The following is a 124,936-nucleotide window of genomic DNA, read 5'->3' as shown; positions in this document are numbered from 1 at the left end:
TATTAACACAAACATTCCGCTTACTTCTGCTTTAATTTTAATGATATTATGTCAAGACTGCTGCTGCTTAGCCCAGATATTAGGAGGGACGTACAGTATTATTTTAGTCTGGGCTTTGTAGTTTGCACCATGCTCAGCAGCAAACCTGCTTCATTCTGAACTATGTGCAGCCGATGGCAGCATCATGAAGAGCTGCTGTTGGATCTGGCCACTGATACTGAGTGAGTAGGCTAGCTCACTGCACCTAGCCTATATGCTCACATGCCCTCACACGAATAGCTAGCTGAGTTAGGTCCCCCAGTAAGGAGTTGGAAAGAATTATAGGTGACAACGGTGAGAAAAATGGTGTGTTCACATGTCTGCCACCTCACAAAAGGTGAGAGCTGTGAGTGGATGCAACAGATTTATTTTAACAGTGATTTCACTGGCTGACAGTGGGGAGTTGTTGTTCCTGCTATTTGGGGAGCAGGAGTTTCTACCACTGGAGTGTGTGGCATGAGATTAGGCTACACAGTGAAAACAGGGAGGCTTTGTTGGTTTGTCTACACCAAAACAAGTTCTAACACGGTGTGAAACAAGCCCATGACCTATGACCTAACTGGTGATGCTGTGTGGTATTTCAATACCAGTAGGCCTATTTTTTTTTTTTTCTAATCTTGATCAGTTCCTTATTTCTATTTTTGTGCAATTGCTTTCGAACATGCCCACTCTCATGAACAGAACAGTTACCCACGTGCTAAAAATTCAATTCTTAAGTCTGTGCAATATATTGTGGGCTTGTTTTATTATTATTTGTATGTTGAGCTGTCTGCTGTAACGTAGGCTAAATGTAAATTTTACATTTATTTTTATACAGCCTATTATGAGGAGTTGCACTGAATGTCGTTGTACAGCTGTGCATTGCCAATAATGGTATTCTAATTCATTCAAATCCTACTTTTAAAAAAATAGACAACAAATTTTCTTTTTTTGTAAGCAGCTGTTGTGTACGCATCAGAAATTGCAAATTTGAGGTGATAGCTATGTAAAGGCGCTACAGGAAGACACCACTGCACCGCACACACAGAGGTTTCCATGTTTCCATGGCGACACAGGGGAGGGGCGGCGTTACACCCACCGGAAACGGTCTCTGCAGTGCTAGCAGAAATGTAAGGGGAGGCTGACCACATCTCTCCCGTGGAGTCCATTCTTCATATCTCCCCGCACGTATGTGTGTGTTGACCGTGTGAAACCGGTGCGGAGTCACCCGGTGGTATGACTGGACTCCTGCGAGCGCGCTGCGGTGAAGGAGTGCCTGACTGTCGGAAACATCGCGCCGGCCGCCAGTAGACTGTGTGGGAGAAGCAGAGCGGTCCAGCCCCCTTCAATGACCAACCTTCGGTGCTAGCGATAAAAGCCTCGCAGGCGACACAGTAACCATGGAAGACAACCATGAGTATCCTTAAGTAGTGTTTCTCCAGAGCTCTTGGTCCGTAGTATTACGGTTTCAATATGCCCGACCGACAGTGCTCCATGAGGCTCACAGTTGCCTGATATTAACGTTATAGGCCTGCTTTTTCCATCTGGAAAGTTCTTGGCAGGGGAAAGCAGGCCAGCTAGCCCCGCTAGCGTTAGCTTTTTTCCGCGCTGCGGCTCCGGGGCTTCACCCGTGCGGCTTTTCCCATGACCACACCAGTGACACTGTTGTCTATCAACCCGAGGACGTTTTAACTCCACGAAGTATTTTTATGGGATTCATATCGGCGAAGGAGAAGAGGGCCTAAGCCAAAATGGTGAACTGGAGGCGGCTGCTGCGAATGTCCAACCGATCGTTTCTGGCCTTCATATTCTTCTTCTCCATGTCCACCACTTGTCTCTACTTCATTTATGTGGCGCCCGGAATAGGTTAGTACGCAGAGGTTAACAGTAAGTGGCTTGCGAGGTAACGGTTAATGTTATTATGTGTGGATTATCTGCCGCAGTTAAACGAGCCCCCTGATGCTGTCACAACCCAGGCTAATGCTGATAGACTCGGCTAACGGGCTAACCACCCCTCTGTAGGAGGTCCACCCCAGGCCATGATGTCCAGCTGGCCCCCGCTCCTTACCGATGTTGTTACACACTAAATAGCGTCTACCAATGGCAGTAAATTGAGATTATCGCGCGGATATCATCCCCATGTGTTGGATTAACGGATGATGTGCATTTAGCTGGGATTTGACAGCAAATTAGTGAATGAATGGACTGTGGGCATCACTGTTAACGTTGCGTGGGGATATACCTGGGCAATCAGCATCTAAAGCAGCATGGGCTAAATCAGCCATTCCATGTCTGGTTTACATGTGAGGAGGAGCGGGGCAGATGTTCCTGTCAGCACTCATCTCACCCAGAATGCACATTAGAGGATGTGAGTGTCTGAAACGAAAATATAGAAAGTATTGGTCTCTGTGGTTAAACTGGCTCTGTGTGAAGTGCAAATTCTACACAAATTGTACCCTGGTTGTATGTGAACAACTTCATAATGTGATCATATACACACAGTGTTGGGATGTTTACTGACTGAGAGTACCGGTAATTGGTTGCTGATTACTAATTACTCTGGTATATAAGTGATGCAGCAGTTTTAACGATGTAGTCGAAGAAGTGAAACTCATTTCATCTGATTATTTCATGATGACTTTTTAACACCTTTCGTTTGGTTTGTTGGCACTTAGTAGAAATGTCACGACCACATAACATCTCCAGGTTCATGTGAAGACTCGGTGCCGACTGAAGTTGGTCTCATTAAACCATCACCTGTCACCTGTCTGACCTGTGTGCTCCATAGATGAATCAACAGAAGACCGTTCTGTAGAAGAACTGATATAATAAATGTCTTACTCAGTTTGTTTAGATTATGCAATCTCTTTATGTGTAACTAGTTTCTCCTGAACACCCTGTTTTTGACAGTATAGCCTGTATTATGAAGCTGGTTCAGTTGATTCTGTGTTGACCTCTCCAGCTACAAGCATGTTCCTGTGGAAGACACAGAGTGGTTAATTATAAGCAACATCCTTAGAACCATGAATGATATGTTAATTTGATATGAGAAGACACTATTTCAATTATAGTCATTTCAGAACATGGTGTAACAAGGTGAAATATAAATAATATGATCACATGACTTGAATAATACAGGAAGTTTCCAATGAAAACAAGTTAAACAGTGAATAAGTTAAAGTTAACATCAGGCTGATTCTGCTGCAGAGAGGAGAGAAAGAGAAGTCTGTGTATACATATTCATACATGGTACATACAGTATACAGACCATATATGTATCAAATATTCTCTGTAAATATATTGCTAATCGGGCCATTGACATAGTTTTCACCAGATGTTGGAAACACCCCAAGTAATCCACACGACCAAAATATCAAAACAAATACAGCTCTGTAATAAAATTAAGAGACCATGTCAAAATGATCGGTTTCTCTGGTTTTACATTTTTATAGGTATGTGTTTGAGTAAAATGAACACTATTCTATAAACTACTGGCAACATTTCTCCCTATTCAAAATCTGTATTGTTATTTTTAGTGTTTATTTGCAGAAAATGACAACTGGTCAAAATTACAAAAAAAAAAAAAAGATGCAGTGTTTTTAGAGCTGGATTAATGCAAAGAAAATTATTTCATATTCATTTTTGAACAACACAACACAAGGAAGAGATGAGAAATCAACATTGGTAGAATAAGCCCAGTTTGTAATCACAGCAGTGGTTTATGCTCTTCCTTGTTAAATATGATGTGGTTCAGGTGATCACCTGATCAGTGCCTCATTAAGTAGAGTGAGGTGTGCTTGTGTTGGAGTTCAATAGACGCTGGGATGGATGGTTGCCATACATGTAGAGATGCTGATTTAAGAATAAATTGGAGTGATCTCTTGATTGTTTCCAGAGCTTTGTCCATATCAAGTTATCTGTAATAACGTGAAAAAACACAGGTTAAAAAGTATTGAACACGCTTACTGAAATTTATTTAGCACTGAGTAGAAAAGCCTTTGTTGGTAATGACAGCCTCCTGTATGGAGAAACTAGTGGCATGCATTGCTCAGGTGTGATTTTGACTCCTTTTCTTAACTGTCTTCAAATCTTGGAGGTTCTGGGAGCCTCTTCTACAGACTCTAATCTTCAGTTCTTTACATAGATTTTCGATTGGATTCATGTCGGGCCATTCTAGCGGCTTTATTGTCTTTCTCTGAAACCAGTTAAGAGTTTCCTTGGCTCCTTGGGATCATTGCCTCTTCATCTTCACCCAGAGCACCTGGTCGTGGCTAGTTTAAGGTGAAATGATGTTCATCTTACTTGTGTATAACGGGCCCCCAGCGGTGCATTCAGGGGTTTAGAAACATGTCACGTAACCAACGCCGTGTTTTTCAACGTAAGGTTGTAAAGGTCTGGAGAGAGCTCTTTGCTTTACCCATCATGAGACACTTCTTGGTAGTGAGAAACCTTTTTATAGGCATCAATTAGGACTAAAGCAGCTGATATTAATGAGCACTGATAGGAAACAGGATGACTCTATAAACAGACAGATTCCAGCTGCTTTCACGTTCTTTCATTCCTTTCTGCACCACCTCCTTTTCTTCATGTGTTCACTAGTGATTCCCTGTCATTTCACAGGACTTTTTTGTTTAGATTTTTTTTGTATGTGTGTAACCGACATCTGGTGAAAATTTCATGTCAGTGGCCCAGTTAGAAATATATTTATTTAAAAAAAATGCTCATGCGTTCAATAGGCTACTTTTTTCTCTCTGCTATAATGCTATAAACTCTGCTGTGTTTTTAAGGAGAAACCAGAGTGGGCACATGGAATTACTCAAATTATATTGACTCATCTTCATTATCCATCCGTTACCTATAGCAGCCAGTCCCAGCTGACACTGGGTGATGGTGGGGGGACACTTTGGATAAGTGGCCAGTCTATTGATCTGGATTATTTATCAATTTAACTATAAAAACAGAAGAATGATGACTTGGTTTTCCCAGGGACATGATTGGTAGTAGTGGCTGTTGGTGGGTTTTGATCTGCGCCTTACTTTCTGCAGCAGACTTGCATGATGGGAGGAAAATGTGTGATAACACAGCTCGGTATAGTGATGACATTTTGACTTGTGAGTGAATACAGTTTTGCCAAATGAGTGTTGAATCTAGAGCTGCAGCAATTAATCAATGAATCCGTATAAGTTGTCCTTTAAGCTTGTTCACAACAGTTAACTATTGGCGTCCTCTTTCAGTGTGCGTGGTGGATGGAAGAACTGGTCTGAGAGAGGCTGCAGCCCAACACCAAAACGCTGTAGTTGAAGATGTTGGTGTTAGCCTGATTGTATAGATCCAGGCTTTAGCATTTGATTGATGTTTTGTTTTTCCTGGGCACCTGGAGGAGACCACCTGGTAATGGAGCAATTCTCTCCGTCAGAACTCTGTCCATGGAGGGTCAGTGTTTGCCAACATGGAATAAAAAGGCTTCTCCTGCTGCCTACCCCTGGTCAGACCTCTGCTCTAAAGAGCTAGGTGGCCCTGAGTTGAATCAGCCAAGTGTCTGAACCTCTCTAACTTCTCTCAGTACCAGTGACTGTTGGCTTGGTGTATAGCTTGATACAGGACTTGGCCTGTTGCGTTTTCCTGGGTTTTCTGTCAGGCCCATGTGGATTCTCAGCCACATTCAACATTGAGCTGAAAGTTTTTGAGGACTTGGAGCCACAAGTTCATGATTTGCACGTGACAGTCCCTGTTTAAAAAAAATGGAAGTGTTGTAGTGATGCAGTGGATATAGATTGAGAATACATCATCCTTAAACTGCATATGGAGTTTTCCTCTTTGACCGTGACGGGAGGACGACAGTGCTCTGGTTTCAGGGAGAGTGGTAAACATTTTAATTGTATTTCACCAGCTCAGTGTTTGTGTTTATTAGCAGGAGAGATGAGCATCACCTGCTTTGACCCGTGACATCTCAAGTGTTTCACCTACTCACCAACCAGGACTGCCTGGCTGCTCTGTGATAAGACCTTATCATCACCAAACACTGCCCTGTTAGCCCGCCGAGACTGGCGTACTGGCCAATAGGAAAGGTGACACATTAGGATTGTGTTTTATGAGGTTGTATGTACAGTACCTAAACCTAAAGCAATAAACATAATGTATTTAAACCAGAGCCCTTTTACAGGTGGAAACACCTGCCAACATCTGTCTGCTGGCATCAGTGTCAGATTTAATGAGGCTGAATTGCTATAGAATTTACCAGTATGTTGAGGCTTAAGGCTACGAATGTTTGAGGGAGGGGCCCAATTGAGTGACAGACTGATCACAGATCTACACATGCCCAAGGCGGGAGGCGGGCGCCAGCAGAGTCAGACACCGGCAAGAAGGCTGGCAGTGGAGTAGCTCAGTGTGAGCTTCAGAAAACTGTGCGTGACGGGGGAAGGAACTATTGGGTTTGAGAGGAGGAAGTGAGTAGGGGAGAAGTGTGAGAGAGAAGAGAGAGATACCATTAACAACAATATACTAATGAATGTTAAAGGGATAGTTCAACATTTTGGCAAATTGGCCCATTGCCATAATCCCTATAGTTTTAGGAGTAGGTTAGTTACCTTTAACTGTCGGTGCAAGCTATTTTTAGAGCGTGGGATCAGAGCCGCGAGCTGCTCAGAGCTACGCTACGGAGGCTAATAGGATTTCTTGGTTTCCCTCAACAAACCCATCAAATACACAATCCAACAACTCCAAAACGCACGTTACCAGACAGATTTGTTTTAGAGGTAAATTCATGCAAAACCGCTGATGTGCGTTGCCGTCAGGGGCAGTTTTTCAGCAAGCAGTCTCTGCATTTGCCTCGAAAACAACTCTGTCTCATAACATTCCGTTATTATCTCATAGCGTGATGAATGTGCAGGTCACAACTTGTCCACTACAGCGTTTTGGAGTTGTTGGATTGTGTATAGTTTGATGAGGGAAATCCCATTAGCCTCCGTAGTGTAGCTCTGAGCAGCTCACGCTCTGCTCCACCATTCTAAAAATTAGCTTGCACCGACAATTAAAGTTTACGAACCTACTACTAAAACCATAGGGATTATGGCAATAGGCCAATAGTTGAACTATCCCTTTAACAGTGAAAAGAATAATAATAATAATAATAACCCAAATACTAGAAGATAAATAAACTGAAAAATATCTGTATGAATGAATTAGTAATAATACTAATATAAAACAGAGGCTGTTGTGGTGGCAGAGATAGCTGCTGCAGAACGAGGAAAGAGAAGAGAAGCGCAAACTTTGCAAAGTTGGCATCATAAAATAGTCAATGTAAATTCAAAGACAGAGTGCATCATGGGAATACCCAAGCCGTCGATGTTGATTCCCAGTCTAATATAGAACCTTTGATTTTTGGTCCTTGCGGCTTGAGAACTGCATGTGTTGTTGTACAGTGTGTGAGGACATGAAGCAAACAGTCCTGAGTAGATGTAACTGACATGTTTTCCCCCTGTTTCTCTGCCAGCCAACACATACTTCTTCATGGTGCAGGCTCAGGGCATCATGTTGAGAGACAATGTCCGAACCATCGGCCAGATGATCCGACTGTACACCAACAAGAACAGCACTCTCAATGGGACAGGTGAGTTATAAACACACACTGCACAATATAAACAGACGGACCAGTGCGCACCCACTGAATTCACACAGTCTACATGTAAACTCTGAGGTTTACAGATGTTCAACATCCCGGTTTAACTTCAGCTTTTCACAACCCTGATCACAGCTGTTCACTACTACTTAGTATTTCTACTGCAGCTTCTGTCAGTCTCACATTCACCTTGCTCCATCCTGGCATTAACATCTGTCTCCGGTGATCTGGGCAGCTCTAAATACTTGAGTTCACACCGAGGCTTGTCACAATTATTACATCATCACGTGATCGCAATTATTTGAGCTGATTGTTAGAATGGTTTACATTCATCTGTATAAAAACAACTTGGATGAAACTAACAGAAATGTCACATTTCCATCACTGTTTGCACTTTGTTTTTTCCACCGTTTGACGTTTGAATGGTGCTCTTTTAATGACATCATTAGGGCTGCAACTAACAATTATTTTCATTATCAAATAATCTGTCAATTATTTAAACGATTAATCGATTAGTTGTCAATAAAATGTTAAAGAAATGTTGAAAAATGTCAATCAGTGTTTCCCAAACCACAAGATGACGTCTTCAAATGTCTTGTTTTCTCCACAAACCAAAGAGAGACTCAGTTTATTGTCACAAAGGAACAAAGAAACCTGAAATATTCACATTTAAGAAGCTGAAATCAGAGAATTTTGACTTTTTTTCTTAAGAAACTGTATGTGTATTATCAAACTATGGCTCATACTATAATAATAATGAATAAAGCTAATGATCAGAAAAAGACAATTCCTTATTGTCAACTAAAATGTCATAATTGTGACAGCCCTGTTCACACCTGCATTAAACTACATCTCAGCCTACCACTTGTGATCAGAACTCATTACATCGCCTTTAGCTTATAGCTAAATCTGGCATAGTATATGTATTGAGCTTTGTCCCTGTCAAATAAACTTAACAAAATAAAGAAAATAATATACTGGTATGGCATAATTATTTTCCTCTAGGATTTTTTTGAAGCAGCAGCAGCAGCAGCAGCAGGACCCCCCATAGTGATAAGAAAACGGCACAATAAAACCTTGGATTATTTGCAGCATCATTGCCATTTGTGTTTATTGACAAGACAACAGTGTGCAGTGAGAACATGAGCACTGAAGGAGAGGAGATTATCAACAAAGAAGGACATGTGGTTTTAAACTTATGGGTTATAATAACCTTAGACACTGTTTATCGATAAACCGAGCACCACCTAACAGGTTGAGACACTTAGGAGGGTTATTATTTAGGGTACAAAGTCATGGTAACCGGTGGATTATTATTGCGCGTCTTCCCCCACCCGATTCTGAAGCAGCGGTAAATAATTGTGTAGCAGCTGGCTGCCACTACTTAGTGTATATATCATAAATCCTGACCCTTCTATCCTCGGTGCATTCACACCTGAACTTGGAACTGATCACTTGTGATGGGATCACCTGAGAGTGAATGTATCATCAGGTCTGAACTCAATTCCATAACTCCAGTGTCCAACACCGCCATCTTCATAATGTTGGTGTGTGAGACTGCTCTGTCTCTGTGAAACACACTGCACCCATGATACTCCACTGACTTGTCTCTAGGGGCGATAGGATTCATACAAAAAGCGTATGTGTGCACAAAAATTGAAAACAGTGTGCACTTTTAGGCAATGAGCGGTCGATGCAAAGCGGCTCAAGGATGCTGATACATGTAAATGATCCCGTTGATCATGTGAGGAGGCCGATGCCACGCTCCACAACTGAGAGGGCAAGAGCATGGAATGTGATGAGATGAGATGAGCCAGCACTTATGGGTGCAGACACTGGCACCTGCAGGTTATAATAGGAAGTAATTGTGCAGCAGCCTTGAATTAGAATCACTATAGTGTGAAGTAACATCACCAGATTTCTGTAACGAGTTAAAACAACTTAAAGGCAAATCCAACTTAAAAACCTGTTTGGATCGTAAGAAAGTTGCTGAGCTTCAGAGACACAGATTGTCACAGCCACTTAGTAACTCACACACCTGCCTGCGTGCACACAGCTGGAGAGGAGCAGCAGAATGGGAATAAATGACAAAAAGGGATTTATGGATTTCTCACTTTGCCCCGATGGTCTGAAGAACTAACTGGTTCTCTGTGTTTCCTGCCTCTCATCACACAGCGACCTTAAACTCACCACGGACCAAATGTGTTTGCTGCTTTTATGCTGTTAGGTGGAGAAAATAGCTTTGGGTACAGGGAATTGCTGCCCCAACATTGCACGAAACACACATAATGAAAACATCGAGTTAGGGATAATAGAACATGTGCAAAGCTTTAGCCTGTGTTAAGTCAGCTGCTGCATCTGTCCTCCCTCCATGGGTTTACTAGAAGCTCTGGCACTGTCATACGTAGGTGTTGATGGAGTTGAATTTGATGACCATTTTGTTGACTCCATGTAAAAATAATGATCATGCACTCATATGCAGCCATGTGTAATTCAAACGGCACACTCACAAAAAAAATAGTTGTGTATGTGCCCTTGGCCGTAGTGCTGGATCATTTGATTTGCTGCTGTTACACATGCTGGTTGTGTTTGCTGCAGACTACCCTGATGGCAGTAACTCCAGTGAATACCTGGTCCAGCCAACTACCTATCTTCCAGAGAACTTCACTTACGCCCAGAACCTGCCCTGCCCAGAGCGATTACCTTCTATGAGTGAGTGGACTGGGTTCTAACAGCAGTGTGTCTTCATCTATGATAGTCATTATATACTAGATCAGTGATTTCCAACCTGTGGGCCATTGCAAGTGGGCCCTCGAGTCCTTTTTATTTTTTAAATGGTATGGTATGGCCTCCTACATGTTTGCCCTGCTTTAGGTGCGTTCATACCGGACCATTTATTTTTTCACTGGCGACAAGTTTACATAAATCAATGCAAACGGGCGATGGAGCGAATATTTGCTCAGGTGAAATATCGCTGGAGCTCCGAGCAGCAGCGACAGAGCGAAAATTTGCTCATCGCTCTAGATGAGAAATCCCAAGTCAACGTCATTTCGCTGGTCGTCAGTCGCTTGCCGCTCAACGCTGATTGGCTGCCGTAATCCCGGTGGTGCCAATGTATACAGAGAGACATGGCAGTGGACAAACTCAAGTCTGTTGAATTGTGCCACACTGACGAGTGATTGCAGCTGAGCGATACAGCGATAACAAAGGGGGCGATACGAGCCACAGCGGAAAAAATAAAAGGCCCGGTGTGAACGCACATTTTCAGTTCAGTCCTGACTGTTCTGTCTTTAGCATTGAAATAAAAAAGCGCTCTGAGAACACATTATTTGCCCTCCGTGATGTTTATGGGGCCGGAAGTGGGTCCTGATTTAGAACAGGTTGGGAACCACTGTACTATATAATATTAACATTCATGATTTGTTTTGCCATTCATTGAAGCTGCTACACAACACCAGCCTCATTTGTCCAGATGAACGTGGGCTGTGTCACTCGCTGTTGAAAATCATTAGCTAATGAAATGCATCCAGCAAAAAAAAGGCTTTGCTTGTTTGTTGTTGATTCTGATGTGTGTGTGTGTGTGTGATCCACAGAGGGCCTTATGGAAGTGAACATGACGGAAATCCCCATGGAGGAGATTGAACTCAAGTTCACCAAGTTTTTTGACATTGAGTTTGGGGGCCACTGGAAACCAAAGGACTGCAAACCTCGCTGGAAGGTCGGTGTCACACCGGTGTTCACATTACCCTTCACATTTTTGTCCACCGAAGGGTCATGGATGTTGTTAAAATGCATTACGCGTTCAAAAAATGGACTTTCATTCTGAAACTCGGGACATCCAGAGTTTACCCAAAGAAACACCTCCTTGCCAAAAATCAGGCCCCAGTGACCTTTCATTTGACGGTGGGGAGTTGGGAATGTATGAGAGGTGGACAAAAATGTCCAAGGAGCATCTGTGGGTGTCAGTGAGAACACTACGGCTGTGGTCAGTCGAGTCTTAACTCTCCTTTGTGTGTGTGTGTGTGTGTGTGTGTGTGTATGTGCTGCAGGTGGCCATCCTGATTCCTTTTAGAAACCGTCACGAACATCTCCCCATCCTCTTCCAACACCTCATCCCCATGTTGCAGAGACAGCGGCTGCAGTTCGCCTTCTACGTCATCGAGCAGGTACAGAGCGTGGGTGTGCTGTAGTGAAGCCGAGTATTGAGCTGAATAAAATTGCACTCAGGCTGTGTGGCCTCAAATAACGGTTGAAAAGCATCACATATGCTGAAGCTCCTTCCTCTTGTGTTAGGGTCAGCAGCGACCCGTTCTAAGGTTTTTAATGCATAAAAGTACCACATAAATCAGTTTATTGCATCAAGGCTTTTTGGCTTTGTCAGGAACCTCTATTTAAACAAAATAAAACAAACCAAATTCTAATGCTCTGGTTAAAATTACGAAATTTGTGTTGTTAGGGTAACGATAAGAACAATAATTAGAGTTAAAACTGAAATCATAGAAAAAAACCTTTTCATGGATAAGAAAGCCTAACAATGTAACCGAGAGATAAGAAACAAATGGGATGATAAATAATAGTTTTTAGTGTGTTTTACAGCTGCTTTAAGACACAAGAGATGATAGCAGAGAGGAAGGTTAAGCTTTCATAATTTTGACCTTGTGTGTGTTCAGAGTGGGAGCCAGCCCTTTAACAGAGCCATGCTGTTTAACGTGGGGTTCATGGAGGCCATGAAGGACCTGGACTGGGACTGCCTGATCTTCCATGACGTGGACCACATCCCTGAGAACGACCGAAACTACTACGGCTGTGGTCAGATGCCACGGCACTTCGCAGCCAAGCTTGACAAATACATGTACATGTGAGTGTTGTCAACGTGTACACATTTTACACATCCAGACATGTTAGAGAATTTAAAAAACAGTTGAAGCTAAAAGAACTGAAGAGTTGATGTTGAACAAGTTCACATTTCTCTGTAGCAAGTAGACCTGAGTGAGACAGCTCACACCTGGGTCCTGTGTGAAGATTCAGAGACTGTGATAACTAGGGATGGGACTTTTTGTCGGCAAAACGACCGCCATTCGACACATGCTCCCCTCGACAAAAAAATAGAGTGTCGACATGGGTCGAGGTGGGGCTTGTGGGATTTCCATGTGTAAATTGCATTTTGTCTTTCAATACTTCCTCTTCAAATCAACAGCAGAAAGTGCCATCTTTCCCCTAATGAAATAAAATATTTTAAATAAAACAAATCAACTTTTTCTAAATGGGATAGCTACTTGACCCTCATACTGCTTCACATGTGACGGGAGCGTGTGCGCATGCTGACAGGCGACAGAGTCAAGAGATCAGCTGTCCGGGCTCCCTGCAGTCTCAGGTGATGGTGCGCTGTTGATGACAAGTCCGGGTCCGCAAAAAGGGCAAAACCATGGGCAAAACAGGTGGATGCAATGGTTGCATTCTTCGTAGAGGACCGCGGACATGCACGGAAGAAAAAAAGAAACCGAATGCGTGCTGCTTCGTCCGCTCGTGCCGACAGCAGCGTTAATAAACCACAACAAAAGCACGTGTAGCCACCCCCCCCCCCCCACCATTTCTGCTGCTGCTGTTTAAAAAAAAGGGGCAACAGGACAATTCGACAAAAAGTCGAAAAAGCCTCGACAATCGATTTTCCAAATCCCGTGTCGTCCCCATCCCTAGTGATAACCTTGTTGTCTGCATGATCCAGACCAGATGGTCCTGACTGTAATGTTGTCTCCAGTCTTCCATACAGTGAATTCTTTGGTGGTGTGAGTGGACTCACTGTGGAGCAGTTCCGCAAGATAAATGGCTTTCCCAATGCATTCTGGGGCTGGGGAGGAGAGGACGACGACTTGTGGAACAGGTTAGTCCATGTTCAGATCGCTGAACTTTTGGTACTGTGAAAAAATCGTTCCTTCTTGTTGTTGTCTTTTACCTCATTTTCCTACTACTACTACTACTACTACTACTACTACGGTATTATTATTATTATTATTATTATTATTATTATCTATCTATTATTAGTATTCCCTTTTTTTTTTTTTCCTATCCCATCAGCATTATTATTATTATTCTGAGTATTGTAGTACAATTCAGTATATGTATTTGTGTGTGTATGATATAAATAAGAAATAATTATATACAGTGTATATATTTAAAAAAAAGAGCCCACGTTCAGATCTCTCTAGTTACTCAGTTGATGGTGGTGAGGCCACTTTGCCTCATTGACCAGTGCAGGAAACAGCAGTTGAAGTAGACAAAAGGCCAAAATAGACTTGACTCTAAGTTCATGGTGGTCATGAGATTCAACTTCAGCATCACCAACGCTTATGTAGCAGAAAGTTTGAAGAGGTCTATGAATCTCCCAGCCCAGTTCGAAAGACACGTCTTCTACCGTTTCTGAATCCTCTACAACAGCCCTGTGCCTGCAGGCTGTCCTGACCTGCTAAGGTGTTTGTGCACCTTCACTGACAGGATCATGGTGAACTACAAATATTTGAAGAGTGCAAACTCTAGCTTCACACTTTCACACTGTTCATGGTTGTTTTATTTTGGGTGGAGGGCGCCCTCTACTGGACATAAGGAGGTTAACCATATAACCAGTCTGAAGCACTGTAATACTGATCTCCTGATTCATGGTGACTGTTATAACCATAGAAAAATCATGCTAATGAATAAAAACAGGTGGACATGGCCTCTGAGGTGTTACCCATAGGTTTGTGAGGAGCAGTTATGGAGAATGCTGTTCTGATGTTGCCATCTTGCCCAGTAACTGACGCCGCAAAAATCTCAGCTAATACAAAAGTAGGCAAAGAGAGAGAGGGGCGTGTGAGAATTCGGTTTTTTAACAATCATACGCTCAAAGCCACTGCCTGCGCCCCTCAACCTCAGGTCCACAGCTCATGACACGGTTGTTTGAAGTGGTCTCTTCATGTCGTGTAACGCAGCCTGCTTTTCCCCTCAGGGTTCACTACGCTGGTCTGAATGTGACGCGGCCCGAGGGAGAGATCGGCAAATACAAGTCAATTCCTCACCACCACAGAGGAGAGGTGCAGTTCCTCGGGAGGTAAGAACCTGATCTCTGAATGTGATGCATCACACCAGTTATCAGCCTGTTAACTCTTACACTGACCAGGTTTTGTTTTGTTTTGTTACTTCATGAACATTTTAATTTTGCTCTGATAATGCTGATAACCATCATCATTGTGAACTCTACATTTGTGGTACTTCATTTATCAATACTGTTGAAACTGTGGCTGAAGATCAGGGATGGGAACTCAGCCCAGGTATTAAAGGCATAGTTCAACATTTTGGCAAATGGGGGGGCGGCCACACCATCACTTCCAGGACTTCCAGGACTTGTTGTTCTTCTTTATGCTGATGATAGTTCTAAATGACACTGGCTGAATGTTTGGGGTTTGTGAATAAATTTGGGTCCAATCAGACGCCTCACTGATGGTATTGCATGATGGATAAGCATTCTGACTTAAAGCAGATAACAGCGGCACGGCCGTTTCGGCTAATGCTGTGTTCAAGGCAGGCTTTTGAAACCGTAAGTTACAGCTTCAAGTCACAACTACGACTTGGTAGCGTTCCAGGTAACCCGTAGCTCGTGTTTTTACCGTCCTGTTGTCTGTGAAAGTTCCCTATAACGGCCACTCGTAACTTCCGACCCGTGAACTCGTACCAGATCGAACTGGTATGACTTCACAGGAAGGAAAAACACAAAGTACGAGTTTCCTTGAACGCACCATGAGTTAGCAGCCCCCGCCCTTGTCAGGCATCAATTGGTCCTCGTGCTACGTCACCACATTCACGCGCATCCCTTGGCTGCACACACAGCCCTTCATGCCGTTCTCTCCCCTCATTGGATAACACTTGTATCCCACAAGGAAAATTTTCTCCTCGGGTTACAGCAGAGCAGAGTGACGGAGAGACTCGTGTTTAGGCTGAAATACTTCATGTAAGTGATTGCTGACGGAAAATAGGACTATTTAGGACTTATATTAACAAAACATTCCACTGATATCTGCTTTAACAGCATTTTTTCACGCCTGCTTAAAACTTTTGCACAGTACTGTACATATATAAGTTAGTTGGGTGCCTAAATCGAAATTACGCTTGCATGAAAAGTCCTGACTAGGGATGCACATTTTGAATTTTTTTTCTGACTGATAACCGATGCTCGTTAACCAATTATTAACCGTTAACTGATAAGATTAAGACGCTTGTGACGCATGGCAAAAAAAAAAAAATTGGTCGCTCCAATTTTTTTTTTGCCGTTAAATACACACATGTGCTGCGACAGCTGATCAGCGCCACATGCCCACATGATCTTCCTTCACGGGGGCTGCTGCACATACTGTCAGTCCTCCTGTATAACTTTTTGCTGCGAAATATGATTGAAGGCACATGGAAGTCTGCACGTGTCGACACAACCCAATGAGTTGACGACATAAGGAGCTAATAAAATAAATATATAACCAATAGTATTAATCAGTCGGTTAAACGGTTAATCATGTGCATCCCTAATCCTGAACCCTAAACCTTAGCCCAGTGTGAGTCATCAGAGCTCAGAGCAGGCTCACTGATGCTGCTCTGTCTCTGTCTGTGTGTCCAGGTATAAACTGCTGAGGTATTCCAAAGAGCGGCAACACCTGGACGGCCTCAACAACCTCCACTACAGCCCCCACGTCTCCCTCAGCAGCCTCTACAAGAACATCACCGTGGACCTGTTCCCCGAGCTCGCCCCCATCACAGACTACTGAACCCACAGCCCCCGCCCCCCGTCACCCGACCCTCCTCCACATCACCCCCCCTCCCCCTTTGGTCTGGTCTCCTAGTGCCCCCTGGAGAGGAAAGGGGGCACAGGTGGAGAGGGGTGAAAAGGAGCACCATGTAATGCTGCCAAGAAAACCTAGAGGAAAAAAATTTAAACCGAAAAAAAGAGGCAGTGGCAAGTCTCTCAAACTGTTGATAGAGAGTGTGTGTGTGCGCGTGAGTGTGTGTGCGTGTGCGTGTATGTGTGTGTGTGAGTTGCTGCATGTCTTTTTGTCTGTGCCGGCTTAACTACTCCAGGTTGACATGAGTTTGGTTTAGGTTGGAGGGAGCAGCAGCATCTCAAAGCCTTAATGTGGCAGAACCACAGCTCCCTCTGCTCGGCTCCGCACTGCTTCACTTCTGATGTATCACCGTCACCTTACCAACTTTCTACTATCATTTGTTTTATACATATCATTCTGTTCGGCCACAGTGGTCAGCGTTAATATTTGTGACGTACTTTTTTTTATTTTTCCTTTTTTTTCTCTCTTTTTTTTATTTTTTTTTTTTTGATACGTGCTATTTATTTGATCTGACCGGGGTGTTTGAAGAAGCACTCCTGTCTGTGTCACTCAAAGTATTTGCTGTTTGTTTTTGCTGCACTGCTGCTGAATCCGCATGAACATGTATGTAAATATCGGCCTCTTAAAGCTCGAACACAGAACACAAATATGTAAATATGGGCCTTTAAATGCTCGGGCGTATTACAGTGATATTCCAGTGGGTTTGAATTTTATTTTGGCAGCTACCTTTGTTCTGAGGATTTCATAAGAGTGAGTGTTTCTTCCAACAGGAAAATCTAACAGTATAGGATGTTTGGCTAAAAAAAAAAAAAAAAAAAAAAAATCCAAATCTGAAGATTTGACATTATCTTTTGCATGCCTTAATTTATTTTGTTTACCAGACATAATTTCATTATTTGGAGATGTGTATATTTTTTAGTTTTGCCTTTTGCTTTGTGTTTTCTTTGAGTTGCACTGTGTGAAAAAGTAGAGCTGCTCCTCACTAGGGGGCGTGACTGAGCCTCCTCCTCCGTACAGGGAGCAGGTCGGCCACGGCAGCAGGAGTGTGTCCACACAGCAGGCCTTGCTGCAGGTCCGTGGTCTCATGACTGTACATTTTGTCTCAGATGTTTTTATTTTTACATTTTTTATGATTTTCTAAAGACTTAGTGCTGGACCATGTGATGAAGCTCTTCTTTGTACTGTACCATGTGCTAAAGCATGGCGGTGTGGGCTGGATGCTGTGAGTCTGGACCGTGGTGTTGCGAGTGTGGCGGGCCACGATGAGAGAACGGCGGCCATCGGCTGACCCCTCCCCCCCAGCTGAGGCTCTGCCGTTCTTGAATGGCGCCGAGTTTCATTTTTTGAATTGTTGTTAAGACAAAGGCAGACGTTCAAGTGCACTGTTTTCCTCCGATGGTGATGTGACATCACCGCTCCGGCCCCCGTTCCTCCCGTACCTTGTTTCCTGCACATGATCCTCAGTAGACGGTAGCAGATAGACAAGTAGGCAAAGCTGTCTGCTTGATATGTGAAATGATGGCAAACTCCAGAGCAGCTGTTCAGTGTTCATTGAAGTTTCAACACGAGTGGAGCAGGTGGAGAAAGTTGATCCACATATTGATTACGGCCAATACAGGCCTGAAGTTCTGATCGTAAACCGAAGATTAGACAAAACAACATGAAGAAATTATCTGAATGTTATTAATGAACCGGAAAAATGATCAGACACGTGATTGAAATTTTCTGCTGTGCCTCAATGTCTCACACAGTCAGTGACTGCATCACATCTGATACAGTCCCAGTCCCAGACGGGTGGAATATACCGTATTCACATGACACTCGAGATCGGCAGAGATGTAAACATGACACCCGGGTAAACTTGCTCACCCCCCCTCTTCTACACCTATCCAACACAGTGCCATTAAACCACAAACACTGTACATGGCGATGGAAGAGCCAGACGCAGCTTTGAGATTTTGGCAACGTCTGAGGCTGAAAAAACAAAGCCAACTCTTAAAGGGATAGTTCAACATTTTGGCAAATTGGCCCATTGCCATAATCCCTATAGTTTTACGAGTCAATTCGTTACATTTAATTGTCGGTGCAAGCTATTTTGAGAACAGTGGAGCAGAGCCGCGAGCTGCTCAGAGTTACGCTACAGAGGCTAATGGAATTTCTTGGTTTCCCATCATCAACCTGTACATTCACCACACTATGAAATAATAACGAAACGTTCTTTTATTATCTCATAGCGTGGTGAATGTGCAGGTCACAACTTGTCCACCAGAGCGTTTTGGAATTGTTGGATTGTGTATTTGATGAGTTTGATGATGGAAAAACAAGAAATCCCATTAGCTTCCGTAGCGTAGCTCTGAGCAGCTCACGACTCTGCTCCGCTGTTCTAAAAATAGCTTGCACCGACAATTAAAGGTAACAAACCTACTCCTAAAACTATAGGGATTATGGCAATGGGCCAATTTGCCAGAATGTTGGACTATCCCTTTAAGTACCAAAATCTGCAGTTTTCCGTATTGACCGCTAGAGTGTGCTGTGCTGATCTGTTGTAACAATGTGCAGAGCAGCTAGCTAGCAGCTCACTGTTTCTCCACTGTGTGTGTGTGTGTGCTCTGTAAAAACGTGTGTGTGACTGGCAGTGGAAAATAGGTCAAATTGCTTTCATTAGCAGGCGTGTTCAAAGAAAACATGCCTATACCTGACAATGTAGGTCGGGAGAGGTTGTGTTTTACAAAGTGGAGCTCTTGACAGCTGCTGTCTCAAATCCATCCTGAGAAACAGGATCAAGGTATTAAAATGGACAGAGTGGTGTTTCCCTTTTGGACGGGACAGTCAGGCTTAGTGGATGTGGTGGATGGACCATGAGGAAAAAAAAAACAAACCCTCCTTCCCCTCCCAGAAGCCCTTGCGGCGGCGATGTGAGCAGCCTGTGTGTTACCAGCCTTAGTGTTTTCTCCAGTATAGTTAAATAAGATAAGATAAAAGGAGTGACCTCTGTCAGATGTCGTCTCCCCTGATGAACTTGGGTATGGATGGAGGCCAATCGCTTCAGTGTGGCACGTTCATGTTGGAGATCAGCTGGTTAGGGCATATTCAGTGTTCCCACCCCTCCCTCCCCCCTACAGCAGCAACACCTTAATAATAAATCTCACTAATGTTTTTCACACACATAGAGACATGGCACCACCCGGTGATTTTCAAAATTTGCATATTGTGGCAACAGGATGATATCATTGAGATAAAATCAACACACCATTCATATGCAGCGAGTCAAAATTCATCTGTTATACAAAGCAGTTCTGGAAAACCACAAGCCAAACTGTGGTACAATGAATTCTGGGTAATTGAGCTTCAACATTTTTTTTTTTTTTTTTTTTTTTGGTTTCACTGTTATGTGAGCCTCTGGGTTATCACAGACCAGACCAGCCTGTAATATCTTTGTGACACTAGCCCCCTGGTCTCCATAGGTCCCCACCTGTCCCTCCCTCCTCCACAGTATTTGCAGCGTAGTTTGACTGACTCAGTGTTTCAGTGACGTCCACAACAAATCAAAGCAGGATGAGAGACTCACTCTGCGGTCCCTCACAACAAGTCTCAATTTTTCTCTTGAGCCAACCCCCCCCCCCCCCCCGAATCCTATGCTACCCATAATGCAACTCTCAGCGTCTTTTATTAGACCCACTGTGCCTGATCAAAGCAGATTTCTAGTTTGTAACAGGCTTTCGTTACAAAGTGTAGTTTCTTGATGGCATCATCAGTGTTATTTTGCCGGCGGAGGCTCTGAAGACGTCAGAGTGGTGCTCACGGACTGACTTCATCTCTTTTGTTTCCGTCGTTCTCCGAGCAGCATCTTCATGTGACAGTGTCAGTGTTTCTCAGCAGAGGTCAGGGCTCAGGATGTGGGCGTTACAACGGCCTGTTTCGTCCAGTGTGGATTGCAGATCCAAAGCCAAAAACCCTGGTCCCAGTGCTAAACTGGTAACTAAATGTGATCAGTGCTCTAGGTGGTTCTTGTCCTCGGGTGTCAGTGGGTCCAGGACCAGCTGAGGTCGACTCTACCCACCTCCTCCGCCCTTTTTATCACAAGTATGTGAGAGCATTCAGATGGTGTGTTCACCATTAGACATCTGTTTTCCATTTTGCAGTATTTATTTGTGCCTTGAGCTCCTTTTTTCTTTTGTCTTTGATTCCAACTGAAGAGATTAAAAATGGTTTTGTTTTACTGAACTGTCAATGTTTGTCCTGTTCATATGAATCATTATCCAGTTAAACAGAAACATGTCTGTGATAACAATCTGAAGGCGTCTATATTATGTGTGATGATACACTACGATGACACATGATCCTAAAGTGTCGCCCACACACAACACTGAGCTGAGACACATCAAAACAGAATGAGAACAATCATAGATGCTTCAGTCATCAACATCATTAATCACATTCTGCTGAAGCTGTGAGGATAACTCACCAATGACTGCCCCCTCCCCTCCCCCCCTCAAAACACACCTGTGAACTACACTAGCAGGTACACAGGTTCTGCTCCTGTGAACAGTGCTGCAGGCAGCTTGATGAGAAGTCACTGACCAGATGTGTGATGTGCTGAGGCTGTAAATAGGGTTCTGGACCCCCCCCCCCACACACACACACACACACACACACTGTGGGGTTCCAATGGGTGGATGATTGTATTAACACAACACAACAATGTTTTCTTTTCCATGTTCATCTAGCATTTCTAATAATAATTACAACCGGTAACGATAGACCCATAAACAGAGCAAGTGTGTGCTGGTGGACAGAGCAATGTGCATTCAGAAATACCAAAGATGTTTTGAGTCACTTAGTTGCTGTAGCGGAGTTCATCTGCTGAACAGCACTGAGTGGTGCTGAGAGTTGCTCAACACCTCTGGGTAACTTCTCATTTATCCAAATTACAAGTAAAATCCACAATTTAGTGTGTATGGGGTGTAAATGATTGACAAATGTGATCGATAACAGCTGCTGTGATGTCATCAAACAGGACAAAGAAACGGAATGAACCTGTCACTGACAAAAAACAAACACTGATGAGGACAAACACCAACAGCAGCTGTTTATCAGGTCACTGCCCTTGATATTGGACTGTGTGCAAAGATTTCCCCCCCCCTCGTCAATCATTTACACCCATAGACACCCAAGTTCAAATATCAAATATGTATCCTGGAGTTAAGAAAAAAAACAAAGCAAAAAAACCGACAATTTTACGAGAGCTTTCACACATCCACTGGCCTTCATCTGCAGACGGAGATGGATAGATCAAAACATGATGATAATGGAAGACTCAATAAAATAAATAGGTGGGGCAGCATCAAGTGTGCAGGGCTCTTAATACATGATTTGAAGGGATAGTTCAACATTGTGGCAAATTGGCACATTGCCATAATCCCTATAGTTTTAGGAGTAAGTTCGTTACCTGTAATTGTTGGTGCAAGCTATTTTTAGAACAGCGGAGCAGAGCCGCAAGCTGCTCAGAGCTACACTACGGAGGCTAATGGGATTTCTTGTAACATTATGAGACAGAGTTGTTTTCGAGGTAAATTTGTGCAAAACCGCTGACCGCTTTCAGCAAGCAGTCTCTGCATTTGTTTCGAAAACAACTCTGCCTCATAATTGTTATTACAACTTGTCCACGAGAGTGTAGAGAGAAATTCCATTCGCCTCGGTAGCGTGGCTCTGAGCAGCTCGCGGCTCTGCTCCGCCGTTCTAAAAGTAGCTTGCACTGACAATTAAAGGTAACAAACCTACTGCTATATACTCTTTAACACAGTGGGTTGACAAATTAGAGCAGTGGCTCATGTCCTTGAAGATCTTAGCTGTTAGCTAGGAGTCCATGTAAATGAAGATGCTAGCTTATAGTTGGCCAACAGTCAATGTTAACATAATATGAAATTAGCCTCTGGCCATTAGCTAGTGTGTCACTAACTTAGAAATATGTTTGAATCATACAGTACCTGTTACAATTCTTCTGGTTTAACAGCAAAGGTGAGCCAAGGTTCTGGGTGATACTTCTAAAGCATTTAATTTAAATTTCCAATTTCTCTCAGACAATTAAAAAAACATTGACTCAGAAACTGAAAATAAAAATCAAGCATGAACTTGTTTTTTTTTTCCTGGATGAGTTATAGGATCAGTGATATAGAAACACAGAGCCGCTCTCCTGAGGCTAAACAAGCTTTTCCCACAAACCACCATGGTAAAATAGGCAGGACATAATAATTGAATAGAAATCAGAAAGACATGATCCAAGTTGTTTCTTAAATACTGTACGGCAAGGTCAAATGAGAACTTTCAGTTTTCTCAGCAGTCTTTTCAAATCAACTTTCAAGAATAGGAGGGGAGATCATGAGGTATGAGTGAAAGCATCTGCACAGCTACCAACAGACCATTAGATTAGACTCTAAAAGTGAATAAACAAGTAAGTTTGAATAGAAAAACAGAATAAACTGAAGGGTCCTCCTCAGGTATTTAATGTGGAATCAATATGTGACCGTGAAGTGACCAGTGCTGCTGATGAAGGCCATGGGATGTAGCTGAGAGCCACAGACACTTCCCAGTACTTTGAGAAGAAATAGTCCCAACTGTTCTTTCTCCATAATGAACCTTGAAGCTTCAACATGGAGGAACATTGACTGATATTGTGTCAAGCTGGTTGGTGTTTTCAGGCTGAACCACTGTGAGCAGAGCCCTTCATGAAAACTACAATCTAAACAGGAAATGACCTCACCAGTCCACATGACTTCACTCTCAGTGTCCATCCTCTGTCTCACACTGGCTCATCCTGTCAACATGTTACTGTAGAGCACAGTCAGTTCCCAAGAATAGTTTACCCCCCAATACACACACACAGACATATATATACACACACATATATACAGGTGTCACTGAACTGTCTAACATAGTGCAGTGTTGTTGACAGACCTCCTCAGTCTTTGGAAACAGTATAGAAACAGTCTGAGTCTGCTGTTGAGATGTTGAACTGTTTTTTCTTTGTCAACAGACAAAATAAACACTTCATTGCCATATTCTGGAAACATACCTGATGTTCGTCTCGTTATTTTCCCATGATGCATTAAATCTGATGTAAGAGGAACTTACAGTAATACATAAACCCGCTGTGCATTTTAACTCAAAATCTACATTAACAGTATTGCGTGTAGCACAGGACACTTTAACAGGGCCAAGTGGAGGATGTTTAAAACATGTGGTGTCAAAGAAATATGATTCTAGAGGAACTCAGGGCTTTATTCCAGAAAGCAGGTTTAACAAACTGACTCAAACCCTGAACTCCAACTTGATGAACTTTGACTTGAACTCTGAGAGAGAAATGCTGAGTTTTCAGTTCAGAAACAGCTGATCTGACTTCTCTCCAAGTTAACCATGATGAGTAATAATCAGGGGTGCAAACTTGTCACCTTTCGGCGAAATTTGCTGTTTTGGATCCCAAATGGGTCATTTGTGTGATTCGTGTAAATCCGCAATAAAAAAAAATTTGAGGGGGGGGGTATGTGGCGAGGCGAGGCAATGCACCTGTCTCTTTAAGGCGCGTGCACCTTATCTGGATGAGGCAGCGCTCCTCTTCTGTCCAGCAATACGTCTGAAGCTTCACTTTTCATACACTAACTAACACGACTGCCTCAGTTGTTAGATTTAATCAATGAGACCAACATTAGTAGTATTATTATAATACTACTAATAAAGCTGTCATCAGTGGGTTAACCATGATGATTAATAACACTACTAATGAAGCTGTCATCAGTGGAGCTCTAAATCAATTGATTTGACATCTTTTTTAATTCAGCATGTGTGACATGAAAACAAGTTTATCTCAAAGAAAAAAAAACACAGTTATTGAGGTTGATGAATGTATAGTGCAGAGGAACTGACAGTGTGAACAGAGTCTTCATCATGTCCACAGTGTCAGTGTTATGAAGATGGACAGAGTGTGTAATTTCTGATGTTCTTCCTCGTGGACAGATTGACGTTAAAAAAAATGTAATAACAGGTTTTGGGATAGCAAACTAACGGCCAATCAGGATTGTTATCTTCTCTATGGGTGCTGTTCAGGATTGGAGTCATAATTCCATTGTTAACAAAGGTTGATCCTTTGCAGATTAATCCACATTTGGTTCCGTGGAGAGTATCTGTAGATGGTGTGTAGAGGATTTAGTCAAAAACAAAATGAAGGAGCACGTCACCCAGAGCAACAGTGAGACTCACAGATGTGTTTTAATGGTTTTTGGAAACAGTAGAACTCAGAGGAGGAAGATACATCATCCTTAAATACACACAGTTCTTGTTACATTAATGGTTTGATCAGCAGAGAAGACAGGAAGAGGCAGAAAGAAAGTCTCCTGCCGTGTGCAGCTCACTGTCCCGACCCCACAAACAGAACTAAACATCCGAGGTGTGCTGGGTGTCAGTGGTGAGCATCGGCTACCACGGCTGTTGTGGTGTAGGAATATGGGCTGAGGAGCAGAGCCAAGGTGTAGTGACGATGTCCCTCAGCATGGGCCTCAAACACCACCTACACACACACAAACAATGACGGGGGTCAATAATAGAACCATTTACCCTCAGTATAACAAACAGTCGAGCTAAGAACCACGGACACGTGTATTTGCATGCGTTTGTGTATTGTCTGTTTAATTACTTGGAACAATGGCTGCCTCAAATTCACCCCCAGGCCTCACAGTGTCCCCACCTAGTTAATTAAATCACATCTGCAACAACAGAAACTAGATCAGTTGAATATTATGGTTTCACAGACAAATCCAGACATGTTTGTCCTCCCTGTAACCTGGCTGAGGAGTTCAGCATTAATGATCATATAGACTGGGTTGAGCAGGCGCCGCATACACAGCTCTCACTGCCGCCGGCGCCAGTTGGATTTCCCCAGTGGCCCTTTGCCGCGTGCCATTACCCTCAGAAACTCATTTCCTGTCTCTCTCAACTGTCCTATCAATTAAAGGCAAAACCCCCCCAAAAATAAAAATACAGACAGGTGACATAGCCATACCATGTAGCATATAGTAAACTAAATGGTCTAAACACCCCTTAACAACATTAAAGGGTAAGAATGAAGTTGGTAGACATCATCAGACTTCAGAGGATATCTCACTACATGAAGGTTAGGCAAGGCAAGGCAATTTTAATTCTATAGCCTGTTTTTACAACAGTTTGTCTCAAAGGGCTTTAGCATCATAACAACATCCTCTGTCCTTAGACCTTCACATCCACTATCCCCTTATAACTCCCAAGAAAAACCAGGAGAAACCTCAGGGTGAGAGACAGAGGAGGGATCCCTCACCCAGGACGGGCAGACGTGACATAGATGTTGTATACAGACAAGAAAACAGTTTACAACATGGAATATGGGAAAACATGGAAATTACTAACAAAAGCTGATGAAGGCAGGTTTAGACAGCCGGTAAAGCCCATGGGCCAAAATCTGTACAGGGAAGCACAGATCCAGTTCTATATAAAACTGACAGCCTTTCCTGGTCAGAGATGTATTCAGAGATCACTTCAATTTCACCTAGGATCTGTCTGAACCCATGCCTTGTGTCTGTTAAAGGGATAGTTCGACATTTTGGCAAATTGACCCATTGCCATAATCCCTATAGTTTTAGGAGTAGATTTGTTACCTTTAATTGTCGGTGCAAGCTATTTTTAGAAGGGCGGAGCAGAGCTGCAAGCTACTCAGAGCTACACTACGGAGGTGAATTCATGCAAAACCAGTGATGCACATTCCCGTCGGGGGCAGTTTTTCAGCAAGCAGTCTCTGCATTTGCCTTGAAAACAACTCTGTCTCGTAACGTTCTGTTATTACCTCATAGCGTGGTGAATGTGCAGGTCACAACTTGAGCGTTTTGGAGTTCTTAGATTGTGTATTTGATGAGTTTGATGAGGGAAACCAAGAAATCTAAAAATAGCTTGCACCGACAATTAACGGTAACGGACCTACTCCAAAGACTATAGGTATTACGGCAATGGGCCAATTTGCCAAAATGTTTAACTATCCATTTAAGTGCTATGGAGAAGAACTGCCTATTTTTAAAGGTCAAGGAGGGTAGCTGAAGACAGACCCAAATAGGTCAGGGCGGTGTCAGAATAGCTGGAACCCATCCCCAGGAAAAAAACTGCAGTGGTTCCTAGACTCTGCGAACTTAACCAGAAACTACAACAACAAAACAAAGTATTGTTTGTTGTCATTGACACCACTAGTGCTTTATACTGTTGCTTTGTTTTGCCACATGATTCTGCTTTGTTTTGGCTTGACTTTGCTTTGCTGCACTTAATTTTGGTTTATTGTAGTTCTGATATATATTTTTTCTCATGCTGGGCCTAATTTGGCTTTTTTTGTCTTTATTTCATTACTTTAGTGCAGTTTATTTTGTATTGTCTTGGGTTTTGCTCTAGCTACTTTACATGGCTGTGCTTTGGAAGGCATGCTGCTGCCAGGTTCTGGGCTCACCATGGTGCTACAGTACCATGCCAGTTTCTATGCTGGTGCAAGTGTAGCTTGCCTTGCACAGAGCCTTTTACATATACCTGTGTGAAGGGGGGTGGTGAGCAAGGAAGCATTTAATTTATGGTAATTTAGGTTTTGGTACTTTGGTACCATGGAAGACGCCCAGAGCATACTAATCCTGAACAAAGATCTGTACTGTAACATTATGTTTTTCTCTTTAAAAAATTGTTAGTTTTGTTTTTGAATTATTAATTGGTTTATGACTATGACTGTTTTTTGTTTTTTTTACTTTTTTCAACGTAAGGGTAGCCACAATAATTGGTTATATGGTTTGTCAGGTATAGATAAATAATATAATAGATAATAACTGCAGATGATCCAGGGGATAATAACATGAACTCTGAGGCTGTGTTCATACTCACATCAGCTACTTCATGGAATGGTGTGCTCCCTTCACTCTTCCAGTAAGCTTTGGTATCAAACTCCACTCGGTACACCCCTGCTGGGAACTGCTCCTCTGTGATCAGGTTATGGATCTCTCCCGTGGCATCCGTCACTCTGCAGTAACAACCAGTGAAATGTGTTGCATTAAACATACTATAGTGAGCAGAGAAAAATATATATGAGCTAATATCTCACACTGTAATACCCATTAGCAATCTGCGTCCACCCCCCATCAGCAGCCCTTTGAGACACCGTGAGAGGCACTGATCCAGCTGGAGTCCCCTTTACTGCATCCAGAATCTTCACCATCAGAGGACACTTAGTATCTGAGCCCCCATGTTTGTCCTGCAGCAGACACAGGCCAGGAACACACTTTATCTCCTCATGGTCACCACATCATGACATCCACACATCATATAACCAGGTCCACCTGGATAGGACCTGTCCACCATTCAGTGACCTTCTTTTTAACAATCACTACACCTGGCTGTTCGCTGCTTTGTTCACTTTGCTGTGTGCTTAATGGAAACCACCCTGCTGTTATCACTAATTATGTCTCCTCCTACCTTGGTCTGTAATCCAGTTTGGATCTAGTTTGAAAATATGTTGACTGTCTCTCCCTTTCTGCTACACAGCCAAGATAGACACTGTTGAGGGCGAGAAGTGTTTATGGTTTCACTTTTAACTTTGGCTTAACTTTTCGCTCATGTAAACTGAGTTTCTTATGAATTTGCAGATGCAGGTTAACATGATCGAAATAAAGATATCAATCAATCAATCAATCAAAACTGTGCTTTAAATAGTCCCTCATTAAAATATGGAGTAAGAAGGGAGTTTAACTCAAAAGGGAATTAAGTTATCACCACTCAGTGCTCTTTAGTAGTAGCAGCAGTCACACATAACAGTGGCTCTGCTATCACAGTGCTGATCTTGAGAGAACCATAGAGCAGCTTAAAAGGTACTTATTGAGGAATCTTGTCTCGTGTTTTAATGAGTTTAAATCTACCAACGGTAAAGATTACAGATTCAGGCTGTGCCTTTAAATCCACATTACGTTACTCAGTGAATTCAGTGAATTCAGTGAATCTGCTGTTATCTCTAGTGTTTACAGTACAGTGTGGAGATGAGACACTACGAGAGTGAACCACCAACAGGTAGGTCAATGAACTCCCCTCTGTTTCACTGCGGAATCTACGGAAGAAAATATATTTAATGAAAAAAAACGGTTTAACTGACCTGACCTAAGTCATCATTAACCTACTCACCTCCACATTATACAGTTCTAAAAGTAGTAAGTGCCATTTGAATTCTGCCAATAGAATTACACAATGTCAGTGTCAGTGTAAGAACACACTGATGACAAGGTAACAGCATGAACCTGAGCAACACACCTTTCATGCACAGATCTTCAGATTGAAGAGCTGTGTGTGTGTAATCATTTAGTAACGCTCAGACTGACACACAGACACTCAGAGACACTGACCGTGGGGGCGGTGTGGCAGAGCAGCGCAGCGGATGCCAGGAGCAGACAGGACAGTGGGTGAAGCATGGTGGGCTGTCGGTGTTCTCATAGCAGCTCCACAGTTTCATGCCTCTTATAACAGTCTCACCCCTGCCCCACAAACTCTGCTGTCCGCCCCATGGACTACATCAATACCTGGACAATGAATAACTCAGCCCCCTCACTGCAGTTATATAAACCGTAGCATCCACAGACATCAACCTACCATTACTAAGGAATGAGGGAACTGGAGGGAACATTCATTCAACACAGAGTTTGGTGTGAGTGTGATCTGCCATGTGATATCTTAGCATATAGTAACTCTTCAAAGTGTCTGTGAAGGTTGTCAGTCATCCTCTTCAAACTGGACTAATGTAGTAACAGGGAATAGGAGCCTTTTTATCGTCAGGCTTGCTAAACTCCTTTGGTTCTACCTGAAGATAATATGAACATGACATATAAAAAAAATAAGAAAGAAATTAATATAATATATATAAAATGATACTCAAGTGAGTCTCTTCACACCTGCTTTATAATGAGTGAATTAAAGTTTTATTATTTTTACTTCATTAAAAACAGGATTGGTACTGATCACTCTGTCAGAGGCAAGGCAAGGCAAGGCAATTTTATTTGTATAGCCCGTTTTACGTCACAAATTCACGGTTTGCTCTCACACAGCCCTGCATGCCGTTCTCTCTCCTCATTGGCATAAAACTGTAACAACATCCTCTGTCCTTTCAGTCCAAACACTCTATGTAAGTGATTGCTGAGGAAGATATAACTCATTTAAGACTTATATTAACACAAAAAGTCGGAGAAACTTCAGGGTTAATATATAACAGAGGAGGGATCCCTCACCCAGGACGGACAGACGTGCAATAGATGTTGTTACAGACAAGAAAACAGTTTACAGAGGACATCAGATGGTTGCTGTCTCTGTCTGCAGGGCTTTGGAACAGCAGGTCTTAAAGGGATAGTTCACCCAAACTCCTAATAATACTCACCCTCATGTCGACTATGGGAGAATTTTCCTCCGTGCCTTCTCGGAGTTACGGGGGGGTCCGCGCAGCAGTATTTGTCCATATAATGGTTGTGAATGGATACCACTTTTCTTCGTCCAAAAAGACACACCAAAAAACATCCAAATACCTCCACACTGCTACAGAGCTGTGTATACTTCCCTAAATATTTTTGTGCAAACTGTACAGAGCATCTCTCTTTTATATATATTTTTATATTCTTTGTTTCTTCATATGCTGTAACACCTAGGTTTCCCATACATGAGATTAATAAGAAGTCTTATGTCTTGTAGAGGGTAGACATTTGTTGTTTATGGCCAGTATGGATTATACAGCTGTTTGCAATTTTTAAAATTGCTTTTCAAATAAATGTGATTTGTATAGTTTAATTTTTTTTAAGCCAGTGATCCAGTACTTTAACATCTCACGACTCGAAGATTTGACCAGGAGGATCTGTACTTCAAACAATGATTGGCAAGCACTGGCCTCTCATTTTGCACATCATTAGGTCAAGATGTATTCATCACTTAAGTGTTCTATCTGCGTCCAGCAGGGGAATGGAAACCAATCTGTTATATCGTGCACATTCCTGTACTTACCCCCCAGCTCTCTATATATATATCATGCACATGTTATTTTTTACTACAATTTCTTCTTTATATTGTTGATATTTATGTTTTGTTGGTATTGTACTTTTGTTCTTGTACATACTAACTATCCCGCTCTTGTGTTTTGCACTATACACCAAGCCAAATCTTGTAGGTGTAACAACTACTTGGCAATAAAAGTGATTCTGATTCTGATTCTAAATCAGTAATTGCTGTATCATAAACAGAGGGCGCTCATCAAAGATCTTACCACTTGTTTGACAATCATAGTTACCTTTATTCATCTTGCATGATATATTGTGTTTAAAGCTCTATGCATTCCTATTGCTTGCTAGATTGGAAGATATAGTAGAACAGGTTTATGTCAAATTTCTGAGTATGTGGCCTGGTTGGTACCATAGATGCCATACTCTACATGTGACTCCTGAGAGTGGTATATTAACACTATAATGTTGTGACTTATCTGTGTATTCTTTTTTGTTTGTTTTTTGACTGAGTCAAGTCATGAAGTTGTGGAAAATAACTGAGAATGAACTCTTAATAAAGATGACAGCTATACACCAAGTAGTCACAACATTAAACTATTGTCGCCTGCTTTGATCTTTAATATTCAATGTTGTTGCGCATGTAATGATGTTATGTGTATGTAGCAACACCACTCTTGCTATATAAATTGTGTATTAAACTTAAACTTTATTTACTTATGTAGCACCTTTAATACAAAAAATATACACAAAGTGCTTCACAGGTTAAAAGTTAGACCCAACCCCTCGCACACACACTGTGCTCTTAGAAACAATAAGTGCAGCAGAATTCTTTTGTAGCCTTGCCCAGATCTGTGCATTGCCACACTTCACTCTCTCTGAGCTCCTGGGGCAATTCCTTTGACCTCATGCTCTAAAATTCAAATAAGCTGTAATGTCATATTCAGACAGGTGTGTGCCTTTCCAAATCATGTCAAAACACAACTGGACTCAAATGAAGGTTTAGAACAATCTCAAAGATGAATAAAAGAAATTGACACCACCTGAATGCGCTACAGGAGTGTCACAGCAAAGGGTCTAAATACTTATCTTCAGGTGATATTTCAGTTTTTCTTTTAATTAATTTGCAAACATTTCTAAAATCCTGGGCCTGTGCTGTCATGATGGGGTGGTGAGTGTAGATGATGAGAAAACAAAATATTTTTTTATTTTTTTATTTTAATATGCTGCAACAAATGGTGAAAAATATGTAAACACCCGACATATATTGCTGAAATGCTACTGCTTGAGAATTCTCACCGTTTACAGCATCTATCACTGCTCCAAGTTTAAAGTCTTTCTACTGTGCATGCTTCTAATCCTATAGGGGGAAATGTAGATTTGTGGAGCATCTCAATCAGCTGTTCCAACCACAAATAAATGACATATACAATATACAGTATATATAGGCAAAAAGTGGCTATTCTGATATAAATCACAAATGACACACACACAAACATTTATTTTCCACAGATTGTTTTGTGTAACTGTCATTAAAGGTGTGTTCTGTGCTGTTCTGTGCTGTGACTTTAATTCACGCCACGTAACAGGTTCAGCAGAGGCTGTCCCTCTCACTGCAGCAGGCCTGATGATAGGTATCCAATGTGCCTGACACTGCAGTTTAAACACTCACACCTGATGGCCTTCAGGGCATATTAGATAACTAGTGACTTGGGAATAAAATGCTTCACCCGTTCTCAGCCCGCACATCAACAGTAACACACACCTACTGCACTTCACACAAACACTGTGACTCATACATTTCTATACTTCACACTCCGAGTGCATCCTCACAGACATGCATTCTAACCGTCACAGACACGTTTAGACTCATAAAGCTTCATTCAAAAAGTTAAAACGTGTTTCTCTCTTCTGATTTTTGTTCTGTCCTCATTTATGTTTTTTGTCTCCTGTTTGGTTTTGTATGGTTTTATAATGATGGATCGTTATTGTCTGAAACAAGCTTTACATATATCTGTCATCAGTCTGCTGCAGCAGAAAACAACATTTAGCATCAGCTAATTTGAACATTAGAGACATATAAACTTTTTCTAGGCCTCATCTGAAAACAGTATAAATCATCTCTCAGATCCTTTAGTCTGTCATCTGACACAGTTTGGAGACTGAACCTGACTGGTCCTCCTGCGTAAATGCTCCACCCTAATTAGCTATCTAAACGTTGAGATATTACTTGATGATGGTACTATTGTCATTTTGACAGGTCATTTATCAAATCAAAAACAACCCAGATAAAATGTTAAAAACTTAAAGCAGAAGTAAGTGATCCGGTCGTTTTGGCTAATGCTGCGTTCCAGGCAGGCTTTTGAAACCGTAAATTACAGCTTCAAGTCACGACTTACGACTTTGTAGCGTTCCAGGCAACCCACTCGTGTTTTTCCGACCTGTTTTACCTGTGAAAGTGCACTATAACGGCCACTCGTAACTTCCGACCCGTGAACTCGTACCAGATCGAACTGGTACGACTTCACAGGTCGGAAAAACACGAGTTATGGGCTGCCTTGAACGCACCATAACGTCTTGTCAGCCGATGGAGTTAGCAGCCCCCACCCTCGTCATGGATCTATTGGTCCTCGTCCCTGCGTCACCACATTCACGCGCATCCCTTGGCTGCACCGGGCTGCACACACACAGCCCTTCATGCCGTTCTCTCTCCTCATTGGATAAAAATTGTAGGATACAAGAAAAGTTTTCTCCTCAGCTCAGAGCAGAGCAGAGTGACTGGGAGACCCGTGTTTCGGTCCATACACTCTATGTAAGTGATTGCTGTCGGATAGAACTATTTAAGACTTATATTAACACAAAAATATCGCTTGGTTCTGCTTTAACTTAATAAATAAATAATGACCGAACCTGTAACTGGCAAGTATTTGTATTAACCATGTAACCATATAGCATGGTCTCCTCTGCATCTAATTCTGTTATGTGGTGGACACTCTAAGGTCACATCTTCTCTATGGAGTTTAGATTCTGCTACTGCAATTCTGCAATGCGATTCAACAATTAATTACTACAAAAAAAGAAAATACTTCGCACATTAATTTAATTGACAGGGGCATTGGAGAGGGACAGGTAGGTCCACAAAAGTGCAGAATATAGAGACTAGTACTTGCACAGAAAAGATATTTTAATGATGGCAACGTTTCGGTGCTATGGCCTAACTAATGTTTAAGAGGTTATGTTTTATATTTTAAATGCTCTTACGGTTTTATGATGTATGATCTGTATGATCCCTTTTCTATAATCTTTTGCTTGTAGATTTATAAATATGTTTTTTCACTGTAATCGGGACACTTAAGATGGCTTCTCCTCAGAGCAAACTGTAAAAGGTCACAGCACCGAAACGTTGCCACCATTAAAACATCTTTTCTGTGCATGTATCACAGTGTGCAGGAGTCTCTCTGTAATTATTACAGAAAATACTCAAAGTAAAAATCCCAAAAATCAAGACTCTGACCTTGTTAATAAATGAACAACATTTAGGTGATTATTTATTGCTTATGGTATGTATATCTATTGCCAAGAACGCACCCAGCTATTGTTCCAACCGGTATGCTCCCACATTCAGGTGGAGACAAGTATCTCCATGAATCCACTCATTTTACAGTTTAACATGTTCTATCTAGCATGAAAAAGCTTAGTCTGAACCATAAAAACACACTTCTAATACAAATGTAGAAGATACATTGTTGAAGATATGACTCAAATTTACTTTATAGATTTAACCCACCACCATGATGCTACACAATGTGACCTGTTGTCCTTTAACATATAAACTATATTTACATTGATATAATTAAAACTGTAGACAGAGCAGTGAATCAATCAACTGACAAACACAAACGTACAAATTAATACGGTAAACATTCAATCTCTTAATGAAAAGTTAGTATAGTCAGGTGTCTGCTACTACAGCCTTGTTTAGTTTGGTCCCATGCCAGCTAATATTAAACAATCTTACCAAATGTAGTTGTTGGCTTGTGTTTTACATCAACATAGATGCTATTTGGTACAGGGATATTGTATTTAGAGAGACGTGTGATTATGTTTTTAAATGGGGGAGTAAATGTGGAGAGCTACATAGTCATTTCTTCATTTTAATTTACAGCCCCCTGCACTAGTTAAAGCTAATTGAGGGTTGTGAAAACCAAGAATACACCAAATACAGATTTTAAGTGGATCAGGACAGGAAGTGAGGATTCTCTCATATTTGAAATTATTCATAAAAACAGGTTTTAGGCTTATTAGACCATCATCATCAAACAAGACAAATACATTTCAATGAAGTCTCACACCAAAACACATCACAGCATAATCACCCACAAAGTCATCAGAGTCTAACTTCTGTAAGAAAGTAAAAACACCTGGGTGAATGAAATGGCCTCACAGCAACTATACTGTCACTTGTTTGTTCTACTCACAAGTGCAGCAGTGATCGCAATGCAGGCAAGGTGCTTCTGATGTTCACATTTTATCCTGTGTGCACAGAAAGTCTGTTGCAATTAAATTGCATTCCTTCTGTGTTCAACAAAAATCTCTAGGCCACTAAATGACTTTTTTTTTTTGGAAGGTATGCTAGGCTAGAAACTGGATACCATGGCCATGGAGGTTGCTGGCTACCCTGTTAGAATCATGGTGCATACTCACAACACAAGAGAAGCAGCATGGAAATAAAGCAGTTACCCTAACAGATTTGCAGATATTCCATATTTCCCCTAAAACAGTCATAATTCGCCACAGTCCAACTGAACCCCAGATTTGAGATGCCTGACTGTTTGATCCACTCCCTGTCTTTTCACCCCCTTTCAAGTGGAACCAATCCTCCAGGATTCAAAACAGGGATATTTCAAGGGGCGGGCTACCAAAAACTGGGACTGAAGTGCTCACTATGCTTAGTTCAGAATCTGGAAACGCCCCTGTCCCCACATCACAATGACATCAAAGGCACATAGGCTGATGAAGCTCAGTCCAACAGGATCAAGATGTTTCTGCACTGAACACTACCTAACATGACATGTCATGTACTGGGCTGAATGGACCCACCCAGCACCAAAGGCTCACATACAACAAACCTGTTGTGAACAGGTCTAAGATTTAAGCAAGGCAAGGCAAGGCAATTTTATTTGTATAGCCCGTTTTTACAAACAGTTTGTCTCAAAGGGCTTTACATGGCATCATAACAACATCCTCTGCCCTTAGACCCTCACATCGATTGAGGAAAAACTCCGTGGAAAACCCTTTTAACAGGGAAAAATTGGAGAAACCTCAGGGTGAGCATATTAAACCTATGTCAATATTGTGTACACATCTAACACAACGTAATCACTGCTGCTTACACTTTCCAGAGGGGCTTTTCGGACTCTGGGGTTTCTTTTTGGAGTCTTTTTTGCTCTTTCCGGATTTGCTTTGAGAAGTTTGGCTGGCGGCTGTCTGTAGGGGTGCAGGGCTGACCTGACCACCACCTATCTCAGCTTGCCCTGTAGTATCCACGTTCACTCCTGCTGCCTGTTCAACCATTTGCACATTCTGCGCAAAATATTCAGCCTCATCAGCTGCCTCACTTTCTGCCATGAAACTTGCACTTCCACCTAGGTCTACCTCCAGTGAGGATGCGGCCTTGTCCGCTACTTCACTGTCTGAGATTGATGTTGGTGATACCTGACCACATGCAGCAGTCCTCTCATCTAATGCCTCTTTTATCTCTGGATCAGGATTGACCTCTGTTTCTCCAGTCTCCACAATGAGATCTCCAGCCTCCTCATGTTCAGTTTTACATATATCTTTGTCATACTGATCATACTGAACCTTTTCACCCCCAAACTCTTCCCCAGATTCCAGCACACTGGGACAGACCACTTTGTCGTCACTGGACAGGGACACCTGTTCTCTGTCTACTCTGAAGGATGGTGTGAGCACCTCATCAGTGCCCTCTACGCTAACACCACTTACTAACTCTTGATCCCCCAGAGTTACGTCCACCATCTCAGAGTAGCCTGTTTCTGTCTGCTGTGAGATAACTTCACATGGCAGTTCTTCAGTTTCTGCAACCTCTGACCCTGGCTCCACCTGGCTTATCTGTGCTAGATCCTCCTGAGACACATATATGCTCTGTGAAGGCTGAGGGACATCTTCTAACTGCTCAGATGTGATGTCCTCTTCTTTGATGTGAAGGCTTAAGTCTGACTCTTCTATACTCTTCTGATCATCAAGATCATCTGGGGTGCTTACGTGTTGCTCCTCTTCTTCTCTATCTCCTCTGTTATCAGAGCTGATCATTAGCTGATCTTCATCCGATTCATCTCCTGTTTTACTTTCTTCATTTTGCTCAAATAAAATGGTATCTCTTTGCTGTATGGATGGCGCTTCTTCTTCCTCTTCCCCTCTATCAGCCTCACTGTGATCTGAAACGAACTCATCTTCAATTTGAGAACCTGCATGGGATATGTCTTTGTCGCTGTCTTTATCTGAGATGACAGTCATCTGCTGTACAGATGTTTCTGTCTCCACAGTGTCCGTCTCCTCCTCTTCCTTTGCACCATCATTTATGGCATCCTCTGAGATGTTCAGAGCCATCTCCTCCTCCCCCTCTTCCTCTCTTTCAGTCTCTTCAGAGATGCTAAAATGTTGCTCAGTGGATGGTGTCACTTCCTCCGGCACAAGCTCCTCTTCCCTTTCTGCATTAAAATTTTCTGCTGCACTGAAGTGATGCTCTGATGGAGGAATTATTCCTGTTGGATCATCTCTCTCAGTCTCTTCAGTATGGTCATCTGAATTGGTGACACTTTGATTTACAGATGGATCAATTTCCTCCACAATCTCTCCTTCTTCTTCTGAAACATTCATGTTGTCACCTGAGATGGACACATCATCATTCTGAGATGCACATGTGTGTGATGCATCTTCTTTTGCACTCTGTTCTTCTTGGTCATCTGAGTTTCTTATAGCATGCTGTACCGGTGACATCATTCGATCGACAACACCCTCTTCCTCTTCATCAGTGATGTCATCATCTGAGATGAATTTTTCTTCGATTTGAGAACCTGTGCTGAATGCATCAATGTCTTCAACCTGGTCATCCAAGGTGGTCAAACCACCACCTGATCTTGATAGTTTGAAATCTTCTTCCTCTTTGTTGTGAGAAGAGATCCTTTCTTCTGCTGGATTGTTCCCTGTTGAAATGGTGGCTAAGTTAGAGTCCTCTTCCTGCACTTGACTAGACATTTCTTCGGGTTCCAAATTCAGATCTCCTGCCTCATGATCAGTTATAGCAGTTGATATCCTTTCTTCTGCTGGATCGTTCACTGTTGAAATTGTTGGTAAGTTCGAGTCCTCTTCCTGCCCTTGACTAGACATTTCTTCTGATTCCAAATTCGGATCTCCCACATCTCCTGCCTCATGATCAGTTATTGATATCCTTTCTTCTGCTGGATCGTTCACTGTTAAAATGGTTGGTAAGTTCGAGTCCTCTTCCTGCACTTCACTAGACATTTCTTCTGATTCCAAATTCAGATCTCCCACATCTCCTTCCTCATGATCAGTTATAGCAGTTGTCACAGTTTGCGGTGATGCTTCTGCTTCAGTATCACTTTGATCATTGTCTTCTGTCAGTACTAGTACTGCCTGATAAGGGATGGAGCTCTCTTCAGACTCATCCACAGTGTCTTCTGAAATCCCATCAACAGGACTGACTCTCGCATCAGAAAGGTGCTCTTCCTCAGGCTTCACTACTTCATGTGCATCACTGGTGATGGCGGTTATGTCTTCTACCTGGGCATCGTCACAGATGGCTGTAACCTGATGGGATTGAAAACGTGGGCTGACATCTTCCTCCTGTTCCTTTTCACTATGACCCTCTGTACTTTCATTGGATTGAGATTCTGGCTGAACTTCAGACAATGAGTCCTCTGGGCCCTCCACTGTGCTGAGCTGATCAAGTTTTATTTCTTCTTCTTCTTCCGTTAAAGGTGCTGCTCCATGTCTGCCCACAATTTCCTCATTTATATCATCTGTATAATCATGATGGTGGTCCTGCTGATCTGGCTGTGGAGATGTAGCATTAGCTGCAGTTTCTTGTGGGTCACTGAGTTCTCTTGTTGGATTTGTCATGTTATCAAATGCTGTTATTGGCATGTCAATGTCTTTGTTTAGTTGGTTTGTTACGGTGTCATCTACTGGAGCTCCTGGTGCCTCCACCACTGAGTTGGACTGCTCACATGGTGGGATTGTGGTATCTTCTAATGGTTCTGTTGTTTGTGTTGGATCACTGTTGTCTTCATCTGCACTTTGGTCCAACTCACTGAGATCCTCTTCTGCTGTGTCCTGTTCTGATGTGTAAGAGATGGCATCATCAACCATATCATCTGGTGTCTTCTGAGCTGGAGTGTTGTCTTCTTTTGGTGAGTCAGGCCTAAATGATCTACCATTGGAATATCCTGTTGGCTCCTGAGAAGGATTTCTTTGGTTTTGGTTTACACTGACCTCCCTCATTATGGTCTGCCCTACTCCCACAACAGAAGGTTGCCCTAACCCCACCTGCCCACCCCATATTTGTCCCACATTTCTGTTTACTCCAACAATGCCTACTGGTTGAGGGACAGTGTGCCTTGGCAGAATACCATACACACTCCCCCAGGCTGCTGGACGGAACACCCCCTGAGGGGGAGCAGCCTCTCCTCCCAGAATAACATCTCTGGACAAAGTGCCCAGAGGTGAACCTGGGTTCATGCCCTCTACCTCACCTGGCCCCCTTTCCTCTTTAACTAACATGTACTTCCCATCAGCGTTTGGTCCTACCATTTTCCAACCCTCCACTGGGACTGAGCCCTGGGAGACACCTGGGCTACCAGATAGCAACAGGTTTGTGCTGACAATGCTGGTAGGACTGGTAGGAATGGAAGGACTTTTTGGACTTTCAATGGTCTGGATAACTAGCCCAGAGGGAGGGCTAGGTCCAATAGGACTATGCAGCTCATTGACTACATACAGGCCTGGAGGATTGGTTCCACTAGCCCCCTCTCTCAAAACAACCATGCCCTGTAGTGGTGGCTGGACACAGCTCTGCAGTGGTGGCTGGACACAGCTCTGTAGCTGTGGCTGGATAAAGCTTTGTACCTGTGGCTGGATAAAGCTTTGCACCTGTGGCTGGATAAAGCTTTGCACCTGTGGCTGGACTACATAGTGCATAGGTTGCAGCATAGGGGCGGTTGTGTAGTAAACTGGCTGCTGCTGCTGCTGCTGTACTAGAATTGTCTGGACTGGTTTGGGCAAAGTGGCAGAACGACTGATATTAGTGACTGTGGAATGAGAAATAGATGGTTGCTCACTGGTCACAGCACTGACAGGGGCTTTCACCACTCTCTCTGTCTTTATGTTACTGTGTTTTGTCTCGAAAGTCTGCTCAAGTTTAGACTTAACAACTGGTTTAGTGAAACTAACGGGAGCACGTTGTTCAGTAAAACCAACAGTAGCACGAACTGCATCAGATACACGAGTTGTCAGGGAGGGTTTCGGTGCAGGTTTTGGTACAGGTTTCGGTGCAGGTTTCGGTGCAGGAGGGGAACAGATCTCTGCCAGAGTCTTGAACTTTGGTCCAAGGTCATTGAGGAACTGCAGGTCATGGTCGGATTCCAGCAGGCTACAGCAGCCCACTGAGCCAGAAGGAGAGCCCCTGCCCTCAAAATTATACACCATCAGACTGTCCTTCACTGGCACAGCATACACCACTTTCTACTCAGAAAAAAGGGAAAGACATTGGAGTCAGTGAACCCTTTACACAGGTTTCTATATGGACAATAAAGTGCAAACAAAGAAGCCATCGTACCTGTGAGTAGTAGTCATCAAGAAAAGCATCAGGTAGGGCTATGTCCTCAAAGTCAAGTCCTTGCCTGTTGAACTGCATTGCATTGGAATGGCTGAATGTTTCCCGTGAAAAACCGTAGGCGCTGTCAACAAACATTGCATCGCTTGCATCAAGAGTCTCTGTGATGTTTTCCATCCCACTGTTGATGTTCATCCCGTTAAACCCTTGTGCCGTCTCCAATTTCTTTTGGTTCATCAACATGATAGGGACACTGTGGAGGGGCACTTCCTAAAACGGAACAAAATCATTTTTATTATCTGTGAGCTGAAATCCACCATTTCCCATCCATCCCACCCATTTAAAAAAAGATTATGAATCCTCTCATTCCCATATAAGGCAGGGAACCCACCTTATCCTCCCCTTTGCCCTCAGTGTGGTATGACATTAGGTGCGCTTTAGCATCAAATGGCAGATCACTGAACTGGTCAGGAAAGATTGTGTCAGCTCCTCCAAATTGACAGAAGAACATGAGGAGAGGGATGACTGTGAAGAGAAGTCAAAAATTCAGATTAGGGTGTGTCGATAAGACACAAAACAGACGGACTACAACTTGACACACACATGCACACGCATGCACCCACACACACAATGTTATTACATGTGACAGTTAGGGACACCATGTTGTCAGTGGGTGCTGGAATACAGGCAGCCATGGTGTTAAGGGTCCAGCTGTAAAGCTGTTTTCGGTGGTTAATAAAGTGCTGATTTTGTAGTGGTGCATCCATACTAGCCAATAAATCGTATTAGCTACACAGATTAATAAAAACAATGACAAGATTTGTATAGAACTTTGTGTGTGTCTTCATTGTGAAAAAGTGTCACAGTGTGTGTTTGCTCCAGCTTACACAGCAGTAGACATATCCCCAGTAGCAGCAGGGTGATGGCTGCAACAGAGAGCTCAGAGGAAGAGCCTCCCATTCTGGCTCCCTGCACAGCGCAGTCCTCTGTTTCCACACAGCTACAAACGTCCAGGGTAAAAACCTCATTGACTGGGCAGGACAGACCCTGAGCATCCATCACCTCCACCTCCAGCGTATATGAACCAGGCCACAGTGACGCCTGTGAGTTAAGAGAAGCACTGGTCTCTGTAGACAACAAAGGAGAGGGGGCTATCAATCATGCTGTGCCATTAGTATTACTGATTACTGCAGTTATTGTGGTATAGTATGTAATACTATAACAACTTCTAGTCTAGTCTACATCTCTTCTACACAACATTTGTTGTCTTTATATTGAACAGAGTTTGATCGGTTGAAATATAATCTTTATTATGGTGTCAAGTGTTGGGTAGTAACGCATTATTAGTAACGCCGTTACAATAACTAATAACGTAGCGCATTGTTTTTTAAATTCAGTAACTCCGTTTCCGTTACCAAACACTGCGGTACTCCGTTCCTTTTGGTGAGGTTTTACAACGGCACACATTTTAGAGATTAATAAAGTTCCATTGAATTGAAAAAAAAGACAAAGCACACTGTGACACTGAAAAACAAAGCACTTGGCGCCCTCTAACGTTCCCCACGTAATCAAACACGCTCCATGAAGAGGACTGGACAGGTCAGGGCAGGGCCAGAGCGATTCTCTGGGCACGGCATGACGGCGAGCTAAGGTAACGTTAGCTAACGCAGCATCCAAGACCGAAGCTGTGTCCCAATTCAGGCTGCAGCCCCTGAAGTGGGACACAGCTCGAGAGTCACAGCGAGCACACACAAGCAGTCCACTCCACCCAAGCAGCAGCGGTTGGGGTTCGACAGACGGACTCGAATTATAACACCTGAAACAGTAAGCACAGTTGATCGATCGGAAAAAAAATGACTGCTCAAGTGAATTTACTTTCCGTCATTGAAAACAGGTTCTTGAACGTAACTCGGTCAAAGATGTATCCTCAAGTTTTGTTTGCAGTTCTGTAAGGTCATGCTGCTGTACTTGTTGACATCATGCAGCATGATGATGATGGTAAAATTTTACAGATAAAAACATGTGTTTTTTCATCAGCATCAGTACAGGACTGAAATGACGGAGGGAGAGGGAGAACCTTTATTTAATGGGAGCATTGGAAAAACGTTTGAAAGTAACGAAAAAGTTACTTTCTCAGTAACGCATTACTTTCTGGTGTAAGTACTAACTGAGTTACTAACTGAGTTACTTTTTTATGAAGTAACTGTAACTAGTTACTATTTTTCAGTAACTAGCACAACACTGATGGTGTCAGCACATCTCTAGTTGTATTCTTTGAGTTCTGGACACTGAAACTGTACACTCAGATTTAAGTGGTGATCACTGTATGCTAAGGTATTGTTAGGGTAACATATAGATTACCTATCATCTTAGTCTGTGTCCATCAGTTTATGTTTATATCAGTCATCAGATTGTCAAACTGTTAAAACTAGTCAGACTTTACCCAGCATATAGACCATACTAATGTATTTTACCGTTGATGACCTCTACTTCCCAGCTGCCTCTTGTCCCCTCAGGTATCACTCTGAATGTGAACGGATCACTGTTGGGGTGGACATCCTCATCACAGCCAGTTATAACAACAGATCTCTGATCAGAGCACAGTTTTCTGCTGGTTGTGCAGAGGGTGGGGCAGTGGTCATTGGCGTCAGCCACCTGAATGGCTATAGTTCCTGTGGCTGTCTTTGATGGCAAGTCTGAGGATGTGAAGAGAACAGAGAGTGTGAGACATGAACCAGTTTGGTCTGTGGAAGTCTGGTCAGTGGAAACTGACTTATTATAAAAATGATGATACTGTTTAAGCAAATACATGTGACAGGCAACATTACAGAAATCTGATCTATCCTGATTGTAGTGTCTTTCTTTCTTGTTAAAATGTTATGTTCAGATATACTTCATGTCACATGACATATAGTTGATAAATTACATTCAGAGAACTAGAGTGACTTCAGGCAGAAGCTATTGGGCACAGGCATTTATCCTGAGGATGAGATGAAGCTTTACTGTTAGGGCTATTTACAGTGAGGATTCTCAAAAATGACCTTACATTATTGTTTACAATGAGCCTGGAGAAAAATGTAACATTATTAAGTAATTACCTTTGGTTAAAGCCAGAATTTTGGCGATATAGGTATTATTCACCAAGAACTTGGACTCTCTGTCTGGAACCTTGATGAGTTTAATCTCTGCCGTTTCTTCATCGATGAGGAACCAGTTGTCTGGGTCGTAGCCTTTGGCATAACTGAACCACATGGAAGAAAAGGAACAAGGAACAAAAGTTTGAACAGATGATTGGTGAAAGACCATTTTTTTCAAGCTCTGTGAGGAATACAACTGTCATGTCTGTGTCAGTACATAGGCGGTCATTAGCTAAAGTTAGCATCAAGACTGGAGGCAGCGAACCTGGCTCGAGCTTAGACACACACCAATACCTCTCACTGAGTGCGTTTACATGCACACTAATAAAACAATTACAATTGGATAACCATTATTTGTTTTCCGTTTTTTTGGCGGTCATGTAGATGGCAAAAACTGATGAGAGAAAGGTTTAACACACAGGTTTTGCACAATAATCCATATTCCCAGTGCATACAGCTTCGTCAGGTAAATTTCGGGGGTACCATAGTCACAAAGCTGAAGAAGGGGAATGGCTCTGTGTACAGTGCTATAGACTGTCTCTGCCTTGTCATTCCCCAGGGCGAGTAAATGTGATGAATGGAAACCTCTGCTCAACCTGCTATGTATCACCTGCTCACAGCCGCTGTAGTTTCACCTAACACTGATACATGTGTTTGTGGGGGTGTTTAGCCTAAACAAGGGTGAGAAAGTCAGTGCCACAGCAAAGAATGTCTACTGAGTCCAACAGGGGCGGGTCTTCCGTGGTGGCACAGGGGGGCACCTGCCCCCACCCTGTGTGCCCCCCAATGGTCATTGACTTGTGGCAATGTCAATCATTGTGTAAAGCTCTTTCCCACTGCTATGTTCACTGTAAAGAGCTATAAGCACTAACTTCTGACCAAGGCTCAACTCTCTACAGCAAACATCCCAGTGTTTTGTGTAGGAAATAAAGAAAATTGTGTAAGATTGACCATTTGAGTGATGCTTGTTCTGGTAAACAGTGTGTAACTGTACAATATAAACATTCAAGAGACGGGTTAAGGGCAGCCTTCATTTTTGTTACTTTTGCCCCCCCCCCCAAGATTCACTGTTGTTACCCCTTGTGCCCCCCACCAGAAAATACTCTGGACCCGCCCTTGGAGTCCAAGTGTTTTTATTAAAATGACCACAAAAAAAGACAGCACTGTTCTTTCCTTCCAGGATTCATACAAAGCTAACCCCAGTCTCTGTGTGCAATGAGTATTTACTGAAACTAAAGCAGTATTTTCTGTTACCATACTGTAGTAATATTCTCCAGTCTAGAAATTCCTACATTAATCATCAACAGGTTAAAGTTTCAAATGCCATCATAATTCTCCCATCGGCCTTTGCTCAACTCACCTGACATCCTCAGCGTCTTTCCCTGTGTCTGGATCAATAGCAGGGAAGGATGCGATCACCCCATCTTTAGGAACTTCATTTGGATCCTCTGATACAGGAATGGTCTTGGTCTTAGGTTTGAATGTTGGACCCTCTGGCACATTATTGACTGCAATCTTGATGGGATAGCTTTTCCCAGGTTTTTTTTTAGTAGTAGTAGTTACACCAGCTCCAGCACCAGCAGTAGCCCCGGCTGCTGCAGTAGCTCCGGCTGCTGCTGTAGCTCCGGCTCCAGCCCCAGCCCCAGCCCCAGCCCCAGCCCCAGCTCCAGCGCCGGCCCCGGCTCCAGCTCCAGCTCCAGCTCCAGCTCCAGCTCCTGCTCCGGCTCCAGCTCCGGCTCCGGCTCCGGCTCCGGCTCCGGCTCCAGCTCCGGCTCCGGCTCCGGCTCCGGCTTTGGCTCCCACTCCAACCTGAACACCCACATCCGTAAGACCACTACCGGGCACCAATAAGGGAGCTACGTTATCGATCATCAGACCAAGTTCAAGATGCTGGAGGTCTTCAAAATCCACAGGCTGTTTGGTCCAGAATGAAGATGAGGTCCAGAGAGCAGACAGTGAAATAAGAGGCATGATGTTACTGTAGAAAACATACAGAGATTAGAATCTAAATATGTCAAATGTGAATACCTTGATCAGCCTCAGGATGCCTTCGTTGGTCTTTTTGTCTGTCTCTATGCTGAACAGACCGTCCTCATTTCCTGTGACTATTGTAAAGACAGTCAGCCAGTTGTCTGTGTTTTCAAGGTCTTTGTCCAGGGCTTTGATTTTCATCACGATCACGTCACGAACATTTTCATCCACTTTCCCATTGTACTGCAAACAGAACATGATTTTAACATGTACTGTAGTCCTACAGTAAGTGTAACATTTGTACAAAGGTTTTTGTATCTACTCTGTATGCATTTTTTTCTCTACACTCGTCAATGGTTAATTTCACTGCTGATGTCTATGACCAATAAGAAGGTCAAATGGAGTCCAGCAGGAGCCAGCAAGTCCTGGCACTAATACTCAGTGTGTTAGCAACTGAATGGTGGAGAGATCTGACAGTTCATGAGGGTTAGGGCCACAATATCCACACAGTTTCCTTGAGTCCACATTTGCAATGCATGAAATGTGCAATCTTATCATCAGTCCAATTTAAGATAAGTGAGAACTAAACTACATTACATATACATATGTGGAAAAATTGTTGGTGTTAAAGAAAGAAAAACCCACAATTGACACTGAAATAACTTGAAACTGACAAAACTAAAGAAACAAAGGGCATTCTTCCAGAAGCTTTGGGGACAGATGAGACAAAACTGGAGTTCTCTGATCCAAAATGTAAACTTTTTGGAAAGTCCCATCAGCTCATCGTACACAGATGCAAAAATTAAGTATACGTAGAAAAGAACACTGTACCTACTATGAAACATGACTCAAGCATGGTTATGTTCTGGGGCACAGGGTGTCTTGAATCTGGGCAGGAAAAATGAAATCTCAAGACTATCAAAACATTGTGGAGCGGAATGTGCTGCCCAGCCTCAGAAAGTGGTCTAAGTCCCAGGTCAGGGTCATGGCCCAAAACACACAGCAGCTAAAAACACCCAAGATTGGCTAAGAATTAAACACTGGACTATTCTGTAGTGGCCCTCTATGAGCCCTGATCTAAATCTTATTGAACATCTGTGGAAGGAGCAGGAACAGCCTTCAAACCTGAGACAGGTGGAGTGGAGCACTTTGTTCACGAGGAGTCGACAGATGCAGAAGTCTCATTTAGAGTTACAAAAATCGCCTGACTGCAGTGATTGCCTCAAAAGTTAAGTTAAGATCAAGTTAAGGGTACCATCATTTTTGTCCAGGTCAGCTTAATTAGTTTGTTTTTTAAAATAATTCTGATGAACCACAATTCAAAAGCAATGTCTGATTTTCGTAAGTTAATTTTCAAATGTAATTTAAATACATTTTTATTTCTTAGTTATTTCTTTTTTCAGTTTCAAGTTATTTCAGTGACAATCTTGTGTTTTATTTTATTTAACGGAAGGGTACCAACTATTTTGTCCACGTCTGCACATATGTGTTTATATATATATACACACTCACTTCTGATTTTTCCAGAGTGGGGGCGTTGTCATTGATGTCCAGGACACGGATCTCCACTGTCCCTGTCCCCGTCAGCCCCCCTGGTTCCCCTCCCATATCACACCCCTGTACAATCAGCTTGTAGAAGTCATGAGTCTGTGGGAGGAAAAACACATTACCTTCTGTTCATAAATGAAATGTGATCATCCTGCTGTGGCCATCAGTGTTAGAGAACAATTTCACTTCCCTATAGATAGTTTGTGTAGTTAATGGTCAATCCCTCTGTGTCATAGTGACTTTCTGTTACATTACTGCTGTTACATTACTCTGCCCTATTTTCTCTCTGAGGAACATGCCAAGGCCATGGTCCCTCTTTGGCGTCTTCAATCTCACTCTCTGGCTGGTTGCAGACACAGCTGTAGAGTTAGATGATAACACTCACCGTCATTGGATAACACTTAGCTGGTGTGAATCCTTAACTTCATGTTTATGCACTATAGCCAATTGGATGTTAACACATCTCCCCTTTGCTATCTTGGCCCACCTTTCTAGTAGCTATAAGAATCTGAGCTTTACTGTTTGACCCTTAGAATTGAGGTGGATTCACGCACTCATGTTGTGATGACTCTTCCGTAATATAAGACATACAGGACTCTGGTACTTCTTCTTCTTCACCGGCATCACCACAAATTCCTCCCTAACAATCAGGTGTCAGTCATCTTCAGTTTTAGAAAGCAGAACTGCCTGATTCAATCAATAGTGATTATTTACTCTTGATCGTATCTGACAACAGAATGGATGTAGTGAGTGTAGTGGGTAAAGTTGTCATAAACTTCACCTTATCTTTACCAGTCTGTCAATAACCATCACCTGCCTGGTACATGGTATAGCTACTGTATTTGCGGGGTTGGTTGACACACTGAGGCTCCAGTCTCACCTCCCTGTCCAGTGTGGGCTCTTTCACATACACTTCTCCTGTGTGCCGGTTGATTGTGAACATGTGACCATTCCCCTGTGGCTCCTGGCTCAGGATGTTGTAGGTTATCTCTGTATGAGGGGTGCCCGGCTGGTCAGCGTCCTTAGCCACAATCTTCATAACAAGGGTTCCTGCAGTGGGTCACAACAGGACAAGGTCTGCTCAGTAACACTTCAGACCCGTTCACTGTTTGTTAAAGGACAATTCCGGGCAAATTTAACTCGGGGGTGTATTTTCCTAACATTTTAGGTCTAAAAGAAGGAATCTGAAGATTTTCAGTTTAATTGCTCCTGTTTTGCGGTAGTTGCGTCTGTCCCCGCATCGCCACGGCAGCAATGAATGGGAGCGGATGCAAGTTCCCCTGCTTAGGCTGTTTACATCCCTCAAAGCTGCAATTTTTTTTCCACAGACAGCGTCAGATGGCTACTCAAACATGCACAGAGAAGTTTATTTACTTCAAGCAAGCCGACATGTTTGTAAAACTAGATCTGAGACCCAAGTTGCCGTGCTCGGTGTGTTCACATGCAGTGGGAAAAGCTACCGTTTGTGTCATAAACACAGGAATATCAACTCTTGACTTGCTTCAAGTAAAAAAAACTTCTCGCGCATGTTTGAGTCGCCACCTGATGCTGTTTGTGGAAAAAAATGTACACTTCAAGCAAGTAAAGAGTTGATATTCCTGTGTTTATGACACAAATGGTAGCTCCGACTGCACCTGAATACACCGAGCACGGCAACTTGGGTCTCGCGCGAGACTCCGGGAGACTTTGAATTAGATCTAGTTTTACAAACATGTCGGCTTGCTTGAAGTAAACAAACTTCTCGGTGCATGTTTGAGTAGCCATCTGATGCTGTCTGTGGAAAAATTGCGGCTTTGAGGGATGTAAACAGCCTAAGCAGGGGAACTTGCATCCGCTCCCATTCATTGCTGCCGTGGCGATGCTGGGACAGACACAACCACCGCAAAACACGAGCAATTAAACTGAAAATCTTCAGATTCCTTCTTTTAGACCTAAAATGTTAGGAAAATACACCCCCGAGTTGAATTTGCCCAGAATTGTCCTTTAAGAGTTTATCGACCCTGACTCCATTGCATGTTATGTGATAAATTAACCTTAATTGAGTCATTCATTAATAGGTCAGAGCTGGATCTATTGATTCCTGTTTAAATGACTCATACTTTACCTGACTCATATAATTAAATGTGCTGCACATGCTTTTAAGTTAAAGTGACTATGAGGACTTTTAGAAAGCACAAGTGTTTTCACACTAAAATGGTAAATGGTAAATGGACTCGCACTTACATAGCGCTTTTCTAGTCACTCAGACCACTCAAAGCGCTTTACATTGTTTTTACACTTTACACTACATTTCCCATGAGCCTCCGTGAGTACGATTAAATTCTTGGACCGGCGCAAGACGCATAGAGACGGATGAAAGCAAAAGCATTTGCCAAGAAAGTTTTCATTACAGTAATCAAGAATGAAAGTCGGGGGTTGGAAGACGATCAGATACCGTCGTAGTTCCGACCATAAACGATGCCAACTATAGTGATCCGGCGGCGTTATTCCCATGACCCGCCGGCCAGCGTCCGGGAAACCAGGAAACCAGGAAACCAGGAAATGCTGGGCGAGTCGACCACTAATAATAATATCAAAATAACTAAGGACAAAACGATATATTTATCGAAAATGGACACATTAAACCAACACTAAGGAACTTTTCAACCTTCATATAATATTTTCAGAACTTTTGTGATGGTACATCGACTTACAACAGGTTGAATGACACCTCTGTCATGGCCTGAGGGGGTCTGTATCGCCTTCACTGGCACTAAGCAACTTTGAGGAGCATGGTAAGAACCCCGCTCTCAGTTTCACTTTCACTTTTGCGAGTCACGACGAGGAGGGAGCAGGCAATGCGGCACCTTTCCGTCGGATTGTGTACGTGTGTTTACTGTGAAATGATCCGCTGGTAACAGAAACTTAGTTTGGACGTCTTCTGTTAATTTCCATGCACCGGGGGATCAGGATGTTTACGGCTCTACACGTTGGTGCTCATGGGAAATGGAGTCTTCCTTCAGGCAAAACACTACCGCTTTGGGCCACTGGTGCCGACTAACTCAACCAAAATTGAAAGTTCTTAAGTACTGCTTTAACAAGCTTGGGTAACATAGCAAACTTCTCGTGGTCTCTTTAAAACAGTCTTAAACAGGAGTATCACTCCGGCATGCAATCATTATCCAGTAACTTGAAACTTCTTCACATAAACACTGTCAGTACTTTTTGACTGATATGTTGCCAAACTGGTTCACTGAGACACATGACAGTACATGTTCCTCCTCAGTCGATTTTAAAGACATCCATAGTTTTAACATGTGATCACAGCTGTGACTGCAGGAAAAACAGCAGGTTACCTGTCTTGCTCGACTCTGTGATGTTTCCAGTAAAAATCTCAAAGTAAGGAGCGTTGTCATTCTCGTCCATGATTGTGACCGACAGAGGAATTTTATCTTCTGCTATGCTGCCATTTCTGAATTTAGCAATTCCCGTGAGCTGTAGTGACATGAGGACATGAGGACATTGGTAAGGCTGAGACAGATTACAACTGAAAGTGCAACACAACGTCCAAAATGTTCACTGGTAAATGGTACTTAATGCATTTTCACTTTTTTTCTTTTTAGAAATGGAGTCATCACTAAAATGTCAAGTGGTTTCCATGGCATCCACTGTACTTTCTTCTCGAACCATCATGTGTTATTATGTCCCCAGCTATGGGCTTTGATGTGTTGCTCCTGTGCACCCCTTGTTGCTCACCCTGAGGTTTCTCCAATTTTTCCCTGTTAAAAGGGTTTTCAATGGAGTTTTTCCTCAGTGGATGTGAGGGTCTAAGGGCAGAGGATGTTGTTATGATGCTATGTGAAGCCCTTTGAGACAAACTGTTTGTAAAAACGGGCTATACAAATAAAATTGCCTTGCCTTGCCTTTAGGTCAGAGAGCATAATTCAGAAAGCATAATTTTCACACGTCACTTCGACTAGTAGAAAAAATAGGACCTTTTTCAGGTTTAACACATATGTTGTTCACACTGAGTTCACAGGAGGCTTTCAGGTACAGTGCAGAGTTGAAGGTCATCTACATTTTGGGAGTAGCCCACTGAACATGAATTATTCAACTTTATCTATAGAGATACATTTTAACAGAAGTTGTCTCACATACCATATAGATACGAGCAGATGCCTGTACTATGAAGCAAGTTAAACTAGTATAACGTTACCCGAGGGGAATTTCAGTTAACAAACATGTTCATAAAAACATAACAGTAATAAAGCAATGGTAAATACAATTTTGATTTAAGGGGAACTAGAAATAGAAGTTTGATATATCGTAATAAGGTGCACAAATAGTTATTCATTGAAAACATTCCACTGATTTTGATCTGAATGACCTTAAATCCTGTTTCGTAGCACAGGCCTAATGACTAGGCTGTACTATATGATACTACATGCTATGTAGTTAGGAGAGACATAGAAAGTTAGACGTAAAATCATGCACACCGCATCTTGAGGCGCACAGGCGTCGTTTCGTGGTATGTGCGGGCAACTAACTAGTGGCATACTTATTCTTTCAGACACACAATTGAAAATCAGCATGTTGATGGAGCTGCTGCTGATATGTGCCATCTGCTCACAGTCACCAACACAAACTTACATTGAAGGATGAGTATTTCTCCCGGTCTACAATAGCACTGATCTTCACAAAGCCGGTTTGATGGTCCACTTCAAAGAGATTATAGGGGGGTTGATCCACTCCTGGTCCTGAGAGAAAATACTCCACCTTTACGTCCTCGTCTTTATCAGAACGAATCTGACAAGAAAACACACATGTCGTTATTATGGTGGTGTTTTAGTCAAGTGTGACTGAATCTACTGTTGACTGTCAACAGTAAGAAGAAGAAGAAGAAGAAGAAGAAGAAGAAATGAGTGATATCGATATTATGGGATACTGTAGCACAGTGTTGTGTGTTGCCTTTTCCCCAGCCTGTTCACTGTGTGCATGCAATGTTTGGACGCATTGCTATTGTTAATTTGTTTTATTTTTAGTTATGTTTGTATCTTTTTCTGAGATTCAATCATCAAGGGTTAATTTCACTGCTGCTGTCTTCTCTTTAAGTGTTAGTGTAATCCGTGGGAAAGCTTTTAAAGAGGAACTATGCAGGATTTTTTACCTGAACTATACTACAATTTTACCTTAATTAAACAGCTTTGCCGTAATAGTCATGGTTTAATAAATGACTTGTAACTTATTCCAGGGAGAATGGCGGATCTGCCTTCCACCTAGCGTCTCTTGGCTGAAAACCAACCTCGTAAGATCATACACAAATATACACATCATGACATCATACATAACGTAATCTACCTCTCTATTGATTGCTTCCTTGCCGACTTCGTTGTAAACAAATGCACATGGCCGAGAGGAGGGTTAGCAACACAGAAGAGACCAGAATTGCATAGTTCCCTATTAAAATCCAGAGTCCCCCATTTGGGGGACTTGAAGACATGCATAACAATAACAGAGCCCCCAGTGCACTGATTATGAAAGAATATGGTCATATTATATGTCAAATTAAACAGCAGAAGCTGGGCTACAACGTGTAAAAACCATGTTTATATGACCCAAACACTACTCAAACAAACAACTAGACATCAAACTTCATAAAGCACCTCTGTGTGGACCCAGTCGCCACATTTCTGGCTCGTATACAACTGTACATTATGCAAAACACATCAGCGACCTCTCATCTGAACGTGAACATCGGGGAGTCCCTGAACAACAGCTGCTAACACAGCAGCTAGCAGCAGCACGGCAGAGGGAGAAGACAACAACGAACAAAGTCGAGCAAAAACAGACACTGCGTGGCCAAAACATGGTCGTACATTTGCTCTTACCTTTGCTGTTTTGCCGTGAAAAGGTTGTGTTATGGGTAAATCCACAATATTTCCAGTTGAACTCTGCCTAGTGTGTACATCTGAATCAGCCGGGCCGAAACCCGACGGCGCTAGGACCCTACACGGAAGCCTGGTGCGCGCGCATACAACCCCACGTTGGCCTGCACGTGGATCTGCTGATCTGACTGGTTCATGGCTGGCACATGGCTGCCAGTGCGGCCAATCACATCGACCTGGGTCTAGCGTCATTCCTCTCTCTCTATTGGTTAAAATGAGCCGCCCCTCACTCGAATCGACCACTGCGCTGCAGAGATAGAGGCTGAAAGCCAAACCCACCCAAACAAGCTGCTCTGAGCAGCAGGGACGCAGAGACACTGAATCCACTATGTTAGTTATTTACAATCGGTTCCAGTAGATTTATTTTCAGTTAGTTTATCCAAATTGTGTGAAAATAAAGATTAAACAATAGTTTATAGTAGCAGGTGGTTCCAAGCTGTGCCAAAAATGGACATTTTGGAAAGTTCGCCTGGATATTTTGTAGTAAAATCTCAATAATTTTGTCCTGCTTCAATTAATCAGAATCAACCACTGCAGAGACAATGTTCACATGTTGTACAATGATTTTATAGAGAGTTTGAGCTTCATCAGCATTATTCTAAAGGGCACTCATCAAAAATATGATTTTTTTTTAGGCAAATATTAATTTTTTTTTTTTTTTTCTGTGTGTCATCTTCATTTACTCTTCACCAGTAACAGATATACTGAAATTTACACATCTCAGCAATTCCTCATTTTTTTCCCTTTACTATGACACCAAAAGTATTCAAATATACCTTGTGGTTGCAGAGATATACTCATTTTATTATGGATATGCAATTTTCGAGAAAAGGCCTAAAAAATAGGCTAGATTTTATTAACTGTTTACCTTCTCACTGCAGAGTTCTGCTTAGTGGTGGCTTTAGCATGCAGGATTCACTAAACATGCTTTATCATACTATACTGTATGTCAATTGCAGACTAGAACATGAAAATATCATGTACTATATCAAGCAATGATTATCTCTGGATGGTTATTTCCTCTATTCAGTGAGTGGAGCTACTGTATGGGGATGACTCCTGTTTGTGCTTAATTGACTGTGTGCTTGCTCTCAGATATACACAGTTGCTAGCACATATTATTTCCTGTGCTCAGCTTTAAGGTCCTTCTCTCACACTCAAGTTGCTCCTGTGCTCTTGCAAAAATATAGTGTCCTGTCAAACAATCAGATAATCCCTGCTTCCTTGCGGGCATGTTGTGTGCAGGCAGGTACTCATAAACTGAATTAATCCACTCCCATCCTGCAGGGCTTTATTAAATGTGCCTCCCTAGATTTCTTTTGGAATAAAAGGACATTTAAAGCAGATATCAGTGGAATGTTTTTGTTAATATAAGTCCTAAATAGTCCTATTTTCCGTCAGCAATCACTTACATGAAGTATTTCAGCCTAAACACGAGTCTCTCCGTCACTCTGCTCTGCTGTAACCCGAGGAGAAAATTTTCCTTGTGGGATACAAGTGTTATCCAATGAGGGGAGAGAACGGCATGAAGGGCTGTGTGTGCAGCCAAGGGATGCGCGTGAATGTGGTGACGTAGCACGAGGACCAATTGATGCCTGACAAGGGCGGGGGCTGCTAACTCATGGTGCGTTCAAGGAAACTCGTACTTTGTGTTTTTCCTTCCTGTGAAGTCATACCAGTTCGATCTGGTACGAGTTCACGGGTCGGAAGTTACGAGTGGCCGTTATAGGGAACTTTCACAGACAACAGGACGGTAAAAACACGAGCTACGGGTTACCTGGAACGCTACCAAGTCGTAGTTGTGACTTGAAGCTGTAACTTACGGTTTCAAAAGCCTGCCTTGAACACAGCATTAGCCGAAACGGCCGTGCCGATGATATCTGCTTTAATTGATGGGCCCTTTTACTTTTGGTAACACTTTACAATAAGGGTCCCTTAATTAACGTTAGTACATTATGAAGCATTAATTAACTGTTTACAGATATATTAACAATCATTATTATGTATTACTCAGGATTAGGAAACACATTAATTAATGTAGCCTATTAGTAAGCAGTCAGTTAATGTTTACTACTCAAGTTAATAAAAGTTGAATAATGTAATTAGTTATCATTATGTATGCATTACTCAGCATTAATTAACACATTAGTTTATATATTAATGCTTAATAATGTACTAACTAACGTTAATTAAGGGACCCTTATTGTAAAATGTTACCTTACTTTTTATTACTTATCAACTATCAAGTATTAAAGTGGCACTCCCCATTGACATGTCTGAGGGGAAAACAATGTCACTTTTGTAACGACTCAGGATCATACCAGTCAGTTCAAGGACCCGAGGTAAGTGTCTTCATTTCAATATTGCTTTTATTTCTTTCAGTTGATTAATAAAGTCATATTTGTGCCAGGCTTTGCTCACTGCTTGCTTAATGTCTCAATTTCAAAGTACGACAAACCTAACTACCTCTATTTGGCCCCTTTACTTACAGTATGAGCAACACTGATCTAGCCCAAGGCTAGAGCTGAGGACTGGTAAAGATCCAGAACCTGACAGAAACTAGTTCACCTAAATCAATTTTCGGAACAGATGATGGACAGATTAAATGAACTAAAGTTAATTACCTTGGCAATGTATCTCTCCCTGGTGTAGTCCTTGTTCTCCATCAACTTGGCAGGAGGAAGTATCCACTCCCTCTTCTTTCTCCTCAGTGTTTTTGGCTTCTTCTTTCCCACCTCTGCACTGAGCACCTGAAAGTACAAGGTACATGTACTGTTAATATTTTATTTTCATTTTATATTTTATTTTAAGTGATGCAGGTACAAGACATACATGCAGCAGGGGAAAGGCAACTGAACCATGTGTTGTTGACAATGTTGAAACGTGGTTTGTGCATTGTAGGACCACGTTATGTAGGATGCCACATTATGTAATATTGTAATATATTTTCACCCCATGTAATAATGATGCATTTTGTAATAATCAGAGACATTTTGTAACAAAATTCTTGAACGCAATGTGTAATAAACTTTGCCGCATTTTGTAATAAATTGTTAAATAATGCATGTGTCTGGGAAAATTAGTGTACTGCTTTGGCATATTTTCACCCAGACAGTCAATTTAAATTTTAGACACCAGTCTTGTCTATTGATCTGTTTTCTTCTTCTTTTTGATTCCATTTTTTTTCTTTTTACGTTTCAAAGGGTTTTATAGTTTTTTATCAATCACTGTGATCATGATCATTTTTAGTTTTTGAGATTATAATGGGTGTGTGTATTGCATCTGTCTATTCCATGCTTTCTTCCAACCACAGATTACACTCCACACACAATGTGCTGCAAAAGTGGAAAGATTTACAGAATTTGAACTGAGTGTGGCCACTCCCATCCAGCTGTCCATTAACCCTTCACACTACCATGGCAACCAACCCAAGCCCCAAGCCACAGCTGAGACCAATTCATGAATTAGGGACTCCTCTTATATCTCTGCAGTTTCGATTGCACTCGGAACTCGGAAAGATGTCCGAGAGGGGAATCCTGCATGTGTCATAGCGAGCCATGCAGATGAACTCTTGCTGCAGTACGCGTGGAACTAGGCTATCCCTTTTCCATATCTTCTCCCTTGCTTAAATGTCTATGTTGGAAAATAAATAGCCTAAATAAATTTTGCTTTGACGAGATTCCGACCCACTATCCTACCCGAGTTCCCGAGTCGGAGTCCCGACTTCAAGGGCCGTTCTATTACATTTTCCCGATTCGGAGGTCGGATCTTTTTCCGAGTTCCAAGTACAATTGAACGCAGCATTAATACTAATACTAATACTATTTCACTGATACTTCCTGCCACTTTTACATACATTCGGATGAAGTTTTTTGTAAAACACAACAACTAAGAGGGTAAATTACCATGGCAATCTCTGACAGCAGGTGTTTTAAACAGATAGACAGATAGGAAGACAGACATAACATTGCTTTGTTAGCTATTAGCAAAGTGTCTGCTGTTTGCAACATACAGTATACACACACACACACATATATATATATATATATATATATTTATTTATTTATTTATATATATACATTTATATTTATTTAGGAATTTCTGTATATCCACATTTCTGCCCCTGGATGTGTGAATAAACATGTGTCCTGCATCCTTGACACAATAAAATCTGAACGGACTCTGTTAAGTCACTCTCCATGTGTCCCATGGACGCACGTCATCTTCAAATTATATTCTCCAGCAAAAACCACTTGATATTGTGTGAATTCATAATTGTTATTTTAAGTTCTCTTGTAAATTCACCAACTCGAGATGTTGGTCTGTGGTGCATTCTCCCTGTTTCCTTTCACACCTCTCTCTCTCTGAACCAGAATTACCCCCCCATTACACACACATATGTGGCAACATGCCCCCTTTCCCTTATTAATTCCTTATTGGACATTCACCACCCTGTTCTATGTTTCAGGTGTTGTAAGTGTTCTCTGAACCTCACAAGGACAGTTCAAGCCACTTCACCTTGTGTGCAAATGTGTGTGTGTTGTTCCTGTGGATCTCCACATGATTGCAAACGGCCGAATCTTCAAGACTTAAACTAGTAAATCAAATTAAATGAACCACTCTTTGAGATGAATGTTCAAGTCTACATCAATGAAGACTAAATTTAGCATCTCGAGATGATTAACTATGTTGCAATTCGTTGTTTATATACCTGTTATAAACAGAGCCATCAAACACCCACTTTAACTTTGACTTTTATTATTTAGACCGCATATCAAACTGATTAGAGATGAATAACTAATTAGCACTGTGTGTACAGAGGCAAGATTTATCATCAGTAATTAAATTTAATTAAACCCGAAACAGCCTGCAGCATGTGTCAGTCTGAAGCCTTTGTGTGGATACTCACCGAGGCCAGCGCCAGCAGCAACATTAATGTCACTGCTGCGAGGAAGAGTCGAGCCATGAGCGCAGGGAAGACGCAGGAGGAAACCACCTGCAGTCCTGTAAGAGTGTGCAAGCCCACTGACGATTTGAGTCAGACCATGATGAGGAGCCTTAAATTCTCTGCGCTGAAGACACACCCCTGTCTGCCTCACCCATGAATTGGTGGCTGAGCCCCCTCCTCCCTTCCCTGGTGCTGCAACCCCTCCCTGCCCTCCTTCGTTCTCTTAAACTTAAACTTCAATCATGCATGCATGCTTCTCAAAGGTGTGTCTGCTTGGAATGGTTTACACTTGATCGGGCTGACGAGGACAGACAGGTAAAGCACACAGTGAAATACCCCCCGGCCATGAAAGTGAAAATACGTATGTTATCCTTTCACAAAGGGAACAACTTGATCAGTTGAGTAGGGGAATACTTGAGTGCCGGAATACTTCATTTTACAAATATTGAGGTGTTCAGAAGAGCATTGCAAATGGCTCTGACACAGGTGATTGCCTTACCTAGGGGGGAAAAAGCTGGTAAAATATGATACAAAGCCTGTAGTAATTGCCATATAAATGCAATTGAATGAACATTGTTGTTTTGTTTTTGTATTTTTTAAAGGGGAACTATCGCTTTTCCTCTGTTTTGCTAACCCTCCTCCCAGCCATGTGCATTTGTTTTCACCAAAGCCCCTGAGAAAGCAATGCATGAAGCGGTTCCTAACGTTATTTATCATACACACATAACGATGTGTAAATATGTGTAGTCTTATCTGTCATAAACAAGAGATTCGGGTTACAGGGCATTTGTGTTGCAGTGCCGCTAGATGAGAGCTGTGACATCGGGTCGGAGGTGTCCCAAGAGACGCTACTGTAGGTGGAAGGCAGAGAGCCTCCATTCTCCCTTGTTACCAGTTACATGTCATTTTTTAAACCATCACAATTACTCCAAAGATGTTTAATGTAAAAATGCAGCATAGTTCAGGTAAAAATCCTGCATAGTTCCTCTTTAGCTCTTTATATCATAGCTATAATGTTTGATCAACGTAAACACAATAACCATTGAAACCAAATAAATATTTCTAATCACTTCAGATCACACTATCTTACAGAGATGTTGCACTGACAGGTTCAGACATGACACAGTGAAGGAGTTGGAGTCATAGATCATCGTAAATCACAGTGAGATCAAAAGACTAGATATGGGGAGCAGTGTGTGTGGGTTAATGCACACATTCCTGTTGCTGGTGGTTACAGCAGTATGATCCTCGAATTCGACAAAAAGCACCAAACGACAGAGTTGATTATTGTCAATCACGTGTCATATTAGTTTCTATGTGTCTCTCTGTCTGTCTGTCTGTTTGTCTGTCTACATTTTCAGCCCTCTCCAGCAGCATGCTGGTTCTGTAATTAACAGTCATGGCTTGGTCAGACTTAGGAATCAAAGATACTTGATAAGGTTGAGGGAAGATCATGACCTTTGGATAAAACACTGCATGTGTCATATAGGGAATCAAACCCCAACTCTCTTGCATCAATATTCTGTGTTTTATTGTCTCTCTTTATACATCACTGCACTATTTACGTTGCTTTTTTCTTTACTATGACCACTAGATTTCCCTTGACAACAAAACACATCTATGAATCATAAAAAGCTGCTGCACAAAACAACCCTCGACTCTTCTTCATAGAAGGACAGTCAGAGAAGCCATTGGTCATAAACTACTGTAAAAGTAAAATGAACTGATGAATAATGAGAGTTAGTCAACTACAGTATGACCAGGTGGCGTGGTCAAAAGGTATCACTGAGAGTTTTGTCCTGGTTAATTCTGACATTCATATGAAATGATTCCTTGATCGTTTTCTTCTCCCTGAGCTTTTATCAAACAAAGATAATGAGATCAATGATTACAGCATGACTTATTGCCTCTCTTTTCCTGCATTGCTAATTTAAAAACACCATCTTTGTGTGGGTATTTGCAGGGTCCCTTGCAGACCCTTGTGTGCCACTTGTGGACCAATAAAGTTGGGGCACAAGTTACGGTCTTACACACCGGTCTGTCGAGCTATAGCTGGCATGGGGCGAGGCTGTTTTGATGTGCGCTGTTCGCTGCTGGTGTGTGTTGTACTTAAATGACTCTGTCCCAGTATGATGGGACAAAAGCATTCTTCATATTCTCATTCATGCTAAGCAAATATTTTGTGTTCACAGTTTCCCAGGGTAAGTCTGCCTGACTGAATTGAGATACATCCAGTGCTTTTCAAGTAGAAAATCATTTTCATAATAAAAAATATATAGCTACAAATGAAATACTACAGTATGATGTGTAAATGTAAAAGTCAATTATTGAGTCATGTGTATTTAGAAAATAGTAATTTTGTTTATGGAGATCCCATGTCAATATATTCAGGGCCAGGAAACAAGCACCATGTTTTGTTATTGCCTTGCTTATTGCCTCGTTTGTACACTAAATTGCATCAAGCATCTGTGATTGATTTGCTTTGACACATTCTCAGTGTGAGAATAAATTGATTTGACTGGCAATTTTATTACTAGTTGCTTGGGTTACACCTGACATTTGAAAACCAGTGAACCATCCAGAACAGGTGAGCTAGTGTCATGACTAAAGCACTCAAAGGGTGTGCTGTGTGGATCTTCCACCCTTCCTCCCCCAGTTGTTTTTGTGTGACCCGCAAAACAAGTTCACACATTTGGGAGTTAATTAAAAAGTGAAGACAAAATAAATATGTCTCTTTTCGGATGAGAGTTAATTACGTAAAAAGTGAAGACAAAATAAATATGTCTCTTAGGAATAGATAGATAGATAGATAGATAGATAGATAGATAGATAGATAGATAGATAGATAGATAGATAGATAGATAGATAGATAGATAGATAGATAGATAGATAGACAGATAGATAGATAGATAGATAGATAGATAGATAGATAGATAGATAGATAGATAGATAGATAGATAGATAGATAGATAGATAGATAGATAGATAGATAGATAGATAGATAGAGGCATTAAAGAGTCATTCATGAAATATAAGACGGTATTTTTTCCGTTGAAAAAAGTCTGAAAAAGACGAGTCATCTTATATTCGAGGTCTAGACATTCATATATGCAAATCAGCGAGTGACGTCAGACAACGTCTCCCCAAGCAAGTCAGAGCTTGTCTTTGCCTCACACTCATATAACCCCAGTGACCTGGAGAGATGCAGCCACAGCACAGAGACCTGCTGGGAAAAAAGGGGCTCAAAGTTTGGACAAGTTAGCAAACAACAGATGAGTTATGATGCCAATTTTAAGATAATGGTGATCAGTGTTCGAATTACCCCTGCAACTTTTTTTTTTATTATCTGGGGGCACACACTCATGGGCTAACCCTAACCAAATGCACAACACACTAGCTACCTGCTTGAAGGTCTCTCCTATAGACTGTATAGTTTCCCCTATCGCTCAGCTTGATGGAAGTGACACGCGCCACCTCAGGTAGCTGTCAACAGTCTTACCCGACGGAGTTCAGATATGATACAGTCCACCCTAGGGCTGTCTGAAAATTGCAACTCATTAGATTATAACTGACAAGATATAGCCTATATTACATATTCAGTTACATAATGATGTTATAAATATGCACGCAATAGGGTAGCGCTACGACTAATCAGAGCAAAGAGCAGGATGACGTTAGCCTGACAAGCCAATTAAAATGTATGTCGTCATCGCGTTAAGCCCGCCCAGCGACTCTCTAAACAGATAGAGCGCTGTGATTGGTGAACACAAACGGTGTTCAAGACTCAAAAAGTTCATGGCTCGTTTCTAGACCCACCTACGGAGGAAATATATTTGCTGCCGCTAGGGTGCATCTATTTCTAGGCTATATTATTCCAAAAACAGGTCTTGAAAAAGGGTTGTCTTATATTCAGGTCAATACGGTATATACTATTAGGGGTTGGATAAAGGGTTTATGTGAGGGTGGAGGAGGGATTTTGTGGCAATAACTTTGTTCTTTATTATTTATCTGTTTCAGTTATTTTGGGGCCATTTTAAGCCTTTATTTCACGAGGAAGAGAGACAGGAAAGCAGAGAGACTGGGAGAATGACAAGCAGTTGGGAGCTCAGGTGGGAGTCAAAACAGTGATTGACTGCTTTAAGGTATACTATGCTCTAACCACTCAACCAACAAATTGGTTATGCAATTTTAATTCATTTTTCAGAATCACAAATCAGAATCACAAATCATTTTATTGTCATTTTATGGACATAGAACAAAATTACAGTTTTTTTCAGTGGCTCCGTAGCCAATCTCCTTTAGAAAAAATTTAATTATTTAGATAATCCAAGGTTTAATTTTTAATATTTAATTTTAGATAACTTTACCACAGTTTTAAATGTGTCAGCATTTGGTGGATTCCATAGTCTAATAAATGCGACTCAACCGAGTTTACCTCTGGCCAGGCAGCTTCCGTAGAAGCCACTGGCCATCTTGTCGTATTTCAGAGCAGAGGCACATGGTTGCTCTGCCTCTGCCACATGAAGGTTTGCATTTGAATTTCGTTTATACCTTGGTATGAATGACAATAAAGGAATCCAATTCAATTCAAGTCAATTCAATTCAATTCTGCCAGTACGGTGTTGGTGTGTATGCGGCTGTTTGTTCCCACATAGACTGCATGTACGCTAGGCAGAGCACTACGCTCAGAGTTTTACTGGCCCCTGTCACTGGCCCCTGGTGGCGGGCAAAAAATTAAGATTACAAAACTTTGTTAATTTATTGAATTCATTTCAATTGTTCACAGTTCAGCACACTCTACGAATGCTCAACAAATACTGTATACAGTTTCATTTTGGTGTTTTCATTTGTGTGACTGTGTATTTATGTATCTGTGTGAATAAGACGAGAGGGGGAGGGATGGAGTTGGCAGGTGTCAGTCAAGCAGTCAGGTTTATAGGTTTCTCCATCCGGTGGTGACACTGTGTGTGTGCCCGTCTTGCCCAGGCGTTAAGCTGGGGTTGACAGCTGACGGGTTGTCCACCATCCTTTTGGCAAGCATGCACTGCAAGTAATGCCTGATTTTGTTGTGCAGGCGAGAGCATGTTTACTATAGTTGTCTGTTCCAAATGACCCCCCTCCGTCAGCCTTGCTGACAAACTTTACAAAACGTTATGTTACCTCCGTCATTGTTTTCCACCCACAAATTTGCTCTTTCTTTGCTCAGCCTCATCCGTTTATCTTGCAGACAATTTATTAAAGTAATGTTCCCAACAATACTGTATGCGTTAAAAAAATCATCCGATTATGCATTTCGATTTCCCCATGTGTATTTCAGCGATTGATAGTGCATTTTGACTTGCCCAGGACTCTGCATGCCCTACATTCACTTTTAATGGCTCCGGGCCAGCGGGCCATGGGTTTTGTCGAACCCTGAGTAGGAGTATGCCATTACTCAAAATGCATATTTTCTTTCTCAGTCCACATTTATATCAATGTTTTTTTTTTTTTAAATAGCGAAGCTTAAATGAAACTCTGTATTCACATCAACATCATCAGTAGTATGTCATAAGTGAATGTGGAACCTAACAGAGTACTGTAGAGTTCTCAACGGGCCTGAAAATTACAACCCGAACCGACCCGACCCACGGGTTATTAAGCCCGGACCCGACGGAGCACGACACACCAGCATTAATTATCTACCCGAACCCGGCCCAGAAAAAAAAAAAGGCGTGCTTTCTTTGCAGCGGGAGGTGCCGCTGCCGGTGACTAGTCTAAGTTGGTGGGGATAATATACCAGCCTTTTGCACCACCTGATCAGACATATCCCTAACAGGGTGTGCTCTTATTGTCAAACAATAAACATGAGACATAATATTCAGCTCCTCTGTCCTGTTGTCAACACATGCACACTTGCTGACCTGAGGTCATTTCATACAAAAGACTTTATTAAAGTGAATGAAAGTAAATTTGATGCTTTCCATTACACAAATCATGACAATATGTGTGCAAGCACAAAAGTCTGGGTAGTAAATGATCAAATCCCAGTTGGAGCAGTACAACCATTCATGACCATCAATCTGAAGCCAACACACAACAGAAAAGTGTCCAGGAAGAAAAGATCAACAAGAAAGTTTTCAAATTCTCCTCTGGTTTGAATGTTACATTTGTGATTTTAAGTTTTTGACCAAAAGATATTAATCCTGACCCCATGGCACTGACTAAAGAAATATTTTGATGATAATTTGATATTTCCCCACAGTTCATTCAGCTCTTAGAAACATGAAAAGGGAAAAAAAAAAAGGTATGTAAATGTAATGCATGTTGAGATCAAGCTAGACACCAAACTATTAATGAGTAAATAATAGGTTTACATATCTATTTACTTCTTACCCTTAACAGAAGCTTACACAGAAGTTGGCATGGCAACAACTTTATCATTGATATCAAACTGTAAGTAAGTTTGTATTAACAGGATTAACAGGTTGTTGTTTTTTTTGTTTTTTTTACATCATTGACACTGACGAAAACATTTCTTCACCTAGCTGTGCTTGGTAATCTGATTTTTATATACTGTCTTTGTGTCTGTTGTTTGTAGTGTGGATGTGTTGTTTTGTAGTCTGTGGAAATGTCACTGAAGTTTTCCCATCTTGATATGATTTGTCTTTAGCCATGAGATCAGAGCTCATTTACCAAGGTTATTGAATGAATGGGCTCTGATTAGGAGTCTTGTTTTGATAAATTTGAACCATTAATAATCATCCAAAATTTCCATTGAAAGACTTAAATACCCTGTTTGGAATAAATCGGACTGCAATTTATGACTGATGTTTGGCTCTGTAGTCTGGATTACAAAAATATTTTTTCAGAAAACTGATTATAAACAAATTTGAATGATGTGTAGGTTTTTCAAAGCCAAGGTCGGAATAATAATGAACATTCAGGTACGTTGCTCATCAAACTCCTGTGTGGCTACAGGAGTATATCCTCAGAGTGTCAGTTAGGGACTGCTATGCCAGATGTTAGACCAGCATACTTCAGTACATTTCTTTGGTCTCTTGCACCACCCTGTGGTAGGTTGGGGTTGTGCTCACAGTGGTAGCAGAGGAACCCACCACACTGCTCCACAAGTCAGTGTGTGTGCTCCCATTTCTATAGAGGACTCCCTGAGAGCCTGAGAGATCACTCATCCTGGACAGACTCTGGGTCTCTTGCACCAACTGCCCTCCATTGCTTACTGGCCCTCCAACCATCAGGACTCTCTGAGATCCTGAAAGCCCTCCTGGCTGTAGGGTACCTCCCTGCACAAAGCAGGTCTGACTCCCTTTCAGCACTTTCATGGTCCCTGTAGGGACATTGCTCTCCACAACCATCATGGGCTGGGTTGGGGAGAGGTTTCCAGTGTGGAACAGGTTGGCACCATCTCCCTGGATCCCGCTCGACTCCACCAGCACCATGCTGGTGCCTTGGGATGGTCCACTAGACATTACAGTCTGACCCTGAACCACCATGCCAGGAGCGGGTCCAGTGTGGGTACCATTCACCAGTACCATGCCCTGCAGGTTGGTGGCTGGGGCTTCAGCCAGCAGCATGGTGTTCTGAACCTGTGGCTGGACTACATAGTGCATTGCTTGAAGCATAGGGGCTGTGGTGTAGTACATAGGCTGCTGTTGCTGTAGCAGGAGCATCTGGCCTTGACTTGCTATTGCCCCATTCACTGTAGACATACTTTCCTTTACTATCTGAGAATGCTTAGATGTCCTCCTATCCACTGTCTGCTCTGTTGTGGAGATGGTTGGTTGCACCCTGGGTGGAGGGGACAGCCGTGGGGCAGTTATCAAACTAGACCCAGAGGTCAGAGTGCTGATCGTGGTACTGGGTGGAGGGGAGAGCACCGGTTTGACTTCAGTCTGGATCGTCTTGCCTCCACACACTTCAGCCAGCGTCTTAAACTTTGGTCCGAGGTCATCGAGGAACTGCAGGTCGTTGTCAGACTCCAGGAGGCTGCAGCAGCCCACTGAGCCAGCAGGAGAGCCCTGGCCCTCATAGTCATAGACCAACAGACCATCCTTGACTCCAGAGTTCTCATCCCCACTAGTGGCCTTCTGTTGAAAAGAAATAAATACATCCTTATCTTACATTAGCTTCCCCTTTTACACTACTATACCAACCTCTCTCATTTCATTACAAAATTCTCATAATTAGACATAGTTCTATTACAGTCTTTTTTTCAATTGCTAACAAGCATTGGTTGAAACTGAAGTCACGCTTCCAAAACTGTTAGCACAGTCTGCATTTCCATCATGCATCTCAGCTGAACTGTTCATCTCATCCCCAAAACGGTGCCTCACCAACAGAACACTTCATACCTGTCTCAAAATAAGCTTATTCATCCACAACACTGGCAGAAAATCTCACTCTGGAAACAAACACTGTCATTGTTAGCACACTGAACTACAAAATACTAGCAACAGTTAGTATTAGGCTACATCAACTATATTTTATCTTTTAGGTTTGAAGGTTTTTTTTCAGATAAATCAGTATTTTATCATCGAAAAACATTTTAGCATTTCATTGAGGGTTAGGGTTAGGGTTAGGGTGGGTTGAAATGTTTGCTCCTCTCTGACCTGGGATATCCACAGTTACTTACCCCTTGAAAAAAGGATTTTCTTTTCTCACCTGACCGTAGTACTGCACCAGGAAGTGGTGTGGCAGGGCCATATCATCATAAATTCCTCCACCTCCTGCTGATTCTCTGCTTTCAAACTCAGAATAGAAGCTAATCCTTCTGTTCTGGTTCATCCCTGCCCAATCTCTGTTGCCAACTGCAAAATTGGCCGCATTTAAACCATCCATGAAATTGACTGACTGATCCATTGGTAGTGCAGCTTTGGTACCCATTCCGGTATCCACTTTCATCAAATCGCCACCCATCTGTGTTGGCATTTTCAGCAGTGGCACCTCCTGTAATTGGACAAAGACCAAGTATTAGAGAGATTTATAGAGAGCGATTTATATCTGACTAACTATACAGTCGTCACACACTTCTGGGTTTTACATATACAGATAATGGCAAGATAGAGGTAAATACAGTGGACTTACTGTGTTCTCTCCCTGGCCTTCAGTGTGATAGTTAATGAGGTGTGATTTGGTGTCAAAAGGCATCTCAGTAAAGCCCCCTAGCAGACCGGCAGCTGCTCCACATTGGCAGAAGAGCAGCAACAGTGGAATGACTGTGAAAACAGCAGCAACATTTTAGTCTGAATTGATTGTGTGCATTTTGGTGTGGCGAATGCAGTGGTACTGTACTTTGGATCCTTAAAAAACTAGTTGCTGTTTTCAGTTTGCCTGATAAGATTACTGTAGGCATTCTCATCAAACAGAGAACCATGTAGCTCATTATTACTGTAATAGTACCAGATGTTTCTGTAGCCATTCAGGTGTAAATTACTTGTGACACAGTACTGAAACGTGTAGTGTTTTCCCTCACTTGTAAGTGTCTATTAATCAAAGCTTCAAGTAAGGTACTAAATGTTAATGTTACATATTTTGACTCAACTAAGATTGTTGATTCTTGAATGATGTCAATTTTACTTTTCCACTGGAACTACTGGTTCCTTGTATTTGAAGCATTTAAAGCTTATTAGTGATGAATTCCTACAAGAACAAACTGTAAAGTAAAGTGCTGCTGAACCTCTGTTGCTCACTATCAACTTGATGCCACTAAGTCATTTGAGGATGTGGCCATGCTTACGTGCTAACAGCAGCAGACCCAGGAATAGTAGTCCAATGCCTGCAGGCCCGAATTCTGCTCCTTTGCTAGGCTGACCGGCGGTACCTTGTCTTGCACACACCACTTCATCCTCACAGGTACAAACTTGGACTTTCACTTTCTGAGGTTCTGGACAGGCCTGTCCCTGCTCATCCTTCACTAAGAATTCCACTTCATAGGAACCAGGCCACATGGTCTCCTGGGCCCTGAGGATAGCTGCAGTGTCTATTGGCAAAATGCATATAATCAATATGCTTTGTGCTAAGGTTTACAAAGGGTTTACAAGTTTATGATCTCAAACTGTGAAATACTTAAAGGGGAATTGCCGTTTCTTACAATCTGGACCTTGCATAAAATACGATCATTTACTCACCCAGGTAACTTTGGTGTCATTACAAGTCGTTCGGAGTCGCTCGGAGATGACATCATCCAGGTCAGAGGTTAGTAGGTCAACCTACAGACCCCGGGTGTTGATAACAGCTAACCCCAGAATTAGAGGGGAATAGTACTAACGTATCATAACAAAATATTGGTGAATGAACAAGGCAGATAATGTGTTATTTAGAGGCCACATTCCGCTGCCCTGTAGACTCACATTATATCATATATTATATAAAGTTATCTGGGTGAGTAAATGATAGTATTTTATGCTAGAAATAAGGTCCAGATTGTAAAAAAAAAAAAAAAACGGCAATCCTTCTTTAATGTTTGTCTCTACAGATTGCAACAGTATTCTCTTCTCACCATTAAGATGCTCCACTTGCCACTTTCCTTCGGTGCCCTCTGGAACAATTGCAAAGTCAAAGGGAGGTCCGTTGGGGAAGTCATCCTCATCTTTGGCATTCACAACAACAGCGTCAGCCGTGGTGCAAATAGTCTGGATATTACTGGTCAGGGTGGGGCAGTGATCATTAACATCCTCCACCTGGATGGCTACAGTGCCAGTGGCTGTCTTACCAGGCATGTCTAGGTTGGCAAAGCACAAAAAGAACAGATCATTCAGCATCTGCTTTATATACCACCCCTTTCTTAGGGTGTTTTCACACATGTTTAGTGCGCACCCTAGTGCGCACCAAATGTTAAAATGATAGCCTACATTGTTTCATTTTTTCAGTTAGTGCAGTTGCTTTCACACCTGCTTTTTGTCACTCGGAACCAAACTTGGAGAGTGTCATGTCTCCATACCGGTTGAAATCTGGAAGCGCTGATTGATAAAACTTTCATGATGGAGACTCAAGAGAGTTGTTAGTAGCTCTGGTCATTTATTTCTATCTTGTTTGTATGTATAACTCTTGGCAAATGATAGTTCCGATCTACTTTTCTAGTTTGGTACTTCACACATCAACTAGTACGCACTAGAGTTCAGCTGGAGCGGAACCGAGACCACCTCCTCAGGCCGCACTATAGTTTTGGTGCGCATTAGAGTGCGATGGTACTTTCACACTGACCCAAACTGGACCAAATTTAGTGCAAGCTAAATTTAGAGCGCACACTGCAGGTGTGAAAGCACCCTTAGACACTAGTTCAGAAGCAAACATTCTTCCTGCCACTTGACATCAGGTTTTCTTGCTTGTGATGTCTCTGAGGATGCAGATTTTTGCTGTATTGATATGAGTTCTCTTGTCATAACGCAGACTGTGCAGGTATGCAAGTACCTGAGACTTAACTGGTCATGAGTTTGTGTTAACTTGCATTTTCCACTTCCTATTCAGTATTGTTATGATTCCCAGGGGTAGTCCATTCTGCCTGGCCTCTTCAGAAGTCCAAGGTCTGGACACTTCTACTTACCTACTGTATATATATATTTCTAAAAGTTGTAGAATTTTAGACATCAGAATGAAATAACATATGGAATGTAAAAGGTGTGTCCAAACTTTTAATTTGTGTAGTGTGCTGGAAAATTATACCTTCTAAAATGCAGAGCACTTGAGCAAAGTATGTCCCATTGACCAGGTGAGGAGATTCTCTGTCAGGCATCTTGTTCAGTTTGATGTCAGCTGTCTTTGGGTCGATAGTTAGCCAGTTGCCTGGGTCTGAGCCCTTGACATATCTACAGAACAAAGGTACAGTTACAGGTACAGACAGGTCAGTTATCGTTATTGGATGTGGAAAATCAACCTGATACTATAGTTTTAACTGTACAAAAATTCATGTGTGTCTGTGTTTACTGACTTGACATTCTCAGCTGGCTCCCCAGTGTCTCCATCTATTGCAGGGTAGCGGGCAATAACGTCATTAATGTTGACTGAAGTGTCTCCCTCAGAGATGGGAATGGCCTTGACTTTGGGGTCAAAATGCGCACCCTCAGCCTGGTCCGTCACCTTGATTTTGATTGAATAGGTATTATATGTAGTCACACCTCCAGATGCACCTCCCCCACCGGGACTATTGGCTCCCCCTGTACCTCCGGAGCCAGTTGCCCCAGATCCAAATGGTTCAGCCTTGTTTCTCACAGCAATTCCCAGGTCAAGATCTTTGACATCCTCGTAATTTACAGCCTGTGAAATCGAACACACAATCACAAAGAGAACACATTATAACCCAGCATTTGTCAATCAAGACCGCTAAACAAATTTTTGGTTCCAGCCGTAATGTTTAGGTAATGTTGCTTTGATGTGTCATTTTCACTTGTTAAAAAAAAACAACAATTGGCAGGTTTTTAACTATTCAACTATTCAACTATTCACTATTCAACTATTCATTCATGATATGTCTTGTCTTTGCCAGATTGCTGAGCATCACTAACCCCTCAGAATCACCACCTTAATGTTATGGACATGCAGGTCTGCATAGATTAATGGTGCAGATGGCTAGTCTGTTGGTCTGTTAACACTGGTATTTTCTCTTATGTCTATATTAGGGGTGTAACGGTACATGTATTCGTCCCGTGCCGTCACGGTACGGGGGTCACGGTTCGGTGCACACAGTCACACAACGAATACGTCTGAGTGAATATTAAAAAAAAAAAAAAAAAAAAGTCGAGTCCTCCAATCTAGGTGGCGTTTTTTTTTTACACATTTACAAATCTGGTTACGCACACATAGATTCTGAATACATATTTTGCAGATTCATGTACACACACAAATGCCAGCACACATGTACAAATCTGGTTACACACACACACAGATTGAGATACGAATTTGCAAATAATTAACAATAATACCATCATACTTCATTTTTCTAGTCATGTATCGACATTTCCTTTCGAGGATTTCATTTCAGTACCTTGTCGAGCATTAAGATACCCTCGTTGGTGTCTGGGTCAGTTTTGATGCTGAAGTACCCGGCCTCATTGCCTTTCACAATATCAAACACAGCATCCCAGTTTTCTGTCCCCTCCAGGTCCAAGTCATTTGCTTTGAGTCTCATCACCTCCACACCTTCAGTATTCTCCTCAATACTGCCCTCATACTGCAAGTAAAACACATGATGAAATCAATGAATCAGGCTACATTTCAGCAGCATTTGAGTATTATCATCTCTGACATCCACATTTCTTATAAATTCTTAAAGCCCATCAGGAAACCATTTCTTTTTGCACCAATATACAGAATGATATGTTGACATTGTCAAGTGAAAGAAAGAAAGCTACCTCATCTTTTTCCAGAGTGGGAAGGTTGTCATTTACGTCTTGGACATTAATGGTAACAGTGGTGGTTGCAGTGAGTCCCTCTGGCTTCCCGTTGAGGTCTTGACCTTTCACTGTAAGAGTGTACTGATCTGCTGTCTGAAATAATAAAATAGCCATAAATAACTTTGTGAAAGTCTGGGCCAATACCCATACCGATGTTGTAAATAACATTTGCATAGAGGAAACCAAAAAATCTTCTTTACTCACAAAAAAACAATTTTCGCTCACTTAAAGGGACTTGGGGCAGGATTCGTGAAAACATACATTTTAAGTTTGTTTGTTTTTTTGAATAATGTTTTTATTATGGTAAATACACAAAATAAAATTGAAACACAAAGCATTCTTCTTTTTGAGTATCAAAGAAAAATTAACTAACATTTAAAAACAGTTTGATTTTCATGTTCTATTTCATATAACAAAAATAAAATCACTAGACGACAGAAACAAAAAAAACACATTTTTTTCATATTCTGACACAGGAAGTTGACATTTACAAGGCAAGGCTGCGGGCAGGACTGGTCTATCTGGCCAGCTCATAGTCTTGCCTGGGCCCGGGATGGCCCCCCCAAACTCAAATATTACATAGCTATTTCTTACACAAATACGCCTATTTTGAAAGAGTATTCCATCCTGCCCTGGGCCGGGACAACAGACCCGTTTGGGGAATAAGTCATAACTTTTGTCACCTCAGATGTAAGTTGCGGACTCAAGCTTCTGCCATTTTTAGCTTAAAATCTCCTCAAACTTGTTGCAGAAAGTCCTCTTCTGCCCCCACTTTCGTCTGATATGCGTACAGATTTCTGTAGATGTCAGGCCTGGTTTTGCTATGCCCCCCCCCCCCAAAAAAAAGGAGAAAAAAACTGTCTTCTCCTTTCAATCAGCACAATATGCCACATAACAGATAAACATCAGCCACTGCCATCAGTATTTTCCGACAGCCGATGGCAGTCAATGAGGAGGATACTGGCTGATACAAATGCCTAGCCGAAAATGAAAACAACACTGTTGCTGTAGTTTATATTGTACCTCTCTGTCGAAAAGGTTTTTGACCCTGATGGTCCCATCAGGGTCAATGTAGAACATGTCAGCGAGTGGATCCTGACCTATGATGCTGTAGGCAATCTGGGAGTTCTGATTCCCTGGTTCATCAGCATCAGTTGCAGAGACTTTTATTACTGAGGTTCCTGTGAAAACAGAATTGAAAGTAGTAAGTTATAGTTAAGTTGTACTCAATAGTTGTTTACATTTATTGTTTGTCACATGATGTATATCTTTGGTGCCCAATGAATGCTGTGACATTTCATCTGCAAAGCTTTTCTGAATAGGCTGCTTGTATTTGCTCATTGCAAACCGTATTAGCCATGTTAGGCAGCTTCACTAAGGCCGGCTGATAGTATCGCCTACTTCATAATCATTGGCTCATTCACAGCTAGTCACATCAAGTCATATTCGTGTGGGGATACTGTACAGACAAACTCTCTTACTTCACCATGTGTTATATCCATGTTTCATGTTTATACTTTGTATCATTTATACTCCAAAGAACAAACGGTTTTCACCAAATCTAATTTTGGAACCATTCGGTAGGGTTAGGGTTAGTCTGTGTGTTTCTGACTGAAATATGATTATTTCATTAGGGCCAGATACAGCACGTTTTCATTTTTCTATGGACCATGACACTGCCAGTAAATCACAAAGACATGTGATAAAACTAAAATATACTGTGAAAAATTATTTTCCACCCTTTCTTCTTTGCATATTTGTCACAAGATCATTGAACACATTATAATATTAGAATAAATAAATAAAAACCTCCCTTGTTAAATCATGAACTAATTGGGATAAACCACCTTTTTTTTTTTAAAGCTATAGGCCAGATCACTGCCAAACCTGTTGAATCAAGGAATCACTTAAATAGAACCTGTCTGACAAAGTAAAGGATAGCTCAAAGATCTTCAAAAGCAACACATCATGTCGTGATCTAAAGAAATTCAAGCACAAAAACAAAACAACACCAACTGTTAATCACCAGAATACTGTGAAAACCATAGCAGCAAATCATGCTTCTATTTTGTGTGTGTGTGTGTGTGTATGCTTACAATTCATGAACAATATAAAGAAACACAACCCACTTATTATAACATTGCTCCATAAATGATCCACAGGGCACCCAATACAGTCACATTACCTAACATTGAAGAGTTTTTTTTATGGGTGAATCAATCCATGTTTTGTTTGTGATGTTTATATATGTATATCAGTACACAAGAATGTCTACTCGTGGTTGCACAGTATTCCACTGATCAACAGGTGGCAGTGACATGCCATGAAACACAGTAATGCACCAACAACGAGCAGGGGAGGGGAGGACAGTCAGTTTCAAATGCTGTCTAAATCATCTTTGTAAATGCTTTCTGAGGAAGAAAATAAAGAACAAAAGAAAGAAGAAAACAAAAGCACTGTAGATAGTGCTTTTTGGCAAGTAAGGCTGAATGCAAACAACTCTAGGGCACCTATGAAACGCTGAGGATATAAGGATTGACAGAAACACTAACCTATAGCACTGAGCTCATCCACTTCTCCCCGCGGGATGTCTCCAAACACTGGAGGGTTGTCATTCTCATCTATAACCTTGAACCGTATGACAATTTTTTCTTCTGCCAGCCGGCCATCATTGTACGTAGCAACACCAGACAGCTGAAACAACAGAAGAAAGACTCACAAACAGCCAGCGAGTTCAATTTGTAGCAAATGTTTGTCAGATATGTCAATATCAAATATGAAAAGCAGTAATGCTGAATATCATGGCAGGAAACGTGATATCAAAATGATAAAGTGGAGCAAAATAGAAGCTGCCATAGATCACTCACATTGTACATATGAATGACTTCCCTGTCAAGTACGCCTGTCACACGAACAAATCCACTAAAAGGGTCGACGACAAACAGATTGAATGGATCCCGGTTCGCACCAATGCCTTCCAGGGAGTAGCGAATATTCCCATTGCCATTATCAAAATCTGAATGAATCTGAAACAGAATGAAGAGTCAGCTGAACAGTGATTGATTTCACAGTGTAATTTCAACACATCAGACACAAACAACAAAACATGTTCGTATCAGGAAAAATTAGATCTAGAAGCTGTAATGTTTGAAAACTATCTGTAAAGGACAGACGCACAAAACAAACTCTCAACCAACAGTGCAATAAATGTTCATCTGCCCCTTAAAGGGGAGCTATGTAAGTCCAACTGCTTTTTCGCTGTTTCGATCACTTTATTTCTCCACGGAGCTCCCCCCACAGTCATAGAGCGCATACTTTCAATGGCACCTAGTGACCTGTCCAGAACGAAACTGGCTCCAGAGGTGGCACCTTAGATCATCAATACATATACATAACCTACACATGTTTCTTTCTTTTAAAGCTTTTGCTATATGCATGTATTGTTCATAACAATAAAATCTGAAAACTCAAAAAATGTTGATTCGTACTGCTGTAGAGTAAGAAGCTAGTTTCAAAGAGAGTTGCAGTGCAGTGACTGACCTTGCTAATAAATTCCTTTTGAGTGTAGTCTTTATTCTCCGTCAAATTTGTGGGTGGGGGAAGCCATTCTCTTTTTTTCCTTACCAGCTTATCTGCAGTGGTTGCACTTACCACAGCAACAGCCTGGAGCTGCAATAAAACAGATTTAATTACTCTACAACCAAGCAATATCAATAAATTCAGGGTAACAAAGTAAAAAGATCTGTTACTTCAAGCAATGTCAAGTACACAACTTCTGATGACCCCTGAGGAATTCTACGTAATTTCAAAAACACTACTGGCACTTCCACATCGTGTCTGACAGTACAGGCTGAAGTGACACACATACTGTACATGAATACAGGCACTGGCAGGTTAAGGATAATTGTCTGCCTGAGCTGAATGTATTGGCTGAGGCTGCAGTCCCACATACGCAACTAACAGTGGCAAATGTTCCCGTTTACCTCCAGTCTATGTGAGCGAAGGGGTGAATATTACATTTGCTTCCGGTGGCAAAGCATTTTACAGTCACTGGGCCCTAATTTCATGGCGCGACGCAGGGTGGGGCAGTGCAAGTTTCGACCAGCGCAGCATGGCGTCCGGTCAGTTTGGCAGTTTGATGGGTGTGGCGGCGCAGCAGTAGCCTCGTAAACCAGCCGCTCCCGGAAATGCAATTCATTTCATTTCTGAGGGAGAGTCTGGCCTCATCCCCGCTGTAAGCGTTTGGCCTGAAACCCTCAGAAGGCCGAGCCAATCAGCGTCGCCGCTGTGATTGACACAGCACGTTGGCCAATCAGGGACCGACTGGTAGCCCCGTAGCTACACCAACTTGCTGATTGGCTGAATGGGGTTGTCTGTCAACGCTACTACTCCCGCCCAGCTCCCGCCCACCCCAAACGCTTACAGGGGGAATGAGGCCAGACTCTCCCGAGAAATGAAATGCGTTTCCGCGAGAGGCTGGTTTACGAGGCTAGCGCAGCAGGGGGAGGTGTCACAGATTCAGCTTGGCGCAGTGGAGGTTTCTTGTCAAAAAGGGTGCACCGAAGTACGCCAAAAGCCCGCCAGTTCCAACCTGGTCTACTCGGTGCAAGGTGAAGTGCAGCCGGCACAGTGGTAGATTGGCTGACCGGTGCACAGTGCGCACACACGTCACCAAGACCTCACAGGCAGGTTCCCACAGTTCCAGGCACATTTAAATGTAATAAATAATTACACCAATCACCATTTAACGCAACTAATGGAATCAACACGTGAATTTATATTTATATAGATTGTCTCGTCACATCCTGTCTCCTGTCCTGCTCCAGCTCCACCAACTCTGAAGGAGCCATATGCCAAGTATCCAGGACTAAAAGAAATGCGAAGGCTTTTTCTTTTTCTTCCAGTGTAACAGACTGTCTGGTAGTCACACTATTATCCATCGGTTGCTTCACATGTTTGCTCTGATCTACCATTCATTTCATCACCTCTGGTTTCATTTCACCACAGTTTCTCTCCTTTCCACTTTTTCTTACTGCTCATCTCAATCCTATGGATGCCCTGAAAGACAAATTAAAATGTTTTTTTCCCCTAAATTATTTCTGTCAGGACCACTATGTCAAAATAATATTTATATGCACGTTTTATTTGGCGGTATGGTACTGTTCTGGGACCTCCTGCTCTTCCACGCGCTTGCGTGGAAAGCCTGAGGCACCTTCCTGCCCTTCATGAGCCATCATGAACGGCATAAGCAGGGAGCGCAGCAGCCAAGAAAACCCAGACAGAGCAGAGCAACCAACATGTACAATGACAGGAGGAGCTGGGGTGGAGGTGGGTTGCAAAAAGCCGGCAGAGGAAGCAGCAGCAGCAAGGGAGGTGACGTCGGGCTAGAGCAGTTTAAATAGCGCGCTCTGAATGCAATTCCCCAATAGGAAGCGGCCACGGGGAGTCAGCTGATCTGCACCTATGACGACAGCTATGCTGTGCTGATTAAGAGCTTGACGTCATGGCCTGCCAGAACTAACGCTACGCTTGATTTTTTTACCCATCAAAACAGTGTTCTTTCAGGGCAAGTGGAATGATTTTCAACCTTATATCAGCACTTTTCCCATTCTCAGAACTGCTGTGAGACAGTGATCCTGCAGTCAAACCATGTAAAGAAGTTACCTGGAGTAGATGGAGCAGATGTAAAGCCTTTTACAAAGTTTATAATTCACTTTGGCTCAAGTGTCAAATGAGAAAAACAATGTTTAGAACACGTAGCTCACATCTCTGAACAATTTAGCTATTGTTAACAATTTCTGATTCCATTAAACAATGTCTTGTTTTGGGACTGCTTTGAAAGATGAGCCGAAACAACTGAGAAAAACTGAACCCAACAGAGCAACCTGTAGAGGAATAAATCAGAAGTTGATAAAACTCATGCTTTAGTTTTCGGATGCGAGATAGACTGACAGAAAGTTGTAATCACACCAACACAATAAATGTACAAGCTGTAGTTAAGTGCAGGCATGCTTGTAAAAGCCTTCACCTGTCAAGTATGTAGCTGCTGTATTCAGAGGAGAAGCAGCTACACCCACACACTACCGCACCTGGGAAATTGACCTTTTCTGTAATACATGGGCTTGTCCGGATAATTGGAGTATGAGGAGAGGGAGAGAATGGTGTGACAGGTTTTTATCAAAAGAGAAGAACTCAGTATGACTCATGATTGAAAGATTGCAGAGTACATAGAATAGACTGAGCCAACACTAATGACAAGGTGCTGTCTCTCTCCATCTGAGAAAAATCTTCAAGGCACTGCCTGGGAGATTTAAAAAAAAAATCACCAAGGAATGACTAATTGAACAACAGAGCAGTGAGGAAAAAATAAGGTAGCTTCTTTCATAAATGATAAGAACTCGGGTAATGTGACTGCTGTGTTAACTTGTTCCATTTAGTTCAGCCACTGAACTCCATTGAATTGGGTGGACATTGAGATTGGATTTCCATGATACTTGTTGATGATAATATTCTGCTCTATATGGTAGAATCCAGTCCCACTAAAGCTCAGATCACTCCTTTTACCCAGAGTCTACTTAAAGCTGGTTTCAGCACTAATCTACAATTCTATTGTTTTAGTGATTTTGATCGTAATGTTAATACTAGCAGCATGACATGACATGACAGTTCTGAGCTTTAGAAACATTAACTATAAAAACTGAAGTACTCACCATGATCAACAGCATCAGGAACACGGGCCATGAAACCCAAACCATACCTGGAGTAAAGGTCACTACCTGTATCAGGAGAACAAGTAGACTCCTGAAGAGAGTTACTGACTGACTGTGAGCTGATGGAGACAGGAGGAGGCTTATGGCTTATGAGAGAAGGGTAGTGCTGCAAACAGAAAGAAAGAGAGAGAGAGGTAGAGGGAGAAAGAGAAAACGTGACATAGAATGAGAGAGACAGATACCCTATAGCTACAGTCAATCTGATGTTTAGTACTTAAAGGGATAGTTGACATTTTAGCAAATTGGCCCATTGCCATAATCGCTATAGTCATAGCAGTAGGTTCATTACCTTTAATTGTCGGTGCAAGCTATTTTTTGAACCGCCGAGCCGAGCAGCGAGCTGCTCAGAGCTACGCTACGGAGGCTAATGGGATTTCTTGGTTTTCCTCATCAAATACACAGTGGCGTATCCAGGATATTTTTACTGGGGTGGCCAAGATGGGACACAAAGCTAGTGTGGGGTGGCCATGGCATAACAAAACTATTGTGATATACGCAGCCGACCGCGGTTCAAATCTTGGCTGGAGGTTCTTTACTGCATGTCACATTACCTCTCTCTCGCCCATGATTTCCTGTCTCATAAATGTCAAGAAGAAAGGTTTACTGGTAAAAAAAAAAAAAAAAAAAAAAACTTTTAAAAAACAGTATTTTTTTCACAGTTCTTGGTACTCTCTGGTTGTTTTAACATGTCGGTTTTTAATCAGTAATTGTTCAGGATAGGGTACAGCTTTTCTAAGAGCCTTGTAGTGGATAAAAGTCCTCACCTCTTCACAATTTGTATCAGGGCAGCAAAATTCACCTGCTCTTAACTCATCCTATAGAATAACATTCATCAGTCATTAGCTCATTATCTGTATTACCTGTATTGTTACCTGTGTGTTCTTTACTAATTGAAGCCCTATCTAGTGATTAAATAAACACAGCAATCTAGGCAACAGAAGAAACCCAAACACTCAAATTAAAGCTTAATATTTAAAGATAGGCCTCATTAAAAAGTGTAGGCTATCTGTAAGCAAAAGATAAACTATGCTTGTAAGAAAAAACTGAAATTGCTCTTAACATGCTTGGTTTATGTTATTACTTATCTTACATCTAAATTTGTTGGAGATACTGGAATTTGATTTTTTGGTTTGTTTTTTGCCAGCACACGTGTGTTTTTGTTTAATCACAAGATGCTGCCTAAATTAGTAAAGCAAACGTAGGTAACAATACAGGTGACACAGATGGTGGCCAGATGGCTAGGGATGAGCAAGTAGCTACACCATTGTCTCTTCAACCATATAAAAATTATCTGTATGCAGCCTATGGAGTGGGTGGGACTTTAACCTGTAATTGTAAGCCTAAAACTGGAAGAAGTTGCTATTATTATTATTATTAGAAAACTATAGTATTTACAGAAAAGCATCAGCACTGAGCTTCAGATTTTTGATCACAAGTAAACAATTTACAGAACAAGTTTCTTAGAAACACAGAACATGGATATTCTTAAGTGCATCTAGGGCTGAACGATTTTGGGAAAAGATCTAATTGCAATTGTTCGGGCAGATATTACAATTCTGATTTGATTCACGATTTTCTTAAAATCAAGCTTCAGTGCAATATTCATTATGTATAGCTAGTAAATGTACAAACATGACAGAAAATTACAGCATGACATTAAAACATTAAATGCCATGCTCTAATGCAAGAATGAAAACTAAAGTTAAGTAGTGGGGGCCAGAGATGTTCACAAGTCTTTTTTTATTTTATTTTTTATTTACCAAATCCAAGTCAAGTCTCAATTCTCTAAAAAATAAAAATCTCCTGTCTCCTCTGGTTGTAATGACGCTTCTATCATCTGCTGCTTTCCGGTCTACTAAGAATAGGTACTGCACAGCTATATAGTCTAGTCCTATTTCACAGCAAACATATTAACAGGAGGACTTAGCCTAGGCTACAGTAGCCTGATGTGTGTCAGTTATGCAGCAGCTCGTCCCCGACCCCGTGACGGAAGGTCTGACCACAAACGGACGTTAAAGCAGATATCAGTGGCACGGCCGTTTCGGCTAATGCTGTGTTCAAGGCAGGCTTTTGAAACCGTAAGTTACAGCTTCAAGTCACAACTACGACTTGGTAGCGTTCCAGGTAACCCGTAGCTCGTGTTTTTACCGTCCTGTTGTCTGTGAAAGTTCCCTATAACGGCCACTCGTAACTTCCGACCCGTGAACTCGTACCAGATCGAACTGGTATGACTTCACAGGAAGGAAAAACACAAAGTACGAGTTTCCTTGAACGCACCATGAGTTAGCAGCCCCCGCCCTTGTCAGGCATCAATTGGTCCTCGTGCTACGTCACCACATTCACGCGCATCCCTTGGCTGCACACACAGCCCTTCATGCCGTTCTCCCCTCATTGGATAACACTTGTATCCCACAAGGAAAATTTTCTCCTCGGGTTACAGCAGAGCAGAGTGACGGAGAGACTCGTGTTTAGGCTGAAATACTTCATGTAAGTGATTGCTGACGGAAAATAGGACTATTTAGGACTTATATTAACAAAAACATTCCACTGATATCTGCTTTAACTTGTGCCTCACTGGTGTCGCTGGTTCACAGTCACCTGTCTGTCACTCACCTGCAGCTGACTGCGCAGTCAGAGGATCTGCTGTTCCTCTCTCTTTAGCCTGGTGTTTGACTGCACTCTGTATAAAGTGTGTTAATTTCAACACTGTACAATTAGCGCGATATAGCGCATTTACCGTTTATTAGCGGTCAAGCGCGACCTATGCGCCCGAATGTGTGTGTGTGTGTGTGTGACAGAGAGAGAGAGAGGGAGAGAGAGAGAGAGAGAGAGCGGAGCGAGGCACAGCTACAGTGACTGTGTGTAGAGGAGTGTGTGACAGCGTTCCTCTTGTTTCTTGTGTTGACGAACTTAACCAACAACTACCTATCAAATTTGGGGTGGCCACAGGGGTGGCCAATGAGTTTTCAGGGGTGGCCAGTGCCACCCCAGGCGACCCCCCAGAATCGCCATTGGAGTACACCCGTGCAAATCCGGCCTTATACAGAGACAGCCTAAGAAGAGAACACATGTAAGAGGAGTACAACCAGCATCAACAGCATTTAAATTAATTCACTCAGAATTATAACTGACCATAGGTCCCAGAGACAAAAGAAACAAAAGGCAAAAGAAGAAAAAGAACCAAAACAAGTTAATTTCACAAAATGTCGATGATTTAACAATAAAACAGTGGCTGGCCTGGTCCTTTCTTTGGCAAGTATGCTCAATTGTCCCACATCGCAGTTAATTATTCAGGTGTAGTTGAACATTCCAAGTGCAGCATATCAGTGTCCATATCTCCACAGCTGGAACGTGGTGGTCCCGTCAATGTAAAAAGGCCATGCAGTGGTCTGTGTTCTCCGCGAGGAGTAAACACACTAGATTATCCTAATAAAATAGAATAAATAAGTATTAAATCTAGGTTACAGCAACTGAACCGACATATACCTTAATGACCCCCCCCCCATACCTGTATGTGAGGTGAACCCAGCTCAGCTGTGCAAAGTTGGCTGGCAGAACAAAGAAAGGCTGACTGGCATCTCCCAAACATTTATCACTTCCTGATTTCAGTCATGTGATCATGAGACATCATGTGACCCTGTAGAGTGAGTGTGTCAGACCTCCTACCCACATCCCCACAAAGTAAATGTGAAACATGCCAGAAACACAGGAACAAGCAGAGCAAAGAGCCTATGGTGGTAGCTGAGGTGCCAACAGCACCATGGCACAAAGTAGGAATGGACTTGTTTCATCTCAGAGGTAAAGACTATTTAGTGGTAATGGATTACTACTCAAACTTCCCTGAGATGGCGCTACTAACAAGCTCAACATCAACTTGTGTCATAATCTATCTTCGCCAGGCATGGCATCCCACACACCGTGGTGAGCGACAATGGCCCCTGCTTCAGCAGCAAAGAATGGCAGAAGTTTGCAGTGCAATATGATTTCAAGCATGTGACGTCAAGCCCACACTATGCACAGTCAAACGGGCAAGCTGAAAAAGGAGTTCACATTCTCAAGCAACTCCTAAAGAAAGCAGCTGACAGTGACTCGGATCCGTATCTGGCTTTATTGAGCTACAGAGCATCACCTCTTCAGTGCGGCCTATCACCAGCTGAACTGCTGATGAAGAGGAAGCTACGAACAACATTGCCGAGTCATCAAAATGACAAATTAAAGCAAAAGAATCACTCAAAGATTGAACATAAGCTACGACAACAGAAAATGATGCAAAAGTCATTCTATGACAGAACAACCAAGCATCTCCCTCCACTGACTACCAACGACACAGTCAGGATTGAGGATGCTGATGGATGGAGTGCAAAAGCAACTGTCCTGCAAGAAGTTGCTCCACGATCGTGCACAGTAAAAACTGATGATGGACAAATCCTCAGACGCAATCGTCGCAGTCTATTAAAGACTCCTCAAGGGACTGTTGGTGAGCTCAGTGTAACCTGTGGTGAATCTCAGGTAATTCCCACACCTACTATGGACTGTAACACTGACTCTCACCAGAGGTGGCAAAAGTACTCATATTCTGTACTTAAGTAGAAGTACAGATACATGTGTAAAAAAATACTCTGGTAAAAGTAGAAGTACTGATTCAACTCCTTTACTCAAGTAAAAGTAAGAAAGTACAGGCTCTGAAATGTACTTTCAAAGTAAAAGTAAAAAGTAAAAATGAATTTTTGCCGTTAATGAAATTTACATCATTTGATAATTTTGTTAAACAAAAAAAAGTTCAGACAGAATAATCAAGATTGAACTGACCAGAGGCAGTATTTCCCAACGTTTGGGCCGCCAGACTCTCACAAAATAATAATAATAATAATATTTTTTAAACAGCGTTACATCACCTCTCATCTCTGCCAGTCAGTCCACCTGCCGTCTCTCTCGCGTGCGGTCGCATCGCACGTACACACACACGAACGTACGCGCACACACACACACGTGCACAGACATGGGCACATGGACAGGTTGCGCTTTACCGCTCGTAAACGGTAAATGCGCTATATCACGCTGATTGTACAGTGTTCAAACCCCCCCCCCCGTCGGATAGTCTGACCACCATCGCTTCCTTCCTCCATGCAAGCAGTATTCCTTGCCTCCATGTCGTGTCAAAAAAAAGAAGAAGTAACGAGCCTGTTTTTACAATGTAAGGAGTAGAAAGTACATATTTTTGCATATAAATGTAGGGAGTAAAAGTAAAAAGTCGTCAGAAAAATAAATACTCAAGTAAAGTACAGATACCTGAAAAATCTACTTAACAGTAACGAAGTATTTGTACTTCGTTACTTGCCACCTCTGACTCTCACACACCTACTTCAAGTGAACCTGAGTTAAGAAGGTCCACAAGAGAAATCAGAAAGCCTGATAGACTGAACTTATGAACAAAGACAATTCAATATGCATGTTAAACATGTTGAACAAAATGTATATTGATTGATGTTGTGAATGTGTTCTAAATGGTCTAGTGTTGGTTTAGATATGAGTTATGCAATCTGATATAAACTGTTTATACTGCTTATGTGTGGCAGGGTTATGCTGAATGAGAAATGGTTAAAATAACTGACGCAGCTAATGTGATAATTCATGTTAATGCATTTTACCTTAGAAAAAGGGGGATGTTATGATTGGATGTTATTACAGGTTTGACCGCTAGGCGGCAGTACTGGTTTGTAGTCAGCTTACCATACCATATAACGGGGTAGAGCAAGACTGCATGGGGCCACATGTATGTTGTTGAGAACGTGAGACATTAAACTAAGTTACTTGCTATCAACACGGCCTCATCCTTGGAACACGAACATGACAGGGTGGGCAGCCAGTTGCATTCCAGATGTTACCCAGTTGGCAGGTAAGTAACCACTGTATATTTTGTTTGTCTGATCTGACTGAAAACTGTGAAGTGTGATCCATCCATCCATCCATCCATCCATGCTGTGATCCATAGAGTCAAAAGTGGCAGGTCTCCTGTGATCTTTGAATAACAGCCCCAGAGAAGATCATTTCAATCTGAGTGAATCTTTTCATCATTGCCATAGTTGCAAGTAGCCTATTTCAGAAGAGAGGCTGCACCAGCAGCTGATCTCATCCTGACAGGTCATACAGTGTAAAGCAATCAGGTGAGATGCAGTCAGATAATCGAAATGACAGGCTCAAATTGGTCAGACAGCTGGACACACAGGAGGAAAATAGATGTGGCAGACACGAACACCACTTTCTAACATCACACTGATCACCCTAACCCCAACCCTCTCGAGTAGAAACATGTAAATATTTCAGAGCTTCGTCTCTTTCTACTTTTCAAAATTCATTATAGCTCATTTCTCATGTTGCAACTCACGTCGACATGATAGAGCACCAATGTATTTGCAACCTTTAAGGTGCTGCAAACCTGTAATTATATATCAATTGGAAGAGTACATGAAAAAAGTGACACTATGGAACACAAGAAAGAAAAAAAACATGTGTCATTTTGGACTACTTTTGCTTTTTATTTTCACGGATCAGATTGTGTTTATTTTTCCTGCAGGCTGTCAGGATCAGATGGTGGATGTTTGTGTGTCTTTAATGAAGTGTAATGTTATGGTTTGGTTTCAGATGTGTTAACAGTTAGGTTTGCCCTGAAGCTGTTGGGTGAGGTATTGTGACAGAGAGACAGAACCTGTTTCACTGAAAGATGTTCTTTGTTTTCTTTCGACTTTGATGAGAGTAGTCAGATGGAGGGATGTGTGTGTTTGCAGACCGACAGGCAGGGCGTGGTGGTTTCTTACATTTAGTAGCAGGCGTGTCTGTCTGTCTTTCTGTCTGTGTGTTGTGCACAACACAGCTTATTCCATAGCTTTAGTTGAGAGGGGGCATGTTCCAAATCCCTTAAGGCTTAAAAGGAACCCCGACTATGATGACCTGTAGGCTGTATAAGATTCATGTTGGTATCAGTCATATTAATATGATACGGAATTCATTCTTGATTTCTTCTTTTTTTTATAAAATTTGAAATTATAATTTCACCCGGAGGTCGCCATTTAATTGACATTGCACGGCATTCTTGGTAATGACGTCAAATGGTTGCCGCCATATTCCACCGGTCCCGTGGCATTGTGATGATACTACCGAAAGGTAAACAACGCCGGCGCCAACGACTCTTCTCCCTAGTGCAACCTTTTTAGGTCACTGCCCCCAGGGTGCATTGCACAGGTAGAACAATGGCTGCCTCTGTAGGTTAAAAAAAAACAACTAAACAATGTGGATTTTTAAAGCGTGCTATAGCACATGCATTATATGCATTATATGAGATAAATAAGTCAGACAAATTGAGTTTAAATACAGATTCTTTATATTCTTTTAAATGCGTAATGGTAAGGAGGCTGATGGAATTAAATAATGCAACAAATTATTTTCCAAGTGAAATGAGGGCTGTTATGATTAGATGTTATTACATGTTTGACCGCTAGGCGGCAGTACTGGTTAGTAGTCAGCTTACCGTACCATATAACGAGGTAGAGCAAGACTGCATGGAGCCACATGTATGTTGTTGAGAACGTGAGACATTAAACTAAGTTACTTGCTATCAACACGGCCTCATCCTTGGAACACGAACATGACATGGTACCAGGAGTAAACTCGAATGAACGACATGGATTTAAAACCACCGGAAAGTTTGAAACTAACGGGGAATGTCGACGAGAACTGGCGCACCTTCAAACAGCGGTTTCACCTTTATGTTGCTGCTATGGGACTCGAGGCAAAGCCGGAGGCAAGAAAGGTAGCGCTGCTGCTAACAATAGCAGGGCCACAGGCCATAGAAGTATTTAACACGTTCGTGTTTGACAGTCCTGAAGATAATGAAAAGTTGGATGTAGTGCTTAGCAAGTTTGATACTCACTGTTCTCCGAAGAAGAACGAGACGTACGAGAGGTACGTGTTTCGGTCTCGTACACAGCGGCAGCATGAGCCCTTCGATAGCTTCCTGACGGACTTGCGGCTAAAGGCGCAGTCCTGCAACTTCGCGGCGCTGACGGACTCCATGGTCCGGGACCAGATCGTCTTCGGTGTGGCGGATAAAAAGGTCAGAGAGAGGCTACTACGGGAGATGGAGCTGACGCTGGCTGGAGCCATTAAGATCTGCCAGGCCAGTGAGCTGTCCCAAAGGCACGTGAGGACGTTCAGCGAGATGTCTGCAGTCGCCTCGGCGCAGAGCGACAGCGCGGCAGCGGTTGGAGCAGTGTCGTATCAGCGGAGACGGCGCACACAGACCCGGCCTGCACAGCAGGAGGACGTGATGATAAACTGCAAGCGCTGCGGCTCACAGCACAAGCCTAGACAGTGTCCAGCGTTTGGTAAGCAATGCTCCAGTTGCCAAGGCAAGAATCATTTTGCTAAACAATGCTTCTCCAAACGGAAAGAGGGGAAGAAAGAAAAAACTGTAAACTTAATAGAAGAGCCTGATCTAAGTGACACGTTCTTTGTTGGAATGGTGAATTGTGAAAGTGAACAAATAAATAAACCAGACAATGTAAATGATGTCACTACAGAAGATAAGTGGATAGCTCCTCTAATGATAAATGGGACTGTAGTCACCATGAGATTGGACACTGGTGCGAAAGCAAATCTCATAAGCATGTGTGATGTGAAGGCAATGAAAAATAAGCCACAAATAAAAAGAAAAGAATCTGGACTGAAAGACTACAATGGGCGGCCAATCAAATGTTTGGGCACATGCAGGTTGAGTGTCACAGTTAAAGGAAAAGTGCACCACCTATCCTTCTTTGTTGTGAATGAGGGACGGGAATCACTTCTTGGTGACAGAGCCTGTGAAGAACTGGGGCTTGTGGAAAGAGTGTATCAACTGATATATACTCCAGGTAAACACCTAGTCCTTGCTGATGCCCTATCCAGAGCAACTACAGGCGACAGTGTGAGTGCAACAGACGAGGACATACAGTGTCACGTGAACATGGTGTCGGCTACACTGCCTGTGTCTGACACAAAGTCAAGACAAATAGCGGAGGCTACAGCAAAGGATGCTGAGCTACAGCATGTCATGAAGAACATGGATGAGGGATGGCCAGCTGGTTCGTGTCCACAATTTTACCATGTCAGAGGTGAGCTTAGTACTGTGGATGGTCTGCTGTTGAAAAAGGGCAGGATTGTTATTCCACGGGCTTTGAGAATGGACATGTTGCACAGGATACATGAAGGCCATCTCGGCATCGAAAAGTGCAAAAGGAGGGCGAGAGACACGGTTTTCTGGCCTGGACTGAACAAAGACATTGAAACACTTATAAGTAAATGTGAAACATGCCAGAAACACAGGAACAAGCAGAGCAAAGAGCCTATGGTGGTAGCTGAGGTGCCAACAGCACCATGGCACAAAGTAGGAATGGACTTGTTTCATCTCAGAGGTAAAGACTATTTAGTGGTAATGGATTACTACTCAAACTTCCCTGAGATGGCGCTACTAGCAAGCTCAACATCAACTTGTGTCATAACACATGCTAAATCTATCTTCGCCAGGCATGGCATCCCACACATCGTGGTGAGCGACAATGGCCCCTGCTTCAGCAGCAAAGAATGGCAGAAGTTTGCAGTGCAATATGATTTCAAGCATGTGACGTCAAGCCCACACTATGCACAGTCAAACGGGCAAGCTGAAAAAGGAGTTCACATTCTCAAGCAACTCCTAAAGAAAGCAGCTGACAGTGACTCGGATCCGTATCTGGCTTTATTGAGCTACAGAGCATCACCTCTTCAGTGCGGCCTTTCACCAGCTGAACTGCTGATGAAGAGGAAGCTACGAACAACTTTGCCGAGTCATCAAAACGACAAATTAACCTGTTAAACCCGAAGGGTTTTTTCTGGAAGAATTCCGCCTGCAGACATTCCCAAATTGGAACAGATTTTTGACCCAGAAATGCAAGGGTTTTGGTTATAGTTGACCCACCAAATGAAAGATAACATCTGAAAGTTTGTGAATTCAGTGTGAAACATAATATTTCTGTTAACCAATTTCCCTACTGTGACCAAATGCCCAGGAAAGACAAATGAAAAAAAAATCAGCCTAGATTGAATTTAAAATTGGAGAGTGAATATGAGCCTCAAGATCTCATTGGAACCTGAAATGATGAATAGGTAATTTGTTCACCAAGGTGTAAACAGTTACTATACAAAATTTCATGAATATACTCCAAAGCCTATTTACTCCTCAGAGGTTTTAGTGAGAGTAGGCGAACCTCACTTTGGAGACATTTGGAGACCAGTGTACCCAAACATGTGTTGTACTTGCTACAGGAAATTCCTGCTAGAACCAACAGCCCATATGTTATGTAAAGTCATTTCTCCATCATATTTACCTCGCTTATTTGCAAGTCTACAATTGTTTATGGTCTAAATATATTTAAAAAAACAACAGTTTCGTCTCAAAATTGAATTTTATTGGACAAATGAGGAATACTGTAAAAATGTAATCATGACAACAATCATGACACAATCATGAAACAATTCAAAAAACTGCCCCAGAGTCCTTCTGGTCCCTCACAAAGTGCAAAACTGGAACTATTATAAAGTAGCAAAATTGAAACCATTACAAAAGTGCAAAATCTGTGAAAATGTAATCATGACAAAAAAAAAGAAACATTCACCCAGAGTCCTTCTGGTCCCTCACAAAGTGCAAAACTGTAACTATTATAAAGTAGCAAAATTGAAACCATTACAAAAGTGCAAAATCTGTGAAAAAAATGTAATCATGACAAAAAAAAAGAAACATTCACCCAGAGTCCTTCTGGTCCCTCACAAAGTGCAAAACTGTAACTATTATAAAGTAGCAAAATTGAAACCATTACAAAAGTGCAAAATCTGTAAAAATGTAACCATGACAAAAGAGTAACATTTGGCTCCCTGTAAAAAACTGCTGTAAAAATTCAAACACAACAGCTATATACATAAATATATACATAAAAAAGTGATCAAAGCGGGTTTCTAATTACCGGTACCTTCTGTCGTGCCACTGCTGGAAACAGTTTCTTTTTGCGGTCAGGCACAGTGGAACCTCGCACTTCCTACAGAACACAGGGGTCTTGACTCTCATCTCTCCAGCTTCCTGGCAAAGCCTGCAGTACCTCCTGGAAGCTGTAGCATCTTCTCCAAGAAACACTGGCATGCAGGTTGATGGGGGTGTTTGGAGTGTTGGATGACCCTGCACTAATTCAGTCAGTGCCGAAACAAGCTTCTCCCTGAAGGCCTTGTGGGACATGCAGCTTTCACTCCTGAGCTTGCACAGCTCCTTGTAAAGAATGAAGCTGTTAACGACAGAGATGTCCAGAAAATGGTAAAAAAAAGACTTGTACCATTTCATCGTTTTATGGAGGACACTGTAATAGCTAATCAGTGCGTCCGACACGTCCACTCCACCCATCTTGCCGTTGTAGTCGATGACAGCGTCTGGAGCAGGAATTTCTTTCATCTTCCACACACCACCTTCCTTCACTCTCCTCCTGACGCTCTTCCCACTGTAGGCCTTGTGCACTGAGGAACAAACAGTTACCTCCCGGGTGTCCATCCATTTAATGAAAAGAAGCCCGTCCTTCCTCAGCCACCGCAGGTCCCCTCTCTCAGCATTTTTCTTCAGGTTGTTGATTTCAGTTTTTGGAAAACCCACTCGGCTCTTCCTGATTGTGCCACAACAACCAAAGTTCTTGGTAGACAAATCTCGGAAGAGCTCAGGGCTGGTATAAAAGTTATCAACAAACAACGTGTAGCCCTTGCCGAGCAGAGGGAATGGCAGCAGATCAGTGACAGAAGAATAACTCAGACCCTTGCCTGTGTCAGACTCATTCTTACCAGAATAAACAAAAAAATTCCAGGTGTAGAAGGTGGAGGAGTCTGCAAGCACATACAGTTTGTAGCCCCACTTCGTAGGTTTAGCCTTCATGTATTGCTTCATATTTATGCGGGCCTTCGATGCCACCATCCTTTCATCAATACAGATATCTCTGTAAGGTTGAAAATGAGCCTTGCAGGCGGTCACTATATCTGTATACAAGGGCTTGATTTTGAACAGCCGATCATAAGATGCAGTACCCTTCTTTCTTTCATTTTTCTCATCTTCGTCAGGATTGCTGAGGTGTAGAGACCACATGATGGCCTCGAAGCGGTCTCGTGTCATCTTATCGCAGGGGAAAGTGAAGTGATAAGGATGCTTCTTTCTCCAGTAATCTGCTCGATGATGCACACTGACAAGGCCCGAGAAAATGATAATGGCAAGGAAGATGTAGAACTCCTTCGCTGTCAGCACTTTCCAGGTGAACTTCATGCCAGATGCAATTCTTTTTGCAGCATTGGCATTGGTGTGGGTGATCAAATTGTGAATGACTGACTGGCTGAAAAACAACTGGAATAGAGATAGGGGACTCCATGATGTGGTGGTGTCAATGGTGGGGCCAGGGGGTCTGGTTGGCAGGAAGTGCAATGGTTCAGGCTCTTCATCTGCATCCTCAAGATTGTGCCACCCTTCCTCTTTATCCACCCTTGAACGCTTTGCTTTTGGTTGAGGTTTCATTCCTCTTTTTTTGGTCTGCCGTTCTTCCAAATCAGAATGTGTCGGTGTGGATAATCTGTGAGGGGAGCGGTGTGGTGCTTGGCGGCCAGTTGATCTCCGGTAAAATCCAGCTGCTGTCTGTGGAGCAGAGGTGGGGAGATCTTCCACTGGATGAGCAGATGTGCCTGCTGTCTGTGGAGCAGAGGTGATGAGAGCTTCCACTGGATGGTCCAGAAAGTCTTCATCACTGTAAGACAAAGGTGGAATAAAAAGTTATTTTTTGAAACTAAGACAAGGTCTCTGTTATGCAAACTATACAAATTAAAGCAAATGTTTATCAATCTGATAGATAGATAGATAGATAGATAGATAGATAGATAGATAGATAGATAGATAGATAGATAGATAGATAGATAGATAGATAGATAGATAGATAGATAGATAGATAGATAGATAGATAGATAGATAGATAGATAGATAGATAGATAGATAGATAGATAATACTTTATTCATCCCTAGCAGAGAAATTCAAATTAGTCCAGTAGCTCACACAACATTGACACAAAAAAGAAAGAAAGATAAACACAAAAAACATTTTAAGAAGTGTTATATAAAACGATTGCAGCAGGAATGACCTTTTGAATCTTTCAGTTCTGCAGGTCAGGGAGATGAGCCTATTGCTGCTCCTCTGACCTGAGAGGGTTTTGTGTAGAGGGTGTTGGGGGTCACCCAGGATGGTCTTCAACTTACACCCCATCCCAGCTCCGCTCCCTCCCCCATCACAGAGCTACATTTTTGATGAGCCTGTCTAGTCTGTTCCTGTCCCTGACCTTGATGTTGTTACCCCAGCAGACAATAGCAAAGAATGTAACACTTGCAATGACAGACTGATAGAACATACGCAGCATAACATTGCAGATCTCAAAAGACCTGAGTCTTCTGTAGAAGAGCCTGCTTTGTGTCTTTTTAATGTATGTATATATATATATATATATATATATATATATAATATATATGATATAGCTCATCATCAATTATATTTTGTACATATAGCACACAATTATTATATCCGTTTATCCCTAATTTTTCACTCTGTTCGCAAGCGCGCGCATACACATGGTCGACCCATGAATATAATATTAGGCTATATAAACGAATGGAAGAGCATCACGCTTGAAAAGTTTGGACACACGTTCTCATCCAATTGAATAAGTTGAGTTTGGACATAAAGTGTTCAAACTCAACTAAACTATCAGTCAAACATCTGACTGATAGTGTATACAATAGTAAAATATAAATAAAATACCGGTACTGTCACACTGTGTGACCCCAGGAAGAGTAGAAAGCTAAAGCTACATTGCTGTAAAAGCTAGAGCTAAGCCGCTGTAAAAGCTAACGCAGATCCAATAAACAAACAAACCCCCCAAGGGCACAACTGTCAAGAAATATATAAAAATCATAATGACAAACCTTTCAGAGAATCGACGTTCCTGTTCACCGTCGCTGCTCACTTCTTTGAAAGAGACGAGATCGTCCTCTTCTGATTCTGAGTCGATTGGAATGACGGCTGCGCCAGGATCACCACATTCTGGCTGTCTTTACACTGCAGGCCTTGATGCCCAATTCCGATTTGATGCCTATATCCGATTTGTTTGACTGTCTATTTACATGTTCTATCAGAAGTGACCCAGATCTGATAATCTGCATTTACACCTGCTTTCCTTGCGCAAACGACCCGCATGCGTAAACGCCGTTGACTACAAAAACGGAAGAGGAAGTCAGCTGGCCCAGCTGCAGGTTAATAACACACATCAGAGAGGAAGTAAAATGTAAACAACATGGTTGGCGAGGAAACAGATGTGCTATTTCAAGCCCTGTGCTTCCGTAACCTTTTTGGAGGTGCCCACAGAAATAGCCGCATTTTTAGGCGAATGAAAAGAAAGAAAATTATTATTAAGGCGTGGGCGTATGCAGCATTAATAAGTGTTACAACTGTACAGCGAAACGTGTGGACACGGGAAAGGAGTCAAGATTGGTGGGACAACATTGCGGCAAGTTGGCATGATGATGAATGGGTCAGCAACTTCCGTATGCGAAGAGAAACATTTTCTATGTTGTGTGATAAGTTGTCGCCACGACTGTCTTATCAAGACACAACATTTCGCCAGGCAATCCCTGTGCGAAAACGAGTAGGAGTCGGACTGTGGTGGCTTGCCACAGGAGCTGGCTATCGCACCTTGGCACATCTGTTTGGCATCAGCGAGGCATCAGTATGCCTGATTGTCCGCCAGTTCACCGAGGCCGTGGGGTATGGAATGCTGCGTGAGCATATAAAGCTGCCAGAGGGTGAAGAGCTCCGAAACATCCTTCTGGGATTCAAAAACCGCTGGGGGTTCCCACAGTGCGCCGGGGCTGTCGATGGGACCCACATACCAATCATCGCTCCAGCTGAAAATCACACGGACTACTTCAATAGAAAGGGGTGGCATTCCATGTTGCTGCAGGCAGTGGTGGACCACAGATATTGGTAAGGACATAATATGATTTAGATTTTCAGGAGTAATGTTTTTTCTCAGTTGCTAGAATATCCACTGCAATTTAACTTCCACAAACCACACTACATACATTACAGGGAAAATAAAAGGCAGTACAAAAAGAAAACCTAAATTTAATCGCAATTAGCCTACCAAAATAGATGCAGCTATGATGTATGCATTCTATCTATCATCACATCTGTCTGTGCCACCTGCTGGTGACAGACTTGTGCAACAAAAACGAAACACAGCTGCGTTTCCATTACAGATTTTCGCAAAATAAAAGCGATAGGCCTATTTCTGAAACTTCGAAAAAGTGCAATTGCTATTTGCGGGTGTTTCCAAATGCGTCTTGCGTTTCTATGGTGACGCACAGCGATCTCAGCTTCCTACAGCTGTTGCTGTTATTGTTTTTTAACAAAGACAAAAACAGCGCTTGATTGCTGAAAGGCAAAGCCCGTGTGGCGCTGGCAGCGGCCACAGATAAGGGCGCACCATGGATGTACAGTATTATGGAGCGCACTCACACTAGGGCCAGTTGTTCTGTGCTGAAGCCCGTATGCCCCCTCCTCTGTCCCCCGCTGGCCCGGACTCACACCACCTCCACCCCAAGCTGCTCAAGCACGGTTGCCTCCGTTGATATAGAGGGATTATTTGTTATTTGATTATTTGATGTGCGCTTTAACCTGACTGCAGAAAGAACGGAGTCTTTTGACACCAGAGGTGACGAGGCGCTGACAACAATATAGATGGTTGTGTGTGTCCACACACCCGTACTGGTTTATGTGACTTAAGGGGACATGTCGGCGCAGGAGGGTTTTTAATTTCGATATTTAGGTTTTGCGCATTTCAAGGGGTAATGGAAACGCACCTCACCTGTTGAAATAAGTTCTAAATAGGTTACAGAAAATGCCAAACTCATACCACTAGTGTACATTTAGCCCCTTCAACAATTTGTTTCAACAGCTATAAATAGGCTATAGCTGGAGTCTAGAGATATAAGACATACTAGATCATCAACAAGGTGAGACTGTAACATAAAACATTGCTTTATAATTTGCCAAAACTGACTTCTCTGATGCTAATGTTTTTTTTTTCGTTCTGTCCTAATTTAGTGTTAAAAGTAGTGTAATCCTGTTGTCATCAACGTGTACTGTCATGTGGAATAATTACATATATACATATATTGTTACATGTGTGCATGTAGATAAGCCCATGGACAACAGAATGAAATCAGTATAGTGCTTTATCTTGTGCAATATATTTATTGTAGGCTACACTGTCCCTGTTTTAAATGAAGTAATGAATAAAATGAGAGGAAAAACCCCAATGCAATCAGAGTCATTCATTGTAGCCATTTTCAATGATCAGCTTACTTATTTTCTCATGTAGTATCTTTCACTGCCTTTACCCCACTGATTATCTTGGTCATCAATAATAACCATTTTTTCCTCAGTTTCACAAACATTAATATCGGGTGGCCAGGAAGTGTACATGATTCCCGGGTTCTTCGGAATTCCGAGATCTATGATATGGGTGAAAGAGGAGTCCTTTTTCCAGATGTGAGTTATACTTTCTCTGACATTCAAACTAGCACATGGGTCACTCCCGTCCTTATGGAATATAATGTTTGACTCATCTGTTGCCACGCATTGTTAAACAAATCAGCAACAATATTTTGCTGTATTTTTTTCAACATGTGGGTCATTCAGTAATGACACCTTGGTAGATTTGTGGCTGTCATTCAGTATGGGTAATTTTTTTTCATCATAACCGTAGACCACCGAGGAGATCGGAGGCACACCAGTCCCCATCATGCTGCTGGGGGATCCAGCATACCCACTTCGTTCATGGCTGATGAAGGGTTACCCTGAGACAGGAAATCTGACCGAAGACCAGCAATACTTTAACAAGAGATTAAGCAGGGCCAGAATGTCAGTGGAATGTGCATTTGGCCGTTTAAAAGGTAGATGGAGGTGCCTGGCAAAACGTCTTGATGTCAACATATCACTGGTCCCTGCAGTCATCTCTGCTTGCTGCATTTTGCATAATATTTGTGAAAAATACAATGAGGCATACATTGAGGATCCTGATGCAGCTGGGGCCGATGATGTACCTCGAGTGCCTGTTGACCTGTACAATGTTGCAGACATCCAACCCATAAGAGTCAGGGAAGCACTGACCCAACATTTTGCTACACAGCAGTGAAGTCAGGTGTCACAGCTCTTTGTGGTCATTTTTCATATGTTAAAGGAGTTTATTCAAATTATTATATTTCTTTGACAACTTTGACTATGATAAACCTTATTTGAATTGTGATTTTTATTTCCATTGAAAGTCCCTCAGAGGAGCTGTACAGAATGGTTTTTTTATTCTTCTTCTAAGGATGGCTGCCTACAGGCAGGATGTTGAGATCATTTGCATCTTAAGCATATTAAAAGTCAAGTCAAAATTCTTCATGCTGTGAATTTTTATTTCAGTTGCAAATGGTCAATGTGTTCACATTTTCCAACATAAATATAATATCTCTGACACCTTGTGTCAACATTTCCACAATAAACTAAACACTTTTCTGCGTTGCCACTTTGTTCAAAACAGTGGCTCTTCTAAATTAAAATGTTATTAAATCAAATCATTGCTAACAGCACTAGCTGCTGCTTAAAACAATCTGTAAACTCCAGGAATGTTCTTTCCTCCTTAGCATGTAAGGTGTTTTGAGGTTAATGCAAAAGGTGAACTCCAGGCTACTCTGAGCATGACATTGAATGAACATTAATTTCAAACAAAAGTGGGCTAATAGTCCCACCTACAATTTCTATATTGACAGAAAGATGAAACAATACAGTTAACCCAAACACATATAGCCTGACTGTAAAGTCTGAACTACGTGGACCAAAGCAGCTGAAAAAACGAGGGCGGTGGATTACTCCTTCTGAGATGGATGATGAGATGCAGATCCTGGTGGGGGGCTGTGTTGCTTTGGCTGGGCACAACCCACTGCCTGGGAGCTTATGTGGGCCTGTTGAGAAGATGAGGGGTGAACATTGGTGAAGGTTGGTGAGGGGACTGAATTAATAAGGCCAGGAAGGGGAGGCGGGAGGGGGTTATCCCTATGAAAGAATGTATAATGTGGAGATGAATATTCCTGATGAAAGGAAGGCTGGGCGTGGACATCACTTTGGTGAGTATAAGGAGTAGAGTGTGTATGATCCTGAGGACAGGTGACAGGGTAGGTATAATAATCTGGACCAAATTGAGAGGGGTGGGAATGATGTGGGTATGGCCTTGACAGGGTGTTGTTGCTATTGGTTGGCTGGGAGGATTGCCTCCCCACAAGGGAGTCTGTGAGCAGCTTCATAATTCTCAACTCATGCTCATGCTGAGCAGCTTGTAGTTTCAGCTGGAGCTCGCTATCATCTGCTTCGGAGAGTGACTCCTTGATCTTTTGGCTGAAAATCTCAATTGTGGTTTCCATCTTGTTTCTTCGCTTCTTGCGTGTAGATTCACCTGATCCACTACGCTTCTGTGGGTCTGAGCGAGATGTTGATGTGGAGGGCTCTGAAGAAATCACCCCCTCCCTGCTGGTGGTGGGTCTCTCATCAGTGGGTGATGTTGTCCCAGAGGATGACGGAGGTGTGTCAGGAGGCTCATCTGAAGGACAAATCTTCATTTGTGACCAACAGACTACCACTACATAGGCTAATACTATGATATAGGCTACTACAATAAACACACACAGCCTACTGTATATATAGTATATATGTACACACACCCTCTCTCTCTCTCTCATTCATATATATATATAGTAGGCTAATACTACGATATAGGCTACTACAATAAACACACACAGCCTACTGTATATATGGTATGTACACACACCCTCTCTCTCTCTCTCTCTCTCTCTCTCATTCATATATATATATATATATATATATAAAATATATTGTGTGTGTACATATAGGGTGATTTGCATGATAACGTTAGCTAGATTAGTGGCATTATCATCATCATCTCTTTTCTTACCAGTAACGCTGGCACCGGTGTCTGTGTCTTCCCGGGCGTCTTCCTGGGTGTCCGGTCCTGTACTGTCGAGGATTTCGGGTGGTCGGCAGCTCGGCCTGTCACCTAAAATCGCATCTATTTGGTCGTAGAAAGGGCAGGTGATGCGGCTATTTCCACTCCTGCTGTTGTGGTCCTTCACCTCCTTATATTTCGCTTTTAAACTTTTAATTTTTCGCTGACACTGTAACCATGTTCTCCTGTATCCATGCTCTCCCATGGCAGCTGATATCTCCTCGTAGACGTGCCTGTTTCTGTACGACCCTTGGAATTTCGTCTGCGTGCTTTCTTCTCCCCACAGGCTTATCAGACAGCAGACCTCGGCGTTTGACCACTGGCTTGAGCCCTCGTCCTCCATGCTTCGCGGCTGCTGTTTCCGTCCGGTGTATACGCTGTCATCATATGCGCTGACGCATTAATGATGACGTACGACTCGCATTGCCAGGGGATATCCAGTCTGTCTGTTTAGACTGCAGACGCATTGGCGGATATCCGATTTGTATCTGATTTATTTCCACATATGACGGGGGCCTGAATCTGATCTGACAATATCCGATTCCATGCGCATTTGTCCCGTTTACACATTCATGTTACAGATCCGATCTGAGCCACTTGAGAGAAAAAAATCGGAATTGGGCCACTTGAACCGTGCAGTGTAAAGACAGCCTAAATTCCTCGATCACTTGGAAAGGTTTCCCAGGGTTTTTTTTGGTTGTCCAACTGTTTTTTTTCTTAGGACAATTTCTCAGAGATTTGCGGCTCAAATCGATCAAATCAAAACAAAACACCGAATGTAAGATATAATTTATACTCGCGTCTGTGCAAAATGAATTCCCCCTTCTATTTTCACAGATATCTCGGTGAGTTTTGGTTGGATAAAGAAAAGGATTTCAGTTTTGAAATCCCTGGAGTGTCAGCTTTCATTTGAGTACTAGCTAGTTCACTAGAGTACTAGCATACGCGTCTAACTTGAGGAAACACATCATACCAGCCTATTCTGTTGAGAATGTGCCATCATACAGCTTTTGCGACATTTTTTTTAAATCCACAGCATTGTATTTGTGTGTACTTGTAATACACATGTTTAGCATGTAGTTTTAGCCTAGAATCTGACCTTTCTAAAGATATATGGTATGACCATATTGATAAATATTTGACATGGGGGGGCGAAGGGGGAGGAGTCTGACACGCCCGCTCGGGTTCAACAGGTTAAAGCAAAAGAATCACTCAAAGATTGAACATAAGCTACGACAACAGAAAATGATGCAAAAGTCATTCTACGACAGAACAACCAAGCATCTCCCTCCACTGACTACCAACGACACAGTCAGGATTGAGGATGCTGATGGATGGAGTACAAAAGCAACTGTCCTGCAAGAAGTTGCTCCACGATCGTACACAGTGAAAACTGATGATGGACAAATCCTCAGACGCAATCGTCGCAGTCTGTTAAAGACTCCTCAAGGGACTGTTGGTGAGCTCAGTGTAACCTGTGGTGAATCTCAGGTAACTCCTACACCTGCTATGGACTGTAACACTGACTCTCACACACCTACTCCAAGCGAACCTGAGTTAAGAAGGTCCACAAGAGAAATCAGAAAGCCTGATAGACTGAACTTATAAACAAAGAAAATTCAATATGCATGTTAAAGATGTTGAACAAAATGTATATTGATTGATGTTGTGAATGTGTTCTAAATGGTCTAGTGTTGGCTTAGAGATGAGTTATGCAATCTGATAAACTGTTTATACTGCTTATGTGTTGCAGAGTTATGCTGAATGTGAAATGGTTAAAATAACTGACACAGCTAATGTGATAATTCATGTTAATGCATTTTACCTTAGAAAAGGGGGGATGTTATGATTAGATGTTATTACATGTTTGACCGCTAGGCGGCAGTACTGGTTAGTAGTCAGCTTACCGTACCATATAACGAGGTAGAGCAAGACTGCATGGAGCCACATGTATGTTGTTGAGAACGTGAGACATTAAACTAAGTTACTTGCTATCAACACGGCCTCATCCTTGGAACACGAACATGACAAGGGCAAAAATCAAGGATTAAATAATTATTTTGCCCACTTTACCTCTCAGCTTGTCCAAGCAGTTGCAGGATGGATGCAGTAATCTCCAAACAGACAGAGGTGCTTTGGCGCAGTTTGCGCCTGTGGCGCATCGTCACAAATTGTCGGGAATCATTTCAAATGCTCTGTAAGGTGTCAGGATGAGTGTTACGCCCCAGTCGAGGGGAACAGGGACACAACATAAATGATAGGCAAGGCAAGGCAATTTTATTTGTATAGCCCATTTTTACAAACAGTTTGTCTCAAAGGGCTTTACATGGCATCGTAACAACATCCTCTGTCCTTAGACCCTCACATCGACTGAGGAAAAACTCCATGGAAAACCCTTTTAACAGGGAAAAATCGGAGAAACCTCAGGGTGAGCAACAGAGGAGGGATCCCTCACCCAGGACGGACAGACGTGCAATAGATGTTGTTACAGACAAGAAAACAGTTTACAGTTTATGTCACAGAATGTGCGAAATATGGAAATGTTAGCAGGAGTTGATGAAGGCAGCCTCTGGTGAGGGGGGGGGCAGGGAGAGCTGGCCAGCTCAATGGGAGGACTGGGTGGTAGACTGGTCCATGGGAAGGGAGGGGAGGCCGGTCTAACAGCAGGGGAAAGGGTGGGAGGGGGGGCGATGCAGGCGGCGGCTGGTGCAGAGAGATGGAGCTCCGGTGGATCTGCGGAAACACAGAGAGAGTGCGTGACACCAAGGCCAAACTACAAAGTACAACAGAAAATGATGATACAAAGAACAAGGGTTCACTATCAGAAAAGCTGTAATTTATTGTACACAGCTTCTGAGTATTGTACAACATGGTGGACACAATCAAAACACAGTCAAAACGAAATAAAACAGAAAACAAAGTGAAGCGTATCTTCGGGGTGAACACAGGCCAAAATAACAATCAAAAGAAACTCTTTCTCAACCAGTCACTAGCTTGCCCTGGGAGGAAAAAAGAAAGAAATAAGATTACAGTACTTATGCCTAACTTCCTAACCTAACAAAAAACAGGAGAAAAGGGGGATCCAAAATAACTGGCAGTTGCACCCCTACTGCTTCCTAAGAACTAACAAAAAAGATCATATCTAAACAAAGGCTACTAGAGGTATCTCACAACACCACAGGTTTAGTTTCAATAGTTAACACTCACACAGAATCACAAGAGTCACAACCAAAAGAACACAGAACACAGCTCAAATCACCACACTACCACACTACACAGTGATAGCCCTTCCGAATGCAGGCTGAAGAGCACTGGTATTTCAAACTGAGCGCTCCTTGCCAGCTCGTAAGGCTCATTCGCTGCAGCTGTGGAGGACCAATGGCTGAGACAGGAGGCGGGACCTGTAGAACAAGCAGAGATGGTGCAGTGGACAAGAGGAGCGCTCACTCGGGCAGGAAGCGAGACCTGTAGAACAAGCAGAGATGGTGCAGGGGAAAACAGGAGCGCTCACTCGGGCCTAGATAGCAAGGACTATTGGCTGGGGGCCGTAACAATGAGTCAGATCTGACTGACTGTAAATGATTTTAACCAATACTTTTTTTCACAGCCCTCTCTCCCCCTCCCTTCAAGAAGCTTGTGCTTTTTGTCAGGCCATCATTGCAAATAAGAACTTAATGATTTTTGCCTGGTTAAATAAAGGTTAAATAAAATAAAAAAAATAAACAAATTTAGAGGGTTGGTGTTTAACCACGTGGAACCAGGGTTGTCCACTTACAACATGTGGGACAGAGCCGTCCTCAGCATGGTCCAAATCCATGAGAGCGTGTTGTGCATTTTGTTACCACGAATATGCAATATCCAACCAATGTCTGTGTGTGCTGACCTGCCATTCTGTACTTGAAATAATATGGTTTTGATAAAGGAATATTTCTTTGACACAGATAATTTAAAGTAAGTTTTCTTCGATGAGGTGTATGAGTGAAGGAGGAGCTGCCTGGAGTGGTCGCGCGCTGCGGTAATTAAAATGGTGGTTTCAACACACTTGTACTCAAATTACAGTGACGAAAATAAGTATTTGATCCCATGCTGATTTTTTAGGTTTTTAATGTAGCCCCAATTCTGCTGAAACTTTTGTCCACTTGAACTCTTTACATAATATGAAGTCCATCACTCTGTTTTTTTTTTTTTCAAAATCTGTAAAACTTATTCAACCTATCGCCTTCCACAATTTTTGCTCAATTGACACCAAACTTGCTAGAGAGCAGCAGATTTTTGATTTATCAAAAATTTGGCCTACAGTGCATGAAAACGTTTGACTGTAAACGGTCAAACAATTTTTGAGAACATTTTGAATTCTGCTCTCATGGGAACAACTGCAGTCAATGTAAGAGTGGCGTTTTTAAACATCAGATTTTCTCTTATGAAGCAAAACACTTATCATTAAAAACAAATCAGCAACATTTCCATGCTGTCAAGACGCAATTAATGTATTATCAGATTTTTGATTAGATAACAAAATTTCTGACAATTTGACAATTTTTGAAATCTGCCTTGACAGCTGCTGCCTGGCTGGTGACTACCTGAGTCAGCCACGTACCAGGTCTCACTTCCAGCTAATTAGCTAGGTAAGTTAGGAGCATAGACTGTATAAAGCATGGACGTAGCACCTGTGACGTCACCCATTGGTTTGGGGAGGTCTGTTTTGTGACCCTACTACGGGCAAAAACTTTGAAAATAAATTCACAACAGATCTACCATGTGCTGCCTATGGCTTTGCAACTTTCACTTTAAAATTGCCTAATTTTGCCTATAGAAAAATTGCCCGGCCCTGACCATTGCTCCGCAGCTGCTATAATTATTATTTATTTGTCCTTCTCTTTGGGTTTATCTCTCTACCATGTAATTTGCAATATAACTGACAGTACACAGATAACTGTTCTACTGCATTAAAACCTCAACTCCTTTTGTCCTCCATAACTCCTTTAACCCCCACTGCATTTACATCCACCACTATCAGCAACCATTTACAATCACACCTACAACACCCCATTTCGCTTGTTACTTGTACAGAAACAAGGCATTAAAGCCTAACCAAAACATTACACAAAACACTAGAGGCCACATGGTGTGTGCAATTTTTACAGCTCCGTTTACAAACATGCCCGCTTGTAAACAAACAAACAAAGTAAACAAACCCCTCTGTGTATGTTTGAATAGCCATCTGACGCTGTCTGTGGGGGGAAAAATGTTGTTTTGAGGGATGTAAACAGCCTAAACAGGAAGATCAGTCCGCTCCCATTCATCGCTGCCGTGGCGATTAGGGGACAGACAGAACTACTGCAAAATAGGAGCAATTAAAACAAAAATCTTATTTTAGACCTAAGATATCAGGAAACTATAGCCCCAGGTTGAATTGTCCTTTAAGTGGTGGGAAGGGGAGGGTTCTCAACCTGTTGATCACATTTCTGAAAGGTAATGTTAGAAGCAGCAGATTCTTGTGTTCCATGCACAAAGTCTTAGAAAAGCCCTCATTGATGAAGAAGATATTTTATTTCAAACACAGATTAGGTACAAGGTACAAACCAAAGCAATTAAACATTTTAAAAAGCTCCTCAATAAGCTTTTATCAAGACATGAATTTATACATAGGTGTCTTAGTAGAACTTCAAGGGAACCATTCACAAACAGCTGGCTTGCACTGTGCAATCTGGGGACACGAAGCAGAAGTAAGTAAGTAAGTAAAAAAAGTAAAGTAAATTTTTATTTATATTTCACTTCTCACAGAGAAGACTCACAAAGTGCTTCACAGATACATAAAAAATACAAACATCATACCACTATTATACAAAGTAAATAACAACAAAGCAGCAGCACAATTGAAGAGACGTACAGCATCACAATACAATATCACAATACAATACCCCCAGGCTTATTGAAATGCCTGCCTGAACAAATACGTCTTTAACTGTTTTTTAAAAGTGTCGGCAGAAGAAGCGGCTCTTAACTCAAAAGAGAGAGAGTTCCACCATTTTGGAGCAATTGACTGAAAAGCTCTATCACCTCTGGTTTTTAGTCTGCTGTGTGGAACCAGTAGCAGGCTTCCAGCAGATCGCAGTGACCTCACAGGGTGGTAAACAGAGAGGAGATCAGCTAAGTATGGGGGGGCTTGACTGTTGAGGGCTCTGTATGTAAGGGTGAGGATTTTGTATTGGATTCTGAAATTTACCGGGAGCCAGTGCAGGGTTGCTAAGACGGGAGTGATATGAGAAAATTTGTGGGATCTGGACAGAAGTCGGGCGGCAGCGGTTTGAATTAACTGAAGGCGGTCTAGTGAGGCTTTATTGAGGCAGGTGAAGAGGGAGTTACAATAATCTAAGCGTGAGGAGATGAAAGCGTGAATGATCATTTCCAGTTCTGAGTATGACACAATTGACCTGAGTTTTGAAATATTTCTATTCCAGGCCGCCATTCCGAACGTTTACTTTAATGTGTCGGAATGCCGGCCCTTAATTATTTATGTAAAAGGGGGTGCCTTTCCGAACCTGAAAAAATTCTGCCACTGGGTACCCACATTGCAGCAAATGTTTGGTAGCACAGTGGTTAGAGCATCTGCCTTCAGCACAGTGGATCAGGGTTCGACTCCCGGGGGAGCTGCATATTAGCAGAGACTTTCTTGGCCTCTACCTGATCTTTTTACTAAACTTAACCAACTCCTTTCTACATTGCCTAAACCCAACCAAAGCACAGAGCAAGGACATTTATTTTTCAGCAGGAGCGCCGCGGGCTGCATCAGACTCGCACCTGGGTGAAACTTTGGAGGGGGGGGGGGGGTGGCTGTCCCCACCACAGATGATGAGAGTGCAATAGGCCCTGAACAAAGAACATTTTATACTGCAACAGCACATACTAAATTCACCCAGCAACAAGTTTGATTGGCTATATCATTTACAGAATTGTCTATACATGTCTCTGACATCATTCAAGTCATCAGCTATGACATGCCCAAGATGTTAGTACCATCCACTTTGATGGAAATGTCCCCCCATCTATGTCGGCAGGTTCAGATGTCGCGTCTCCTGTAATTAGCACAAATCCAAGTATTAGAGAAATTAAAGGGTTTTTCTGCTGCTTAGTAGTCAAGTAGATTCAGTCTCAACAGCAAGTAGGGATGTGCCCAAATATACATCTGGAAAACCACTAATAATCAAATGGTTCTGAATATTTTTTATATCTGCACATTACTGTCATTATTAAGAAAATAAAGGAAATTGCATTTTTATATCATGGACCTCCTCTATGCAGCTTCTCCATCCAAGGAGATACGGCTGAGTTTTTCGTGGATGGAGCAGCATCTACAGATGATATGTCTTGAAGTACCCAGCTAAAGTCATCTCATCCAACCCCTCCCTGTGGGATCCATTCAGTAAAGCCGTGTTTCATTTCTATCCAAATTTCACAACGAATACAGTGGGTACGAAAAGCATTCAGACACTCTTAAATTTTTCACCATTTATTATGTTGCGGCTTTATGATAAAATCAATAAAATTATTATTTTTTCCTCATCAAACCACATTCACCACCCCATAATGACAGCACAAACCAACAATTTTAGAAAGAAAAACTGAAATATCACATGAACATAAGTATTCAGACCCTTGTGTGTGATTCTCGAGTAAGTCATTCAGGTGCCGTTAATTTCTTTTATTCATCTTTGAGATGGTTTTACACCTTCATTTGAGTCCAGTGGTGTTGAATTAAATAGTTTGGACATGATTTTGAAGACACACACCTGTCTAAATAAGGCCTTACGGCTCATTAGCATATTACAGCAAAATGAGATCCATAAGGTCAAAGGAATTGCCCAAAAAGCTCATAGACTGAATTTCAGTATGGCACAGATCTGGGCAATGCTACAAAAAAAATCTACTGCGCTAATTTTTTTTTAAGAGCACAGTGGCCTCCATCATTCTTTAATGAAAGAAGTTTGGGTCAACCTGGACTTTTCCTAGAGCTGACCGTTCAACCAAACTGAACAGTTGGGGGAGAAGAGCCTTGGTTAGAGGGGTAACCAAGAACCCAAAGATCATTCACTCTGTCTGTTCTCCAGATATCCTGTGTGGAGATGGGAGAAAGTTCCAGAAGATCAACCACCAACCACAACCCTCCACCAATCTCAAGGCCTGATGAAAGCCTCTCCTCAGTTAAAGACACTTAAAGGGCTGCATAGAGTTTGCAAACAACCACCTAAAGGCTCTGATCAACTCTATGCAGCCTGTTCACTTTCTCCTCAGTGAAAGACACATGACATGACACGCTGCATAGAATTACTCACAGTTGGTGTTTACGTGATATCTCAGTTTTCCTTTTTTAATCACAAAAAATATCTAAAATTCCTGGTTTATGCTAATATTATGGTGTGGTGCGTGTAAATTGATGAGGGAGAAAAAAACAATTTTATTGATTTTAACATAAAGCTGAATATAACAAATGGTTATGAAAAAAAAATCTGATATAGTTATCACATACTTCTGGGTTTAAATCTAAATAGAGATGGCATCTGTGCACAAGCATAACAATAAGTGACCAGTCAGTGTATTCAAAAAGCTAAATATGTTGGTCTTACCGTGTTCTCTCCCTGGCCTTCAGTGCAATAGTTAATGAGGTTTGATTTGGTGTCAAAACGCATCTTGGTAAATCCCCCTGGCAGGCCTGCAGCTGCTCCACATTGGCAGAAAAGCAGCAAAAGTGGAACGGCTGTGAAGACAACAGCAAACTGTTGAGATAAGCTAATCCTTTATTTGTCCCTCGATGGGGAAATTTAACAGTATTCCAGCAGCAGACATAGATAATAAATAAATATGAAGCAAAAAGAGCAATACGTGGCAGAAAATATGTACATTCCAGCAGTGCATATGACAATACAGGAAATAATAGTCTGTACAGATATATCTGTTTATGTATTTGTAAAAAGAATGTATAGTCCAGTGACAACAAGTGAATAATTCTGTACAAAAGACAATATCAGTATTGTATATGTACCTATCCTTGATGCCACAAGTAATTTATGGATGTTACCATACTTACATGCTAACAGCAGCAGACCCAGGAAGAGTAGTCCAATGCCTGCAGGCCCAAATTCTGCTCCTTTGCTAAGCTGACCATTGGCACCTCGTTTTCCACACACCACTCCATCCTCACAGGTACAAACTTGGACTTTCACTTTCTGAGGTTCTGGACAGGCCTGTCCCTGCTCATCCTTCACTAATAATTCCACTTCATAGGAACCAGGCCACATGGTCTCCTGGGCCCTGAGGATAGCTGCAGTGTCTAATGAGAAAAAGCAGAGAAAATCAAAAGGCTTTATGCAAAAAGGTGCAAAAGGTTCTGAATCTTTTGCAAGTTTGTGATCTCAAACTGTGAAACACTTGTTTCTCTCTCTCTCTTCTCACCATTAAGACGCTCCACTTGCCACTTTCCTTTAGTGCCCTCTGGGACAGTGACAAAGTCAAAGGGAGGTCCGTTGGGGAAGACATCCTCATCTTTTGCATTCACAACAACAGCATCAGCCGTGGTGCACATAGTCTGGATATTACTGGTCAGGGTGGGGCAGTGATCATTAACGTCCTCCACCAGAATGACTACAGTGCCAGTGGCTGTCTTAGCAGGAACTTCTGGGTTGGCAAAGCACAAATGAGAACATATCATTCAGCATTTGCTTTATATACCATTTCTTTCTTCAGACACCAGTTCAGAGACAAACACTTCTCATCAGGTTGTCTGGCTTGGAATGTCTCTGTGATGGCTGGTCTTTGCTTCATTGATATGAGTTTGCATTCCCTAGTCTTTACACAATCTGTGCAGATATTATATGTAAGTAGGTGTCAGTGGTGCACCTATTTTATATTGTTTTTATTTGGAAAGGAATTACAATATGAAAATCCAACAGTTTTAAATATTGTGGCCCACAGTATTACTGTGAATTTGAAGGTGTACCAAATTTTATTTTACTATGTGCTGGAATTTTATACCTTCTGAAATGCAGAGCACTTGAGCAAAGTATATCCCATTGACCATGTGGGGGGACTTGGTGTCAGCCGGCTTGTTCACTTTGATTTCAGCTGTCTCTGGGTTGATAGTTAGCCAGTTGCCTGGGTCTGAGCCCATGACATACCTATAGAAAAAAAAATACTGGGTCAGTTAATCTTATTGGATGTTGAGAATATGGCTGACCCTATAGTTTTAAATGTAAAGGAGTGTGTGTACTTGCATATTCACTGACCTGACATTCTCAGCTGGTTTCCCAGTGTCTCCATCAATTGCAGGGTAGCGGGCAATGATATCATTAATGTTGAAAGAGGTGTCTCCCTCAGACATGGGAATGGCTTTGACTTTGGGCTTAAAATGTGCACCCTCTGGCTGGTCCTTCACACTTATTTTGATTGAATAGGTTATCAATGTAGTCCCACTTTGCCATGATGATCCTCCAAATCCATCTTCTCCATCAGGATTAGTTGTCTCCCCTGCTCCACCCCCTCCCCCTACACCACACCTACTTCCACCTTCTCCTCCTCCCCCTCCCCTTCCAAAGCCAGTTGCCCAAGATCCAAATGGTGCAGCCTTGTTTCTCACAGCAATTCCCAGGTGAAGATCTTTGACATCCTCATAATCCAAAGCCTGTGAAATGCACACACAATCACAAAGAGAAAACATTATTATAACAATGTTATCCACATTTGTAAATCCAACAGCACTAAATACATTTTTGTGTACAGCCATAATGTTTAGGTTAGGTGTGTTGTTTTCACTTGTTTTGAATATAAAAGAGGTCGGCAGGTTTTTGTCAATAAATAATGAATGGTATGTCTTGCCTTTGCCAAATTCCTCACCATCATTAGGCCCTCCTGCATACTACATAATAATAGTATAAAAGAAGCGAGAGGCCTTTAACTGTTAAACTGTTACATTTTTTTTAACATAGCTTTTTCAAACATCATAGCTTTATTTTGAATACTTGCATTAATTTATTTTGCACACTGAAATTTAATTATTTCACAAAAATCGAAAACTACCAGAGTCAAAATGATTAGCCCCCCTGACGCTAATAGTCAGTGGTCTATCCTTTTTGCTGGATAACAGTGTGCAGTTCTTTGTTTTGGTTTTCAACAAGTCAATCCCACCCCATTCCCATTTCCAGGCACACTGAAGCATCCCCACTGCATATTACTCCCACCACCTTGTTTCACTATGGGGTTCTTTGGGTTAACTGTTTAACAGCTTGTTCATTTAATTCACTCAAAAAGACCACACCAGCGACCACCACTGATTGCTGATGGGCCGCATTAACGCCCCTCAAGATGACAGTATTGCCTAGATTCCTGTATATGTTTGTAACAATCCCTGTCTTGCTCCCAAAACATTTCTTTATTAACAAAGAAATGAATAAGTATGTCTAATCGTTTATATGGAATCATGCTACGCCTCGTATAAAGAAAATCTATCTGGAAAGACCTAAATCTGAAGGAAGATTGGGTGTCCCAAACTTCCTCCATTATTATTTGGCATCAAATATTTCCAAATTGGCATATTGGGTGTCATCACTCTCTTCCAAAAACGGGCCTCCCTGGGCAATGACGGAGCTCTCATCTCATGCATCAATTTCCCCTATCTCTTACTAACAGCTCCAGCAAGACTTTTTCCAATCCTGTTGTGTCTAAATCCATTAGAACCTGGATACAATTTTGTAAACATTTTAACCTTGATCAGATGAATAACCTTTCCCCTCTCTCCTTCAACCATCTCTTCACATCCTCTCAATGGATCAGAATTTCACTGGTTGGCATTAGCACGGACTGGCTTTCCTAGTATCTACCGTATATCTCACCTGCAATCTGATGGCAGGCTCTGCTTCTCTGACCTGCCCCGCAAACCCTCCACTTCCTTGATGACTCTGCATTTTGTGGTTTTGCTTTATTCTAAAATAAGCAGTGGCGTGCACAGACTTTTTGAAGGGCAGGGGCGAAAAGGAAAAAAAAGGGCACCTAATAGCGCGTCCTCGCCACTGAAGAGGGCACTTTAGCATGCGTTTTGGCTTCCCTGAGGGCATTTTAACACGTGTTTTAGCTCCCAAGAGGCCACTTTAGCACATGTTTTGGCTCCTAGATGTGGCTCCTAGAGGGCACTTTCAGGGCTGCCAAGTTTCAGAAAATGACAAGAGTGAGACTGTAGCGACATGGTGCGTTTGAAAATTTTTTGGCCTTTTTTAACATTGATTTGGCCTGTTTTAATATCAATACCTTAAGACTAAAAAAACGTAGATTTGGCCTGTTTTAACACGTGTTTTGGCCCCCAAGAGGGCACTTTAGCACATGTTTTGGCTCCTAGAGAGCACTTTAGCACGCATTTTGGCTTCCAAGGGGGCACTTTAACATGTATTTTGGCTCCCAAGAGGGCACTTTAGCACATGTTTTGGTTCCTAGATGTGGCTCCTAGAGGGCACTTTCAGGGCTGCCAAGTTTCATAAAATGACAAGAGTGAGACTATAGCGCCATGGTGCGTTTGGCCGACGACCACAGGTCGGCTTTTTTAACGTTGATTTGGCCTGTTTTATAATATCAATACCTTAACACTAAAAAACGTTGATGTGGCCTGTTTTAACACGTGTTTTGGCTCCCAAGAGGGCACTTTAGCACATGTTTTGGCTTCCAAGGGCACGTTAACGTGTGTTTTGGCTTCCAAGAGGGCACTTTAACATGTGTTTTGGTTCCTAGAGGGCACTTTAGCACACGTTTTGGCTTCCAAGGGCACTTTAACATGTGTTTTGGTTCCTAGAGGGCACTTTAGCACACGTTTTGGCTACCATGAGGGCACTTTAGCACACGTTTTGGCTCCTAGAGGGCACTTAAGCACGCGTTTTGGCTCCCAAGAGGGCACTTAAGCACGCGTTTCAGCTCCTAGAGGGCACTTTAGCACACGTTTTGGCTCCTAGAGGGCACTTTAGCACACGTTTTGGCCCCCATGAGGGCACTTGAGCACACGTTTTAGCTCCTAGAGGGCACTTTAACACACGTTTTGGCCCCCATGAGGACACTTTAGCATGTGTTTTGGCTTCCAAGAGGGCACTTTAACGCGCGTTTTGGCTCCCAGGGGGCACTTTAGCACGCATTTTTCAACAATTGGGCCACGAGGGGGGGCGACCGCCCCCTCTGCCCCCCCCCTGTGCACGCCACTGAAAATAAGACTTTAGCAACTCCTATGAGGGACATTTCTGTGGTACCCTGTCTCTAAGAGAGGCTTAGATGTAATTGACACAGGTCCTCCAAATCTCTTGATGAGCATATGACTTTCCATTTGAGTTTTTCTTTTGTGTGCGTGTCTCACTGTGAGTCACAACTCCTTTTTCTAGTGGGAAATGCAGCATGCTTACTGCATTTACCACAGTTACTGCAACACATATTTCTTCTGAACTGAAGCTGCAGTACCTTGTCGAGCATTAAGATACCCTCGTTGGTGTCTGGGTCGGTTTTGATGCTGAAGTACCCGGCCTCGTTGCCTTTCACAATATCAAACACAGCTTCCCAGTTTTCTGTCCCCTCCAGGTCCAAGTCATTTGCTTTGAGTCTCATCACCTCCACACCTTCAGTATTCTCCTCAATACTGCCCTCATACTGCAAGTAAAACACATGATGAAATGTATCAGGATCTGCCATCTCTCAAATCCACATTTCTTATAAATTCTGAAAGCCCACCAGAAACCATTTCTTTTTGCACCAATATACAGAATAATATGTTGACATTGTCAAGTGAAAGAAAGAAAGCCACCTCATCTTTTTCCAGAGTGGGAAGGTTGTCATTTACATCTCGGACATTAATGGTAACAGTGGTGGTTGCAGTGAGTCCCTCTGGCTTCCCGTTGAGGTCTTGACCTTTCACTGTAAGAGTGTACTGATCTGCTGTCTGAAATAATAAAATAACCATAAATAACTAAGAGAGGAAGACTCTGCATCACATTGTTCTCGGCGACAAGGAATGAGAAATTGCATGGTTCCACCTCAGCCAACTAAACATGTTGCTGTGTTTCATATTATACCTCTCTGTCCAACTCGTTTTTGACCCTGAGGGTCCCATCAGCGTCAATGTAGAACATGTCACAAGGTGGATTCTGACCTATGATGCTGTAGGCAATCTCAGAGTTCTCATTCCCTGGTTCATCAGCATCAGTTGCAGATACTTTTATGACTGAGGTTCCTTTGAAAACAGAATTGAAACAATGGGATCTTTACAAGACAAATTCTCTATTGTGTTGTTGAATGAATTAAACTTTATTGATCCCTGGGGCGGGGTGTGTGTGTGTGTGTGTGTGTGTGTGTGTGTGTGTGTGTGTGTGTGTGTGTGTGTGTGTGTGTGTACACAATACAAGAACAAGACAAGGACAACAAGGAAAGACCCAGTCATCATAACACTGCTCAACAAATTCTCCAAACGCCACATAAGTCTCTCCCTGTTTTGTCTGTCATGTTTATGTGCATGTGTATCGGACAAGCTTACATTTTACACAGTACACAAAAATGCGTACTCACAGCTGCACAATATTTCACCAATCAGTGGGTGGCAGTGATGTTACATTAGATTAAGTTTATTTACCCTGTCCAGGAAGATTTGTCTCACATTCTGTACAAAACTCCACAACAACAACAAGCAGGGTAGTCAATTGCTAATGTCAATTGCTAATGTCAAAAACAGCTTTGTAAAAGCTTTCTGAGGAAGAAAATACATTCAACATATTTATTACACCTTCATGATACATACAGGGCAATGAATGCAAACAGCTCTACAGGGCACCGATAAATTGCTGAGTGGAGAGATGAAACAGGATAGAAAAAAAGATAACGTTTTACTTTTTTTGTGATAAAGCTATGAAGGATTACTTTGTCAGCACATAGAAGGATGGAGATTAGTTCACAAACCAGAAACACTAACCTATAGCACTGAGTTCATCCACCTCTCCCTGCGGGATGTCTCCAAACACTGGAGGGTTGTCATTCTCATCTACAACGATGATCCCCCGTATGTTAATATTACACTCTGTTAGCGTGCCATCAGGGTACTTAGCAATACCTGTCAGCTGAAACAACACAGGCAAAACACTCTTGTCACCTTTAGCCTTTGTCACAAATGGCCTGTGAGTCTGATGTGTAGCAAATGGTTGTTAAATATGTCAATATCAAATAATATATATTTGATATAATTATCAAAGAAAAGCAGTAATGCTGCATATCATGACAGGAAATGTGATATCAAAATTATAAAGTAGAGCAAAAGAGAAGCTGCAATAGATTACTCACAATGTACTCAGGAATGACTTCCCTGTCAAGTATTCTTGTCACACGAATGCGTCCACTTATAGGGTCGACAACAAACACATTGAATGGATACTGGTTTGCACCAATGCCTCCCAGAGAGTAGAGAATATTCCTTTTGCCATTATCAAAATCTGAATAAACCTGAAACAGAAAGAAGAGTCAGCTGAACAGGGTCTGATTTCACAGTGTAATTTCAACACATCAGAAACAAACATGTTTGTGCTATATAAATGAGAACTAGAAGCTGTAAAGTTTGACAGACACACACAAAAAAATCTCAACCATCAGTGCAATTAATGTTCATCTTCCCTTAGAGCAATTTTCCTCCTCCAACGTGCTTACTTCCTTTTAAAGATCTCCAAATGGATCCAGCTGGTGATAAAATAGTATAACATAACAACAAGATAATAATAACACATTTACATATAAATAAACTAAACATCGCACAGAAAATATGGAAATTTGTGTTTAGAAGATTATTATTTATGTACTCTGATACAAATTACAGTTTGTTGTGTCCAAATTTCTGTCTAATTAGATAACAATCCGTACTTTGTATCCAATTAAACAGATTTTTATTGTATATATACGTGTAATGTTTTTAAGTTAGATTGAAATGTACTTTTCACATGTTGAAAGAGTTAAAACCTAGCTTGTTTGTTTTTCTTTCACAGCCTATATTGCTGTTTGTTTTATTCTACCTCTCATTAGTCAGTCAAGGGGAACGTGCGTCAAGTTCCTTATTGATTTTCATGGCTGGGTGGGACAACAGGACGCGGAGGTCCTCAAAAATAAACAAAACAAAATTGCGCTAATTCTAGTCACTGCCCAGACAAAAGCTCTCTTACTGAAGCGTGCTTCCCAGCGCTGAAGAGGTCCGTCGACCTGATGGCCTAGGGCTGCTGTAGCGTCCCACAGCGGGATAAAACTGGTCGTCCTCTGGAAGGGTGGCAGAGAGGAGGGCCAGCTGAGTTAACTCTGATGAAGAAAGGCGATCTTCACTTCTGCGGCAGATGTGGGAGAGAGAGAGCGGCGGTTGCTCGGCAGTCTCCACGCGATCCAGGTGTTTCAGATGAAACTTGAGGCAGTTTACTTGTCCAGCAAGCTCAGAACTGCAGCCTAGGTCTTGAGTCCAAACGTTTGGTCGCCCCCTTTAGTAACTGGTTGCGTGAAGCCGGAGCTCCTTGCAGCAGTTACCTGGGAAAAAGCAAGGAGCTGCACGTCGCCGTGGCACTTAAACCTTTGCTGACGTCACGGGGACACCTGGGGCTTCCCCCAGGTGCTGACCAATGGGAGGCTGGTTCGCTGCTGGCGCGCTGCTGGCGCGCATCCTTTGTTCTCAACTGGTTTTATGGTCCTTTGTTTGAAAACATGTGGGTTGAGGTCCCAACACTATCACAGGACATACAGAGATGAACATTGAGACGTCCAGAGTGGAATCACGTATAGAGTTTTTATAGAAAGCTTTTATTAAGCGTAAATGGAGAAAAACTAAACTTCAAATCCACTATGACCTCTACAAACAAAGTCTTTGTAATTTTAACCATGGGTTATTCAAGGCTAGACAGCAACACTTTACTGAAATGATTAATAAGAACATCAACAACACTCGTGCTCTGTTTGCTATGGTTGATAAGCTTACAACCCCCCCAAAAGAAATAGTTTCAGAACTCTTTTCCACAGAAAAATGCAATGAATTTGCTTACTTTTTCAATGAAAAAAATCAAATCTATAAAGCCAAATATCAACACAAATCAGTGTCGCAACCACACGCCACCCTGGTAAGTAAAGATTTACGGTTAGGGCTCTAACAAGTCTAGGCTACAGGGATGACACAGGTGCACATATTTCTATTGCTGAAAACCTGGAGTTTGGTGGGATTCGCTGCCATATTGCCCAATGTTCGACTTACCGGCTGCTTCCCGCTCAACACCTGTAGCTTGGTCCACGAGCCTTCCTGGCAGACCGGCGTCCTGCTCCAGCGGCACCGGGCTGGCCACCTGCTCCAGCGTCCTGCATGTACTGACCTCCGTCCGTCGGCACGCGGTCGTGGCTTTGTCAGTTCATTTTTGTTTAGACGAGACAATAACTAAAACGATAATTCACTCTTGAGGTGGAGGGGGTCCTTCCTATCGTGAACTCACTTGATTTTTCCCCGGGGCGGCAGCCTCATCAGTCCACGAGACTCCCTCTTTGGCTTTTTCCCAGACTGCCTCGCTCCTTCCGCTCACGTCAGACTTAAGCGGCCAGGTAACCAGGCAACCAGGCAACCAATCAAACATTACACAGTATGGGGCGGTGCGTGGCGCAGTGGTTAAAGCGGCCGCCCCATGTGGAAGCTATAGTCCTCAACGCAGGTGTCCCCGGTTCGAATCGGCGGGCAGACCTTTCCTGCATGTCACTCCCCCTCTCTCTGCCTCCCCCTTTCCTGTCGATCTAATCACCTAGGAATAAATCAACTGTAATGTCAGAGTTTAATACAGTTGACCAAAAAACCATAGAAGAAACAGTTCAGCATCTTAAAACATCGGCATGTTATCTTGACACAATACCATCTGACTTTTTTAAAACTATTGTAAGCTCTGTCCAAACAGATCTGCAGCAAATAATAAATTGCTCACTTCAATCAGGCACGTTTCCTAAACCCCTGAAAGAAGCTGCCATCAAGCCACTCTTAAAAAAGAGAACATTGGATACTACCATTTTAACCAACTACAGACCCATCTCAACTCTTCCCTTTATAGCCAAGATCGTTGAGAAAGTGGTTTTTAATCAACTCAGCAACTTCTTGAACTCCAGTGGACTCTTTGACAAATTTCAATCAGGTTTCCGACCTCCACCACAGTACAGAAACAGCTCATATTAGAGTGTTAAATACAACAATCCCGGACATTCTCATCACCAAACTCATCATTCTCAGCCCCCCCCCCCCCTCACATGTGTCTGGATAAAGGACTTTCTAACCAACCGGCCCCAGACTGTGAGACTCGGCCCCCACCTTTCCTCCACACGGACACTGAACACCGGCTCCCCACAGGGCTGTGTGCTGAGCCCCCTCCTGTACTGCCTCTACACCCACGACTGCCGTCCAGCCAACAGCAACTTGATTGTCAAGTTCGCGGATGACACCACCGTGGTAGGACTCATCTCCGGGGGCGACGAGACAGCGTACAGAGAGGAGGTCCTGAAGCTGGCAGCCTGGTGTTCAGAAAACAACCTGGCTCTGAACACCAGGAAAACCAAGGAGATCATCATCAACTTCAGGAAGCTCAGCACCGACCCCTCCCCCACTCCACATTAACGGTGAGTGTGTGGAGAGGGTCCACACCTTCCGGTTCCTTGGCGTCCTCATCTCCTCTGACTTCACCTGGACTGAAAACACCACAGCAATCATCAAGAAGGCGCAGCAGCGGTTACACCTCCTGAGAGTACTCAGGAAGTACAACCTGAACTCCTCTCTGCTGCTGGCCTTCTACCGCTCATCAATCGAGAGCATACTCACCTACTGCATCACAGTCTGGTACAGTAGCTGCACCATGGAAGACAGGGAGAGGCTTCAGAAAATCATCAAGGCGGCCCAGAAAATCATTGGCCGCCCCCTCCCCTCCCTGACGGACATCTTCACCTCCTGCTGCCTCACCAGAGCAAAAAACATCACTAAGGACAATACCCACCCTGGCTTCACTCTGTTTGACCTGTTGCCCTCAGGAAGGCGCTACAGGTGCATCAAATCAAAAACAAATAGACTCAAGAACAGTTTCTTTCCCACAGCCATTGTCACTCTGAACTCACACATGCACTGACGCACACAGTCACACCCCGGACTACCTCAATATATATTGCAATATACCCAACTACCTCAACGTACTGTGCAATATACACAATTTGCTGTGCTATATACTGTGCATATAATTTATTTCTGTCTATTTATTTTTATATTATTGAAAGTGTTTTTATATTGTATTTTTATGGTATTGCTTGTTTGCACTGAAGGGGGTCTCTAATTTCGTTATACAGAGTATAATGACAAATAAAGGCATTCTGATTCTGAAATGACATAAGGTTGAACACTGACTCAGGCAAGGTGTCAGTTCTGGTCATGTTGGATCTCAGTGCTGCGTTTGACACTGTGGATCACAGTATACTGCTGGACAGGTTGGAAACCTGGGCAAGACTCAGCGGGACAGTCCTAAAATGGTCCAGGTCCTACTTGGAGGAAGGGAGTTATTTTGTGACCATTGGTAGTTATCAATCCGATCGAGTGACTATGACATGTGGAGTTCCTCAGGGGTCAGTCCTTGGACCCCTTCTGTTCAACCTGTATATGCTGCCTTTGGGTCAAATTCTACAGAATTCTAATGTCAACTATCATAGTTATGCAGATGACACACACATATATCTTGCACTGTCTCCAGATGACTACAGTCCAATAGAATCATTATGTCACTGTTTTAGAGCAAGTCAAAAATTGGATGAACCAAAATTTCCTTCAGTTTAATCAAGAGAAAACTGAGGTCATTGTTTTTGGAAATAAAGAGAAGAGTCAGTAAACACCTTGAGTCACTGTCTTTAGAAACTAAAGACCAAGTCCGAAACCTTGGTGTGCTGATAGACTCAGATCTGACCTTCAACAGCCATATCAAATCAGTCACTAAATCAGCCTTTTATCAACTTAAGAACATATCCAGAATTAAGGGTTTTATCTCCCAAACTGATCAGGAGAAGCTGATTCATGCTTTTATCTCCAGTAGACTAGACTACTGTAACGGTCTTCTGACTGGTCGCCCCCAAAAATGTATCAAACAGCTGCAGCTCATTCAGAACGCTGCAGCTCGAGTTTTAACCAGAACAAAGAGATCAGATCACATCACCCCAGTTCTTAAAACCTTACATTGGCTCCCAGTCGGCTACAGAATAGATTTTAAAGTTCTGCTCCTGGTCTACAAGTCACTGAATGGTTTAGGTCCAGAATACATGAAAGACATGTTAGTAGAGTATAAACCCAGTAGAGGGTCCACACCTTCCGGTTCCTTGGCGTCCTCATCTCCTCTGACTTCACCTGGACTGAAAACACCACAGCAATCATCAAGAAGGCGCAGCAGCGGTTACACCTCCTGAGAGTACTCAGGAAGTACAACCTGAACTCCTCTCTGCTGCTGGCCTTCTACCGCTCATCAATCGAGAGCATACTCACCTACTGCATCACAGTCTGGTACAGTAGCTGCACCATGGAAGACAGGGAGAGGCTTCAGAAAATCATCAAGGCGGCCCAGAAAATCATTGGCCGCCCCCTCCCCTCCCTGACGGACATCTTCACCTCCTGCTGCCTCACCAGAGCAAAAAACATCACCAAGGACAATACCCACCCTGGCTTCACTCTGTTTGACCTGTTGCCCTCAGGAAGGCGCTACAGGAGCTCTGAGATCTACTGACTCAGGTCAGATAGTGGAGCACAGAGTTCAAACCAGACATGGTGAAGCAGCATTTAGCTGTTATGCTGCACACAACTGGAACAAACTACCAGCAGAACTGAAATCAGCCCCAACTGTAAGCACTTTTAAATCCAGGTTAAAAACATTTCTCTTTTCACGTGCTTATAGCTGAGCTCTTTTTAAGAACTTTAAACTTCATCTATTTTCTTTTATTTTACTTTTATTTGCTCTTGCTTTTAACTTTGTTTTTTTGTTTGTTTTTATTCTGTTTTATGCTTCTCTTTTTTTCTTTTTTTTTAATGTTTTGTCTTTATGTAAAACACAATGGGTCTCATTCATGAAACGTGAGTAAATCTGTGTGTAGATTTGCACATAAAAGCTCACTCTACTAAAACTCCGGATTCATGAACGGTGCGGGAAACTCAGATTTGATCGTAAACACGCGTGTAACTTCATGAATGCCAACCCAACGTAAACTAACAACACGCCCCCGTGATCAGCAATTAGCATAGATCTCCATACATGAATAGCCATATAAGGAGATCCTGACCACCATATTAGGAGGTAGGTGCAACCTGTTCACCTGCGGCCATGACGCAATCAAGGAAAGAGGGAGAGAGAGAAAAAAAGAGAGATCGCGGATCGAAGTCATTTTGGGTGAAGTGGAGTCCAGAAAAAATATTTAATTCTCTTCTGTTAGTAGTGGTGTGACTGGGACAGGTAATCAAAGGCTGGAGGGAAGAAACAGATTTAGTGAATTAAGTAGGCCTATCCTTGGTTTATTAAAGAACCGTTTAAGACGTAAAGCCAGAATAGTTCGATATGAAACATAAAAAAAACAAATAAAAAAAAACACAACTCCAGAGCTACAGCAGCGACGGGAGGAGGAGTCTCTTCACAGCCTCAGCTGTAGAGGAGCATGGTTGTATCAACACATGAAGTTATATAGGCAGGTTATATTGTTACAGAAGCACCAGCCGTCTGTCACAGCTCCATCCAAACCGGTGCTGACTGCGCTGCTGCGCAGGGTGAAGTGTGCGCTGCGCCCACCGAGCGTGTAGCAACACAAAAAAGTTTTTTCCGGTTTTATATCAGATTATTATCATCATTAGATGGAGCCTTGACGTGTTTGTGCGTGTCCGATCCCTAAAACGTCTCTCTCTCCAAATATTTCTAATTGTTTGTCATGTTTAAATTACGTGTTTCAAAGGCGTCAGCGTATTTTGAACATGAGAGAGAGTAATACGGATTCAAATTGTAATTTTCAACAGTAACAAGCAGTATTTATTTGCATTCCTACATTTACACAAGCGCTACACACAGTCCGGAGCAGGTGTAGATTTTGTGAGTAGCTACGAAAAAATCAGCACTACTAAAAGATTGATGAATGCGGAAATCCACGTAAATTTGCGCTGCTCAGGGTTTACACACAAATCCGTGCTGCTCACGTTTCATGAATGAGACCCAATGAGTTGCCTTGGCATGAAAAATGTTGATTTGCACTGTTTCATTGTGAGGGGGTGTTTTAAAGAGAGTTGAGGTGCAGTTACTCACCCTTCCAATAGAGTCTCGGTGTGTGTAGTCTTCATTCTCCCTCAGTTTAATTAGTGGGATGATACGTCTTTTTTTCCTAACCAGCTTGTCTCCAAGGTTGGCCCTCACCACAGCACCAGCTTGAAGCTAAATAAAATAGATGTAATTAGGGTCCGGACTGCTAAGCAGTGTATGGGCTCCTACATTTAACTCAACGGGCTGGTACTGAGAAGTCAGGCCGCTCAGGTCCGGGCCTTCAGCCCCGGTCTGCTAATTTAATCTCTCAGGGTCAGTGGTCCTGTTAAAAACAATTAACACCGCCGGGCATGTTCATGATTTCATAAAAAATAAAAAATAAAAAAACCCTGACGCCCCGGACAGGAGGTAAAAAGTGGACATGTCCGGGCAAAAGAGGACGTCACCGTTAACGTAACCTAATAGATGGACATGCCTGATAACATTGTCTTTAAAGAGTAACTAAACCCCTAAACCACTTTTTTTCTGCTGAAAACAAATATATTTGGCTATGAAGTAGTGTTGTCGATTGATTCTGGTCCAACTCTTGACATTTTAGTCAAAATATTTCAATTTGGTGTGGCATGACAAAAATTATTGTTGTCATGCTGTTTTTAGTCTATATTCCTGTGTCTTACCTGATCTTCTGCATCGACATGTCTCTGTCTGGCCTCTCCCTACAGCAGGTCTCTCCCTGTCTGTCTGAGCTGCCTGCAGTGTCACCAGATATCATTAGTATTTTTAATTTGATCCATGAAATGTTCTGCTTTTACTGCTTATGTTATTTTTCTTTAACACAGCCAAGCCTCTATAAACTACCATCTGAATTTTAACACATTACATTACACACAGAGAGACACACAGAGACACACACTGCACACCGGAGTGAGCGAGCGAGAGAGAGAGAGAGAGAAAGAGAGAGAGAGAGAGAGAGAGGGAGAGAGAGGCACACACACAGATGACAGGAGTGTTCAGGATCCCTGTTTAAAAGTTTCCCCCCATCAGAATCTAGCTGAACTTTGGAGCATTATTTAGCCCGTTTTCTGACAAGCTATCATGTCATGGTTGGTAGCCTACCAACAGAAGCTTCGTGTCTCTTGGTTTAATATGATATCTGTATCTTCACTCTAGCTTTAAAACTGGCCCGTTTACAACGTGATTAATATTTCACATTAATTCAAAATTTATCGCGGCCATTTTGACATCAACACTGCTATTTAGAGATGTAGTTGCTTACTGTCTGATACCTGCTGGTCCTGCAGCTAAAGGTGGACTGACTCTCTCCCTCTGTTGACACCAGAACTCCTGCAGCCCGTCACTGCAGGCTCGGAGCGGTGCTTCAAACAAGCCGCCGCTACGTGGGCACTACCAACACAACTGGGAGGGGGGTGATCACACACACAGTTTCCCTAACAAACGAATTAAACTATAGAATTAAATGGAAGATAAATTGGAAATAACAAGAGAGGGATGCGTTAACAGCTGGGCTTCTTAACTCTTTCACTGCCAAAGACGAGTTATCTCGTCTTAGCGAATCCAAGCGTAGTCTGCCAAAGACGAGATAACTCGTCTTAGCGTTTTTTTTAACTGCAACGCCATGCTGAATGTATTGCCCTACTCCTCTGTGAAGATCAGACTTGTATCATCAAAATAAAGTGCAGAAAATCACATTTGGATTGAGAGATATTAAAAATATAGCGTGTTTTTCCCCCCTCATGGAGCGGAGCGGGGGTCTGACTGCAGCGGCGCCGCTCCGTGACACTCTGGCCGCCGGTGAGAGCTTCGGGGGCGGCGGCGGGGCTCATGGCGGTTCGGCAGCTCGTCAAAGCTCGTCAAAGCTCCGTGCAGCTCCGTGATACAAAGCACAAACGTTAGTGACAACAACCCCGTTGATCGCTCGTCGTTAGTCGTCAAGAGTGTTTGGAAAGTCGCCAGATTTTGCGAGAATCACTCGGATAGCAGCTTGAAAATCCCCGATCTAGTGTGGATGAGGAGCGGACGGCACCGGCGAACCAGCGAGAGCTAAAGATGGTGGGAGTGTCTTGTGAGCATACATGGACTGTCTGTGGCTGAGTTCAGGGGGCACGTCAGCCAGAGCTGTAGGCTGTGTGTAGATGTGTGTGTAGATGTGTGTGTGAGAGACAGAGAGAGTGAGTGAGACCGCTGCCTGCTGACCAGAGGAAGCTGGATCTGATCTAAAGTGCTGTGTTTCGGCTACAAAAACCTGTCGAACTGATCCGCGCACACACACACACAGACAGACACACACACACACGTACATGCACACGTCACGTACGCACACACAGTAAAAAAAAGGAAAGAAAAAGTTGTAACTCAAAGAAAAGAAAGAAAAGAGGCTGCAGTAGTGTCAGTAGTCAGTAGCTAAATGTTTTGTCTTTTGTCATCAAAAGTCATTTGTCAGTGTTGATTTAGTTGTTGTTTACAAGAGAACAACTGTACAGATGCTGAGGCATCACTAAAGCAAAATATAAAGGAGCCAATTGTACTGGTTCACCTGAATATGACACCCGACACAAAAACCTCTTTTTCTCAAGATTTTGGTGCCAAAATGGCATTTTGGGCTAAAGTAACCTATATTCAACCGCCAAGTAAAAAAGTAGAGACCCTCATCTTTCCTTTGATGGGTTGAATGTGTATGTAGTAACAGTACATAATATATGGTGGGTCTACGGAAATCAGTCAAAAAGCTGGAAAATGTCTGGCAAGCTGGAGGAAGCTGCTGTGAGAATGGCTGGCAGTCAAAGAGTTAAAAAGAGAATGTATGTCACATACTTTTGTATATTATTGGGGGGGACAGATTGGTGTTCCCCTAATATTGGGGTGGGGGGCATTTTCCCCCCAAAGTATACGGTGGTTACGCCCTTGGCATCATTTAACTCGGATGAAGGAATAACAGTCTCGGTACAGATCAGCGGACGCTGTTGCCACTCTGTTTTTGAATTTTCCGGGTTTGATTCTGATGTCGGACATAGCGCTCGCACTTTTCCAGTGACGATGCTCTGTGCAGTCTGTGGAAGGCAGTCGGCTGACGTCACGTTTTAGTATAGCTTCGGCTCGCTTGGAATCAGGGCTGAGGAGGTACTAAAAATAGTACCTGGTACCAGGTACTAGGGCTAGTGGAAAAGCAAAAACAGTGGGCCGTGCCGCGCTAGTGGAAAAGCGCCATAACTCACGTAGCAGTGAGGGGGAGGGTGTGTACCTGCCTGCTGCAGTAGAAAGTAAATTTCTTCCAACAAGTAAAAGTACTGATTTTAAAAATGACTCAAAAAAGTACAAGTACCCAAAAAAAACTACTCAATTACAGTAACGAGAGAAAATGTAACTCGTTACTTTCCACCCCTGAATATATATATATATATATATTTAAACGGTCGAGCAGTGCAGTGGTAATGTCCAAAATATCTCCGACCGTTTATTTTTGTAAGGTGTTTGTTTCTGTGGTGGGGAGAGCAGGCGCTCTGCGATCGGATAGTAATGTCTTTCCAGGATGTTTCAGAGTTCGGCTATCTGAGGTGAGTGACTACATGCAAAAACACAAAGTTTATACTGTTTATACTGTACACTATATGAGTTCAGTGGTGTGTCATAAGGATTCTAGTCATGTACCATAGATATTTGATTGTTTTTTTGAGTGTTTGTTGTGGTTGAAAAAATTGCCCCCATACATAGGTTAGCGTTGTCGCTATCCCTAGCGCCGTGTAGCCTGGTTCCGGGGTGCCATTCCGAAGGGCCGCCATTCCGAAGGGCCGCCGTTCCGAACGTTAACTTTCATGTTTTGTTGTAATGGAGGGTTTTCACCAATAGCCTTTTCGGAATAACTGGGTCTTTGGAAAAAATAGGAAACCCCGCTGTTAAGAAGAATGGAAGTCTATTTTTGAAAAGGCGTTTGCTCATTCCCCCCTCCTGTCTCTCTCAACTAACCTGTCAATTAAAGGCTAAAAGCACCCTGCTTTGAGAAGTTCTTGGGACTTCAGAAACATTGGCAGCTTCAAATGCCAGTTTGAGGGTGTGTTTTTAAAAGCCTCCACCTGTATAGCTGCTGCATGCAGAGGAGCAGCTGCTACACCCACACACTATACCACGCCTAGGAAATAAACCTTTTCAGTAAAAACATGGGCAGGTCAGGACAATAGGTTTATGGGATTATGGGAAGAGGAAGAGAAAAGTGTGGCAGGTTGTTTTTTTTTTTACTAGACTGAGCCAACACTAATTGTTGTTTGTCCCTATCTGAGAAATATAGCTGTGATCAGTGAGCCAAACCTGAGTTTAGTAACGGCTCAGGCAATGTGGCTGCTGTGTTAACTTCTTCAGTTTAGATCAGCCACCGAACTCCAATTGGCTGGTCATGACATTGGATTTTTATGATAGCTGCTTATGATTGTATTGCACTTTATACAACAGAATCCACTTGAATCCAGTAGAAACATTGAAATACGCAAGATAACCAACCTATGGTGTGCAAACCTAGACTCATTTATTAGTAGCATCAGAAATGAAGATTTAACAACAGGAAGTGAGGATTTGTAAATAATTTGAGAAAAGTCAAAGATTCCTGGTCGATGTTGCACAATTCTCAGTATACAAGCATTCTGGATAAAGGGTTACAGATGTGGTTCAGTTCTGAGTTTTAGAAAATTTGACCATAAAAACTTAAGTACTCACCACAATCAACAGTGTTGCAAACTCAGGCCATGAAACCCGAACCATGACTGGAGCAATGTCCGCTATCTGTATCTGGAGAACAAGTAGAGTCCTGACAAGTTATTGACTGACTGTGAGCTGATGGAGACAGGAGGCGGCTTATGAGAGAGGGGTAGTGCTGCTGACACACACACACACACACACACACACAGAAAGAGTAAGAGGGAGAGGTAGTGAGCGTGTGACAGAAACGTGCAAAGTAAGCACTTAAAATTAATACAAAGGAACCTTTGTCATAATGATGAAATATACAAAAGAAAGCATTAATGGATGTTGACTAAGTACACTGTAAGACATTTGAAGGTGGTTTATCTTGGAAATGAAAGTTAACCTGCTGCCTTTTTTGGTGCATTGTTTGATGTGATATCTTGTTTGATGGTTGTTTGGTGTTTTGTTTTGGTGTTATATTGTGTTTATATTTGTAATGTTTCTTTGTCACGAGGAACAAGTGTCTTGGACGCAAGAAAAATTTCATAAGTGATTCTGACGATAAAAGTACTCAATCAATCAAAATGCATGTAAACTCAGCTTGAAAATTGTCTTTGTTTTATTCCTTGTTACTTCACATTCTG

The 124,936-nt window shown here is 42.3% G+C and overlaps 4 protein-coding genes across 4 annotated transcripts; 1 reads left to right on the top strand and 3 right to left on the bottom strand.

The window, feature by feature from the left end:
* The first annotated feature begins 1,108 nt into the window (after positions 1–1,108).
* Positions 1,109–17,710, top strand: b4galt6 (UDP-Gal:betaGlcNAc beta 1,4- galactosyltransferase, polypeptide 6). Its single transcript, XM_085773497.1, has 9 exons — positions 1,109–1,884; positions 7,511–7,627; positions 10,235–10,348; positions 11,230–11,354; positions 11,686–11,802; positions 12,307–12,494; positions 13,395–13,517; positions 14,619–14,720; positions 16,275–17,710. The coding sequence occupies exons 1-9, from the start codon at positions 1,770–1,772 to the stop codon at positions 16,420–16,422; spliced, it is 1,149 nt and encodes a 382-aa protein (XP_085629623.1). The 5' UTR covers positions 1,109–1,769; the 3' UTR covers positions 16,423–17,710.
* Positions 17,711–24,735: 7,025 nt separating this feature from the next.
* On the bottom strand, positions 24,736–29,019 carry ttr (transthyretin (prealbumin, amyloidosis type I)). Its single transcript, XM_085773496.1, has 4 exons — positions 28,932–29,019; positions 27,654–27,793; positions 27,427–27,562; positions 24,736–25,057 (listed from the first exon to the last, which is right to left on the bottom strand). Exons 1-4 carry the CDS (start codon positions 28,995–28,997, stop codon positions 24,950–24,952), a joined length of 450 nt encoding a protein of 149 aa, XP_085629622.1. The 5' UTR covers positions 28,998–29,019; the 3' UTR covers positions 24,736–24,949.
* Positions 29,020–35,913: 6,894 nt separating this feature from the next.
* LOC146988307 (uncharacterized) lies at positions 35,914–58,052 on the bottom strand. The gene is made up of 15 exons (XM_085775313.1): positions 57,924–58,052; positions 55,639–55,764; positions 51,720–51,875; positions 50,426–50,564; positions 47,971–48,140; positions 47,055–47,189; positions 45,600–45,785; positions 44,932–45,485; positions 43,533–43,675; positions 42,909–43,130; positions 41,322–41,561; positions 40,826–40,959; positions 40,438–40,704; positions 39,777–40,343; positions 35,914–39,662 (listed from the first exon to the last, which is right to left on the bottom strand). Exons 1-15 carry the CDS (start codon positions 57,978–57,980, stop codon positions 35,940–35,942), a joined length of 6,819 nt encoding a protein of 2,272 aa, XP_085631439.1. The 5' UTR covers positions 57,981–58,052; the 3' UTR covers positions 35,914–35,939.
* A 6,926-nt stretch (positions 58,053–64,978) lies between these two features.
* On the bottom strand, positions 64,979–124,468 carry LOC146988306 (desmoglein-2.1-like). The gene is made up of 14 exons (XM_085773493.1): positions 124,326–124,468; positions 74,888–75,010; positions 74,215–74,373; positions 73,900–74,041; positions 72,371–72,528; positions 71,306–71,440; positions 70,939–71,124; positions 69,886–70,211; positions 69,621–69,763; positions 68,458–68,679; positions 67,696–67,938; positions 67,044–67,174; positions 66,621–66,905; positions 64,979–66,046 (listed from the first exon to the last, which is right to left on the bottom strand). The coding sequence occupies exons 1-14, from the start codon at positions 124,368–124,370 to the stop codon at positions 64,979–64,981; spliced, it is 3,366 nt and encodes a 1,121-aa protein (XP_085629619.1). The 5' UTR covers positions 124,371–124,468.
* Between the last annotated feature and the right edge of the window lie 468 nt (positions 124,469–124,936).

The sequence above is a fragment of the Trachurus japonicus genome, chromosome 4 (genome assembly GCF_045865225.1).
Source record: "Trachurus japonicus isolate A0001 chromosome 4, Traja_1.0".
Lineage (NCBI taxonomy): Eukaryota > Metazoa > Chordata > Actinopteri > Carangiformes > Carangidae > Trachurus > Trachurus japonicus.
Note: the sequence above shows the minus strand (reverse complement) of the source record. Positions and strands in the feature narration are given on the sequence as shown.

Coding starts and splice junctions, on each gene's coding strand:
- LOC146988307 (XM_085775313.1), bottom strand. CDS start 57,980: ATGGCTCGACTCTTCCTCGCAGCAGTGACATTAATGTTGCTGCTGGCG. Junction 51,876..55,638: donor GGGAGAGATACATTGCCAAG/GTAATTAACTTT, acceptor TTTTCTTGTCAG/ATTCGTTCTGATAAAGACGA. Junction 45,786..47,054: donor CCACTCTGGAAAAATCAGAA/GTGAGTGTGTAT, acceptor TTCTGTTTGCAG/TACAATGGGAAAGTGGATGA.
- ttr (XM_085773496.1), bottom strand. CDS start 28,997: ATGCTTCACCCACTGTCCTGTCTGCTCCTGGCATCCGCTGCGCTGCTC. Junction 27,794..28,931: donor TCTGCCACACCGCCCCCACG/GTCAGTGTCTCT, acceptor TGTCTGCTGCAG/GACAAACATGGGGGCTCAGA. Junction 25,058..27,426: donor CATTCCATGAAGTAGCTGAT/GTGAGTATGAAC, acceptor GTGTGTGTGTAG/GTGGTGTTTGAGGCCCATGC.
- LOC146988306 (XM_085773493.1), bottom strand. CDS start 124,370: ATGGTTCGGGTTTCATGGCCTGAGTTTGCAACACTGTTGATTGTG. Junction 70,212..70,938: donor GTATCTTAATGCTCGACAAG/GTACTGAAATGA, acceptor TCGATTTCACAG/GCTGTAAATTACGAGGATGT. Junction 67,939..68,457: donor GCAAGTGGAGCATCTTAATG/GTGAGAAGAGAA, acceptor TTTTGCCAATAG/ACACTGCAGCTATCCTCAGG.
- b4galt6 (XM_085773497.1), top strand. CDS start 1,770: ATGGTGAACTGGAGGCGGCTGCTGCGAATGTCCAACCGATCGTTTCTG. Junction 1,885..7,510: donor TTATGTGGCGCCCGGAATAG/GTTAGTACGCAG, acceptor TTTCTCTGCCAG/CCAACACATACTTCTTCATG. Junction 13,518..14,618: donor GACGACGACTTGTGGAACAG/GTTAGTCCATGT, acceptor TTTTCCCCTCAG/GGTTCACTACGCTGGTCTGA.